The 144,179-nt window shown below is 37.9% G+C and overlaps 2 protein-coding genes and 2 non-coding genes across 4 annotated transcripts in view; 2 read left to right on the top strand and 2 right to left on the bottom strand.

Moving 5' to 3' along the window:
- The window catches only part of NDFIP2 (Nedd4 family interacting protein 2), a 102,556-nt gene extending 98,238 nt beyond the window's left edge, over positions 1-4,318 (bottom strand). The window contains exon 1 of the mRNA XM_049778510.1: positions 4,182-4,318. Within this exon, the coding sequence (XP_049634467.1) occupies positions 4,182-4,318 (137 nt within the window). The remainder of the gene's footprint in view (positions 1-4,181) is intronic.
- A 29,706-nt stretch (positions 4,319-34,024) lies between these two features.
- On the top strand, positions 34,025-134,170 carry RBM26 (RNA binding motif protein 26). The gene is given in 25 exon segments (XM_049778509.1): positions 34,025-34,193; positions 34,984-35,422; positions 62,334-62,452; positions 65,429-65,568; positions 68,805-68,893; positions 70,424-70,641; positions 74,463-74,723; positions 75,888-76,124; positions 76,565-76,735; positions 77,224-77,379; positions 81,261-81,372; positions 82,969-83,128; positions 84,829-84,993; positions 85,780-85,911; positions 87,978-88,049; positions 98,904-99,029; positions 99,651-99,725; positions 102,443-102,610; positions 105,305-105,409; positions 106,933-107,133; positions 110,312-110,398; positions 123,798-123,911; positions 125,413-126,587; positions 127,189-127,247; positions 131,075-134,170. Coding segments are annotated over 23 exon segments (3,606 nt in total). The 3' UTR covers positions 125,503-126,587; positions 127,189-127,247; positions 131,075-134,170.
- On the bottom strand, positions 58,676-58,782 carry LOC126016940 (U6 spliceosomal RNA). The gene has a single exon (XR_007498622.1). It is a non-coding gene; the product is annotated as a U6 spliceosomal RNA (small nuclear RNA).
- On the top strand, positions 129,954-130,057 carry LOC126017091 (U6 spliceosomal RNA). Its single transcript, XR_007498764.1, has one exon. It is a non-coding gene; the product is annotated as a U6 spliceosomal RNA (small nuclear RNA).
- Positions 134,171-144,179: the final 10,009 nt, after the last annotated feature.

Here is a 144,179-nt window from a genome sequence, read left to right as displayed (position 1 = left end):
ATTCAAATCAAAATCAAAATCAAATGCATAATGAATCTGAGGTGTTTTTGTGAGCATTTGCTATGTTGCATTTCAAGTGAAAAGGGTTCACAAGGCGAAAAGTTTAAGAAATCATGAAATAGAATAGCCTAGATTAGTTCCAACTGATTATAAAAACGAATCATAGGAAGTAAATGGTAAGAGGCTAACACAATAGTGGGCAGGGTGTTTTCCATTGAACATGATCTGACCAGGGTAAATCCCAGCATTTCATATAGTCCCCTCAGTCTTCACAGGAGTAATTTCTGAGTGCTGAGCCAAGAAATTTAAAAAAAAAAAGTAAAATGTAAAAAAGTTACTCTTCTCATCATTAGGTTGAAGGGTAGATTTTTAAAATGCTTTCTGAGTTTGGGATCAGGAGTAATAGTGTAGCAGGTAGGGTATTAGCCTTTGAATGAAACTGACCTCAGTCTCTCAATCCATGGCATCCCCTATAGTTCCCTGAACCCAACCACAAAGCAAGGAAGCAAACATTACAAGGTGTGCCCACCCAAACAAAATAAAAATAATAAAATGATTCAGGACCTGAGCCAAAGAGATAGTACATTGGTAGGGAGCATGCCTTGCATCTACCTTAGGAGAGTTTGATCCCAAGCATCACAAATTGTTCCCTGAGCATCATCAGGAGCAAGCCCTGGAGCTCTAAGGGGGTGTGGTCAAATCAAACAAACAAAAATATGGTCCAGGGTCTACTGGTAAGCCATCAGAAAAACATATAAATTACCATATCACACAAAAATAAAAATTCATTCCAAATACATTAGAAATCTAAACATAAACTTTACATGCGATACAGTATTAAAAAGAAAATGGGGGCGGAGAGATAACATGGAGGGTAGGGCGTGTTTGCCTGGCATCCAGGAGGGTGGTTCAAATCCTGGCATCCCATATGGTCCCCAAGCCTGCCAGCAGCGATTTCTGAGCATAGAGCCAGAAGTAGCTGCCAGATGTGGCCCTCCCAAAAAGGGGAAAATTTCTCTCTTTAACTTGGATGTGATGAAAGGCTTTCTAATGACTCAAAATCCAAAGCAACAAAAATATAATAAATAATAAATAAAAAGTCAAAGATAGTGACAAAAAAAGAAAGTTGATGCCACACAAAGAGACAAAAAGACTAATAATCCTAAACAACAAATCTTAAAAATTGGGAGACAATAGCTAAAACAGTGATTTATAGCATTAATTATTTAAGTTAGAAAAAAAATCTGAAATTAATAATGTATGTTTCCCATTTTAGAACTAGAAAAAGAAGAAAAACATTATAAAGCAAAGCAAACCCAAATAATATAGAGTTCAATCAGATCTAAAGTAGAAAAGTAAAGTAAAAACAAAAAGAACTAGTTCTTTGAAGATTACATGATAACCTAGCAACACTGAAAAAATGAGTTTATCATAATACTAATATCAGAAATACAGCAAAAAAATTTTCTATAGACCTCCCAGAAAAATAAATGAATAAGTAAATATTATGCATAATCTTATGAACATTAACTAATAAGCATTAAAATTAAAAGGACAAATTCCCTGAAAATTACAAATTCCAGATTTATCTAAGGTGAAATACATAACCTAAATAATACTATTACTACTCAATTTATCACGTTCATGGCCTATATTATTGTCAAAAATAAATATCTTGGAACTGGAGATATAGTATAGCAGGTTAGGGTGCTTGTCTGGACTGCTGGTGACTCACCTCCATCCCAGGTGAGACCAGGTGAGAACCTGGTCCCTGAGCACTTCCAGGAGTAATTACTAAGTAAAGAGCCAAGAGTTACCCATGAGCATCAATGGGTGAGGCTCAAGAACCAAAATAAATAAATATTTAGCTTAGATTGTTTTACTAGAAAGGCCTAATATTTACAGAAGAAATTAAATGTTTATATACAATCTGTCTGAGAAACTAGAAATAGAGAGAACGTTTTCCAGTTCTTCTTAAAGACTAAAAGTATCTTTACACCAAATTCCAACTACATACTTAGACTCTCAAGAAAATGTACATAGAAGTATTAACAAAATATTAGCAAATAAAATATAACAATAGAAAGAAAGAAATATCACAACCAAGTGGCATTTATTGCAGATATGCAGAACTCAGTTACTCGGTATCAGAATTCAATTATTGTCCCTCAGCATGTAACCCTGAAGATCTAGTCCATTTCCTCTGCAGCTCCAGGGCTCATCAACATTGAGAAATGGTGACAGATGGTGAAAGATTTTTATTAACAGGCCCTCAGGTGAGAAGATGGTAGATGGATTCTCATAGTAGCCAACTGGTCTCCACAATCACAAGAAAGGGGTTCTATGGAGAAAAAGATCAAGGAAGTACACTTTAGAAATGTGGATTGCAGGCTAGTTTGTCACCAGAATGAAGGATAAATTCCCTTGTGGTTGGTCTCCTGAAGCACACACTATTATATGACTGATATATATTATATATCAAAAAAGGGAAGGTAAAATGAAGACAGCTAACCTTACTTTTTGACTGGAAAAAGCTAAAACTAGGTAAGCTTTCTGATCTCTAATATTGAATTCATCCCTTTTTTAGCCACTTTCAACACATGAACAGGTCCTTTACAAACCAAATAGTGGCCAGAATGATAGTATAGTGAGTGGGTAGGGTGCTTGCTTTGCATGAGGCAGACCCAGGTGCGATTCCTAGCACAACATATGGTTTTCCAAGGAGTTATCACTTGAGCTCAGAGCCAGGATTAACCCTTGAGCATTGCAAAAAGTGTTCCCCCTACACCCCCCTCAAAAATCCACAAACAAAAAGCTAATAACAAAAAATTCCTTAACCTTAATACCAAGACCCTCACAGATAACCTTTAAACTGAAAAGCCCTCAGCCAAATATATATGTATATATATATATAATCATATATATACATATATATGCTGCAGGAATGATATCCTATTGTATAAAATATAAGGTTTCTCTAAAAGATTATGTAAATCCACATTTCTGGCTGCATAAAATATGAAGAAAATAACCCTTTTCTCCATTTTCCTCAGGATATTATTTACATTTCCTTTTGATACATTTTCTTATGACTTTTGGTTTTCAAAAAGACAGAATTCCAAAGAGTACTTTGTTCAAACTTTTTCCCTTTAATAAGGCAGAAATGACTCTCATTATAAAGACAACAATGAAAAGTAATTCTGCTGAGAAATAGCCCCAGGTCTTCCCTTTGTGTCGTACTCAATGTAATTTGATCATTTTGTTTGTATGCTGAAAAGGTAATAGAATTTTCTTGTTTATAAAATACTACTCGTGATGTTCTGCAATTCCTAATTTCTACTTCAAATATTGTTCAATGTTCCCTTTATAAAAGGGATATCAAAAGGCCAAATTTAATTTAATCAGCATTATATTCTATTTATATGGAGTTTGGAAAATTGAAGCCCAATTTATCTTATAAGCCTCATTAATATTTGCTTCTGTCCAGATGGAATGTTAATAGACTCTGTAATTAATTATGAAATGAGAATTCATTATTTATGATTTTACAATTAAATGGCTATAAAGGGCTGATTCTTTCATTTATAACTTATAAAATTATATAAACACTTGGTTTTTATTCTTATCTTTTCTTGACTTTATTTAAACACCATGGATTGCAAAGTTGTTCATAATACAATTGTTTCAGGCATTCAATACAAATCCACCCACCAGTGTGATCTTCTCTCCACCATTTTCCCCAGGTTCCTACACTCACACTAAACCTGCCCAAAATAACCTACTTTATATTGCTTGTTATAAGTAAATGGCTAACAGAATTGTCAAAAAATAAGTAAAAGAATACTTGTGGAAATTGTTATTGAGCTTTTGTTTATTGAGCTTTGTTGGTTTCTATGCTGCTTCCTTATCTAATTTGTTGTGCTCCTACTGGCTGTCAGAATTATGGAATTTGGAGGTGTCTCCTGGCTTCAGGAATTCCAGAATCTGTAAAACTGAGATGATTCTCAGCCCACCTCCCTCCTGTGGGAGCCCCAGAGTTTACAGTCCCCAAAATGGTATACCCATGAGTTTCGTCAGGTTGGTTGGCATCTCTTCCAAGATTAGTCATGAAGCTATTAAGCTGGGCCATTATTTACATGGCTCTGAGATGTGGGTGTGGCTGCTGCTAGGGCATCTGTTACTGAAGTGGGGAGAGTTCCTGCTCCCACTCTGAGAAAACCCCAGAATTTTCAGCCCTCAAATCTGTGTACTGTTCTTTCATAGGCTTGGTATCTCTGCAGAAATTAACCGTGATGTAGTGAAGCTGAACCATTTGCATAGCGAAGGCTGTGGGGTGTGGGTGCAACTTCTGGGGCTTCAGCAAGGCAGGAACTTTGCATGCTTAGCTAAGCTTAGCTTCCTGAGGGTACCCCCAAACTTTTCAGCCTGAAGCCCAGTGCTTCCATGAATTTTCAGCTGTGACTGTGACTATGGCTGTGGGCTGCGGTTGTGACTTCTAAATATTTTGTAGTTTTCTCTTAGTATAGATGTTTGATTGACAGTTAAAATGTCTAAGAACAACATAAAGTCATATTGTGGACTGGACTGAATTGTAGAATTCCATTCCCTCCCAATTCCGATTTTGCCCAACTTTTAGGACCTTGGATGTGACTGCATTTGGAGATGGGGCATTAAGGAGATAATTAAGCTATATTGAGGCATGTGAATGAGCTCTAATCCAAAAGGACTGGTATCCTTTCAAAAGGAGATTTGACACAGACATACCCATCTTCAAAGGAATGACCATGTGAGATAGAGGAAAATGTGACTTGCTATATAAAAATCAAACAGAAAGGTCTCAGAAACAACCAAATTTACTAATACCTTGATTTGAACTTCTAGTATGTAAAACCATAAAATATTTCTCTGTTACACTGTTATGACACTTGTCGCAAATAATACAAAGAGTTTTTATTATTTCTTTTTTTCTCTATGAGTGGAAAATGCCTGAACACTACCAGGAGTGATTCTTTTCTTTTGGGGGGGGGGGGGCACCCAGCTTTGCTCAGTGGTTACTTCTGGCTCTGTGCTCAGAAATTGTTCCTGGCAGGCTCGGGGGGACCATATGAGATGCCAGGATTCGAACTGGGGTCTATCCCAGGTCAGCCGCATGCAAGGCAAAGGCCCTACTGCTATGCTATCTCTTCGGCCCCAGGAATGATTCTTGAACACAGAGCCAGGAGTAAAACTGAGCATAGTTGAGTATGACCCAAAACCTTCCTCCTTCCCAAATGTGAGTATAACTTAATCATTAAAAAATATTATTAGAGGGCCTGGAGAGATAGCACAGTGGTGTTTGCCTTGCAAGCAGCTGATCCAGAACCAAAGGTGGTTGGTTCGAATCCCGTTGTCCCATATGGTCCCCTGTGCCTGCCAGGAGCTATTTCTGAGTGGACAGCCAGGAGTAACCCCTGAGCACTGCTGGGTGTGGCCCAAAAAAACAAACAAACAAACAAAAAAAGTATATATATATATATATATTATTAGAAAGCACTTTTTCAACTCCACTCAATATCACAAGAAGTACCAAAATATAAAAGAAATTTAAAGATGTAGAAAGAAAATGCAGTAAAATTTAGTACAGGATGTGGTTTGAGGGGTAAACTACATGCGTACATGTGAGAGGCTCTAGGTTCAGTCCCAACTACCACATGTCCCCTGTCCAAGTACTGTGGAGAGAAGAAACCATGGCTAACCTAGGCTCGATCCCTGGTAGCTGAGCCTGCCAGGAGTGATCCCTGAGTGCAGAGCCAAAGAGTAAGCCTTGAGCACTGCTGGGTGTGTGACCCATAAACAAACAAACTCTTTTCTACAATATTTAACTGAGAATTTCCTGTCATTTTCAAAAAAGATGCTTATTACAATTAACCACCGCAAAAAGATAATCAGCATTGCCTTGAAAACTAATAATAAAGCTGAATAGAAAAGAGCACTTATACTAAAAGAGCTAGAATTCAAGCTGCAGTATTTAGAATTTTGTCTTTCTTATAAAATAAGAATAGTTAGTTCTTGTATTAATGATTGTTTTGACAAATAACTAGAGACAGTTCCTCTCCAGTAAGTTTTAAAACACACAACTACTTTTGTCATTTTCATTTTTGAAAATACTGAGTTTCTCAAAAAGGTCATGCTGGTAAATGATAGTTTTGTCTATTCTCTGGTTTTGTATAAGCTTTATAATCCAGTTCAGCCCACTCATCTACATTACTCATATCTACCACTGAGTAATTGAAAGCTGACCTCACAAGTGGACTCTTACTGCATTGTCTTCTCATACATTCTTTATACTGTGTTGCTGATAGGCTGATAACACCTTTTTATTAGTGATAAATCATTAATCAGATGTGTTGAGCTTGAAAAATCTGCTTTTTGTTCTTCCCTGAATATTAAATTAATTACCATAATCAGTAGTTAGGGATAAGCTATCCTCTGAATATTGAGTGTTTGAGAGAATCTCCTTCTGGAAATTTTTCTTAAATCAAAAAGAGAGGTCACATTAAAAACATGTCGTTAGTATTTGATAAGAAATTTTTTTTTTTTTGGGCCGCACCCGGCGGTGCTCAGGGGTTACTCCTGGCTGTCTGCTCAGAAATAGCTCCTGGCAGGCATGGGGGACCATATGGGACACTGGGATTTGAACCAACCACCTTTGGTCCTGGATCGGTTGCTTGCAAGGCAAACGCCGCTGTGCTATCTCTCCAGCCCCGATACGAAATATTTCTAACGATATAACTCTGGCTGAAAACTATGTGAGGTATTCCTAAGCTTTGTCTGTTACTATTATGATTAATATAAGGCAGATTAACTCTATGCTCTATTATTCCAAATTCCCTAGAAACAAGGCTTGAAACAGGAGTTGTTTTTGAAAGGATTAGTTGAAGAAGTTGATCTATGGAGAAAGGGGGTGAAGGAGGCAAAATAACACAGAAAAAGAGGTTGGGGTAAGGGATAATGTTTGGCAAGGATGGAGTCTCATCAGGACTCTAACTTAAGCCTAGTGCCACAGGAAGTCCTGGTTCTATCTTGAGGAAATGGGGACAAAATAGTGTGTTATTAGTTTAAAAGAAATAAAAATGGACAGTAAGATAGTAATAAAAATAAACTTAAAAGTAGTAAACTCTGGGCCCGGAGAGATAGCACAGCAGCGTTTCCCTTGCAAGCAGCCAATCCAGGACCAAAGGTGGTTGGTTCGAATCCCGGTGTCCCATATGGTCCCCCATGCCTGCCAGGAGCTATTTCTGAGCGGACAGCCAGGAGTGACCCCTGAGCAACGCCGGGTGTGGCCCAAAAACCAAAAAAAAAAAAAAAAAAAAAAGTAGTAAACTCTGAGCATTGCCAGGTATGCCCCCCAAAAAATCCCAAAAAAGATGAAATTAATCATAGGGAATAAAAAATAAGATATCAACTTCTGGGGGCTGGAGAGATAGCATGGAGGTAAGGCATTTGCCTTTCATGCAAGAGGTCATCGGTTCGAATCCCAGCGTCCCATATGGTCCCCCGTGCCTGCCAGGAGCAATTTCTGAGCATGGAGCCAGGAGTAACCCCTGAGCACTGCCGGGTGTGACCCAAAAACCACAAAAAAAAAAAAAAAAAAAAAGATATCAACTTCTTCCTATCACAAATGATGAGGAAGAAAAACTAGACTGGAATAGCGCCTAAAATGAAAAGAGCAAATGTCTCAGCATTGGATTTTTTTTTTTTAAATAACACAGTCCTTTGATCACATTTTATAAGACTCTTGAGAAAAGCACAGTTCGTATTTTATTTTCCAAATCCCTAAATTTGGCAAAGATAAAATTCTTTCTCTCTTAAAACCTTTTTGACTTTGCTTTGCACCAAGTCAACTGATCCTGCAATCCTGCCAGGAGTCACTTCTGAGCACAGAGCCACGAGTAACCCCTGAATGCCACTGCATGTGGCTCACAAACCAAAACAAACTAACTAAAAAAAAAAAAACCTTGATATGAATATTTATATTGTCTTTAGGCATTCAGTGACTAACTTCCAAATAGCCAACGTGAGGTTTTGTATTCTGTTCGAGTCTATTAGGAATTCCTCTTTTGAGCTCTCATTCACTGCTCGTGGGAATGCCATTCAATTCAGCCTTTCTGGAAAACAATCTGGAGATTCTTCACAAAAAAAAAAACTGGAAATTGAGCTCCCGTATGATCTAACAATACCACTCCTAGGGATATACCGTAGGAACTCAAAAAGCACAATACAAAACTGCCCTCTGCACCTCCATGTTCATTGCAGCACTGTTTACAATAGTCAGAATCTGGAAACAACCCAGGTGCCTGACAACAGATGAGTGACTAAGGAAACTGTGGTACCTCTACACAATGGAGTATTATGCAGCTGTTAGAAAAAATGAAGTCATGAAATTTGACTATACATGGATGGACAGGGAGACTATTATGCTGCGTGAAATGAACCAGAGGGAGAGGACTAGATATCGAATAGTCTCACTTATCTGTGGGATATAATATAAACAAAAGGCATTATGGTAATAATATTCAGAAACAATAGAAATGAGCACCAGGAGGACCAACTCATGAAATGAAGCTTGCTACAAAGAACTGTGAGTGCAGTTAGAGCACTAACCACAATGACAACTACCATGACAATGTTAGTAGTAGAATAGAAGAGGAATGCTTGTCTAAGAGGCAGGCAGGAAAGTGGGGTTGGAGAGGGAAATGGGAACACTGGTAGCGGGAAGATGGCACTGGTGAAGGGTGGTGTACATTCTATGTTCTGAAACCACAATGTTTAAATAAATAAATTTTATTTTATTTTATTTTATTTTTGGTTTTTGGTTTTTGGGTCATACCTGGCCGTGCTCAGGGGTTACTTCTGGCTCTGCTCTCAGAAATTGCTCCTGGTAGGCACAGTAAACCATATGGGATACTGAGATTCGAACCACCATCTGTCCTAGATTGACTGCATGCAAGGCAAATGCCCTACAGCTGTGTTCTCTCTCCAGCCCCAAAATAAAAAAAAAAATTTTAAAGAGAAATTCCCTTGTCACTATGTAACTGAAATACAACTGTGAAAGATTTGTAATTAAAGCTGATGCTTTCCATAAGTTAAAGGTTAATTTATTTTTATATTAAATAGAGTTGGGTTTTTGTAATTCCTTATATTATACATATTTCAAATACTATTCTTTTGTTCTATTTTTGTTTTGGGGGGCCATACCTGATGGTGCTCAGAGATCACTCTAATTTATTCATGCAGTAGTTATCAAGGAATGCTGAAACCAGTGTACACAAATTTGAGAAGTAAGGATGAGGGAGACCCCAAACTAAATTTTATAAAAATCATTTTTTAAACTTTATTCATTCATTATTTGATTGATTGATAGGTTTTGGGGCCACACCTGGTGATGGTCAGGCTTTACATCTGGCTCTGCACTCAGAAATCGCCCCTAGCAGGCTAGGGGACCATATGAAATTCCGAGAATCGAATCTGGTCCTTCCCAGGTTGGCGGTATGAAAGACAAATGCCCTACCTCTGTGCTATCTCTCTGGCCCCTACATTTAAAATTTTTTAAGGAGTAACAGAATAGTTGCATAAACTCAAAGTCATTTCCCAAGGCATTTATTCTTTCTAGGAGGCAACATAGTTCTGGTAGGGTGGAGAAACATGAAAAATATTAGGTTATCTCTACTAATAAGGAAATGTATCAATAGCCTATAGCTTCTAGTATAGGCACTAAGATCATTACATCATTTCTATGGTAAGTGTGTAACAAACTAATCACAGGAAAGTATCACAAAAAAATCTAATTCAATTACTACAAAATAATTGCCCTGAATTATTTCCAGACATCAGCCTTATAAAATACAAAGTTAAATCTCAAGACTTCCAGGATGAGAGAAGATAGGCAATATAACAACGGCATGTTATGCACAATCCAATATTTCTTTTGCTACAGTTGACATTGCAGTAACAATTAGTCAATCAGTAGAAAGGCTGTATAGTAAATATGGTATTTGTCCTATTTTCCAAATCTGGAAAATTTGCTGTAAATAAACTAGAAAATATTCTTGGTTTATGAAATATATACTGAAGTGTATAGCAGGAAGGACTATCATATCTGCAAGTTACCATAAAAATTATCTAGAAATGTGAGTGTGTTTTTACAAATGCATAGAGAGAGTGAAGTGACTCAGTGAAAGATAACATCTTCAGAATAGAATGAAGATTATTCTGGAATGCCTTGCCCTACTCTTGAAACTTCTGCAAGCATGAAATTATGCTAAAAGAAAACAAAGTGTACTTACTATCACATCGATACCTCCATTATATTCCAATATTAGTTATCTTTAGGCACTGAAATTTTTTTCTTTATATTTTTTTATTGTGTCCCACTTTATTCTTTCACTGAAGTATTTGTGCTGCTCTCTTTTGTTTATGATATCCCAAGGGTAGAAGATATTGAGTTGCAAACATATGTCCTTTTATATTTTCTGCCCATCACCTCCAAAAATACTCCCCCAAAAATCCTTGAGATAAACTAAAATAAGGATTAGCAATTTAGAGCCGCATGACTCATGTATATTAGGAGTCAGCACTTTTAGTTTAATGATTCAGTTCATGACCTTGGAAAAGAACACTCACTGCTTTGCTCCTGTTCTCATAATCTTTCTCCCTGAGCTTTCATTGCAGTGTTGAAAGAATTAATTTAGAACTGTGCATTAATTTGAATCCCCAGGATTTGTGTGTTAAAAGAGTTACCACAAATAACGGCTATCAGTAGCATACTGAGGAAAAATCTCTTCATAATGTTTTTGATAGTTGTTTTAGAACTGTAAAGGCTATTTTAATGATAGGAAGGAATTGATAATAGATAATGACAGAATTACCAGTATTGGTTTGTGGTATACTGTCTCTCTTTAAGTATTATGTATTGAACATAATTAACTAAGAATCATGGAAGGGATTTATAGGACATTATCACTGTTTTGACTTTTTTTTTTCTTTTCATTTGTAGAATGGGAAGGAAATTTATTTATGGAGCTGCTAAAATAATTTATTTCTTTTAAAGTATTTAACTTCTGCATCAGCTCTATTGTTTTAATCTTCCTGGCATCTAACCATCTTTGGTCTAGTGTATGTGTTTTTCTTAGTGCGACATTCTACCCCCAACTCAGTTTATATTGTTTTGTGTGGCATGTTCTAAAAGAAGATATATGACTCAAATCTGACCAATCAGAGCTTAACATGATTGGTCCACAGTGACTGGTTCAGGAATAGGTACGTAATAGCAAGGAGGGTGAGGATTTATTCTAGCCACTCTAAAGTTACTAACATTAATGTGACTTCTATCATGGAGTTTGCTACTCATTGGAAGCTCAGTCTTTCTAGTAACTATCTTGCCATCAAGAAGGAGAGTATGTCTAAATTTACTTTCTGTTTAGATAAAAGCAGAGCTAGAGTTAAAAGGAAGCAATTCCCTAATGACCACATGAGTATCAAAATTGGGTTTGCCTGTGTAGAGATAACTGCAGTCTGCTAATGTGGATCAATAGATTTAGAAACTATTCAACATCCATTTCGCCTTAATAGTCAGTAATGTAATTGCAGTTTATTCAAGGTGCAAATTATCCCAATTTTTAAAAAGCACTTTTAGAGCTGGAGAGATAATCCAGTGGATAAGGCATTTGCCTGGCACCAGCTAACCATCTTAGTTCTCCTGCATCCTGTATCCCTGAGCCTATCTAGCAAAGTGATCCCAGAGAGAAGAGCCAGGAATAAGCCCTGAGCACCACTAGGTGTGGCCCCCAAACAAAACAAAACAAAACAAAACAAAATCAAATCCATACATTTGGGGCTGAACTAGTAGTACAGTAGGTAGGAAGTTTACATTGCATTCAGGCGACCCAGTTTTATGCCTGGCATCCCATATGGATATCCATGAGCTTCTAGGAGTAATTACTGAGTGCAGAGCCAGATGTAACCCCTGAGAACTGCACGGTGTGACCTAAAAAATTAAAAGCACTCCTTAGCTTTTGCTTCTTTTTTTTTTTTTCCCTTGGACCATACCTGGTGGTGGTGGTCAGCGGTTACTCCTGACGCTGAGATCAGAAATTACTCGTGAAAGGCTCAGGGGGCCTTATAGGATGCTGGGGATCAACCTCTTGTTGGCCGGGCCAGAGCGATATCATAGCTGAGTTCGATCCACGGTGTCCCATATGGTCCCCCAAGCCAGGAGCAATTTCTGAGCACATAACCAGGAGTAACCCCTGAGCATCACCGGATGTGGCCCAAAACCTAAAAAAAAAAAAAAAAAAAAAAAAAAACTTTGTTGGCAGTGTGCAAAACAAACTCCCTACCTACTGTGCCATCACTCCAGCCCCTCCTATCTTCTTTTTATATAGATATATCCATGCAATCATGTAGAGAGCATATAGTTAACAAACAACAAAAGAAAGACTGAAGTTAGAGATTAAAAAAAATTTTTTGATCACACCTGCCACGTTCAGAGGTTTCTCCTGGCTCTATGCTCAGATGTCGCTCCTGGCAGGCTCAGGGGGCCATATGGGATGTCGGGATTTGAACCACCATTCTTCTGCATGCAAGGCAAATAAACACCTTACCTCCATGCTATCTCTCCAGCCCCTAGAGGTTGAAATTTATTAGGCGGTTCTTTTTAAATTTAATTTTTATTTAGTTTAATTTTTTACCACTATTTTTTGTTTGTTTTTGTTTTTAGGCCACACCCGGTGACACTAGGGGGTTACTCCTGGCTATGCTTTCAGAAATCGCTCCTGACTTGGAAGACCATATAGGACACCAGAGATCGAACCCAGGTCCATCCTGGGTCAGCTACATACAAGGCAAATGCCCTACTGCTGTGCTACTGCTTCAGTCCCCCCTTTTTTTTCACCAATTTTTTTGGGGGGCACACCCAGCGACACTCAGGGGTTACTCCTGGCTTTATGCTCAGAAATTGCTTCTGGAAGGCTCAGGAGGACCATATGGGATACCAGGATTCAAATCACTGTCTTTCTGCATGCAAGGCAAATGCCTTACCTCCATGCTATCTCTCCGGCCCCCTTTTTACCACTTTTATTAAAGAACTAGGATTTACAATCCTATTAATCATGCTTTTTATGTATACAACATTTCAGCATCATGTCCATCACTAGAGAGTCCACTCCCTTAACCAGTGTTTCAAGGGGCCCCTCCCATGTCAGCTCAACTCTGTAAACAAAATTTCCAGTACTTACTATTTCTTCATATCCTACATATGAAAGAGATTTTTTAAAATCTATAATGGAGGGGCCGGAGAGATAACATGAATGTAAGTTGTTTGCCTTGCATGCAGAAGAACGGTGGTGGGAATCCCGGCATCCCATTTGGTCCCCTGAGCCCGCCAGGAGAAATTTCTGAGAGCGGAGCCAGGAGTAACCCCTGAGCGCTGCCTGGTGTGACCCCCCCCCAAAAAAAAAAACCAAACAAACAAAACAATTTATAGTGGAAATAGCTAGAATCTGGAAATAACCCAATACCCGAGAGCAGATGAGTGGGTAAAGAAACTGTGGTACATCTACGCAATGCAATATTCTGCAGCTGTTAGGAAAAACAAAGCAACAAGATTTGCTTATACATGGATGGGTATGGGGAGTATTATGCTGAGCAAAATGAGTCGGAGACATTGCAGACATAGAATGATTGCAATTATTTGTGGGTTATAAAAGAACAGATAGTATGGTAATAATATCCAGAGACAATGGAGACAAGAGCCAGCATCCTGGCCAGTCCATGGCAGGGAGCTTGCCACAAATAGTGGGGGAGTACAGTTAAGGCAGAGAATGGACCAGTATAAAATAAAATGATAGTTGGTAATGATCACTTTGGAAAAGAACTGGGTGCTAAAGGATAAAGTGATTTGTATGATACTCCTTCAGTAACATTGCAGACCACAGTGTCTAAAAAGGGGAAAACAGAAAAGACACACACAGGGTGGGAGGGGAGAGGGAGAGTGGGGGGAGAGGGAGAGAGAGAAAGAGAGAGGGAGAGAGGTAAAGAGAGAGGGAGAGAGGGAGAGGGAGAGAGGGAGAGAGGGAGAGGGAGAGAGGGAGAGGGAGAGAGAAAGAGAGAGGGAAAGAGGGAGAGGGAGAGGGAGAGAGGGAGAGGGAGAGAGAAGAAAAATGTCTGCCACAAAAACAAGTAGGGAGAGGAAAATGGGGAGGGTGGGAGAGGGGAAGGGCCAGAGAGAACTGAGGACATTGGTGGTGGGAAATGTGCACTAGTGAAGGGTGTTGTACACTATATGACTGAAGTTCATTCATGAAAAACTTTGTAACTGTGAAAAAAAGCCAACTGTACCATGAACAAGTTTGTAAACCATAAAGGCTGAACTAGATGAAATTCCCACAAATTGTATATGGCAGTTCTGGAAGGTTTCAATTTTAGTTTATTTCACCTTACAAGAAACATATAACTTGGAAAACAAAATTTAAATACCTATTTAAATTTAATATATATTAAAAAGAAAATGAAAAGCATATAATATTAATTGACTTTTTTTTTTTTTTTTTTTTTGGTTTTTGGGCCACATCCGGCAGTGCTCAGGGGTTACTCCTGGCTGTCTGCTCAGAAATAGCTCCTGGCAGGCACAGGGGACCATATGGGACACCAGGATTGGAACCAACCACCTTAGGTCCTGGATCAGCTGCTTGCAAGGCAAACACCACTGTGCTATCTCTCTCAGCCTAATTGACTTCAACTTCTAAATAAATAAAATTGATACAGCTTTGGAGAAGGAATATAATTTTTTTTACCTAAATGCATTTCTTTTTTATAATATATTTTATTTAAATAGACATTTTTCAGAATCTAGTAGTTTTTTATTTTATTTTATTGTGATCAAAGTGAATTGCAAGTCTTTCACAGTTATATTTAAGGTACATAGTGACAATGAATTAGAGCCATTCCCTCCACCAGTGTTGTCCTCCTTCCACCCCTGTTCCCAGCATGCATCCTATACCTTCCCCTTTGCCCCACGGACTGCTAGTGTAACCTATCTCCTTTGTGTATAGCTTGCTGTAGATTGTGTATCGATTCTGGTGTCCTTGACTTTGGGTTTGGTGCTTAAGTCTGAACATTTTTTATCTAGTAGTTTTTAAAAGAAAATCATTTTCTTATGTAGGAAACAAAAATGTTTGTGCGCCCCCTGCTGGCTTTAAAGTAGTGTAACATAGAATATAAGCTTTTGAAAATTTTAATACCATTGATTCATCTGACAATATTAAAAGAGTAGTTTTAAATTGTGCATTCTAAAAAATCCATTAAGTGTTAAGCTAATGTTCCAATAATGTGTATGACTAAAGCAATACTTTAACATTATTGATAAAGTTTTATTTAGTATGAACATGATTCATTTGCCATGCTCCTAAATAAATATAGTTCCAAATAAATATGTTGTACATTATTTAATATTTATGAGAGAATTCTCATAGAAGAATTTATATTTTTATTTTATTTTGACCTTCAAATTGTAGGAATTATAAATTTTTTGTGTTGTGTTAATATATTCTACAGACCAAACTGAAAATGCGATGATTAGGGCTGGACAGGTATACAGTGAGTAGGGCATTTGCCTTGCACACAGTCAACCCAGGTTTTTTTTTGGGGGGGCCACACCCGGCAGTGCTCAGGGGTTACTCCTGGCTGTCTGCTCAGAAATAGCTCCTGGCAGGCATGGGGGACCATATGGGACACCGGGATTCGAACCAACCACCTTTGGTCCTGGATCGGCTGCTTGCAAGGCAAACGCTGCTGTGCTATCTCTCCGGTCCCCAACCCAGGTTTAATTGCAGGCATTCTACATGGTCTCCTGAGAATTGCCAGTAGTGATCCCTGAGTGTAGAGCAGGAGTAAGCTCTTAGTATCACCAGTATGTTTGCTGCCCACAATAAAATAACATTAAAAAAAAATCAGGTGGTGAGGGCAATAGTTCAATGAACTGAAGTGTGTAATTTGGAAGAATATCATGTTCCATTCCTGGGGCCACATTCCTTGAGCACTTCCAGGACGGTTGAGCTAGGAGTATCCACTGAGAACTACTGGTTGTATTCCTTGCAAAGAAAATAGTCTAAGACCAAATGGATAAGTGGCAAATGGATAAGTGACAAAAGTACCTGCCTTACAGAACTGATGCTAGCTAGGCCAAGAGGTCAGTGCCCAGCATTACCCTGCATACTGCAGTGGGATCTCAGGAGCTTTGTTTGCTGTCTGCCACAGCTACATGTACTCTAGGGTGTAACGTAACCAAGCAATAAATTGTCTGAGTAATCTCTGATAATCTCAATAATTACGAACAAGAAATGGTTGTCTTTTTTATTTGTTTGGGGGCCACACCTGGCAACCCTCAGGGGTTACTCCTGGATCTGTGCTCAGTTATTACTCCTGGCAGGCTCAGGGGATCCATCTGAGTTGGCCACATGCAAAACAAATGCCTTCCCCACTGTGCTATAGTTCCAGCCCCTGAAATGACTGCCTTTTCAATCAGGCTTTTACTTGCTCTTATTCCATCTATGTTCCTTTTATTTGTGTTGTGTGTTCTGAGCTTGAGATAAAACTATCAGGCAGAACATCCATATACCTATATAGAATACTATATAATTCTAGAATACTAGAAAAAAATAAAGAAAGGGTCCAGGAGAGGCTCCAATGGCAGAATATATGCCTAAAGTGATCCTGTTTGTTTTTTAGCAGTAGAGGGTTCCTTGAGAATCATTAGGTTCCTGGTAATCACAGGTTCAGCCAGACCCGAAAAGCACTGACTTATGACCAGAGTACTGAACATTCAGACCTGTGAATTGTGCTGACTCCTATACACTTGCGCTAGTGTGTTAAAAAGGCAAAAAGTGGGGCCTGGAGAGATAGCACAGCGGCATTTGCCTTGCAAGCAGCCAATCCAGGACCAAAGGTGTTTGGTTCGAATCCCGGTGTCCCATATGGTCCCCCATGCCTGCCAGGAGCTATTTCTGAGCAGACAGCCAGGAGTAACCCCTGAGCACTGCCGGGTGTGACCCCCCCCCCAAAAAAAAAGGCAAAAAAGTATTTAAAGCTCATCACTTCCTAATTATTTTTCTTCATCTTGCTGTTACTCAGGCTATTTAATAATAGCCTTTGTTATTTGTATGGCAGGAACACATTATAATGGTGCAAAACTCTTTGCATCTCTAGCATTTTATTTTATTTTATTTTATTTTATTTATTTTTCACTGCCAGAGAGCAAACTCTCTAGCAAACTGCTAGAGAGCAAATCTCTGAGCTGTATCTCTAACTCTTGTGTTCACTGATAAATTGAGAACTTCAGTTGATTAGAGAGGAAACACTTACACCAAGGAAATTGGTGAATGCTACAGACCTGGGTTTGATCTATTTTTGGTCTGAGAGAGTGATGCAAAAACTGTTTCAGATTTTTTTTTTTTTTTTTGGTTTTTGGGTCTCACCCGGCAGTGCTCAGGAGTTACTCCTGGCTCCATGCTCAGAAGTCGCTCCTGGCGAGCACGGGGGACCATATGGGACACCGGGATTCGAACCGATGACCTTTTACATGAGAGGCAAACGCCTTACCTCCATGCTATCTCTCCGGCCCCAACTGTTTCAGATTTAAGTTTTCACTCCTCTTCTCAAGACACTTGAACCAGTAATCAGAACAAATTTGCTATTCGAAATGCATGTGAGTGTATTACATATTTTATTATGAACTGTAAGTTAGGCGCTAAACATTTCCATATCAGCAAAGCTTACAAGTATGCAGACATAGCCATACACTTTGTTTTCTAGGAAGCTAGTTGTATAAAGTTCATAAAGCAGCATCAGGTGCCATATATCTCCAAAAGTTATATAGGCCAACAAACAGCCCATTCTTTGGCTGAGACTCCTGGGGCACTCACTCATGTAGTACTGCCCAGTCTCGAGGGCAGTGCTCTGATTTTAAAATAGGTTCACAGATTCTTTCATGCATCTCATTTCTAAAGGTGACCCTGAAAACTTCCCTTTGCCCCCAAGTGAATTGACCTTAATGACTAAAATGAGTACAATGGTGGAGTTGACACCGCTAGGCATCCAAGGCTAACTAATTCCTAAAACATCGTTGTGACTCACATTGTCTTGGATTCTTGCTCACGGAGAAGTGAGTTGCCCTATTAATAGGACATGTAAGACTGGGAAGGTAGTTGATACAGGAGATAAGGCTCTTGCCTAGATGGCAGTCCTTGCTGGTTTGATCCTAGGAACAACATACTATCCCTTCAGGCAACTCCAGGCATCACTCCTGAGCACAGTCTGGAATAACCCTAGAAACAGCCAAACAAGCAAAAGCATCCATTGAAGAGGCCACTTTCTGGGGATTTTCTATCCCCAACAGAGGCTTCAAATGACTGTTACCCCAGAGACATTTTGATTACAAATCATGAGAAAAACTGGCCTCACAGCTCTCAGTTTCCACTCACAGAAACAAATTTGTAATAAAGGTAGCCTTATGCCATTAAAGTTTCAAAGTAATTTTTCACATGGCATTAAAGAACTAATAGAGATAGGTAAGACTCAGAATCTCACTTAAAGTTCCTCTTGGACTTTTAGGAATCAGTGAGACCTCGGATATTCAGAAGGAGTAAGTCTCACCATTGCTAGGGGAACTCCACAAATATCTGAAAGTTAAACAGTTCACATTCCGGATGTTCAGAAACCACCAATACCACTCACTGGCCCCTAGTTGCTTCCTTAGACCATTAGAAACAACCTGCTCTGCCAAATTCTGAGAGAACAATAGGCCTCATTCACCTTGGTCTAAAGCCCTTGGAATCAGGCTCATGACAGATAAATAACTTGAAATTGAAAGAGAGGGGAAATGAGTCATAGCTCAGTCATTCCTAAATTCACCAACCTATACATTTTAAAAAAGATAATGTCCCTGTGCTATTATCAACAAATAAATTCAACAAAAAGTTTGTTTAGAGAGTCTGGAGAGAGCTCAAAAGAGCCAGTGCACATCTATGCATATGAGAGCCCCAGGTTCAATCTCTATTGAGATTCAACTATTGAGCACTATTGGAATTGACCTCCAAGCACTACTGAGAATGAACCCCAGCACCAAGCCAGGAGTAGCCCCTGAACGCTTCAAGACATAGTTCAAATACACAAACAAATAATTATAAAATATTTTATTAATAAAAATATTATTAAAAATAAAATATAAAATAAAACATAAAGAATATAAACTATATATTTTTACCATTGTTCTGGTATAATGGAATTCTGGGGTACATAGTAAATGTTCAATAAATACTTGGTGAATTAAGAATAAAAATTCCTTAAAAGGGGGACAGAGAGATAGCATGGAGGTAAGGTGTTTGCCTTGCATGCAGAAGGATGGTGGTTTGAATCCTGGCATCCCATATGGTTCCCCGAGCCTGCCAGGAGCAATTTCTGAGTGTAGAGCCAGGAGGAACCCGAGTGCTGCTGGGTGTGACCCCAAAATAAAAAAAAATAAAAAAAAAAAAGGAATTCCTTAAAAGACATACATAGCTAGTCATTTCAAAGAGGTGTTTGGGACTTAAACCAGGAGCTCTTAACACTGTGACCAAAGATTGAAGCTTTCCAGGACTCTCTGATTGCTCAGAAACAAAAGTTCTGTGTTGTCTCAGTGGGAATCTGAGGGCCTCATGCCCATGACTGCTCTGGAGAAGCTGTATCAGCACCCACTCTCTTTAGGGCCTACTTCACGTGGAGCTGGAACTTGAGCAACTGTGAAGTGAAGCATAGTCTGGGGAGGGAACCACAAAAGAAAATGAATTCAGTAAAATCTTACTGACATGAGAAAATAAATAACAAATCTTAAGCAATTTTTTAAATGTAAATATGCTTTTATGATGCTCTTATGGCAAATTAAAACCCTACCTTTCAGGACTTGGAAAACTTCAAATATATATATTTATATAATACTATTGTGTTATTATAATATATAACATAACAATATATAAAATATAAATTATATTCTATATATAACAATATATCATATAGTAATATAAATTATATTCTATGTAATGTGATATTATATATTTATATGACATATATAGGTATATATGGAATAGTATTGTTCTTATTTTTTCAAATATGTAGAAAGTTTAAGTAATTGAAAAGTTACTTAACTGAAAAGTTTAAGAAAGTTTAAGTAGCTGAGAGCACTCATGCAAAAGGCAAGAAAGACTGTCAGTTTCAGTGATCTCTACTGAATTCTCAGACAATCCCTGGAAGCAACTCTTTAAAACATTCTCTTCTCTTCCTTTTCCTTACCAGTAAGTGCCCAGAATAAATTATTACAGTTTATCATTCAAGTGTGAATTTTTTTTTTTTTTTGTGGTTTTTGGGTCACACCTGGCAGTGCTCAGAGGTTATTCCTGGCTCCAGGCTCAGAAATTGCTCCTGGCAGGCACGGGGGACCATATGGGGCGCCGGGATTCAAACCGATGACCTCCTGCATGAAAGGCAAACGCCTTACCTCCATGCTATCTCTCCGGCCCCTCAAGTGTGAAATATTTTGAATCAATAATATATTTTCTGTTTTCTTTTAGTAAAGATTGGCTTTTTATTAATGTACTTTCTATCCTCTGTAAACCTTTTGTGCTGAATGTTGGGACTGGCTATGCTAAATAAAATTTTGTTGCATTAGAAGAGAGAGAGAGAGAGAGAGAGAGAGAGAGAGAGAGAGAGAGAGAGAGAGAGAGAGAGAGAGAGAGAGAGAGAGAGAAGAGAGAGAGAGAGAAGAGAGAGAGAGAGAGAGAGAGAGAGAGAGAGAGAGAGAGAGAGAGAGAGAGAGAAGCCAAGCAACGTAATTCCTTAATTGATAAGCAGATCTTAGGGGGCCTCACTGTAGCTCACGCTTGGGTTCTGGTTCTCATTGGTCACATTGTCTGCTTCTGCCCCCTGTAGCAACAAATATAGGGCTGAAGAAATCATGCCATTATTAGGCTAAGTGAACTGGTTAATACGATTAACCCACAAGCACACTCCATGAGGGAAAACCCGATAACAAATCAGTCCCTTCATTCCCGACAGGGCTCATTATTATTATTATTATTATTATTATTATTTTGGTGCTGTGAAGAGCTGGAGTCTCCCCTCCACACAATTAAAAAGACCACTGCATTGTTAGATCTTTGTCCACAGTCAACAAAACTCTTTCTGTGCTCACTGTTCCTAATGAGGGCACCTGTCACTAGTTAAATAAGGAACCACTAAACTGGCAAGAGAAAGGTCAATACAAATATATCTGCTAATTAGCTAATGAACCTGGGTCCTAGCTAACTGTAGGGAAGTGCTATTGCCCAATAGGGATTTGAATTTCAGTTTTTTACCTTGTTAGACTCTACTTTGTTATTTCCAAAGAGCATCACTTGGTAAAAACAGTGTTTTAAACTTTGCATGCAATTGACCTTGATTTGAGTCCTCAGCACCACAGCACTTACTTCTGAGCACAGAGCCAGGAATATCTCCTGAGCCCTACAGGGTGTAGCTACCTAAATTAAAAAAAAAAAAGGGGGGGGCCCGAGAGATAGCATGGAGGTAAGGTGTTTGCCTTTCATGCAGAAGGTCATCGGTTCAAATCCCTGCGTCCCATATGGTCCCCCGTGCCTGCCAGGAGCAATTTCTGAGCATGGAGCCAGGAGTAACCCCTGAGCACTACTGGGTGTGACCAAAACACACACACACACACACACACACACACAAAATAAATGTCAATAATCCCATATATACAAGGATGTGTCCACAGATAAAAGGAACTCCAATAACTCCTCTTAAGCCCACTACATTAGACTGGATTTGGGACAATCACTACATTCACAGGCTAAAAGGACCAACTTCTTCTGAAGGAAGAGAGTCATACACAGGAGTGCTCAGAGGTATTCCTGTCTTTGTGCTTAGGAGTAACCATGGAGGGGTTCAGGGAACCAGAGGAAGTGCAGGAACCTAACTGTGGTTGGTAGCATATAAAGCCATACCTTGTATTCTATGTCTCTGGACCCAAACAAAGACTTCTTGAGGCCATGTGGCAGACCAGCCTCTGTTGAAATTGTGGCTTTATCATCTTCCACAATGGGACTTTCCAAAATCCCATAAGACTTCTGGGTTTTGGCTTCTTCATCTATAGAGTTGAAACATAAATACTATTTATATATATATATATATATATTAATTATATATTATAAGTTTGATGTGAAAAGCAAATATATATTAATTCCCAGAACTCCTTTAATAAAATGTGCTATTTGAAAATCTGGATTGGTTGATATGGTAACTAACTTAGAAAAATATAGACATGGGCCCGGAGAGATAGCACAGTGGCGTTTGCCTTGCAAGCAGCCGATCCAGGACCAAAGATGGTTGGTTTGAATCCCGGTGTCCCATATGGTCCCCCGTGCCTGCCAGGAGCTATTTCTGAGCAGACAGCCAGGAGTAACCCCTGAGCACTGCCGGGTGTGGCCCAAAAACCAAAAAAAAAAAAAAAAAAAAAAGAAAAAGAAAAAGAAAGAAAGAAAAATATAGACATTAAAATAGCATTATAGTCTTCAAGTAAGTTGTCTTCAATTATACCTAAGCAACATTTTCCTCCTAATGTTTCAATTTTTTAACATATTTCTGGAACTTCTGCTTTAGAAATGCTTATAGCTTAATGTCTTTGATGGTGACAAATTTCCTTTGAGGCTACAACATGACCAAAATGAATATTTGGAGCCTCATGCAGTATTGAGTAATGACCCCTGTGAAGTCTCACTCAGTATCCACATATGCATCCCACTCCTGCAATTCCTCAGACTTCTCCATCCTAAAGAACAGAGAATGACCTGCTCCTCAATTCTGTGTAGACCCCTCTTGAATAGATTAGTGGTCATCTCTCCCTGAGCTATGCAGAAATAACCTACTTCTCTGCCTCTGTCATACATTCACCCCCTTGGGAAATCATCTTCCCTGCCAATGAGGCGCAATAACATGAAGGTTAAGGACATAAATGAGGGACCGGAGCAATAGTAGAACAGTAGGGTATTTGCCTCGAATGCAGCCAACCTAGGACGAACCCAGGTTCCATTCCCTTCATCCCATATGGTCCTGCGAGGCTGCCAGGAGCAATTTCTGAGTGCAGAGCCAGGAGTAACCCCTGAACAGCCCGGGGTGTGGCCCAAAACCCAAACAATAACAACAAAAACAAACAAGTAAAAAAGAACACAAATGTGACAAACTAATAACAGAACTTAGAAACTATGGACAATGGGGCCCAGAGAGATTGTTCAGCCAGTTGGCCGTTTGTCTTGCATGTGTCTCACCCTGTTTTGATCTGTGGTATCCCACATGGTCTCCTGGTGTCCCTGCGCATCACCAGGTGTGCCCCTCCAACCAAACAACCAATCAATGAGCTAAAAAGAACTATGTAAATAATGGTGCCTAAATATCTAAAAATTGTAACCAAAGAATTAAAAATCAATAATGTGTTGAAATTCAAAAATAAAAAATGGCATAAACATATTCTATAAAAAACATTATTTTATGTCAAATGCTGAGAATAAAACAGTGAATGGAAGAAAGTCTTCGTCTACAAGGAAACTAATCCTTTAATGTGGTAGATCGGCAAATATTAACAACACAGTGTATTAGAATTAGATTAGAGATAAATTATGTGAATATGCAGTCTAGTTAGGGAAGGCTTCCTGGAGGAAGTTATTTTTAATCTAAGACTGATAAAGAATTAGGTATCCAATAGGGTTGGACCAGGTGAAAGTTCTTAACAGATAAGACCATGTAAAGAACAGAACAAGAACAGAATAAGGAGATTAGAAAGTAAAATTGCTTGTAGGCACAGATTAAATATTTTATAATACTGATGTATCAACAACTATTGTATTATCTTCTATTTAAAATTAAAAATAAAATAAAGCTAATTAAAGTACATGCAGGGAACTACTTCTATCTGGTTTTTCTCATTGTGTTTAGTTCACACTTTAACAATGTACCAGTATCTGAAAGCATATTTTCATCTTTCTTCTCCAGTATGTACATACTGGTTGATCTGTGGCATGATATGTTTAGAGTATAACAAGTAAAGAAGCAAGAGATGAATCTGAAGAGTTAAGCAGGTCTCAAGAGACCAAGGAGAGGCCTAAAAAATACCTTTAAGCTCTAAGTACTGCACTAGACCTCCACAATAAAGCAGTACTGCAATGATCCTCACCACATGCATTTATTGGTTTCCCTGCACCTATAAAAGTTGTGTTTACACTATACTATAGGCTATGAAGTGTGATATTATTTTATATATATATTTAAACTTACATGCACAAACTTGATGAATATTTTCCTGATAACTACCACCTGAATCAGCACAGTTGATCTGTTTTTTGTAATTTTCTTCCTTCCTTCCTTCCTTCCTTTTTCTTTCTTCCTTCCTTTCTTCCTTTCTTCCTTTCTTCCTTTCTTTCTTTCTTTCTTTCTTTCTTTCTTTCTTTCTTTCTTTCTTTCTTTCTTTCTTTCTTTCTTTCTTTCTTTCTTTCTTTCTTTCTTTCTTTCTTTCTTTCTTTCTTTCTTTCTTTCTTTCTTTCTTTCTTTCTTTCTTCTTCCTTCCTTCCTTCCTTCTTCTTCTTTCTTTCTTTCTTTCTTTCTTTCTTTCTTTCTTTCTTTCTTTCTTTCTTTCTTTCTTTCTTTCTTTCTTTCTTTCTTTCTTTCTTTCTTTCTTTCTTTCTTTCTTTCTTTCTTTCTTTCTTTCTTTCTTCCTTCCTTCCTTTCGTTAACATAATATTTTGATATTTCCCCTTAAATCACAAATACTCTTACTGACATCCTCTAAATGGTTAATCTTTCTCACGAAGTTTTAATTAACTTTTTAAAAATCCGTAAGTGAAATTATTCCTTCCTTCCTCCCTCCTTCTCTTCTTTCCTTTCCCCTCTTTCTCTTCTTTCTTTCTTTTTTGTTTTTTTTTTTTGGGTCACACCCATTGGATGCTCAGGGGTTACTCCTGGCTGAGAGCTCAGAAATTGCCCCTGGCTTGAGGGAACCATATGGGACGCCAGGGGATTGAACTGTGGTACTTCCTTAGCTAGCGCTTGCAAGGCAGACACCTTACCTCTAGCACCACCTCACCGCCCCTTTCTTTCCTTTCCTCTTTCCTTCTTTCCTTCCTTCCTTTTCTTTCTTTCTTCTTTCTATTCATCTCTTTCTTTCTTTCTTTCTTCTTTCTTTCTTTCTTTCTTTCTTTCTTTCTTTCTTCTTTCTTTCTTTCTTTCTTTCTTTCTTTCTTTCTTTCTTTCTTTCTTCCTTCCTTCCTTCCTTTCTTCTTTCTTTCTTTCTTTCTTTCTTTCTTTCTTTCTTTCTTTCTTTCTTTCTTTCTTTCTTTCTTTCTTTCTTTCTTTCTTTCTCTTTCTTTCTTTCTTTCTTTCTTTCTTTCTTTCTTTCTTTCTTTCTTTCTTTCTTTCTTTCTTTCTTTCTTTCTTTCTTTCTTTCTTTCTTTCTTTCTTTCTTTCTCTCTCTTTCTTTTTTCTTTCTTTCTTTCCTTCTTTTTATTTCTTTCTTTCTTCCTTTTTTTCTTTTCTTTCTTCCCTTTTCTGTGTAGACACCTTACCTCTAGCGCCACCTCACCGCCCCTTTCTTTTTTTCTTTCCTTTCTTCTTCCTTCCTTCCTTCCTTTCTTTTTCTTTCTTCCTTTCTTTTTCTTTCTTTCTTTCTTTCTTTCTTCTTTCTTTCTCTTTTTCTTTCTTTCTCTTCTTTCTTTCTCTCTCTTCTTTCTTTCTTTCTTTCTTTCTTTCTTTCTTTCTTTCTTTCTTTCTTTCTTTCTTTCTTTCTTTCTTTCTTTCTTTCTTTCTTTCTTTCTTTCTTTCTTTCTTTCTTTCTTTCTTTCTTTCTTTCTTTCTTTCTTCCTTCCTTCCTTCCTTCCTTCCTTCTTTTCTTTTCTTTCTTCCCTTTTCTGTGTAGACACCTTACCTCTAGCGCCACCTCACCGCCCCTTTCTTTCTTTTCTTTCTTTCCTTTCCCCTTCCTTCCTTCCTTCCTTCCTTCCTTCCTTCCTTCCTTCCTTCCTTCCTTTCTTTCTTTCTTTCTTTCTTTCTCTTCCTTCCTTCTTTTCTTTCTTTTCTTTTCTTTTTTCCCTTTTCTGTGTGTATGTGTGCGTGAGAGAGAGACAGACAGAAACATAGAGACAAAGAGACAGAGGAGAGATGGTCATAAGATTTTTTCCAGATTTTGTTTTACGGTTCACTTCTGGCAGGGTTTGAGATACCATATATGATACTGGAAATCAAACCTGGTTGGTTGCATGCAAGGTAGGCACTGTACACATTTTCTGGATCCTAAAATTGTTTTCTTTCTGTTTTCATCTTCATCTTCTTTTTTGAGGAGGTTTTAATGATACACCAAATGCAGTGCACAGGGACTATATGTGATGCTGAAAATCGACCTCTAGTTTGCTGTAACTCCTGTACTATTATTCCTTTGCTGCCATAAACAATCATTTTTTATAAGCAATCATTTTATCTGTAAATTATAGCCTTACAAAATGTGTTTCTGAATAAATACATGAGCAGTAATATATGTATATATATTTGTTTTATGCCACACATAGCCACACTCAGAGGCTACTACTGGCTCTGTTCTCAGGACTGGCTTTTGAGGTTGTCCTGGGGACCATATGCATGCTCAGAATCAAAGTGGGGTTGGCCACATGCAAAGCAAATGCCTTAATCCCTGAACTATCTCTCAGGCCCGTTGGCCATACCAAATATTTTATTTGTATAATTTTTTTTTACAAATTATACAATTTGTAAATTGGGGTGGGCACAACTGTTGGCACTCAGTGGTTACTCGTGTTTCTGCTCTCACAAATCATTCCTGGCAGACACATGGGAACATATGGGATGCCAGGGATTGAACTTGGGTGGGCTATGTGCAAGGCAAACACCCAACCTGCTGTCCTATCATTCCAGCCCTGTATAAATGTTTTTTGCATGCAAACAATAGGTGTCTAATAAGATATTTACCAAACTGTTGTAAACATTTGTTGTCCTGTCATATAGGCTTGGCTGTTTCTTTTTTTTTCTTTTTTTTTTTTTTTTTGGCTTTTGGCTTTTGGCTTTTGGGCCACACCCGGCATTGCTCAGAGGTTACTCCTGGCTGTCTCCTCAGAAATAGCTCCTGGCAGGCACGGGGGACCATATGGGACACGGGGATTCGAACCAACCACCTTTGGTCCTGGATCGGCTGCTTGCAAGGCAAACGCCGCTGTGCTATCTCTCCGGGCCCTGCTTGGCTGTTTCATTTAGACAAAGTCACTTGATCATCAAGTGACTCAAGGCCTTAAGACTCTGCATATGGTAAATGGCAACTGGCTTCAACTTAAAGTAACTAGCTGCAGTCAGCCTGTCTTTGAAACTTTGATATCAGGTACTAACATGTTCTCTTTATGAAAATTATGGCACTGTCTTCCAATCTGAGGTTATTTCATTTTTATCAAAAATCTGTTAGTGTAGCTTCCTTTTGGGCAGTGTCTACCTTCTGCACTTGGAGACTTTACCGCCCACTGGCGATGGCATCTTTATTTGAACCTCATGGACTTGTAGTCTCAACTGTTTCTTACTCAGCTACCTCACTCTGCTCAGTCTTCATAGAATGGAAGAGAGCGCCTGCCAAGAATTTTGGCCCTGATTTAGACTTTGCTTTAAGGAAATATTACAGCTAGTTTGATCTATCCCTTCTACTCCAACTTTATATCAGCAATAAGTCTGTGCCACATTCTTTTTTAGTCATATAAACTAGAGTAGAGCCTTTTTCATTTCACTCAGGGACTTTTCCTTTGCAATCACTATCTGTCCATTTATTTGCATGAGAGACCTAGCTTTCAGTCTATTTCAGTTTTTTACTTTCTTTTCCTTTAACGAACTTTTTTTTTTTTTTTTTTTTTTTTTTGGTTTTTGGGCCACACCCGGCAGTGCTCAGGGTTTACTTCTGGCTGTCTCCTCAGAAATAGCTTCTGGCAGGCACAGGGGACTATATGGGACACCGGGATTCGAACCAACCACCTTTGGTCCTGGATCGGCTGCTTGCAAGGCAAACGCGGCTGTGCTATCTCTCTTTTATTGAATCACCTGAGATACATAATTACAAAGTTATTGATGGTTGAGTTTTAGTCATACAATGTTTCCCTTCACCTATCCTCCCCCAGTATTCATTTTGTGCCTCCATTTACTTGCTTTCTTCACTAAACTTAGTCATTTCTAGCTTCTGACTGAAAGGGAGAGTCATGCACCACTTGCTTTTACTTGAACACGTAGAGACCATTTACTTGAACACGTAGAGACCATGTTAAATCATTATTTGGCCTAATTTCAAATGGTTGTATCTTAGGGAATAAGGAGGCCTGGAGAGAGGGGCAAGGGAGACAGAGAGGTCAGAGGGGGAGCGAAAGATGTAACCAGAGCACAAGCAACATTTTATCCATTTTGTGGCCTTTTTATATGGGTGCAGTTTGTTGTGCCCCCAAACACAACTATAAGAGCAACAGGGCCCGGAGAGATAGCACAGCGGCGTTTGCCTTGCAAGCAGCCGATCCAGGACCAAAAGGTGGTTGGTTCGAATTCTGGTGTCCCATATGGTCCCCCATGCCTGCCAGGAGCTATTTCTGAGCAGACAGCCAGGAGTAACCCCTGAGCATGCTGGGTGTGGCCCAAAAAACCAAAAAACCAAAAAAAAAAAAAAAAAAAAAAAAGAGCAACATAAAAAACCACTGATCACAGATCTAGCCTAACATAAAATAACAGTTGATCTGTTTGGAGTAATGTGATAATTACCAAAGTAGAACAGACACAAAATGAATAGTTGCTGTTGGAAACATGAGCCAACAGACTTAGTTGTTGCAAGGTTGCAACCAACTTTCAATTTCTAAAATTGAAACAATAGCCGGAAAGTGCAATAAAGTGAATACAATGAGATTGGTTTTGGTAATAATGTGTTTAAAGAGGTGGTCTTCATTCTTTATTGATTTGACTGCCATTTATTCACTATATAAACATGGGTAACTCACATTCTAGGGTCCTTCAGCTGTAAAACAGAACTGCTAACTTAGGAGCATTAATCGAAACAAATGTAAAGCTTTTAGTGTAGTGCTTAATGCCCCTAACACAAACTCATTTCAGTGAAAAATTACTACCAATACATCTATGTTTCAGACAAATGGGGAGTTCATAAAGGGAATTAAATAGGTAGTAATATTATTAAATGGAGTTTGATGGAATTTCTTTTCATGTGGTATAACGTCTGGGTTAAATGATAACGAGTGGATTCTAGGTGTTCTTAGGAAGAAGATACAATGACGAATTGAATGACAGCTGAAGAATAAAGATTATATTTAGATTTTTTGTTTTGTTTTTTTTTTTGGGTCATACCAGGTGGCATTCAGGGTTAGCTCCTGGCTGGCTCTGTGCTCAGAAATCGCTCCCAGCAGGCTCTGGGGACCGTATGGGATGCCAGGGATTAAACCCGTGACACCGCCCCCCCAAAAAAAAAGAAAGAAAAAGTCCACAACTAAAAATGATTTACAAGATTCCCCCCCCCCCCCTTTGGTACATATATTCTAGTCAATCTGTTAAGCATTAGCAGGGATCCTTTTTTTTTTTTTTTTTTTGGGTTTCTATTTTAATTGGAGGTGGCAGTAGGTGGGGTTGTTTGACCACACCAGGTGGTGTTCAGGCTTAATCTGGCTCTGTGTTTAAGGGGGGGGGGGTCACTCCTGAGGGAGTATATACAGTGTTAGGGATAGATCTAGGATCTATGTGGGGACAAGCACCTTAATTCCTAAACTATCTCTTTGGCTCCTATGTATTTCTCTCTCTCTCCTCTCCTCTCTCTCCTCGCTCTCTCCTCTCTCTCTCTCTCCTCTCTCTCTCTCTCTCTCTCTCTCTCTCTCTCTCTCTCTCTCTCTCTCTCTCTCTCTCTCTCTCACCCTCCTTTCCCCCACCCCCATTTTGTTTTTGGGCCACACCTGGCAGTGCTCAGAAGTTACTCCTTGGTCTGAGCTCAGAAATCAGTCCTGGCAGGCTCTGGGGATTATATGGAATGCCAGGAATAGAAGCTTGGTTGGCTGTGTGCAAGGCAAAAGTTCTATCGCTATACTATCCCCTGACCCCTGTATTAGATTTTAAAAAAATATGGAGCATTTAAAATAAATACAAAAGTCAAAGAAAGTATTATTTATACAGTATTATTCCATCTTAGTTCATTGATACTCCACCTCTCTCCTTATCCCATTTCAAATGATTTTGACAGCATTTTATTTTACTGCCAGATATTTTTTTACTATTATCTATACTTTACTCAAGTACTGAGATTAATGTTTATCCATAATCATCTGTGGCAGTTTATATAGGAGGCTTTGCATGTATGCATGTGTGGGAATATATAACAGGAGGAAATATGCATTACATGTCTTTTTAGTGTTATGATTATTACTGACCATAACCATACCATAAAGTGTTTCACAGCACTTTTGAGTAAGAGATGGAGCCATTCTAATCAATTATGGGTATAAACACAGTGGTCACTGAAGAGTTGGTGATTCTCCCTCCCTCGATTTCATTTTTACCAGAAGTGTTTTGATTTTATGAAGAGCGAAATGTCCTCTTCCCAGTTTATACTATTAGAAAGTGCTGAAGCATTTCTCTTGAACTATCTAAGGACACACTGCTAGTTAAAAGTAGTTAAGATAGGGGCCAGAGTGGTGGCACAAGTGGTAAGGCACTTGTACGCACTAACCTAGGACGGACCACGGTTCAATCCCCTGGCATCCCATATGGTCCCCCAAGCCAGGAGTGATTTCTGAGTGCATAGCTAGGAGTAATCCCTGAGTGTTGCTGGGTGTGGCCCAAAAACCAAAAACAAAACAAAACAAAAAAAGGTAATTGAAATAGTTAAGTCTACTTGAAAATGAGTTGGGTTGTTTACCTAACTTTATGTATCTAACCTTTGTAAGATTCCTGTTCTTTCTTATCTCAGGAATATCCCACAGGCTATTATACTGTCTGAATAATCACTTCTCTTGTTTCACATGGATAACTTCTACTTATTATTCACTTCTCCTAACATAGAAATATCCCTAAAGAAACAATGCTAGAGCTTTTCCAGTTTAAATTTGTATAATGGTTCATATTTATATCTTGTTTTATGTCTAGAAACATTTGAAAATATTAAAATTTTCCTAAAAGCTGATAACTGTTCTTTCCATATTAAGTTATAAGTTCCTGATGGTAGATGCCTTTTTTTTTTTTTTTGCCACACCATTGTAAGTAGCAATGTTTCTGCATTAGAGCAAACCTTCAGTGGAATTTTAATTTCCAATTTAAATCCATTGAATATCAATGGGAAAACCTAAAAGAATGCAAGAGTTAGAAACTGGAGATAAAAGAAATAACAGATAAAACTGAAGATATCAAAAGAAGGAAACAGGAACTTGATTTAAAGCATTAGAAGGAAGATGAGACATATGTAAACTAAAAATAATTGATAGTGGTCAGGCATGTAGCTTAGAGCACTTACCTTGTATGTGTATAAACTTGGAATCAGTTTCTGTCATCACTGAAATAAGCAAAAAAAAAAAAAAACAAAACAAAAAAAAAACAAAACCAAAACAACAAAAAGGCAGGTTTGGGGCCAGAGAGATAGATAGATAGTACAGCAGGTGCTTGTACTGCATGTGGTTGACTTGGGTTTGATTCCTGGTATCCTATATGGTTCCTTGAGGTTGCCAGGAGTGATTTCTGAGTGAAAAGCCAGGAGTAAACCATGACCTCTGCAGTGTATCCCCCCCCCAAAAAAAAACAATCCCTAAGGAGCTCCCAAAATATAGGTGCTTAATAGGTCTATTAAAATATATATCTTGAAAAAAATGCATTATCTTGAGGTGGCAAGTCCACACATTCTCTCCAGAAATCTGTGCTCCTGTACCTGCAAGGACAGCAAAGCTCAAGAGTCCTGCTTTTCTAAGGTGAAAAACAAATTCTGGTAACTAAATGAAAACAACAACAAAAGAACATACGTGGCTAATAGTTAAAAAAGTAACTGGACTAGAAGGGAGGTTTAGAATTTATTGTTAATCTTTATTTCAATAGAATGAGAGTATGGGTTAAAAAGTTTTCTATGCAATGCGGTCAACCCTTGTTCAAAAGCCACATGTTCCCATATGTTCCTCTCCAGCGCTACTGAGGGTCACTTGTGGGTACATAATTGGGCAACAATTGAGGTAGTCATTTTCCGGGACTTTTTCACCATCCCCAAATAAAACTCTGGGCATTAAAAACTAACTCCAGGGGCCAGCGCGATAGCACAGAGGTAAACCGTTTGCTTTGCACACAGCCAACCAGGATACACCCTGGTTCGAATCCCGGCATCCCATATGGTCCCTGGAGCCTGCCAGGAGTAAACCCTGAGTGCCGCCAGGTGTGACCCAAAAAACAAACTAAAGAAAACTAACTCCCAATTCTTAGGTACTCACCTAAGACCATCAAACATTTGCTTTCGAGTGTGACTTAGTCAAGCAATGGGCTAGTTTATTTTATTCAGCAAACTAGTGAAAGTTGGATTTTAATTCTGATCCTAGCCCAGGTGCTCTATTTCTAGAGGAACGCTGGACAGTGTGAGATATTCTCCAACTGTTGCTTAAGGACACACGCCTCTCTGGCAACTTATAAACAGCCTTAACAGGCAATTTCATTTACCACTGTCTGCCATAAAGAGCTTTTATTGGTCTGCTTGTCTTTAGATTGTGAATTATTTTCATCCCATTATAGTTTATGGGCAACAGATCTTTTTGTGAAAGTCTATTTAGTATCTTCATGGTAGTAAATAAGTTAATAGAATAATCCAGACAAGAAATCAAACTAGTCTGACCACCCCAGAAAGGACGTTAATTTATTGGACATGCTGGTTTGCCTCATTTCCTTCCTAGAATATCCCTAACAGGAACTGGCTTTGCAGCAAATGAAAGCAATAATAATAAAATATAAAAAGAGAAACCACTTGGCTGACCTATAACTTGGGGGGAAAGGAATGTTAATGGCTGGAGATGATCTGAAAACTGGCAAGGCTTTCTCACCTTTGACTGGAAAGATCCCTTAAGTCATTAGCCCTTTGCCCACAAATCCTGTAACTTTGAATTCAAACCCTCGGGGGAGTCTTTAATTTTTCTTAAAATCCATTGATGAGGGCCGGAAGGACGTGTTCAAGATATGAAGCTCACCACCAAGACTGGTGAGTGCAGTTAGAGAAATAACTATGCTGAGAACTATCATAACCATATCAATGAGTGAGGGATGCAGAAAGCCCGTCTTGAATATAGGTGGGGGGAGGAGTTAGGGGAGGGAAGAAATGGGGCATGGGTAATGGGAAGGTTGCACGGATGAAGGGGGGTGTTCTTTTTTATGACTGCAACTCAACTACAATTATGTTTGTAAACACGGTGTTTAAAGAAATTATTTAATTAAAAATAAACTAAAATAAAATTAGCATTTAAAACGAATAAAAAAAAAAACCCAATGTCAGTGAGGGATGTAGAAAGCCTGTCTCGAATACAGGCAGGTGTGTGTGTGTGTGTGTGTTTGTGAAAGGAGATGGGGTGTATTGGTGATGGGAAGGCTGCAGGGGTGAAGGGGGTGTTCTTTTTATGACTGAAACCCAACTACAATCATGTTTGGAATCACACATGTGTTTAGTGTGTGTGTGAAAGGAGATGGGGTGCATTGGTGATGGGAAGGTTGCAGGGGTGAAGGGGGTGTTCTTTTTATGACTGAAACCCAACTACAATCATGTTTGGAATCACACGTGTTTAAAGAAAGAAATTATTTAATGATACAAAAATAAATAAAACCTTGGGGAGTGGAGAGCGCGCCCGCACAGTGCAGCCCTTGCTCCCCAAATCTGATCGCGAGGGCACACACAATGAGGAAGATGTTGAAGGTCTCCGAGAGAAACTGCAGCAGGGCCGAGGCGGGAACTACAGATCTGCATCCCAATATCCAATCTCCTAGGGGGCTGCAAAGACCCAGGCAGGCACTCAAGCTCATGGGCCATCCAGGTGTGAGTCGCGCCCAGGAGACGCACCAGGCCTGTGGGTACAGAACAAGAACTGGGGGGGGGGGGGGAGGAACCCCGAGGTTTTCTGGGAGTCTTTTTTGGTTTTTGGGGTCACACCCGGCAGCGATCAGGGGTTCCTCCTGGCTCCACGCCCAGAAATCGCTCCGGGCAGGCTCGGGGGACCATATGGGATGCCGGGATTCGAACCACCGGCCTTCTGCACGCAAGGCAAACGCCCTACCTACATGTGATCACTCTGGCCCCCTTGCAGGAGTCTAACCCTTTCCCCTCCCGTTCGAGCCTCCAAAGAGGCGCCTCGGTGCCGGAGCAGTGGCGCTAAGCGCTAAGGGCATTGCCTTGCGCGGGCTACCTTCGGCCGGACCACAGTTCAATCCCCCGACATCCCACAAGGTCCCCCCAAGCCAGGAGCCATTTCTTAGCCTACAGCCAGGAGTCACCCCTGAGCATCACCGGGCGTGGCCCCCAAAGACCAAAAAAAAAACCCCAAAGAGGCCCAAAGGCCGCCTAGACGCCCCCCAGTCATTGAACAGTCACACTACAGAGCCCAAAAGCGCGCTCTGGCCGCTCACTCCCGAGCTGACGTCTCATTTCCCAGCACGCACCGGGCGGGCGTGAGCACCGCGAGACTTTCTCCGCCGAGTCTCGCGAGATTTGCCGGCAGCCATCTTCTTTGGGGGTGCCGGGAGCCGGGCAAGACCCCCCTGGAAAAAAAAAAAGAATCGTTTTGTCCATTGAGGCAGGCGCCCTTCGCTTTGGCTTTTTTGGGGGCTTCATTCGTGGCGCAGGAGCACTGGGGACCTGAGGCAAAGAGAGGGAGACAGGGAGCTCGGGTCCGCTGCGAGGAGAGCCGCCGCCGCCGCCGCCGCCGGGCTCGAGGGGAGGGCCCGGGCCGAACCGTTGGCTGCTTGGGGGCCGTGGCGCGGGGTCCGGGTCACGTGACGACCCGCGCCTCCCCCCCCGCCGCCCCCCCCCCCCCCCGCAGCGGCTCGCTCGCCGTTCAGGGCCCGCCGGTACCGTCCGGCTCCACCCGGCGCCTCCCAGCGCGGCCCACGCGGAGGGGCAGGAGGGGGCGGGGGCGGCGGCGGCGGCGGCGGCGGCGGCCGCTGCGTCTAGCGGCTGCGACTGCGACCGCGATCGCGACCCGGGCGTGCGTGCGGGCCGCCCTGGATCCCGGTGGACGAAGATGATCATCGAAAACTTCGAGGCCCTCAAGTCCTGGCTCAGCAAGACGCTCGAGCCCATGTGAGTGGACACATGGACACCTATACACACCCAGGGATGGTTGCTGGCTTTTGCAGGGATGGTCGTTGAGGATGGGAAGGTGGACGGCCCCCCCTTTTTTTTGGCGATCCCCAACCCTCCACCCAGGGATGGTCTTGAGGATAGGAAGGTAGACATCCCCCCCCTTTCTTTTTAATTTGCGATCCCCACCACCCCAAGTGCCTGCCCATGTGAGTATACATACATACAGACATACACCCAGGGCTCTTCGTGGGGAAGGAAGGTGGGCACCCCCTCTTTTTTTCTTTTTTTTTTGCAATTCCCTCTCCCCCAAAACACCACCCCCCCAAGTTGCCTGCCTTGGAAGACGAAGCACGGGGGATCCTTTTCTTCCAACCTTCCGGGCTTCGGGATACACCCCAGAGCTTGCTTGCTTGCTTTTTTTCTTTCCCTACAGTGGATCCTTGAACAGCTTGCTTGCCCGTTGGTTTTCTTTTTCTTTTTCTTTTCTTTCTTTCTTTTTTTTTATTTTGGCGTTTGTTTTCCCGTTAGACGTAGTGGAACCCCAATCCAGTCCTCCATGCCCCCATGCATCCATGCCATACTCACTATCACTCACTAACATCTTCCACCCCTTTCCTTCTCCTCCTCCACCTCCACCTCCTTTAGATCCCCTTTCGGATCGTTTTTTGCTTTCCCCATATGGAATCGGAGCTCTCACCTCATCCTGCCCCCACCCTGGTAGAAGAGTTTACCTGGCTTAAAAAAAAAAAGGAAGTGAATCAGGCTCTTCTTTGGAGATGGATGGTTGGAACAGTTCGAGGCTAGATCTCTCTCTCTCTCTCTCTCTCTCTCTCTCTCTCTCTCTCTCTCTCTCTCTCTCTCTCTCTCTCTCTCTCTCTCTCCTCTCTCCTTCTCTCTCCCCCTCTCTCCTCTCTCCCTCCCTTCCTCTCTCCCTCCCTCTCTCCCTTTTCCTCCCTCTTCCTCCCCCCCCTTCCTCTCTCCTCTCACTCCTCTCTCATTTCTCATTTCACCAATCTAATGCACACACAATCCTGGAAAGGCAGCAAGGGCGTGCGCGCTGGCCCGACCCGGCCCATCGGCGCCTTTTCCTAATTGAAGAAGTTAACAGGTGGGTAGGTACCCGGTAAAAAATTCCCTTCGCCCACCTACGCGACCCGGTTGGCTTGGCCCGAGGAAGAAAATGCAAGCTGGCCATATGGTGTCTTCAGCTGCGTGGACTCCTCTAGTGTGCTGCTGGGCGCCGGGAGGGTTCCTCATGCTGAAACGTCTTCATTTGGGAAAATTAGGGAGTGTTTGAAAGATACAGTTATTGAAATGTTAAACAAACAAACACATAAAAACCCGTCCTGCTCAGTGCTTTAAGAACATGACCGATTTACTTAGGTGGAACTGAAAATGCAGCAGGGAGATTTTGCTTGACTCATTAAGCACTTACTATGTACCATACACGACTTTGGGGCTGGACTTAACCGTTGCACTTGAAGACCCAAGAAAAGGTAGACTACAGATTGGAAGAAAGTGCATGGACGTTTTTTAATAATAGAGGATCACGCAAGAGAGTGCTTAGAAGGCTTTCCCAGAGGAGGTGATAAATCAACAGAAATATCCAGAGAGGTTAAGTAATCATCTGAATGTCTGGAGGAACAGACTTGGCTGAAGGTTACTGCAAGTGCAAAGGCCTTAGAGCAGGAATGATCTCGGTGTGCCCAAGAAGAGGAGGAGGGCCTGTGTGGGGATAAGGTACTTTGTGATGGGCAGAGCATGGAAGGACATGAAATTGGAAAGCAAGCAGGACCATGCCGTGCTGAATCTTTAGACTGTGGTCAAGAATGAGGGTTTTTCTTATTAAGTGTAGACGTGAGATGCTTTGAAGCAGGCGAAGAGCGATTTGATTTTTAACTCTGCTTGCTTTGTGGAGATTTAAGAGGACCGGAATGGAAACAAGGAGACCATTCAGAAGGGCATTAACAGGCAGAGATGAAGGTAGTTTGTATTCGTGAGAGTGGGGACTGAGAAACAAATGTTTAAGTAAAGATAATAGACCTGTTGATGGATTGAATATGGGAGTTGAGGGAAATGAAGAAATATCACTTAAGATGTAATCTAAAACAGCTGTTTGATGGTAGGCTAGCCTGAGAGAGAACAGATTGAGGGAAGAAGGTGGGGTGGTTTGAATAAAGCGCTAAATATTTGGAACGAAGAGTAAGAGTCTAGAGCTCAGCTTCAGAGAAATTTGGAGCCAAGCAGAATTTAGTTTGTGAAATAGCTGGAAATTACCTAGTAAGAGAATAACTTGAAAGAGATATGAGCTGTGAGACAGGAGGAAATCTTACTGAAGAATGTATGTCCAGAGGCGAAGGTAAGACCATACAGGCCCTCCCCTTGTTTGGGCCGAAGTCTTGGTGACGAAGCTGTTTGGTGCAGGTAGAAGCCCAGTCTCACTGAATTGGTAGTGGCTCCCAGCGGACCTAGGCTTGTGAGGGAGAACTCCAGAGTCCAGAGCATCAGCGACCCATCTCGCTTGCCGCCTCCACCTCTTTCCAGGTGTTTAATGTTGGGAGATGAGGTTTCCTCATCTTCAAAATAAGGGAGAGCAAGAATATGTGTTGTTAAAAGATGTGATGGATAGAAGACCTGATTCGTACCCAGTATTAGGTGAATGGCAAACTGGAAAAGCGTGCTTCAAGTTGAAATAGCGTTTCTTCCTTTAAGTTTTGAGTTTTCAAATTCTTTTTGTTTGTTTTTGGGTCACACCCAGCGGCGCTCAGGGGTTACTCCTTGCTCTACACTCAGAAATCGCTCCTGGCAGGCTCAGGGGACCATTTGGGATGCTGGGATTCGAACCACTGTCCTCTGCATTCAAGGCAAATGCCTTATCTCCATTCTATCTCTTGGGCCCCAGTTTTCAGATTCTTTTAAGTTTTGGCAACAGTATCCCTTGTATTGCCTATTTAGAAGACTGTTACACTGTAGTTGTTACTATTGGAATAGATAAAGAACTACCAGAAGTGGAGCTCAAACAGTGATGAAGAGTTGGAATTAGTCCTTTTGCAATGTACTTAGTTGTGGTAAATATGAGCCTTCAGCCTTGTTTTTTTAATTGACATACTTTAGATGATGGTTTATGAACATGCATTCAAATTAAGACCAACCAAAAAAAATCTCCAGAGGTGACTGTTAAAGAATCTTTTCCCTTTCTTGAAAACTTTGGCAAGCAACATATATTTGTTGAACATTTGAACATGCATAAGATAGAAACTAAAACTTGGTGGAGGTAGAGTCCAAGCGATTGAACATTGGCCAGCTTCAATCTCTGGCACAGTGTATGGTTCCTTGAGCCCCACTAGGAGGGATCCCTGAAGAGACAAGAGTAATCCCTAAAAACTGCCAGGTATGGCCCAAGAAGCAACCAAGCAAGCAGAAAACTAGTGTTGGGGTCTGGGAGATGTTCAAAGGTTCATAGCGCAGGCTTTTTACAGGTTGTAGCCCCGGGTCCCATTCCCAGCATTGCATAGTTTCCTGAGCTGGCTGAAGAAGTCCCTGAGCTCTGCTGGTGCTAGTTATGGCTCCAAAATCAAAATAAAAAAACAAACAAACAAAACAACAACAACAACCCACAAACTTAAAGTACTTTTTAAAATACTTGTGCTAATAATAAGTAAATTAGTTTATTCATTTTAATATGTAAATATAGCAAACATCAATTTATTCTGTATACTAAACAGTGTATTAGATAATAGAGAAATGAGAATCAACTTAAAAAAAGACTATCTTCATGTTCTTTACTATTTAGCAGAGAAGACAGATGTTGAATGCATAATTATAAGACTAGTGAGCACAGATTGCTGTTGAAGTATATTGTATGTCTGGGAGTTTTAAAAATGGCTTTCCTGGAATGATAACATTTGCTTTTAGTCAGGAGTAATGAAGACCTGCTTGCTGGGGCTAAATTTTGGAAATGGAAGTACTGTAAGAGCCTTCTGTTTTTGGTTGGGTTGGGGGCCAAATCTGATACTCATTAGGACTCATTTATGGCACTGGACTCTGGTCACTTATGGGGTGCATGGGGTACCATATGGGTGCAGGGGATTAAAAAGGTCTCTGCTTTGGGCAAGGCAAGTCCTTAATTTCTGTACTCATTCTTGTTACCACATTCTAAATTTTGGAAAACAGATGGTAGGAAAACCAGTAAATGAAAAAAAAAGTATCTTGGGGGAATTGAAAGACATTTAAAAGAACAGGGTAATGATAGTATTGGATAGCGTTGGAGAGAGGAGCCACATCATGTTGGATGTTGAGTCATGCTAAGGGTTTTGAGTGCTATTGAAAGATAGTGGGAAGCCAATGGAGGGCAAGATAGTTTTCAGTTTGACACTAAAAAGTATCCTGATTACAGTTTATACATGAAGTAAATTTGATAAATGCAGGTATTTCAGGGTTCTGAGTTTTGTGTATTAGTTTTTAAAAATGTCAGTTCTAAGTTTCTCAGCTTGAAATACTTAATAAGATGAATGTTCTTAATTAAACATTTGCTTAGTCATACGTGCTAATAAAATAAGCCTAGATAATGGTCTCCTAATATTGTTATTTTTTATAATGTAAAAAAGTATAAAATGTATGTTTATTTTTGATGTTCAGATTGTCTGATTTTGCTTTTCTGGGCCACACTAGCCAGTGATCAGGGGTTACTCTTAGATCTGTACTCAGAAATCACTCCTGGCAGGCATGGGGGACCTTATGGGGATCAAACCTGCATCTGTCCTGGGTCAGCCACATGCAAGGCAAACTCCCTACCGCTGTGCTACCACTCCAACCCCTGATTTTGCTTTTTAAAAAACTTTTTCTCCTGGCTGTATTTGAAAACTGAGTTTATACACCACTAACGTGGTAATTGAATAAAATCATGGACTTTTAGCTGAAGGGAAACCTTGAAGTCTATTCAAACTTAATTTGTCAGACAGTAAATTGAGAGGTAAATGGACTTTGTAATATACTCAGGTTTTGAGTTTAGTAATAAAGGAAAAAATGTCTAGTTGTGCTCTTGATATGATATAGTGCAGGAAAAGTAGTTTTGTGGTGAAAGTAAGTTTTCCTCCACATAAAGCACATCAAAACCACTTTAAGTGAGTGACCTAAGCAAATAAACCTCCCATTTCCTTAATTAGATAAATAGAATTACATTTGTTTCTTTCTGTAGTTGACAGCTTGAACTGTAACAAGTTTTAGGAACTGTGCTTCCTAAGTATTGGATCAAAACACAAGTGGGTTACCATATTAATACTACCATTGTTAATGTTATCACTACCACTGCTGCTACCACTACCACTAACATTATACTCTTTAAGTTCTGTGTGGTTAGCATTCATATCTCCATTTCACAGGAGATAGCATCGAGGCATGGAAGCATGAAGTTATATGTCTAGAGTCATACAGCTAGCTAGCATGTGGCTAAATAGTGATTTAAGCTCAGTTTTATGACTCTGGAGCTATGTTCTTACGACTATACTATATATATATATATATTATTGTGTACACTTTTTTTTTTTTTGTTTTGTTTTATTGGAAAACACCCGGCAGCGCTCAGGGGTTACTCCTGGCTCCATGCTCAGAAATCGCTCCTGGCAGGCTCAGTGGACCAATATGGGATGCCGGGATTCGAACCAATGACCTTCTGCATGAAAGGCAAACAAACGCCTTACCTCCATGCTATCTCTCTGGCCCCTATTGTGTACACTTTTTATCATTGTAGTAGTGTTCACTGCAAGGAGCATGAAGCATTGCATCTATAGTGCTTTAAGTTTTAGAAAACACCAGTTTTTGTCATCTTTGGTTTTTAGCCACACTGTTCTACCTTTTTCACCAAAATAAACATTTTTATTGCTGTTTTGTAGGAACTCCTGTAAAGTATTATTTCACTTCTGTTTCTCCTTAGTTTCCTCTTTCTGCAGAATTTTTTGAACTTAGGCAGTCTCCCTTTCCTTAAGGAAGATATAATCAACAAAAATAACAAAAACTAAAACCAGACTTTCTTCTAGTCACTTAAAAACATAGGGGGCAGGGAGGGACTAGTTCTGTGCCAGGGTCTAGTTTTGATTTGTCAAGGGGAGGATGGACCCTACCATGCCACAGCTCAAAGCTTCAAGGTGTAGTGCATGCATCCCAGGCCTGCAGGAGTCTCAAACTCGGGCCATTTGCTGCCCTCCATACAACATTTTGTGGCCCTGGCCTAGAGGAATCTTCGTTTTGTTTTGTTTTGTTTTAGTTGTTTGGGTCACACCCTCCAATGTTTGCACTCAAGGATCACCCTGACTTTGCCTCCTGCGGCCCCCAGGTAAATTGAGTTTGAGACCCTTGCTTAGAGCAATCTCCTTGGGCCTCTAATCATTTTCAAGTTAGCTTTGTTTTCCCTTTTACTGACAAATATTGAAATAAGTCATCCTTTAACTTTCACTCATTTCACCCTTCTTAAATGCCTTATCATATAGTATAGTTTCTTCAACCAAAATTGCCTCACTTTTACTGATGGGTTCACTAAATATAAAGATTTTAAAAATAAACTTTTATTCTCCAAAGTATGCAGTTTTTAAATAAAAAATTTATTTTGTTTGTTTTTTTGTTTTTGGGTCACACCCGGCAGCGCTCAGGGGTTACTGCTGGCTCTACTTCTGGGGTTACTCCTGGCTCAGAAATCGCTCCTGTCAGGCTCAGGGGACCATATCGGTTGCCGGGATTTGAACTGTCATCCTTCTGCATGAAAGGCAAACGCCCTACCTCCATGTTATCTCTCCGGCCCCTAAATCAAAAAATTTTAATGGGGAAATTTTTGACATTATAACTAGCAGTGCTCAGGGGTTATTCCTTTCTGATGGTGCTCAAGTTGTTGGTCATATGCCTTACCTCTTGATAAACTATCTCATAGGACCCTACATTTTTTATTTTAAATACTTATCATCTTAGATCTCTAATACTTTGTCTTATTTTTTTAAATTAATATTTCTCTTTTCTTTTTGTTGTATATTTCCAAGTTATGTTTTCTTATCTGTTCACCTTCACCCCCCACTCCCCCCATTCCTGTGCTTCACATTTTATTTATATTCACTACCATGATGGTTTTTATTACAGGCTGTGGTGGCTCTAAAGGCAGCTTTTGGTGTGTTTGTAGTCTTTGAAAGTTTGATTCAAGACTTCCTTCCCTTAGCTTAGATGTTATATAGACTATATACATATCTATTGTTGAAGTCAGATTTTTTTCTTAAAGAGTTTACATTCTGCCTCCTTTTTTTCCTTTTTTTAAAATTTTTTTATTTTGGGCCATACCCATCAATGTTCTGGGGTTACTACTGGCTCTGTGCTCAGAAATTACTCCTGGCAGGCTCAGGGAACCATATGGGATGCTCTGGGTTGGCTACTTGCAAGGCAAATTCCCTACCTGTTGTGTGTGCTATTGCTCTGGCCCCCTCTGTCTTCGTGTGTGTGTGTGTGTGTGTGTGTGTGTGTGTGTGTGTGTATGTGTCCTTATTTTTCAAAATCATAATCTTATCTCCGATATTTAGCTCTACTTATACATGTTGAGAGTTACTCAAGTCTTAAGCTAACTGGTTTTTAGAATTTTATTTATTTTTTTGGCTTTCTAGCCCCTCCTACCAAAACTTACTATGCTTAAGCTACCTTATTTTGAAATATCTTTTCCAATTTACAAACAGAAATTTCTGAAACAGGTGAAAGGTGTGTAGTTTTCTTGAGGGGGCGGTTTGGGCCACACCTTACTGTGCTCAGGGCTTACTCCTTGCTCTGCACTCAGGAATTACATCCGGTGATGCTTAGGGAACCATATATGGTCGGGGACTGAGTGTGGGTCAGCCATGAGCAATGCAAATGTCTTGCTGTATTACCATTCTGGTTCTATATTTTGTTTCTTATGTATGTATGAAATAATTTGAGATTTCTCAGGTGATTTTTCATCAGATACTTTACCAGTATCAAGCATATTAATGTATTAATCTTTTACTTTTCTCCACATAATTGGTAATATAATTGGCTCTTGTTCCATATAATAGTGAAAACTTTCTCCCCCTTTTTTTAAGGTAGGGAGCTTTTCAAATTGTAGCCAGGAATGGCACATGTGTGTTGCCAGCCCGTGCACATAGTGCTTGAGCATATGTGGCCTGCATTTTTGTTCTAAATGGGTGCTTTGATATGTCATTCTCTGGAATGTGTACTGGGCCTTCCACTCCGCAGAGATTTGTGTGTGTTCTCTCCTTCATTCCATGCCTCTTCCCCCTTTTTCTTTCTTTCTTTTTTTTGTGTTTTTTGGGTTACACCCGGCAGTGCTCAGGGGTTACTCCTGGCTCCATACTCAGAAATTGCTCCTGGCAGGCACGGGGGACTATATGGGACACCTCTAACTGACCTTCTGCATGAAAGGCAAAATGCCTTACCTCCAAGCTATCTATCCGGACCTGCCTTTCCCCCTTTAAACCTCTCTTCTCTTTCCCTCCCAAACAAATGGTACCCAGGAAGACTGGAGAGTTCACCAGTGGTTCTTTGCCAGTGGTGTGGGTGGTTCACTGCAAGAGCCTGAGGATGTGATGCTTCTTGAGCTCTTCGTGGCCAAGGATACCTGGGCTATCCTCTGGGGCCAGCTGTGCTTGGGGGCCTCCAGAGCTGCATCTGTGTTGCTCAAGGGACAGTGTGTTGCCAAGAATCAAACTCATTGTACTATGTCCTGTCCCCTTTTATAAAATAAAGGTTATGCCATAATTTATCCATATGTATTGGTAATTGGGACATATGTATATATATTTACTACATGTAGATTTGTGGTTATGTATACATTTATTAATAACAAACCTTCAATTATGTAAGTTTTGAGGGTTATGTCGACCATGATCCTATCAAATGAGCTAGACAAATTTTCTAGGAAGTTCTCATTTCTCATTCTAGATGATCCTTTTCTTACACTACAAAGGCAACACCTGTTCTGTTTTGTTTGGGGTACACACCTGGCTGCTCAGCGTTTTCTTTTAGGTCTGTGCTCAGGGTTCAGTCCTAGGAAGGCTCTGCTAACTATATGGGATGTCAGGGATTGAACTTGGATCTGCAATGCTCTAGGTAAGAACCTACGTGCTGTACTGTCTCCAGTTCCAATAATTTTCTAACCATCATTGTTCTAAGTCCATGAAAATCTTTCCTTTTTTCCTTCCTTCCTTTTTTCCTTCCTTCCTTTTTTCCTTCCTTCCTTTTCTCCTTCCTTCCTTTTTCCTTCCTTCTTTTTCCTTCCTTCCTTTCCTTCCTTTTCCTTCCTTCCTTTTTTCCTTCCTTCCTTCCTTTTTTCCTTCCTTCCTTTTTTCCTTCCTTCCTTCCTTCCTTCCTTCCTTCCTTCCTTCCTTCCTTCCTTCCTTTCTTCCTTCCTTCCTTCCTTCCTTCCTTCCTTCCTTCCTTCCTTCCTTCTTGCTTCCTTCCTTCCTTCCCTCCCACCTCCCTCCCTCCCTCCTTCTTTTTCTTTTTTTCTTTCTCTCTCTTTTTCTTCCTTCCTTCCTTCCTTCCTTCCTTCCTTCCTTCCTTCCTTCCTTCCTTCCTTCCTTCCTTCCTTCCTTCCTTCCTTCCTTCCTTCCTTCTTCCCTGCCTCCCTCCCTCCCTTCTTCCCTGCCTCCCTCCCTCCCTTCTTTTTCTCCCTCCTCCTCTGTTTTTTTCCCTCCTATTCTTAAAGACCTAGACGGATCATTGTTAGGTCATTGGGTAACTGTATGTTTACCCTTCGAAACTGCCAAATAAATTCTAAAGTGGTTGAACCAGTTTAAATAGTTAACTGCAATTTATACATTTTCTTATATAATCTTCAATATTTGTGATTGTCAAGTTATTTTTCAAAAATTTTCTATTGAGATAGTATTTGTTTTCAAGAATGTACATGCTTAAGGGTATAAAATGTTACACCACTTCTACCATATGACTTTACCTATTGAATATTTTCAGTCTATTTCCTGATCCTTGATATTTGTCAGGCTTGCTTTCATTTTTATAGTGAGCTTGAAATACCTTTAAATTAGTTTCTTCATCTTACGGCTTTAATTTCCTTTTTTTGAATGCCATATTATTGAGGATTTTTCCATTTACTATCACATTTTATAAAGCATCTTACTTTCATTTTAAAGTTTTTATTTTTCATTTACTGGCTGTTTGTAAGTATTTTGGTTTTTTGGGAGGGGCTCACATCTGGCAGTGCCAGGGATCACTTCTGTTGGGTTTTGAGGGACCATGTGTTGTGCTGGGAATTGAATCAGCAAGGTAAGCACCTCAGCCCTAACTCTACTATTTCTCTGGCTCATCTTGATGATTATTTTTTAAAATAAATTTTAATTGAATTATTATGAGATAATTACAAAATTATTTATGATTGATTTTCAGTCATGGAATATACAAACACCCATCCCTTCACCAGTGCACATTTCCTCTCACCAATGTCCCCACTTTTCCTTTCTCCCTTTTTTCCTTTTAGACACTGTGGTTTGCAGTATTGTTTAGTAAAGGGCGTTCACGCATATTACTTTACCTCCTTTCAGCATGCAGGTTTTGTTCAGAGGAAGTTTTTCTAACTATTATTGTCATAGTAGTTCCTTTTCTGCCTTATCTGCACTCCCTGCTTATTTGTAGCAAGCTTCTTTTCATGGGTTAATCTTCTTGGCCCTTGTCTTTATTGTTTGAATATTATTACCATATTATCTTGTTGTTTTTTTTTTTTTTAAATCTTTCAGATGAGTGCAATCATTCTATGTCTATTCCTTTGCCTTTGACTCATCTCACTCAGTACAATACTCTCCAAATCCATCCATGTATAAGCATATCTGTATGATTTTGTTTCTCTAACATCTGCATTGTGTAGATGGCTCTTGTCTCTGTTGTTTGAATATTATTACCATATTATCTTTTTTTAAATCTTTCAGATGAGTGCAATCATTCTGTCTATTCCTTTCCCTTTGACTCATCTCAGCACAATACTCTCCAAATCCATCCATGTATAAGCAAATCGTATGATTTTATTGTTTCTAACATCTGCATTGTGTAGATGTATCATAGTTTTTTTTATCCACTTATCAGTTCTCAGGCACTTGGGTTGTTTTTAGATTCTGGCTATTGTGAATATTCCTGCAAAGAGCATAGAAGTGCAGATTCCTTTTTTACACATTCTGTTTTTGGCCCCCTGTGTTATATTTTGAGGCCCATCTTATTTTTCAAATTGGACTTTGAGGAGATGTCTCAAAGGGCTGCAGGACATGTTTTCTATTTAGGTGGCCTAGATTTATCTCTAGGTCTGCATGGTTCCCTCAAGCCATGTATTGGCCCCATGCTGTACAAATTAAAACTCCAAAATGGGGATTTTGGGGAACCAGTGAACTAATACAATGGGTAAGATACTTGCCTTATAAATGGCTATAACAGGTTCAGTAGCTGTGTAGTCCCCCACCACCGCCAGAAGTGTGTCCCCTGAGTCAGGAGTAAGAATATGAGTACAGCTGGGTGTATCCCCAAAACAAAATTTACTTGTTTCATTTCCTACCTTTCCCTGAAAGCAAATGTTGGCAAACTGTATATAACCGAATTATAGAGTGTATCCCTTTAAGTATGATTTTTTTGACTTCTAATGTTTCTGAGATTTAGTTATTATATTGCATGTACCTATATTTCTTCCTTTTTATTGTTGAATAGTATTTCAGCATCAGTTAAACACTTTGCACGCAGAAGATTCACATTAGATACCAGCAATACAAGGCTTCCGGAGCAATACCAGGATTCACTGCTGATCACAGAGCCAGAGTCCCTGATTGCTGTAGGTCTGCCCCCACCCCCAAAGCCAAAAAAACCATGCAAGAAAACTTATTGACCTGCATCTTAGTATTTTATGAGATAGAATTGGACACCAATTTAGTAAAAGCACAAGCAAAGAGTTGAAAAAGCAAGTGGTGGAGCTACATGATAAAAAAAGTTGCTGTACATTAATACAAAAGAAATTCGTAGCTACACGATATAAAAAGCTGCTTACATTGGAACAAAAGAAATTCTCAGTAGAGCAAAAAAAGGCAGCCTCTGGGCTGGGAAAAAATACTTGCAAACCATATTGCGAATGTGGTTAACAGCCAAAAAAATTTATGAACTCATACAACACAGTCGTCAAAGAACAAATACCCAAATAAAAGACCCAAACACCTGAATAGACATTTCTCCCAGAAGTTATGAGAAATGTTTCAAAGTACATGAAAAGATAGACAACATCACTAGTCATTAGGAAAATAGAAATTACTACAAGAGGAAAAATCTCAGCCTGCTAGAGTCATCAAAAGAAAAGAAATATCAACTGACAATACATACATATATGAAGAAAAGGAAACCTTCCTATACTTTGGGTGGCATTTTTAATTGGTATAGAAATATGGAAAATCATATGGAAGCCCTGAATGTTAACCATTATTATATTATCATCATCTGTATCTTTATCAAAGAATTGGGAAGGTTTTCTAATTAAGAGTTTGAACATTTTTCTAAACTAAAATCATAAAGAACAAATCCAATTACGTAATATTTATATTTAGTTTCTTTTTTTATATATACATTTAGTTTCTTTAATGTTATAAAAAGTATCATTAGCAGTCTCAAAACAAATACCCAAATAGCAGTTTAGCCACTACCTGGGCTCAGACCCAGACTTCCCATATGGTATAGCTCCAAAAACAAAACACAAAATGAACATGGGATACAGCTATTGTTTTCAGGAAGTGTTTTCCTTTCCTTTGGATATTCCCAAAGATGAAACTTCGGTATCGAGTTGGATTCAAAGTTCCATTCTTTGAGGAATTTTATCTAGTAACTTGAGTCAGGAATACTTTTTATTTTTGGCCATACCTGCTGGTGCTTAGGTCTTACTCTTGGCTTTGTGCCTGGGAATAACTCCTGGCATGACTTCGGAGACCATACTCATGCCTGGATGGAACCGGGATCAGCTTTGTGCAAGGCATTATCTTACCCACTGAACTATCTTTCTGACCTAGGAATAGGTTTTTCAATTCAATCAGCCATTGTTGGTTTTATATTTAAAACAAGATACTTGAAGGTTTTGGGGAGTAGTTTTTAGATTATTAGGGATGACTGTTAATGCGGAAGAATAACTTAATTCTCTTTTTAAGATGAATATTTTTTTTGAGTTGATAAAATTTGTAGTTTTATAGAGATAGGGAAAGTTAGACTTGGTTTTCATGATTTCCCCCCACTCCCCCACCCCATGCCTGTGTCTGTGGGATAACCTGGGCTCAGGACTTACTCATGCCTTTGTGCTCAGGGATTACTTCTGGCGGTCCTTTACAAACCATATGGCATACCAGGGACCAGGTGTATTAAAGGCAAGAGCCCTGCCTGATGGTCCTAATATTCTTAGTATCTTTTAAGAGTAGTAATATCAGGAATGGACCTTTCTCTTCTCATTCTACCGAGTACCATTGGGAACACCCCCTCCCCGCACTCCACCCAGTACCATTGAGAACGCCACACACACACACACACACACACACACACACACACACACACACACACACACACACACACGCGCGTGCGTGCGCACGGCGCGCCAATAATGATGACAAAAGATTCGTTTCTAAAATGCTTGAATTTGAATTTTGATAAGAGATAAAGATTGGAGAAGGTTTTTTTTTGGGCTATATACTCTGTCAGAGGGCATTCACAGTAGTTAGGATATGGGAAGAAAAGCAACTAGGAAATGTTGGTGTTTTTAATGATCCTTTTATGTCTTTAATAGCTGAACTGTTCAACACTTCTTTATTATTTTCATAGTAGGGTTTGACATAATCATTTTTCTTTGTGAATTTGATTGATAAGATATTCTTATTTAATATGCTTTTCTATACCGTGGGCCCACCCTTTTATGTAAGTTCTGCATCCATGGAATTTAATGAGTAGACAATATGTCATTAGCTACGCCTGCCATGATTGTGTCTGAGCTGAAGTGGAGTATTTCCATGTCCTTGTTTCCTAAAGACAAAAATATATCTGTGTACTTAGTATTCACATTGTATTAGGTATTATAAAATAATCTAGAGATGATTCGAAGTATATGGGAGGATTCCTTAGGTTAAGTACAAATATTACACCTTTTTATTCAAGGAACTTAGTTTCTTAGAACTTAGATTCTCTTTTCTGCCCATACTAAGAGATGGCTCTAATGTAATTAACACACTTTATCAAAATATTATGATGGGTTCTGGAGAAAAAGTAGGCATCGGAGTTACCTAAAGAATCTAACCTACGGGCCCGGAGAGATCGCACAAGCGGCATTTGCCTTGCAAGCAGCCAATCAGGACCAAGGTTGGTTGGTTCGAATCCCGGTGTCCCATATGGTCCCCCCCCCACCCCCCCCCCCGAGCCTGCCAGGAGCTATTTCAGAGCAGACAGCCAGAGTAACCCTGGGAGCATTGCTGGGTGTGGCTCCCCCCCCAAAAAAAAAACCAAAAAAAGAAAAAAAAAAGATCTACCTAAAGATACCTAAATATACTATGGAGGGAAATTCCCTGGGAAGGGGATTCTAAGAATCAAATTCCTTTCATCTGCCCCACATGGAGATGACTCTTGATGTAGATTCAGCTACACACTAATGATAATTATGGTTGGTTCTGAGGAAAAAGTGGGCATCTAAGTTTACTTAAAAGGAATCTAACCTAAAGTTTACACTTTGGTAACTTCCTTTAATACCTGTGGGGGAAGAATAGATTAGTACGAGTGGTGGGAAAAAAAAATTCTAATTCTTTGGTTGGGTAAAGGTCTGGAGATCCCTAAAGCATTGCTGAAGGCTAGCCAGAGGTGCCAGGGATTTAACTAGTTCCCTCACCTCTGTGCAAAATCTGCATAGTCATTTTTATTTTGGAGCTATGTCTAACTTACTCAAGACTTCAAACAGGTGTTGGGGTACCACATGTGGAGCTGGGGTTTGAATTGGGGTCAGCTGTGTGTAAGGCATGCATATCTTAAAATCTGACAGTGGAGGAGAAATGTATAAAATTATTTCTATTTAGGTGAATTTGTCATTTTTCCCCAAAGATTTAAAGTTTGTTCTCATGAGTACTGAGAAACAGGGCAATACTATACAAAAGATCTGGAGTATAGAGAACAGTCTTTAGATTACATACTTAGATTACATAAAGGTCTTGGGAATGAATGAAAACAGAAGAAGTTGCAATGAAAGTTTTAGCATTTTAAATCTAAAAGATAAAATCACCTATCTAATTCCCTATGGTTTGGTTCTACTTGAGGGATCAGATTTACAAATCTGTTTATACCTTTTATGCATATATCATTCTGGCAACACACCTATCACCAGTGTCTTGTTTCTCTCCATCAGTGTCTAAGGGCCCTTCCCAGATCAATGGGTGCCCTTAACTCCATGTAAGTACCGTTCTATAAATAAATAATAATAATAATAAATAATGATAATAAATAAATACAAATTCTCTAGGCTTCCTCTCTCTGATCTTTGAAATATAAAAGAGAGATTATGAGACCAAAAAATTAGAGATTCACTGTTTTCAAAATAAAAAGGATTCACATTTATTTCTTTATTGGGGTGTGTGGAAGGTGATCAGCTTAGTGACTGCATCACACCCAGCAGTACTTAGGTTATTCCTGTCTCTCTCTGCTCAGAAGTGATCCCTACTGGTGATTGGCAGACAATATGTGGTGCCAGAGATAAAGCTTTGATCAGTTGCATTGCAAGACAGGTGGTACTTTACTCCATGCCCTCACAACTATATCTTGGGGGTAATGTATGGGAATGAGACAAATGATTATTTTTCAAAAATATAGCTGCATACATGACAGTGTTTTCAGTGATAAATATGGTTTCTTTGTTTCTTACAGATCATGTTTAGATATGCTTATTTTGTGGTGCTGATTGTATTTTATGGAATGAAGTAGCTGAGTAGATGTGCAATATTTTTAATGTGTAACCTTTGTACTTATAGCTTACTACTACATACAAATCTTATTTTACCACATTTGGATAAAATTATAATAAATTGTGGCAGTTGAAAATTTAATGTATGTATTATAATTTTACAACATAATTTGGATTTTTAGAAGAGTAATCCTAAGCACAGTAATAGAACCATGGCTTTGATGCAAATTAGTTATTTTTCTTGAATATAAAATGAAAATTTAGTAAGAACAGATGTGGGTGTATATCCGTGTTCTAAAGTTACCAAGTTAACATATTTAAATTTAATTCCCACTGCCACCCCCAGTTCTTCCTTAAGAATTACTGAAAAGGAAGCTTGGGTTACATATCAGCAGTTATTGTCCAGTGAATTTCATTAACATTTTTTAAATTAATTATAATTTTTTTCCACTGAATTTCTAAGTCCTTCCATTTGCTGTTCTTGGTAAAAATTTTAAAAATCCAAGTTTGTGTATATATTTATATAAAGTGACAGGAGGGAAAGCATATAGCCCTTATTGCATAGAACCTGGTTTCCTCTCTCACTTTTCTACTTTATTGAATCTTTGTAATTTATTTTTCCCCAGACAGTTTATATATATATATTTTCTTTTCTTTTCTTTTCTTTTTTTTGGTTTTTGGGCCACACCCGGCAGTGCTCAGGGGTTACTCCTGGCTGTCTGCTCAGAAATAGCTCCTGGCAGGCACAGGGGACCATATGGGACACCGGGATTCGAACCAACCACCTTTGGTCCTGGATTGGCTGCTTGCAAGGGAAACGCCGCTGTGCTATCTCTCCGGGCCCCATATTTCTTTTTTAAAAGTACTTAATGTATCCTCCATCCTGTCTTTCACATGTACTGTTGGTAAGTCTTGCCACACTTCTTCCTTATTTTATATTTTCCAGTTCTCCAACCCCTCATACACACATACTCCACAAAGAGTTGAAGCTTCTATGGTCCTACTCAATTTCGGGGGGCCAGGGGTTGAAGAGTTTGCCCTCTCTGCAGCCATACATGGTTCAGATTATTTTTTATTTTATTTTTGGTTTTTGGTTCATACCTGGCAGTGCTCAGGGGTTACTGCTGGCTTGCTCTCAGAAATCACTCCGAATAGGCTTGGGGGACCATATGGGATGCAAGGGATCAAACCCGGGCCGTCCCTGGTCATCCACGTGCATGGCAAACTCCCTACCACTGTGTTATTGCTCTTGTCCTCCTGGTTCAAATTTCAATACACCTGGTCCCTCAGCAGAGCTAGGGAGTGACAACCCCTCTCCCCCAACTATTTGTTGTGGACACAAAACATACAAAACAAATCATGATTTGTTGACACAATACGATTTTGCTGTGCTAGAAGTGGGAGATAGAAATGGGAATTTGTATTCTAAGGCATGAATTAAACCTTTGACTCTTTTAACTATTTTTATTCTTCTTTTAGCATTTTAAAATCTGATTTTCTTTGTATCTCTTTTGAATCAGACCTTTCTAAAGTGCTTGCTGTATAGCATAGTTATGTTTAGCTCTGACAGGTAATGAAATTAAAATCATAGCCCTATTTTTTTTTTTTTTTTGGCCCACACCCAGCTGTCCTGGCTCTGTTCTCCAGTCATTCCTTTCAGTGCATGAGAGACCATATTGGATTCTAGGGATTAGAACCCGGGTTGGCTGTGAGCAATGCTCTTGCTTTAGCCCCTGTATCATTTACAGTAGCAACTGGCATAGTAAACAATCTTGCTTGCCAACCAGATGTTTTGTGTGTTTTAAGTAATTGCCCCTCAATTTTGTTTTGGATGTTTAAATGTTTTTCACTTATTTTTCGCAACAAGTCATCCTTGCTAGATGAGTGTTATAGTGTTGGTGTTTTAAGACAGATAGAAAACCTTTTTTTTTGCCTTCTACATTAATTTTTAACTTTTAATTTAATCATCAAAGTTTATGATTCAGATTTTTTCACTTGTAATTTTCTCTTTTTTGAACTTTATTTATTTATTGATAGATTGGTTTTTGGATCACACCCAGCGGCACTTAGGTGTTACTCCTGACAGGCTGGGGCCCCACATGGGATGCTGGGAATCGTACTGGGTCCCTCCTGCGTCGGCTGTGCAAGGCAAATGCCCTACCACTGTGCTGCAACTTTCGTGGGAGTCCCCCGACCCGCGGGGGTGTGGAGATGAAAGTTGCTAGTTATTAGTGGGTTCACTCGAGCAGAACCGACCTGTAAAGAAGAACTAGAGAGATTAGTAAAAGAAGCCTTCAAGACAACACATGCTGTTCAAAAAGGGAAGTTTATTGTTGGGGGATCAGCTTTTAAGGGCTGAAACACGTCAGGGGTGTTACAAATTTTACACCAATCACAGTTACAAGCATTCATTAGCATAAATTGGGGCAGGTAGTAGGGAGGGGCAGAGGTAGACCTGAGCACGTTTTACTAAAAGGCATAAGATTCAAACAAAGTTCTTAATAATGTTTGCTAACACAAAGGCAAACTCTATATTTTTCTTTCTGGCTGGATATATTGGGCTGCTCTGAATTACTTTATTTTTGTCTATTTCCTTTGTTCTCAAGGCATGGGCCTTTTGGTCACGTGGGTGACCAGATTAGGAATTACTGAGGTGTCCTATGTTCCAGGTTTCATCAGCTAGGCTCCCCATACTGTGCTATCTCTCCGGCCCCTGTAATTTTCAAGTACATACCTTGTAATATAAAACCTGTACTTAAAATACAAGGATTTAAGAAAAATGTCTTCTGATAACACTTTAGCTGTTTTGCTGTTATGGGGCCAGAGTGGTAGCACAGTGGTAGGGCGTTTGCCTTGCATGCGGCTGAATGGATGGTGGTTCTATTCCAACATCCCATATGTCTCTGGAGCCTGCTAGGAATAATTTCTGAGCGCAGAGCCAGGAGTAACTTCTGAGCGCCATCTGGTGTGGCCCCCCCACAACAAAAAAACAAACACAAACACAAAAAACCCACACCCTATTTTGCTGTTAGAGGTGAAACGATTAGCCTCTACTGTTCTAATTTTTGACTTAACATTTAGAAAAGTAATCTGCCTTTCAGGCTAGTTGAATTTCAGCATTTAGAATTGATGTTTATGGCATCAGAATGATAGCACAGTGTGTAGGATGTTTGCCTTGTATGTGACTGACCCGGGTTTGATTCCTCGCATCCAAGGGATGGTCCCCCAAGCCTGCTAGGAATGATTTCTGAGTGCAGAGCCAGGAGTAACACTTGCGATAGTATTTTTCTGACCCCAAAGCATATCTTTCCAATGGACAGTTAACATACCTCCCCACTAACAAAGTCCCCAGGGCACTGCAATTTTCCTTGTTTAAGAAGCTATTGTCACTACCCTTTATGGAGTTGCATAACTGATCAAGAGGATTATAAAACATTTAGCAGCGCTTAAAAGCTTCTGAATTAATTAAAAATCAACTATAATGAATCAAAGATTTTGGTAGTGGTTACCATGTTGCATTTTTCAGGTAAAAGGAGTGGACAAAGTTTAAGGAGCTTGCTCTAGTGTTTATCAATAGTGTATGATACTACCGCTTGGGGGTTGTATGCTGTGGGTGAATTTCCATGGGGGCCCTGAGTGATTTTTCTTTTTTCCAGCAAGGTGTGATGAGCCAAATAAATGTAGGAGCCTCAGTTCTAGAACAAGGTGTTTCTCAACCAGGCACCTTTGGTGCCCTGTTAGCAACAAATGAAAACTATATAAATGTGCATCCATGGCTAGTTGGTAAGATGGAGAACACAGATGGAAATAAGGTGTTGGCTGCTCTAGAAGATGTTGAGAAATACTTTCAGGAATTCTATCTTTTTTATATCTTAAAAATAAATTATTTTGTTGATTTTATAAAATTGGGTTGTATAGGCCAGAGAAAATACAGGGGCTAAGGTGCTTCATACGAAGGTGCTTTAATATTTCAATAAAAATTCCTGTAATAAGGTACTTCCAATAATATTTGGAAATGATCACTTTGGACAAGAATTGGGTATTGAAAGGAAGTAAAGTGATATGCATGATACCCCTTCAATAACAATATTGTAAACCACAGTGCCTAAATGGAATAAAGGGTGGAAAAGAGAAGAAAAGTGCCTGTCATATAGGATGGAGGGGTCTACAGGAGGAATGCTGGGAAATTAGTGACAGGGAAATGAATGCTGGTGAAGGGATGGTCACTGAAAATTGTATGGCTGAAACTTCATTAGCAGCCTTTTTTTGCGGGGGGATCACACCTGGCAGCACTTAAGGGTTACTCTGGCTCTATGCTCAGAAATCGCTCCTGGCAGGCTTCAGGGACCATATGAGATGCTGGGATTCGAACCACCGACCTGCATGCAAGGCAAATGCACAACCTCCATGCTATCTCTGGCCCCTATCAGTAGCTTTTTATCTGTTTCTGACCAATACTTTTCTTGTTTGATTCCTGCCTTGCATAATCCCATAACATTGCTATTGTAACCAGTTAACCCTTTCCCAACAAGAAGAGTCATAGTTAATACACTCTTACTAACGGAATTATATAGAAGATACATTCTTCAGCGTTTTTAGCTATCATTTTAACTCACTCTTATAAGGGACTACCTCCAGTAGTGTTCTTCTCAGTAGTGAATGCCTTGTGGTTCAGTGCTCAGATGAGGCAATGCTATGCAGTGTTTGGTGGTTGGTAGGGACATGCATACTGGGCAGGGCTGTCGAGTCACATGGTGTCAGAGATCATACCCAAGGCCTGCCACAGGTGAGGATGGATTATTTAAAGTGCCACCACTTGATCTGCTCCATTTCCATTCAGTTTTTACCCTCCTTTGTCCCAGCTTCCCCCTAGGCTGTTAGAGTCACCGTGTTGTATGCAATTGTACCAGGAATTGAGCTCATTGTTTTACTTTTTTTTTTGGGGGGGGGGTCACAGCCAGCAGCACTCGGGTTACTCCTGGCTCTATGCTCAGAAATAGCTCTTGGCAGGCTCGGGGGACCATATGGATGCCAGAATTCCAACCACCGTCCTTCTGCACTACCGGTGTGCTATCTCTCCTGCCCCCATTGCTTTACTTTTTAAATAACTGACTTTTTCTGACCTTTTCTTTCCAGGAATCCCAAACAAAGCTGTCATGCTTGTCTCCACATATTCTTGATGTACTGAGGTTTGAACTCAGTTATAGACACTTGTTGGTTTTATATAACTACATGAGACATCTTTTATGGCCCCTTTTATTTTCTTTGTTTCCCTTACCCCCCCTTTTTTTGGCCTTGGCAGTGCTTAGGTGGAACATGGAATATCTATTTTGTGGGTTTTTGTTTTTGGTTAAAATTGCTAACTGTTAGAATAAAGTTGCAGTAAAATGAATTGAAGGATTTAAACAAATGTTTTATGCAACCATGTTTTTCTCATACTTTTTTTTTTTTTAGGTTTTTAGTTTGGGTCCAGAGAGCTAGCACTATAAGGCATTATTATTACGTTATATGAGACTGACCTGGATTCCACCACCAGCATCCTATATAGTACCCTGAGTATAACCAGGAGTGATTTTCTGAGTGCAGAGCCAGGAGTAACCCCTGTGCATATTGATGAATGAAAATTGTATTGATCCTATCAATAAATTAAACTCGGAGGTTGATTGTAGGTTGAGATTTTGCCATGCTGATGACAAAGTATATTGGAGGGGCTGGAGAAATAATACAGTAGGTAGGTCATTTGCTTTGTACATGGCTGATCTGGGTTTCATGCCCTGCCAGGAATTATTCCTGAGTGCAGATCCCGGAATAACCTTGAACATTGCTAGGTGTGCCACAAAATAAAACCCCATAACAATTTTTTTGGGAGCATTTGGGATACACCTGGCGGTGCTTAGGCGTTACTCCTGGTTTTGCGCTCAGAAATCGCTCCTGGCAGGCTCCGGAACCATATGGGGTGCCAGGAATCGAACTAGGGTACGTCCAGGGTTAGCCGTGTGTAAGGCAAATGCCCTACCACTGTGCTACTGTTCCGCTCCCCCTCCTCCATGAAATTTTAAAGAGAATATAATGGAAGGAAAAAGAATCAATAGTGGTTTGAGGAATTGTTTAGAGGTTGTTTAAGTAATGGACTTTGTAAGTTAGACTTGGAAGGGTGTGAGTCTATGAGATAAGTAGAGAAAACATCAGCTAAGGATAGGGGGAGGTGGAGAAAGCATTGTTTTTGTTTATTAGGAGCAATCAGTTGGGACTCAGCAGTTGTAACTGGGCATTCATAGGGGAAAAAAGTAAATGGTAGCCCTGTTTTTGGGCAGCTCGATGTAAGAGACAATCTAACATAGAGGTAGACTTTGGAATCTGTGGACTTTGGAATAAGAAGTTAGTGAAGGGGCCGGGAAGGTGGCGCTAGAGGTAAGGTGTCTGCTTTGCAAGCGCTAGCGTAGGATGGACCACGGTTCGATCCCCCGGCGTCCCATATGGTCCCCCCAACCCAGGGGCGATTTCTGAGCGCATAGCCAGGAGTAACCCCTGAGTGTCAAATGGGTGTGGCCCAAAAAACAAAAAACAAAAAAAAAAAAAAAACAAGAAGTTAGTGAAATTTGGTTTTGTTAATTTCTTTATCTTGGTTAGTTTTTTTGAACATTTTGAATTCTTCAGTAAAATGAGATTTACTTAAAGTACATAAAGTATGGAGCACAATTCATGGTACAAACTGAGTGATAAGTAGTTAACGTGTAACTGTTATTTGTTTTCCTAACTTATATTTTAAAAGGTTTGCAGGGGTGTAGAAATAGTATAGCAAATAGAGTGCTTGCCTTGCATAGAGCCGACCCAAGTTTGATTCTCAATTTGCTAGGAGTGAGTACTTTAAGGCATAGCTCTAAATATTGCAAAAAGATTTGCAGTATATTTGTATTTGGCTGTTTGTGGTGAGGATCAGAGCACATACAAAGCATGCACTCTTCAACTGAATGATATTTGTAAACAATAAAATAATTTTTAATTGGATAGGTAATTTCAGTTAAGTTGAATAAATACTTCGATTTTTATTTTTAAATGGTAGGACATGATTCAAGTCATCAAAAACTTTCTAACCTTGTTTCTCCCCACTTTTCTACTCTCAATTCACCTCTACCCCATTCCACTAGTAACCAGCTATTGATGCTTTACATGTTTATTACTCAAATATAATTGCAATATAATATATGGTGTAGTATAAAATAATTGCAAAATATATAGAATTGCAAATATATAATTTCTCTTCCCCTATGATAGCATATACATATTTCTTTTTTTTTTTAAATATGGAACACTTCACGAATTTGTGTGTCATCCTTGCGCAGGGTCCATGCTAATCTTCTCTGTATCATTCCAATTTTAGTATATGTGCTGCCGAAGCGAGCACATATACATATTTCTTTTACTTTGCTTTCTTTTCTTTTTTGCTTTTTGTTGAGGTATTTATTATTCAAGCTGTGCTTAAGGCACTCAGGGCCAGTTTTGGCAATACTTAAGCAGCCAGGCTTGTGCTTCTTGGGTCTGGCATTGTGCAGGTGCCACTAGAATCATCTTGCATTCCTGGGTAGGAAAGCCTGCAGTTAGAATTTGGGGCCTTGCTCTCAAACAAGACATTCATAACTGCCTTTGAACTGGCCTAACCCCTATACCTATTTAATCTTAACAGTGGTTAGGAAAAATTATTTATGAAGATACTCCTTTTCTCAGGGGTTACTCCTGACTCTGCGCTCAGAAATTGGTCCTGGAAATCTCGGGGGACCATATGAGATGCTGGGAATTGAACCTGGGAAGGCTGCATGCAAGGCAACACCTTACCTGCTCTGGCCCTGGTTTTTGGGTGTTTTTTTTTTTTGTTTGTTTGTTTGTTTTTGTTTTTCCCCTGTCACACTTAGCAGGGCTTACTTTTGGCTCTAAACTCTAGGGATCATTCCTGTTTGTGTTTGACAGACCGTATGTGGTGCCTTGGATCCAGCTTGAGTGAGCTGTGACCAAAGCAAGTGCCTAAAGGTCCTGTATTATACTGATAAACTGGTGGTCCCTTTTGTAGATTATTTTGCTAGTCCTTTGTGAAGTACAAATTAACGCATTTTTAAATTTTAAAATTAGTGGGACAGTTATTTGTCAAAAAGTCACTTTTAGCCTGTGAAAATACTATGTAAATTCACAGAAGTGTAGGGTTTTTGAGTCCTTACATTTGTGACCTTGATATTGCCAAAATCTTCTTAGTGTTTTTCACTCAACAATAACCAGTGTATGTGAGAATGGATTGTTTTCCCATATCCTTGCCTTTATAATATATGTTTTTTACTTTAGAATATGAACAACTTTATAACTGAAAATTAGCTTACAGCTGAATTTCTCTTACAGATAAAATTGTAGTTTTACTTCCCCTGAGTACCTGTTTAGAATCTTTCATATTCTTTATCTTTTTCTTACTGTGCTGCTCTTATTGGTCATAGAAACAATCTATTAGAAGTATTTTTCTTTTGTGATGGATTGAACTCTGTATTCTTTGTTTTTGTTGTTATTTTTTGTTTTTGGGCCACACCTGGTGATGCTTGGGGGTTACTACTGACTATGTGCTCAGTAATCGCTCCTGGCTTGGGGGGACCATATGGGACACTTGGTGATCGAACTGCGGTCTGTCCTAGGTCAGCTGCATGGAAGGCAAACGCCTTAACGCTGCACCCACCACTCTGGCCCCAGAACTCTACATTCTTATTTGTCTTGATTATTTTGTAGTTTTTGCTTTGTAAAGATGGATGTCATAATTTAAAAGCATTTTACTCCAGAGTTTAGAAGCTTTGTAGTATTATGTTTTCTATAATTTTATATTATAGTATGTGGAATTTATTATATATTCATCTTAAGTTTTTTAAAAATAGCTGCCATATTGGCCTAGAAGTCAGTAAGCCAGAATACTGGCTGATCTGGGTTTGATTTTCAGACCACAGACTTCCTTAGTATTACTGGAAGTGACCCCAAGCACAAAACTAGAAATAACTCCTGAACACTATTGACTTCCCTAAATGCAAAAAGAAAAGAAAGAAAAAGAAAATTTATCAGATTAACTCAATGTTAACAAGATTAATGTGTAATCTTGTCCTCATTGATTAGAATGTCACTTGTATAAAATACGAACTTCTGTATATATGTTATATCTATTGTAGATATCTTTTCTAAGCATTTTTAATAGTTGTTATTTATATTTGTGTGTCATTTTATATTTCTCTTTTATTACCCATGCTTTTAGAATCTCCCTAACTCCTTTGGGGGGAGGTGAAAACCCTTTTGTTTTTAAGTACCCTATTAATCATACTAAGTTTTGATGCCTTGATTTTTGTGCCTTGTTTTATTTTATTGAAATCATTGTGATTTACAAAGCCATTCATATTTCGATTTTTTATATACAATGAATCAGGGCCAATCCCACCACCAGTGTCCATCATGTTTGCAGGGTGTGTCCCACACCACCACCTTGCCTCCTAGCCCACCAGTTTAACAGGCCCTTTTAAAGTTTAGATTGTTTAAGTTTGGGTCTCTTGGTTCCATTGTTGTTGACTTTGGCTTGCAAAATTAACTCTACCTTTCTATCTTCACCAGTGTACCTGAGACCACTTGGTCCTTGGCCACCATCCATCTCTTTTCCCCCCTTCTTAATTTTATGGAAAATTGCAGAAATATGAGGTAGAACAGAGTAATTTGTGTCCCAAGGTTCTATGAAAAAGGCTGGAGCCCCAATCTGAAAGAAAAAAAAAAGGTGGCAGTTTTTTTTTTTTTTTTTTTTTTTGCATGAACAAAGCAGAAGTTGGGGAAGATAGAATAAACCTTTGGCCTGAAAAACAGGTTGTCTCTACCCATGAATCATCTTGCCAGAAGACCACTCCAGGCATACTAAGTTGTTAAACCCCAAAGTCTTTCTTCATGATTCCAGAAAATGTTCTCAATCACGATGGTTACTGTCAGATTTCAGTAATTAGAAATCTTGGTTTTTATACAGATCCTATGTTGAATTCAGGGTGTCATCATGAAGCTTCTTCTGGTTTTATCTCACTTTTAGATAGGGAGGTAGGGAAACCCACACTGAAAGCAAGTTGTTGCTGTTTCCAAGTCATATGAACCTGCCCTGGAGCAAGTTGGTGCCAGGGCAACATTAGGACCTTCCCTGGTAGAAGTTGGATTCCTGGTGCTGGTGAAAAACCGTGCTGGTTCTAAAGATGAGTTCTAAGATTTTGGGATATTATACTAGGTTTTAATGTCTTGATATTTGTGTCTTGTTATGCTTTTGACAGTAAATTATAGTTTACTGGTTTAAGCATTAATTTATACTTTGGAGAATACTAAATGAAAGTTATATACATTGAAAATACATTACTGTAAGGGGTGGCTAGAGTGAAAGCATAGTGGGTCAGGTGCTTACTTTGCATGTTGCCGATCTGGGTTCCTATGAACACTATCACAAATAATTCCTGAGGGCAGAGCCAGGAGTACCTTGAGCATTGCTGGGTATTGTTCCCCCCCCCCCCCAAAAAAAAAAGAATAAAATATATTATTGTATAAGAGAGAATATTTTTCCATTTTGGTCCATAAGCCAATTTTTTTTTGTTTGTTTGTTTCTTTGTTTTGGTTTTGGGCCACACCTGGTGATGCTCAGGGGTTACTCTTGGCAGTGTGCTCAGAAATTGCTCCTGGCTTGGTGGACCATATGGGATGCTGGGGATCAAACCAAGGTTCATCCTGAGTCAGCCCTGGGTCAGCCGTGTGCAAAGCATTTGCCCTACTGCTGCGCTACTGCTCCGGCCCCTCATGAGCTAATTTTAAAAATATTAGCTGACTTAATTTTTATCATACCCTACTACAAAGTTTTTATACTGAAATTTGTAGACTACACTGTTGTTTATGACTTAATTTCCTTCAACATTGCCTTTATTTTTTCAGCTGTGATGCAGATCCATCAGCCCTAGCAAAATATGTCCTTGCATTGGTAAAGAAAGACAAAAGTGAAAAAGAGTTAAAGGCATTATGTATTGATCAACTGGATGTATTTCTTCAAAAAGGTAAGATTTTTGGATTCAAGTACAATAGTAGATTTTACTTTATAAGTGAAGTAAGTATTCATGGCATGAAAGGATTTCAGGATCTAATTTTAACTAAGATGAATAGAAAACTATATAACTTATTTATAGTGGGAACCTTTCTTTTAAAAAATTTTTTTTGGTGTTTTTTTTTCTTTCTTTTTTTGGTCACAACTGGAAGCGCTCAGGGGTTACTCCTGGCTATGAGCTCAGAAATTGCTCCTGGCAGGCTCAGGGGACCATATGGGATGCCGGGATTCGAACCACCGTCCTTCTGCATGCAAGGCAAACACCCTACCTCCATGCTATCTCTCCCTCTTTTTTATTTTTTATTTTATTTTATTTTTTTTGTTTTCAGGTCTTTATTATTGTCAATTGTGTTTCAATGAACGTGTGCATGAACCTTTTTTTTTTTTTTTTAGTATTCATACATTTTTTTTTATTTATTTAAATACCTTAATTACATACATGATTGTGTTTGGGTTTCAGTCATGTAAAGAACACCACCCATCACCAGTGCAACATTCCCATCACCAATGTCCCAAGTCCTCTACTTTGTCCTTTATTCCTAGCTCTGCAGTCAGAAATCACTTCTGGCTTGGGGTCCATATGGGATGCCAGGGATTGAACCCAGGTCCATCCTGGGTAAGCCATGTGCAAGGCAAATACCCTACCACTCTGCTATCGTTCTGGCCCCCTTAGCATATATTCAAATATGCTCAGGACAGTGGGATCCCTCTCTTTGGTTCTTAGCCAATTGGGCTAGTAGTTCAATGCAGGGTCCCAAGGACATTGTACTGCTAGGTCTGTGGTGCCAGGAATTATCTGGGCCACCAAGCAGTGCTCAGGGATTTCTCGGGCCGCACCTGGTGATGCTTGGGATATCATGTGCTACTGGTATTGAACCTGGGTTGGCTGCATTCAAGGCATGTGACTTCTTTAGTATCTCTCTGACCAAGGTACCACATTTGATTTATTCATTCATCATAACTATTTTAGTTATTAGAAATAATGCTATAGTAAATATTGAGGAGGGTGTTAATATTTTCATATTCTTTGGCTAGATACTTAAAAGTAGGATTGCTGAATTTGTCTTGAACTCTTCAGAGAGCTCCATTATGTTTTCCAAAATGGTTGTATTAGTTTACATTCCCATGACCTTGCATGAGAGTTTCTTTGTTTTCTATACCCTCATTGAAACTTACTACTGTTACTTTTGATGTAAGCTGTTCTCAGATATTCCATGATATCTTTTGTAGTTTTTATTTATGTTTTCCCTGGTGAAAAGTGATGATAAGCATTTTTTAATGTCCCTTTTATGTTCTTGGAGGTATATTCAAATATGCCCAATTTTAAAATTGCTTTTGATTGTCAAGTTGTATGAATTGTTTTTGAGGGAGTGGGGCAAAGGCAGGCTCCATTCCATGGCAGTGCTCAGGGGATTATATTCAGTGCCAGAGATCAAATTAGTGTTAATTGCATGTAAAAACCTGGGGTCTGCTGCATATTCTATATATTTCTGACTCCCTACATTCTTTTTTTTTGTGTGTGTGTGTTTTTGGGTCACACCTGGCAATGCTCAGGAGTTAGTCCTGGCTCTACACTCAGAAAATTACTCCTGGCAGCTCGTGGGTCCATATGGGATGCTGGGATTTGAACCACCGTCCTTCTGCATGCAAGGCAAACGCACTACCTCTGTGCTATCTCCGGCCCCTTGACTCCCTAAATTTTTTATAATTGTTTTTGTATAGCAACCTCTTACTAGATGTGTGATATGTACATTTCTTCTCCCATTCAATAGGCTGTTTTCATTATATTTGTTTATTGTTTTTTGGCCATATCTGGCAGTTCTCAGCAGCAGTGTTTAGAGGTACTTCCAAAGGTGCCATACTCCCATGTAGTGTTGGAGATTGAAATTGAACCTTCAGCATGCAAAAGTATGTGCTCATCCTCTTGAACAATCTCTTTGGCTCTCATTATTTTTTATCTATCTATATGCTATAAAATATATAGGCATATGTATACATATTGCTGTATAAAATAAAATATACATTTTTTTTTTTTTTTGGTTTTTGGGCCATACCTGATGATGCTCAGGGATTACTCCTGGCTATGCGCTCAGAAATCACTCCAGGCTTTGGAGACCATATGGGATGCCGGGGATCAAACTGAGGTCTGTCCTGGGTCAGCCACGTGCAAGGCAAGTGCCCTACTGCTCTGGCCCCAAATATACATTCATCCATATGCTGATGTCCGAAGATTTAAGGAAATAACTGAGGAGCTGGAGAGATAGCACATCAGTATGGTGTTTGCCTTGCATGTGGCCCACCCAGGTTGTACCTGGATTCAATTCCTGGCATTTCATATGGTCCCCAGAGCCTGCCAGGAGTGATTTCTGAGAACAGAGCCAGGAATAACCCCTGAGCACTGCTGGTGTGACCCAAAAACAAAAACAAAAAAAATGACTGAAAACTCCTTTAAGATAGGACCACTTAGGGAACTTTTTGAATGTTGCCTAGTACTGTTTTCAACTTTTTTATGCCTGTGAACTGGCAACAATCTGCAAACTTGTTATTAAAAGCAACTGACCAAGTTTCTCAACTTAATTTGCCAATATCTAGATAATAGTAATAATAAGTGTGTTGCCACACTGGGCCTGGTACAGAGCTTTATATGGCTTATAGTTATTAGTTTGGGGTTCTGTCTGTTCTCATCCCCATCACCCTGAAAAGTGATGGATCTATATTAACGTAAAATAAGTACCTTGGGCATATGGGTTCAGGAGCTATTGGTTTTAGTATGCTGGATTATAAAAAGTTGAAGGCATTTCATCATATTGTGTGAATGTGGAGAATTGATGTCTTAATTTCATCATAATGTATGAATGTGGAGAATTGATGTCTTAAATATAAGATAATTTAAAACATTTTTGTTCTTTTTTGTTAAAATTCTTTGTAGAGACCCATTATTTGTGGAAAAACTTTTTGATGGCTGTGAATACGAAGAGTTATCTACCTCCTCCAGAGCAACCATCATCGGGGTAGCCCTAAAGGTAGGAATTTTTTCAGCACCAAGAAAAAGATATTAAAAAGGAAGAGGTAAGGATATGTTAAGTCTTTTCTTTGTTTTTGGGCCATACGTGGTGGTTTTTTTGGGAATTATATGGGATGCTTGGCTTTGAATCCAGGTTGGCTGTGTGCAAGTAAGTGCTCTCTGCCTGCTGTACTATCTTCTCAGCCCCCAGTTATGTGTTAAACTTTGTGTGTCTGCATATTTTTAAAGCTTTCTTTAGGATGTAATTCATGAGTCATTCACTTATGTAAAATGTATAGATAGTTAATGCTTAATATATTTGTAATTTTGAAATAACTATTATAAAATATTACACATCCTTTTTAAAATATATTAAGGAATAGTTGGAGTTTTTATTTCCTGATTATGTTTTGGAAGTACTTAAGACAAGCACTTTCAGTTTTGACAATTTAAAGTAGATAAAAAACGGGGGGCCGCGATGGTGGGCGCTAGAGGTAAGGTGTCTGCCTTGCAAGCGCTAGCCAAGGTAGGACTGCGGTTTGATCCCCCGGCGTCCCATATGGTCCCCCCAAGCCAGGGTCAATTTCTGAGTGCTTAGCCAGGAGTAACCCCTGAGCATCAAACGGGTGTGGCCCTAAAAACCAAAAAAAAAAAAAAAAAAAAAAGTAGATAAAAAAACACCTAAGAAAGCCAGTGCAATACTCTCACCATGATTTCTTTCTTTTTTTTGTTTTGTTTGTTTTTGGGTCACACCCAGCAGCACTCAGGGGTTACTCCTGGCTCTACGCTCAGAAATCGCTCCTGGCACGTTTGGGGGTCCATATGGAATGCCGGGATTTGAACTACCATCCTTTTGCATGCAAGGCAAATGCCCTACCTCCATGCTATCTCTCCGGGCCCTCTTTTTCTTTTTTTATAAATAGCATGTCCTATTGTAATATTTCTATTTTGGAGGTAACCTTCCCAGTGGTTCTTGGAGCCACCAGGAGTCGTACCAAGTGATGGCTAGTAATTGAATTGAATTATTACGTGAAAGATAGAAAAGCCAACAAAGTCTAAAATGTTTAAAATTTTTTATTTGGGTGTGGTGTGGGGGGTAAAGTAATCTATGTTTTGCAGTGCTGAGGGCTTAGGAATCACTCTTGGTGCCTCATGCTCAGTTCTGGGGGATTGAATCAGGGTCTGCCACATATAAGTCAAGTGCCATAATCCCTGTACATTGTTTCTTCAGCCTCAGAAGAAAAGTAAAGGAAAGTAAAACCAGCAATGGGAAAAAGAATACATGGTGTGAGGTCTGAGGAAAATAAAGTGGGGGAAAACAGGTGTAGCTTCTACAGATATCTGTGTTGTGCAATCACATAGTAAATGTTTAATAAGTAGCAGCGTGGGTAGACCTGAGAAAGTTTTTAGAGACTCAATAACCAGAGTCCTTATTATAGAACTGATTACATAGTTACCTTCTGCATGTACCCAAATTCCACTCCTAGGATAAAAGCAGCTATTCAGGAGAGATCAAATTGTTGACTCAGAAATATCCACCATAGGATTGACTATTATCTATTTTGGAATGGAATCTCCATAAATTAAAGTTCATAGATGTAAAACCATTGCAAACAGGCCCTTTATAAATAGGATAGTTACGGGCTTCCCTTTTAATTTATGTATCTTATAGGTATGGACTCCCAATTTTTTGTGGTTTCTGAAAATGTGAATGCCAGCAGATCTGTTTCATTTTGTTCTACTCAAAGTATGCTGGGGTCTCTAAGGTAGTCAAGTAAAATAAATTTCACAAGGGAATGGAAAGGATGTAATACTCCAATATGTTTTGAAAATTTTGCTTTTTTATACTTTATAAGATTATCACTTTTTCTCAAAGACTCATAATTTAAATCTCTTCAGTTTGAAGTTTAAAGGTTGTGATTAAATAAAAAATAACTAGACAAACTTACATTTCTGCTGTTAGCTTAGTTTTAGGACAAACCAATCTTGCTTAAAATAAAGTATGTTTTCAATAATTGATAGTTATAGTTATTAAAAGATTGTAGTATTGTGGGACATGTAGTTGTGATTTTAGTGTTTCCCCATACACTTTTTTGGGGGTTGTGTGACATCCAGTGTCGCTCAGGGGTTACTCCTGGCTCTGTACCTAGAAATCGCTACTGGCAGGCTCATGGAACCATATGGGATGCTGGGAATTCCGGGTTGCTGCATGCAAGGCAAACGTCCTACTGCTATGCTATTGCTCCAGTCCCCTTTCCTTACACTTGTTAATATTTTTTTTCCCAGGTGATGGAAACAACACGTGTATATTATACATTTATTTATTGACTAATAAAAGAATACATAGGTTCAAAAACCATGTTCAGCATTTCATGAATTTGTTTATTCTCTAAATTTTGTTTTTCTAGTAATGCTTACTCATATTCTTGCGGAATTGGTGCTGTGAAATTAGTTTTCTAGACAGTTTAACAGGGAAAATTGTGACCCAGAGAATTTAGGGCTGATGAAGTGAATACTTTCCAAGGTTCCTTTTTATATAACTACACAGATGACTTCTGGAAAAGAGAACATACTGCTTCCCTACTGCCCTCAGAAATTGGAGAATTTTGTTTTATGTATTGTTTTCTCAATTGTTCATTCTTTCTCCCTTGTGATTTGGCTAATTATAATGCATTCTTTGGTATTCCTAGACGTATTTAGTGCCAGACCAAATCTATGTCAACAAGACTTTAGTAACAAGCTTTCCTCTAATTATCTGAAAATAAGGTTATAGTTACATTTTAAATATATTGTATACCGTTACCTGCTTTAAATGTTTCACTCCTGATATATATTAAGAATGAGAATTTTTTGGGGCCGGGCGGTGGCGCTGGAGGTAAGGTGCCTGCCTTGCCTGTGCTAGCCTAGGACGGACCGCGGTTCGATCCCCTGGAGTCCCATATGGTCCCCCAAGAAGCCAGGAGCAACTTCTGAGTGCATAGCCAGGAGTAACACCTGAGCATCACAGGGTGTGGCCCAAAAACAAAAAACAAAACAAAACAAAACAAAAAAAAAAGAATGAGAATTTTTGAATTTCTTTACCATTCACATTTGTAAATTTTGCAACCTGTTCTTTGTGCGTGTGTGTGTGTAACTGAATTGAAAACCAAGGTTAAATTATTGTACTTAAAAGAAAAATTTATTTTGTTTGAATAGTTTAAAAGACTTTCAGTCTTTTAATTTGGTGTCATTTGAATCATTGAAATAGTGACATGTCAAGGAACAATATGTTCAACATACTCTATCTTTTTTGTTGCATCAGATTACAAAAGAAGAAGAGCGTGAGAAAAAGTTTTCCAGAAGGCTAAATCACAGTCCTCCCCAGTCAAGCTCCCGATACAGAGAAAACAGGTGATTGACTTACTTACTGATGATGTTCACTGTTTCCATCTCTGCTTAGACTAGTGTTCTTCAACCTTTTAACATCCGGTAACTGGCACCTGGCCCATATACTGGCCCACATGCTGGCAGTGATAGCTAAGGCAGTAGACCAGTGGTTTGCAACTGTTCTATATACATGAACTGGGCACCAGGCAGTGAACCAGAGTTTGAAATGCTGGTTTAGGGCCTGGAGAGATAGCACAGTGGCATTTGCCTTGCAAGCAGCCGATCCAGGACCAAAGGTAGTTGGTTCGAATCCCGGTGTCCCATATAGTCCCCCGTGCCTGCCAGGAGCTATTTCTGAGCAGACAGTCAAGAGTAACCCCTGAGCACCGCCGGGTGTGGGCCCCACCCCCCCCCAAAAAAAAAAAGAAATGCTGGTTTAGGCATGATTATCTTATTTTAATGCTTAGACTTTGATTGTCTTTTAACACTGGGCAACATAAATAAATGTCTGATTTTTGACTTAAGAAAGTGTAGATTAGTCTTTTTCTATAAAAATATATAGGTCTTGGATTTGTAGGTTCTGGAAATGATATTTGGATAGTGCTTGACAAATATATATTTAAAGGCTAGTGAAATTTTAATTAGAAACTTTTCTCCTCTGAAGTTTTTCTTCAGTGTGAAATTATTTTCTCATTAAGACTTCAAAAGCATACATAGTATAGTGGATTGATCCTTTCCTGTAGTTTATATATCAGAGCCAGAGTGATAGTACAACAGCTAGGTTGCTTGCCTTGCATGCAGCTGACTCAACTAAGTTCTGTCCCTGGCATCCCATGTAGTCCTTGAGTCTGCAAGGAATGATCCTGGAACACAGATTTTGGGTTAAGACTTTAGTATTGCCAAATAGAAACAAAACAAAATAAAACAGGTCAATAATATATACAGAAGCCTAAGTGCATAGAGAGATGCTAGCTGGTAAAACTAAGTACCATGAGAAGGTATATAAATCAGATATATATGTATATATATTTTTGATTTTCTATATTGGTAATCTGTGGAAATGTTTAGAAAAAGAATTACTACATCGTAACAAATATGACTTGCATTCAATTATTTTTGTTGCTTTTTGGGCCACACCCAGCGGTGCTCAGGGTTTACTCCTGACTCTGCCCTTAGAAATCACTCCTGGCAGGCTCTGGGGACCATATGGGTGGGATACCGGGGATTGAACCTGGGTCCATTTGATCAGCCACATACAAATTTAATACACTACCGCTGTGCTATTGCTCTGGTTCCTGCATTCAATATTTTTGTTAAAAGATTACTGAGAATTGGGGCCGGAGATAAAGAATGGAGGTAGGGCGTTTGCTTTGCACACAGCCAACTCAAGATGGATGATGGCTCGAATCCCGGTATCCCATATAGTCCCCCGAGCCTGCCAGGAGCGATTTCTGAGCACAGAGCCAGGAGTAACCCCTGAGCGCTGCTGGGTATGACTAAAAAAACCAAAAAAAAAAAAAAGATTACCAAGAATTGATTTTGCATTTCTTGTAGAAGTCGTGATGAAAGGAAAAAAGACGATCGTTCCCGCAAGAGAGATTATGATCGAAACCCTCCTCGAAGAGATTCCTATAGAGACCGATATAATAGAAGACGAGGACGAAGTCGCAGTTATAGCAGGAGTCGGAGTCGAAGCTGGAGTAAAGAGCGGCTTCGTGACAGAGATAGGGATAGAAGCAGGACACGAAGCAGAAGCAGGACCCGAAGCAGGGGTAAAAGAAATATGTATAGCTTGTCATTTTGGGGTGGTTTTTGTTCTTGGACCACATTTTACAGTGCTGGGGGCGGGGGGGGGGGGCTACTCCAGCTGGTATTAGGAATATAATGCAGGGCCTCACATACAAGGCAGTTGCTCTGGCACTGAGCAGTATCCCTAGTCCTTGGCTGTTTGTTTTCTCTGTGTGTGCATGTGCATGTGAATATTTACATATTTGAGAGCTTTCTGTTTTAACTTTTGTTAATGTGTTTCATATTTTTCTGTTTTGATGATTGCTATGTTCCAAGTTAAAAGCTTTAAAAATATTTTATGAAATTAATGACACTATGATTTCCAGTGCAGCCCCATCAAAATGGCCAAAAATTAAAATGGACTTTATCCATTGTTGATTAGACTGAATAACTTTTTGGCAGATAGTTGGATAATATATTAAAATTATTAAGTCTACACATACCAAATACCTAAGGCATTCTCTTTTTAGGTACTTATTTGTCTTAGAGAAGAGAGCAAAAGTGTATTTCTGTACCCAGACTAGTACTGTAATCATGTCTATCTTATTTATTTTTTTAATGATATATTTAAGCACCATGGTTTGTAGTTGGGTTTCAGTAGCATCTTTATTTTTAATATTCAAAACCTAAACTGTGGTGTGGTGGATAAAAAGGAAAGAACTAATGATCTTTTGTGACCAATTATGCTTGTGAAAAAAAGCCATCAAAAACATATCTATATGAAAAAGTTTTGGGCTGGAGAGATAGCATGGAGGTAAGGTATTTGCCTTTTATGCAGAAGGTCAGTGGTTCGAATCCCGGCATCCCATATGGTCCCCCTAGCCTGCCAGGAGCGATTTCTAAGCATAGAGCCAGGAGTAATCTGAGAGCTGCCAGGTGTGACCCAACCCCCCCCCCCCAAAAAAAAAAAAAAAAAGTAATAATATATGAAAGAAAAGAAATCAGTGATTTTCAAGGATGAAGAATGTGTTATCAAAGGGTTACTTTTGTGGGGTGATGGGTGTGTATGTCATATGCACAGTACTTTTATTACTGAGTTTAACAGGTACATATTTAGATTAAGATTCATGAAATAGTATATTTTAATTTGGAGTAGGAGATTTATGCCTCTACTTTTGGTGCTAAGAGACTACTCCTAATTTTGTACTTAGGGCTTACTCCTAGTGGTGTCCTGGGACCACGTATATATAGTGCTAGAGTTCAAACAAGTGTCAGCAGCATACAAGGCAAATGTTTTTCTAGCCCTAAATTGTGCACTAAATATGTTCAGTTAATTATGTGTGATTTACACTTAAAAATATAAAAACAAAAAATTGTATTTTAGATGTACATATTGTAAGAACATGTCATTTCCAACATGGATAGTTTCTTTTTTTTTGGGGGGGGGGTGTCACACCCGGCAGCGCTCAGGGGTTACTCCTGGCTCTATGCTCAGAAATCACTCCTGGCAGGCTCGGGAGACCATATGGGATGCCAGGATTTGAACCGATGACCTTCTGCATGAAAGGCAAATGTCTTACCTCCATTCTATCTCTCTGGCCCCAGTTTCTTTCTTTCTTTCTTTTTTTTTTTTTTATTTGTATTAATGGAAAGGGAGTTATTGTAGGCAATAAAATACAACACTTTGAATAAAACAGTTTTATTCGAGCTGAGTTTTTTTTCTATGTTACTGTCTTTATTATACTGTTACCTTTAGTCTTGATGAAGTAATATGTAGATCCTGCTCTTTATATAAATTTTTTAAATTTATCTTTTGAACTTCTTATTTTGGTTGGTGTTGGTGGGATTTGGGCCATAGTTTACCTGGCAGTGCTCCGTGGAATAGAGGGACATATGCAATGCCAGGGAAAAAACTAGGGTTTATTGCATGCAATGCAAGCACTTTATTCCCCATACTATTTCTCTGCCCTTGTTTCTTTTCTTTTTTTCTTGAATTATTTATGTGATCTATATATCGTAGTTCTCTGCATATTGCTTCACTTACTCTTCTTTTTTTTTTAATTTTGGGGGTCTTATGGTGGTTTTAGGACTTATTCCTGACTCATTCCTGACTTATTACTGTCAGGAATCACTCCTGGCAGTGTTTGGAGGACCATTTGGGGTACAGTTGATGGAACCCAGGTTTGTTGAGTGCAAGGCAATTGCTCTCTCCAGTCTTTCTCTTATCCCTTTAATGTTTCTTTTTCATTGTCACCAACTGTAACCAACTTAATTTCTTTATGTTTAATATGAACTCATTATATGAATTTTTTGTATTTCTTTTTCTTTTTTTTTTTTTTTTTTTGTGGTTTTTGGGTCACACCCGGCAGTGCTCAGGGGTTATTCCTGGCTCCAGGCTCAGAAATTGCTCCTGGTAGGCACGGGGGACCATATGGGACGCCGCCGGGATTCTAACCGATGACCTCCTGCATGAAAGGCAAACGCCTTACCTCCATGCTATCTCTCAGGCCCCAGTTTTTTGTATTTCTAATTTTGGGTAACCCCTTGCAGTGTTATGGGCTTACTTTTGCCTCTGAGTTCAGAAGTTAATCCTTTTGGACTTAGGGGATCATTTAGGGTGCCAGGTATCGAACTTGGGTCTGCCATGTTCAAAGCAACAACCTTCTCTCCTGTCTCTTATCAACCTATCTCCTGTCAACCCTCTCTCCCAGTTCTTCAGCCCTTGAACTCATTTTTCTATCCTTTTGTTAGTTCATTCTCATCTTCACTGACTAGTATTGTATTTTCTGGCGTATAAGACGACTTTTGAAACAAAAAAAGTCAACCGAAAATCGGGGGTCATCTTATACGCCGAGTATATCCCGAAAAATGTTTCAATATGCCGCTAAACGAAACAAAAAAAAAAAATCAGGCTGCAGAGTTTCCAAATCTCTTTCTTGGGGGCTCCCAAACAGTACTCAGATCTGGGGGCCACTTCTGGCAAAACCCAGCTAACCGTGTTGGTGGTTCAGTGCTAGGGTCCGAGGATGGGGTGTTGTTTGGTTCATGAAGTAGGGGAGATTAACTGACGCCACCAGGGAATTGCCAGAAAAGGTGCCTATGATAAGGGACCAATCACTGCAAGGCTGCTCGAACCGCCTCTCTAACTCAGCCAATCCAAGCAGACTTTTTATGCATGCAAGTTAGACAATGTTTTGGACCCCAAATCTACACTGTCAAAAGCCTGCTCAGGTTGGCCAGAGTCAGAGAGGAAGTCTATTACAGTATAACCTTTGGATTATTGGATTATTGATTGGCTCACTGTGGTACATGGGCACAGGAACACATGCAGCACATGCAGCACAGGAACGTTCTGTCTAATAACAGCAAATATCGGCCTAAACATATGTTTTAACTGCAAAATTAGTGGGTCGTCTTATATGCCGGAAAATACGGTATTTATTATACTAAACTAGTATGTATATTTTATACTGATAAAATATGTTAGTATATATTTCATGTTTATAAACTATTCTTTATATTGGATTTATAATAGCTAAATGTTCATAATAAATTATACTTTCATTGTATATTTTGTAAATGTGCTAACTTTATACTAATATAGCTGCAAAAAAATGTAGAAAATCTTTTCTGAAACATCTCCAGAAGAAAAAAACAATTTAATGTGGTTTTATAATTTAAGTTTATTTCAGGGAAATAAATAGCTTATCTTGGAATGTCGTATATTTATCAAATACTTTTTAAAGTGAGATTGTATACATTTTGAACGTTTTCTCTGATAGGAAAAGTATCACTTATTTTCTTTGCATTGGGGACATTTCTAAAATAATATATAGTTTTATAAGTTATTTATATTTTTTTGCAGAAAGGGATCTGGTAAAACCTAAATATGACCTGGATAGAACAGATCCATTAGAAAACAATTATACTCCAGTCTCTTCAGTATCTAATATTTCATCTGGTCACTATCCTGTACCTACTTTGAGCAGCACTATTACAGTAATCGCTCCTACTCATCATGGTAATAACACTACCGAAAGTTGGTCTGAATTTCATGAAGACCAAGTGGACCATAATTCATACGTGCGACCACCCATGCCAAAGAAGCGGTGTAGAGACTATGATGGTAAGTTTTTCTTTGAAACATAAAGCAGTGAATTAATTTTTTTTGTGTGTGTGGTTTTTGGGTCACACCCGGCAGTGCTCAGGGGTTATTCCTGGCTCCATGCTCAGAAATTGCTCCTGGCAGGCACGGGGGACCATATGGGATGCCGGAATTTGAACTGATGACCTCCTGCATGAAAGGCAAACGCCTTACCTCCATGCTATCTTTCGGCCCCATGAATTAATATTTTTATAAATTCTGTACCTTTAATTTGTAAGGATTATGCAAATATAAAAAATTGGAATATTAGTCATTCAGCTCTTACTGAAATTTTTCAATATTATTGAAACCACCTTTAGTCACCAATGACTATTAATACCAATTTTAAAATAATGTTTAGTGTATATTTGGATTTTCATTCAATAAGTGATCATTTCTACTGAGTGATCAGTTAAGCAATCTGCAACTAAAAGATTGCTGAAGTAAACTTACCTTCAGGCGAGGAATGTAGCTCCACGATGGATGGTGTCATGCCTTGTATGTTGTGAGACCCTGAATTCTACTTCTTTTCCATATTTTAAAAAGTTTTAACATTCAAGTTAGGGAATATTTCTAATGGCACAAAAATGGTTATATTTGTGTATTTAAGTTTTATGTCATCACATTTAGTTTTATATCAGTTAGCTAGAACTATTTATTTTAATTTGGTGACTTTATTTGGGGTAGAGAATAGGTGGGATTGGGCTACAACTGGCAATATTAAGGGCTTACTCCTGGCTCTGCTCAGGGATCACTCCTGATGATGCTCTGGAAAACAGATGTGATAATTAGGGATTGACCTGGGTTTAGATTGCATACAAGGGTTTATCCACTATTGCTTCACCTCTGGGGATAGTTTGTAAGTATGTATGTATGTTAGCTATATCATTGGTTATTGTTTTAAATTATTGGGATTTAATATGTAGTTCCTTTATAGATTAATTATACTTACCCAATATTAAGTATATTCTTTTATTATTATTCTTGTGTTGTTGGAGACTGAGCCCTGGGTTTCACTCATAGGAAAACAGTGTTCCAACTACGGGGCCACAATTTTGGTCAAATACACCTATTGTAAATAATTTTAGATTTATGAACTTAACTGTCCAACCCTTGTCAATTACCTTTTGCTATTTTTCCTTACAGAGAAGGGTTTCTGCATGAGAGGAGACATGTGCCCTTTTGATCATGGAAGTGACCCAGTAGTTGTGGAAGATGTGAATCTTCCTGGCATGCTGCCTTTCCCAGCACAGCCTCCTGTTGAAGGGCCTCCTCCTCCTGGTCTGCCTCCGCCTCCTCCCATTTTGACACCACCGCCTGTGAATCTGAGACCCCCAGTGCCTCCACCAGGCCCATTACCTCCTAGTCTACCACCTGTCACAGGTAAGTAATAGATACATGTCTTTGTGCCTATATTTGTTGACTGTTTATTCTTAACTTTAAAAAAAGTTAATGTTTTAAAAGAGTTAATAGTTAAAGATACTGGCTCTATTATAATAAAGTTACATATTCCTATAGATATTTACAGATACTAAGAACTAAGTACAAGATACTCCTATTGCTCTATACCTCTGCCTTTTAGGCTATATCAAACTTATGGTATACTGTGGTTTGGAGGTCGGTCTGAATTTTGCATGTCCCAGACGAATCATGGCTGTTAGTTGTTCTTTATAGCTTAAAATATACTCATTTTGGAATACATTAAAAAGACAGTTACCCTATGAAATGAATATCGTTTTAAGAGTTTGTTTATATAGTTTTTTAAATGAGAATATTATGTTGGGATGTACATACAATAACTTATTTTGTTTGTTTGCTTTCAGATGATATTTCTTATTCTTTGGTTTTGACAGGACCACCACCTCCACTTCCTCCTTTGCAGCCATCTGGCATGGATGCTCCCCCAAACTCTGCAACCAGCTCTGTTCCTACTGTAGTAACAACTGGCATTCATCACCAGCCTCCTCCTGCTCCACCCTCTCTTTTTACTGCAGGTGCAGTTTTGGCCCTCTATATATTCATAATGAAATTTAGAACAAAATTTAACTTTAGAACATAATTGTTGAGCAATTAAAAATATTTATAGCCAGGTTTTTTTTCTCACTAAAATATGTAGTATGGTGACTATGTATTAAATGTCATAATTTCTTTTTGGTGGGGGAGTTTGGGTCACACCTTGAGACGCTAGGGTTACTGATGGCTCTGAGCTCACAAATTGCTCTAGCAAGCTCACAGGACCATATGGGATGTTGGGATTTGAACCAAGGTCCATTGTGATTGACCAGGCTCATGGCAAATGCCTTACCACTGTGCTGTCGATCTGGCCCAAATGTCATAATCTTAATTAAGTGGTCTCAGTGAATTATTTATAAAACTAACTTTCTTTTTAATATATAGGCCCTATTAACAAAATATTATGTACTTTTTATTTTTTATGTGTAACAAAATCAAGTGGACTTTTATAATTGTTTTTTAATTACAGTTTTTGTATTACCAGATACATATGACACTGATGGCTATAATCCCGAAGCCCCAAGCATAACAAACACTTCCAGACCTATGTATAGACACAGAGTGCATGCACAAAGGCCTAACTTGATAGGACTGACATCAGGGGATATGGATTTGCCACCCAGAGGTACTGTGATTAATCCTTCTGAACCTTTTCATTAGACCAAGAATAACAAAATGTTTGTGAACAACCCATAATCGCGATTGAGTAAGGATGGTAATTATATTTGTTTCTTGGGGCCTTTCATTTCCCTTGAGTGAAAATGTACTGTCTCCTTCCTTGTGTGTGATATTTGTTACACACACACTGTCATCCAAGGGGAAGGCACATATTTCCAAGGTAACTTCTCTTGTAGGCTTATTTGGTTCAGTTAAAGTCCTGGAAGTAATGTTTTAATTAAAGGTAGATTCTTCCCTTGTTTGAGTAATTAAATAAGATATTTAGACTTGTGATTGATAAGCATTTTGTAGTTTATTTCTTGACATGGTAGAATTTGCTTTGAGTCAACTTATAGTCTCCTATGTTTGGTGCTTGACCTTAGCATCAGAGCTGATTGTGCCTAGTGATATTAGGGCTTTTAGGACTATTCCTATCTGTGGTGGAGGCTGCGGGGGCCCTGTGGTTCTCAAGATTAAATTTGACCCTGAGCATGCCTGGGTCAAGTTTAACACTAGTCATCCCCCCAGATCCTTCTTCCCAGCTATCTCTCTGTCCCTTGTACATTAAAAAAAAATAAACTATGCTTTAGTGTTTATTTCAAATAGTTTTAGAGGCAGCATTACTTCCAACCCCTTTTTAATTACCATGGTATATGTTTAAGGAATACAACTTCACACCTCTTTAAAATGTATTTTGCCATACCATGCCCCATTACCTAAGTATTAATATTCTTCCACAACTCTCCATTTGTTCTTCCATTTTTTCAGTCCTTTGATATATTTTTTGTTTGTTTTGGAGCTATACTTGGCGGTGCTCAATGATTACTCTCACCTCTGTGATTGGAATTGCTCATCTGAGTTTGGGGAGTGCCATGCAGTGCCTGGGATTGAATCAGGATTGTCTTTCATTGCAGCATAAGCCCCTGTACTATCTAAGATGGACCTTTATTTATTTATTTTTTATTTATTTTTTGGGGGGGTCACACCCAGCTGTGTTCAGGTATTACTTTTTGGCTTTGCACTTAGAAACCACTCCTGGAAGACTTGGAGAACCATGTGGGATGCTGTGGATTGAACCTGGGTAGGCCACATGCAAGGCAAACACCTTGTGCTATCATTTTAGTCCTTGGGATGGACTTTTTTTGGGGGGGGAGGGGTCACAGCTGGTGACGCTCAGGGGTTACTCCTGGCTCTGTGCTTAGAAATCGCTCCTGGCTTGGGGAACCATATGGACGCTGGAGGATCAAACCGCGGTTTGTCCTGGGTCAGCCATGTGCAAGGCAAATGCCCTACTGCTGTGCCATCACTCCGGCCCCAGGATGGACTTTATAATACAATTTTTGAACAAGAGAAGATTTACACTGATAATAAGCCAGGGCAGCAAACATTGCTCTGATAGAATTACAAATTGACTTGAAGGTTTGAAGGGTTCATACTAATTTGAAAGATAGCACATTTGCTGTCTTTCAGATAACATTTGAATAAAGAAGAGGCCAGGTATTACAGAGGGCAAGATAATTTATTTGCACACATGTGCAGTGAAATAAACCCCTAAATTGATCCCTAAATAGAACTGATAAATCCCTAAATAGAACTGATAGAAAGGGGTTCCCCAAGTACCAGGAGTCCTTCCTGAATAGAAAACAAGGAATAAGCCCTAAATACCTCACCACTGTCCTTCTCTCCCAAGCCATAGACAAAAGTAGGAATGGGCATCCTGAAATCAATAGCTAAGAAAAGAGAGGAGATAATGTCAGAGAAAGGAATCAGGTGCTCTTACGAGGTCAAATAGGAGGTTTCAGAAAGTGACAGGTAAGAAATTTAGCACTGGTGAGCACAGTTCATGTGTGATGATAAAAATGATCTGTTTGTCATTTGATATGATCATAATTGTAGCCTAATAGTGAGTGCAGTGGGTAAGGTCTTGCACAAGGCCAACCCTGGTTTGCTCCTCTGCATATTGCATCTTCAGAAATGATCCTAAAGCACAGTTGGGAGTAAATGTTAGGGGCCGGAGCGGTGGCGCAGCAGTAGGGTGTTTGCCTTGCACGTGAATGACCCAGGACGGACCATGGTTTGATCCCCTGGCATCCCATATGGTTAGTCCCCCAAGGCAGGAGCAATTTCTGAGCACATAGCCAGGAGTAAACCCTGAGCATCATCCGGTGTGCGCCCCCCCCACCCAAAAAAAAGGGAGTAAATGCTAACTAAGCACTGCCAGTGTAACTCTGAAACTAAGCAACAAAAATAATCACAAAGAGCTTGTGCTGAAACATATCTTAAATTCATTTAATTGTGTGCACATAAATACCAAGAATAAGATAATCTAACCAGTTGATCCACTTTAAAAATTTTTATTCTTTTTTCTTTATGGATTAATGTTTGCATTGATTTTCCACATGAACTGATATTTTAAACTTTCATATCATTTGAGATTAACTTACTAAAATTTAGTGAAATGTACAGTTTTCATAATTTTTACCTAAGTAAAACTGAAAAGTAGCAGATAATTCTGCACTGTTTTTCTGTCATGATTATTTACTAATTTGTTGTTATTATAATACTATTATTTACTTAGTTGTTCATAATACAATTATTTTAGGCAGTAAAAGTTTAAACACCAATACTACCACCAGTATTTTCTTCCCTTTACCAGTGTCCCTAACTTCCCACCCTAGTCTGCCCCTTTGCAGGCATTAACAAACTTACTTCTCATTGTTTGTTACAACACAAAGGCAAATGAAATAATAAAAACTTAGATTAGCAAGGAAATCCTTACTTCTCTCCATAGTGTTACTAAAGTCAATGTCTAAGGATTTTTGTTTGTTTTTGGGCCACACCCGGCGATGCTCAGGGGTTACTCCTGGCTATCTGCTCAGAAATAACTCCTGTCAGGCACGGGGGACCATATGGGACACCGGGATTTGAACCAACCACCTTAGGTCCTGGGTCAGCTGCTTGCAAGGCAAACGCCACTGTGCTATCTCCAGCCCCAGTGTCCCAGTGTCTTAAGTGCTAAAGTTGGTGCTAATTGAGTCTTCTGTGCTTCCTGTTAAGGTTCATTGAGTTTGGTGATATTTATGTCACTTTCCTATCAGATTTCCTGTGATACTACTTGGATCGACACAACTATGAAATATTGAGGTGTTACACAACCACTTGGTACAGAATCTCTGAAACAAATTTGGTGTTTTGACAGTTTGATGAGGCTAAATTGTTAGTTATAGCTAGGACATTTCTGAGAGTGTCAGGTGTGGCACTGGGCTGCTGTGATTCATGTAGAAAGGGGAATCTGCTTCTATTCATTTGGAGAAGAGGTCAGATACATTGCCCTTGACCAGACTACCTGAAAAGAGTTGGGGGCTCTTATTTTCTTTTGGAACTTGGTAAGGACCTGAGCCATTTTTCTGCTGGGTAAATATGTTTTAAAATCAAATATGCTTTTGATCATGTTGATAGGCTCCTCCCTGCATGACTCATCATTTATAAATTTTCATTAGATGTTAGTATTACATTTTACATCTTTTACATTTACTTTCAAAACTGTGATTTCAAAGTCTGAGGATGATTTGTTTGTTCCTTATTTGTGTATTTGTGGTGAGGATGACAGCAGAAGGAAAGAGTGACCTGGATTATTGAATTTATTTTAATTTGACATAGGAGAATTTCTGATTCTTCATAATTTAAATTAATTTGAAATAAGTTAAAAAACCCTTGGATTATTATACTTGAATATACATTTAGTTTTTAAATGTATATTTGGACAAAGTTCTAGAATTGTTTTTAGTATGATTTAAGGATAAAATATTCATCGGTTTTCTTCTCCCCACTCCCTTTGTTTTCAAACAGATAAGCCACCTAATAAAAGCAGTATGAGGATTGTCGTGGATTCAGAGTCAAGGAAAAGAACCATTGGTTCTGGGGAGCCTGGAGTTTCTACGAAGAAGACTTGGTTTGATAAGTAAGCTGGCAGGGGAAATTGAAGAATTTTTTTGTGCAGTAGTTTTACATAGGCAAAGGAGGGATGGTCTTCCAAGCAGCACTGAAGAGTACAGGTGCGGGAGGCTGGGAGGGCATCCCAGTCATTCTTGGCCTAAAGGGAAAGTGGCTCAGTACAAGTGCTGCGGAGGCCGTGCTATTCAGGCCCTGTGGTGCTGGGTGTTCTTAGAATTGCACCATTGATGGGGTCTGGTACCAGTAATTAAGCTGTAATTAAGTAATTAAGCTGTCACTCATAGACAGTTGCTTTAAATCATGTGCTATCTTCTAGCCCTTACACAGTAATTTTTAGAGAAGTTTTCTTATATGTGGTTAAGAATACCAATTTTTCCTCTTTTGACATCTTCCAACATCTAAGCAAAATACCTTTCAACTTAGCTATTGTGAAGATGATGTAAAGATAGAGGACAGTGATGAGTTCATCATTAGTGAAGGAAACTTACAACTTAGGTCTGAGAGGAAGCTTACCTTTTTTTGTTTGTTTGTTTGTTTTTGGCTTTTGGTTTTGAGTCATACCCAGCAGTGCTCAGGGGTTACTCTGGCTCTACAATCAGAAATCATTCCTGGCAGGCTTGGGGGACCATATGGGATGCCAGGATTTGAACCACCCCGTCCTTCTGCATGAAAGGCAAACGCCTTACCTCCATGCTATCTCTCTGGCCCTTTTGGTGACTTTTTTTAATAGGTAGAAAGTGACTTGTCAAGGAATGGGAAGCTGGATAAGCATTGAAGATGTAATTGATGAAGGGCTTCAGAGAAATGGATAAGGAATCAGAATATGTGTGAGGTGATTAATTTCTAAGTTTGTGATTGTGAAAGGAGAGACACGGATTGCTCTTATGGCACTTGAATATCAATTTAGTGATACATTTTGATTTTACCTTAATTCCTCTGACTTAAGGCAAGCAGGATAATCTCGTTTGTCCTTTTTATCAAGTGTCAAATATATGCTTTATAGTTCCAATGAAGGTTTTTTTTTTTTTTGTTTGTTTTTTGTTTTTTTGTTTTTTGGTTTTTGGGTCACACCCGGCGATGCTCAGGGGTTACTCCTGGCTCTATGCTCAGAAATAGCTCCTGGACACCGGGATTCGAACCAACCACCTTTGGTTCTGGATCAGCTGCTTGCAAGGCAAACGCCATTGTGCTATCTCTCTGGGCCCAAAATGAAGTTTTTTTAAATTAGAAAATGAGGCTGTCATTTTCTGCTTTCTAATGTGTTTTGAAATAGGAACATTTCAGTAAACCAGCTTTTGCAGAAACAGAATAAAGGCTATGCAAATGGACTGGATTGAAAGAGGGGTCCTACGACCTTTGCTGCTAAGAATTCTAAGTAGGATATAATCAGAAATGAAAAGTAACTTTTAGAAAACAGACCCCTTTTAGTTGGCTTCTTTTATACTGCTAATTTGGAAACTTGGTTTTTTGGAAGGAAATTTTAGTTTTCTTTACCAACCACTAATTTTAGTTTTGAAAAAAATTGAACCTGTTATGAGTCTTAATTCTTTTGTATGTGATATAGTGACTTGGATTTATAAGGAAATGTTGATTTTTGTTACAGACCAAATTTTAATAGGACAAACAGCCCAGGCTTCCAGAAAAAAGTTCAGTTTGGAAATGAAAATACCAGACTTGAACTTCGAAAAGTTCCTCCAGAATTAAACAATATCAGCAAACTAAATGAACATTTCAGTCGCTTTGGAACCTTGGTTAATTTACAGGTAAGAGCCAGCAATGATTTTGTTGTCTTTACTTAGTAATTTTAGGAGGGAACTTCATGTAGTAAGAACAAAGCATCTCATAGCATTGTATTGGGAATTTTGACAATAAACTGAACTAAGAAAGTTGAATATGAGATGAAACTTTAGTAATGCTTTTTTACTTTAAAATACAGTTTTTAATTTTATTTATTTTTTGGTTTTTGGGTCGCACTTGGCAATGCTTGGGTTATTCCTGGCTCTACGCTCAGAAATTGTTCCTGGTAGGCTCGGGGGACCATATGGGATGCTGGGATTTGAACCACTGTCCTGCATGCAAGCCAAACACCCTACCTTCATGCTATCTCTCCGTCCCTAAAATACTTTTTTTTTTTTAAAAAAATTCTTACTTTAAAACTTTAGAATGCTTTTCACTTTAAAATGACAGGAATTTTGACTGGTCATAGTATTAGATACTTTTCGTATTGGTTATTTTATTAAATTACAGAAAAGTTAAAGGCACATTAGTAAAATATAATCTTGTCGGTCTCTATACTCCACTCCCCCCCTTCCAAAAAAAGGTACAACCAACATCAAGGTGTTAGCTAGGTAGTTTGATTCAGGTTCTGTTTATCTCTATTTTGTATTTACATTGAACTGAAATGTATTAGATTTGCTACATATGTTGGGTCCATATAGTCGCCTCTCTTTAGAGTCAGTTTGCTTATTTGTAAACTGTAATTGTTGCCTGGAATTAAGTAATTCTTTAAAGATTCTTAAGATTCTTAAAGTCTCATTCTTTTTTTCTTTTTTTCATTTTTTGTTTTGGGTCACAGCTGGCAACGCTCAGCAGTTACATCTGACTCTGCACTCAGAAATCGCTCCTGGCAGGCACAGGGTCCCATATGGGATGCTGGGATTCGAACCACTGTAGGTCCTGGGTCAGACGCTTGCAAGGCAAAGACCCCATCACTGTGCTATCTCTTCAGGCCCAAAGTTTCATTCTTGAAAATCTGAGAACTACAAATTAGGAAAAAAAATTATTTTTTTGTTTTTCATTTCAATACTGGGAATCAAATCCAGTGCTTCATTTCATATACAGGAAGCATCCAGTTTACCTTTAACTTACAAAATTAGCTCTTCAAATTTGTAAATTTTTATGTATAAATTTTTAATTATAATTTTTTGGCTAGAGATCACTCCTTTTAATGTACTCTTGTATTTTCCTGAAATAACTTCTTGACCATACCCCTTACCCTAGTTTTTTGGGGGTAATATGTGATTATGTTAAACTGTTACATTTGTATAATTCTATATTGTACAGTTCTTTTTGTTTTTGGGTCAAAACCAGCCATGCTCAGGGGTTACTCCTCATTCTACACTCAGGGTTCTCTCCTGGTAGATTTGGGGTCATACGGGATGACAGAAATTGAATCTGTGTCAGCAGTAGGCAAACACCCTATTCACTGTAGTATTGCTCTGGCCCCTAAGTGTGTAATTCTTTACTAAGATTTTCTAAATTTTACATAAAAGAGGATTTTGTCCACTCTGAATAATATTCAGTTAACTTTGTCCTGTACAGGTAAGTAGAATGGTAATAATCTCTATATAAAGAGGTTTAAAGATAGAATACTACTGGGAAGAAACATTTCACTTTAGGAATTTTATTGTATAAAGCAATAGATTCATTTGGAAATTCATTGCTCTTAATATTTAAATCATAGGTTGCCTATAATGGCGATCCTGAAGGTGCCCTTATTCAATTTGCAACATATGAAGAAGCAAAGAAGGCAATATCTAGTACAGAGGCAGTATTAAATAATCGCTTTATTAAGGTTTATTGGCACAGGGAAGGAAATACCCAGCAATTACAAACTTCTTCTCCAAAGGTAAGAGAGAAATTTATGTGAAATTAATGACTTCTTAGAAAATTCTAGGGTTTTAGAAATTTTTTTTGAGGTAATGCCTTGTGGGCAGCTGACCCAGATTCTATCACAGGCACCCCATATTGTCCCCCAAGCCTGCTAGGAGTGATCCCTGATAGCAGAGTGTGGAGTAAACACTCAGCACTGCTGGGTGTGACCAAAAACAAAAACGGGGAAAAAAAAAACCCAGTCTCTTAGAGTGGTGGTTTTAAGAGCAGAAATATTTTGGTCTGGTAGATTTAACTTAACATCCTTTCTTTGTCATCATTAATTGTACAGACTTGAGGGTGTTTCTTAACTTTTAACTTGTTCTCATTATGTAGTGAAGTTAATTCCCAGTTTACATAATTAAAAGATACATGTAAAGTTCTAGAAAAGTCCTTGGTGGATAGGAGGCCACTTAGTGTATCAGAATTATTATGTACTCCGGAAACTTAGACTATGGGTTTATCTTTTCCTCTTTTTCCTTTCTTCTTTTTCTTAACTAGTTGTTACATAAATCACTTGTAAGTTGTATTTATTACATCAGCTTTCTCCCCTTTTTATTAGAGAAGTTTATGAAGGATAGATTCTAATTCCATTTAAATGAAATAAAAATCAGTTCATGCAAAAAATTTCTGTCTATACACGAATGCAAAATACTATGATTATTAATTGTACTTTTAGTTCCTGTATGGTAGTTAGCAGCAAAATACTGAAAATTGCTTCAATCATGAACTTATTAACTTGTTTAACAAATCTTCTTCTGAGGTAATGCAGCCCTTAGTCCAGCAGCCCATTTTACCTGCTGTGAAACAGTCAGTCAAAGAACGTCTGGGTCCAGTACCTTCAAGTACTCTGGAAGCAGCAGAAGCCCAGACTGCCAGTTCAGACCTTCCTCAGGTAAATGAAGTTTTATTATTGAGCATTTTGCATGATAGGTCTCAGTAAATTAATTTTGGTGGTCTGAATTATAGTTAATTATAGATCTTTATATAAAAATATGATAGTTTGGGCTGGAGAGAGAGCATGGAGATAGGGTGTTTGAATCTCGGCATCCCATGTGGTCCCCCAAACCTGCCAGGAGCAAATCTGACTGTAGAGCCAGGAGGAACCCCTGAGTGCTGCCGGGTGTGACCTCCCCCCCAAATAGTATATACATCTTTGAAATAAATTTGTAAGTTTTTAACCAATAATCTGACATTTTTATTCTATCTTTTCAGTGTACTTAAATCTCAAGTTCTTCTCTAATAGTTAGAAAAAGAATTCTTTCACTTATGTTAAGAGATATTTTCTAGCAAAACTGTCTAAAAAGTGATGGTCAGCACATATCAGAACATCTTACTGTGCCATCATCTTTTTTTTAACTAGACTTCTGTTCTAGAGAGGCTGAACTGAAAAGTTTCCGAAAGACTTCAATCATCTGTTTTTAATATGCTTGATACTATACTGATTCAAGTTACTTATATAGCTCTCTCAGAGCTTTGCATTACTTAGTCCTGACTCTCAGGTACTCTTTTTATATTGCCTTCCCACTTGTGGCAATTTCTTGATTTTATATCCACAGTCTGAAATTTTGCTTTGTCTCCAGATATTTCAACATTTTCTCTGTATGAGGATATTAGAATATGGTGTCCTAGTTAACTAATGGATGCCATCTTATTATTGTTCTTCCTAGATAATTCCTGAAGAGTTAAGATATGATACTTTAAAAAAATACAAAATGAAAATTGGTAAAATTTTAGTTACTTAAAAAAAATCAAGACATCCCAATTTTGTTGTCCCAGATTTTTGCTAGAGTACAGTAGGCTATAAAAGAAATAAACTTGAGGAAATTTTATTTATATTTTTTAGGTAAAAAATATATATATTTTAAATTTTGGGGGCCACTTAGTACTCATGAATTGTTGCTTGGTGAACCATATGTATTTCTGGGGATTGAACCTTAGTTCATCACTTGAAAGCCAAGCACCTTAATCCTTGTCCTTTTGTTGTTGCTGATGTTATTTATATATATATTTTTTTGTTTGTTTTTTTGTTTTGTTTTGGGGCCACACCTGATGCATCACTGCTGGTGGTACTTGGGGCACTTTATAGTGGTGCTTAGGATTGAATCTAGGTCGGCTGCATGAAGGCAAGCCTTCTCTTCATTGTATTAGCATTCTGGTCTCTGTTGTTACTATTTTGATTTTTGGGAGAACTCCAGACAATGTTCACATTTATGCCTGGCTCTGCCCAGGGTTCACTCTGGTGGAACTTGGACCAAATGAGCTGCTGAGGATTGAATCTGGGCCAGCCTAATGCAAGGCAAATGCCCTCCCTGCTGTATTAACTCTCTAGCCCTCTGTTATTTTTTTAAAGAGAGGGGATTCCCCAATTTGCTTGGGAATTTAGGTCCATGCCTGGGATACTTGACTCTACAACAAGGAATTAGTGTTGGGCCCCATTGATTGATGCAGTGTTGCTTGAGTCTGATGTTATTGATAATCAGGGCCCTTCATGCTGGTTGGGAGCTGAGGGGTCATGTGGTATTAGCGATCACCCTTGAGGCCTCTACCCTCCAGTTACATGCTGTTTTTTGAGTTATCTCCCTGAATAGTTTGAGTTATTTCCCTAATCTAAGCGATTTGAAATGGAGGATCAGGCAGATATATTCATTAATCAAGTCACATTAAGATAGTTAATTTCTAATTAGTATAGGATTTTAAAAATTTATGGTTATATATCACAAAAGGGTCATTGATAACCACTTAGTTCAAACTTTGTCATAGTTTTTTTTATGAGAGTTACATTGCATACTGTTTGTTTTCCACATACATTTTTTTTTTTGCAAAGACTCATATTCTTGTGATTAACATTTATATCTACAGTGTCAGTATTACATGCTAGCAGAATGAGAATGTTCAAAGTCCCAGCAGACTTATGCATGTTTGGGGAAACACTGAATATGTCCATTTTAATTTTTTTAGAATGTAACTAAGTTATCTGTGAAGGACAGGTTGGGTTTTGTATCAAAGCCATCTGTTTCAGCAACTGAAAAGGTAAGAAGTCTAGCATGATGTGTTTGTCTTGGCTTCATAAATGTTTTCAGATGGCATTTTAATTTTTTTCATAGCTCTATACTTTCGCTTCTTAATATAATTTGTTTTTATTATTCCTACTTAATTGCTTTCCATTTGCTGAAAAGAAAAATATTTGCCACCTTTTCTCTTTTTTTGCTTCAACATCTTAATCTTTGTCACTTGCTGTTTTCCTGTGTGCTTCATACTTAATGTTTTTATTTAATTATATTTCTTTATAGAGATATTATGGACTTTTGGAAAAGTCCAGTGCCCTAATTGAGAAGGTCATGAGTTAGGAATTCTACCTAATTTTTAATTCTGACTCATTACTTAACTAACTGCATGACTATGGACCCTTCATTGGTTAAGTGGTGATAGTAATAATTGTCTTTTTGTGGGATTTTGTCAGGTTTTAGTAAAGTAATTTTGTGTTTTGTGACTGAGAAAGAATGAAGTAAATGTTTGTTCCTCTTGTGCATATCCTGACAATACATTTATTTCTATTTTTAAATATTTTGGTAAATACTAATTAGATTATTTATGAACTTGTCACAGTTCTATCTAGCTAGTCTCTTTTTTTCTGTAACATAAAAGACAATTTTGATCTTATGATTTTAGAATTAGATGCCCTTTCAAATTTTGAGCTCTTCCCTTTAAAGAAAGGTAAGACTCCAAAACAGTCTTACAGTTGATCTCTAATTTGATCAACAGTTGGACTGGAATTTGTGTTTTTTATTTCTAGTCTGCACTGTTTCTCAATATGAAGAGTATATAGGCAAATGTCTACCTGTGTAAATTAGGCATCCCATGAGATAGTAGACTTACTCTCTTCCTTGGTTCTTCAGATTATTATTTCCCTTATTGTGCATTTCTAGACATTTGAATTTGATTTTCATTCTGTACATCAAATTTTGGGGGGCATCTTAATCATTTTATAGACATCCTAAAATGACTCATTATTTTCCACATAAATGAATCCTCCACCTCTCGAAGCGGTACCATTTATTTCAACTTTTGCGATCTAAATGCTGTAGTCATTTATTTACGTATATTTCTCTCTTTACCACATTCAGTTTCTTTACCTCTGCCTGCAGTGACATTGCTTTTATCCCCATGCTGCCACCATCTTGCATCTTTATGTTAATTTGTTATAGAAGCTTTTGTTTTCTTAGGTAAATTGCTTGATGATAGTTTATCAATGAGACCTCAGCTATTTTACTTTTGTTTATATGTGTGGTTTTTTTTTTTTGTTTGTATTGTTTTGTTTTGGGCTGCACTCGGTGATGCTCAAGGGTTACTCCTGACTATGTGCTCAGAAATTGCTCCTGGCTTGGGGGAGCATATGGGATGCTGGGGGAGCAAACTGTGGTCTGTCCTAGGCTAGCATGGACAAGGCATACCCCTCTGGGCCTTATCCCTTGAGCCACCGCTCCGGCCCCTCTATGTGTGCTTTAATTGTCCTTCTTCCTCATTGAATTCTTTTTTTTTTTTTTTTTTGGTTTTTGGGCCACACCCGGCGGTGCTCAGGGGTTACTCCTGGCTGTCTGCTCAGAAATAGCTCCTGGCAGGCACGGGGGACCATATGGGACACCGGGATTCGAACCAACCACCTTTGGTCCTGGATTGGCTGCTTGCAAGGCAAACGCCGCTGAGCTATCTCTCCGGGCCCCTTCCTCATTGAATTCTAATGAATTTTTTTTATAACATTAAACATCTCTTTAGTCTCTTCTGTAAAATCTCCAAATTTTCTATATGATAGGCTTCTTTCTATGAATTCATTGCTTATGTTTTTAAATTTAGTAATATATAATTACCTTGATAAATTTTTCTTCCTTGATAATAATTAAAGAATAAAAGCATAGATTTATTTTACTTACTTAGCATAATACTGTACACTTTTGGAAAATTCCTAAGCACACGGCACTGTTTTATGTCAAATCTTATACTCTGAAGTTGAAGTGTATACTAGTTGAAATTTTTACAGTATTTATCTGATGTTTTGCTGTTTTATATAGTTTTAGGATAAAAGGAGTAGAAAGTTGGAATTGAGTACATTATTTTACTAAGGTAGTTACCACTAACAATTGGTGAAAAATTACTAATAAGTTATTTAAAAAAATGAGTTGATAAATACTGCTTTGTTTCAGTGAAAGTAGGTTTATAACTTTTAGTCAACCTGTTTGCAAAATATTTTTTTGTTATTATTGTTTATGCTATTTTTGGTTATGTGTTATGCCCCTGGTATGTAATAGCTTTTGATGCAGAATCCTTAGGATTCAAAGAAGTCTGAGGGAAAATCAGATGTCTTTCATTGTTAAATCTTGATTTGTGGGTCACACTTGAGTAAATTCTGGCTCTGTACTCCTGGTGGTGCTTGGGTCTGACTCATGCAGAGCAAGTATCTTACCTGCTATACTATCTCTTTGGCCCAACCATCATTAAGTATTATTGAAAAAATAGCCCCTTATATGTTTGAGGGGAAAAGGATATGTTTTTGGGTCACATGTATCAGTGTTCAGGGACTACAGCCAATCAGATATCCAGATGGCAGTGTGTATATGAACATGGACCTTGCATGAAATTATGCATATTGAACATTATGCATAGTGAGGAGCTATCTCCTCACCTCCAAAATATTCTTAAATTGAAGGCAGAATAATGCACAAAAATATGTTTTATAAAGCTTTTATGATAGAGAGAGAAGGGAGATGAATGTACTTAAGTTGATTTTTTTCAGTTTTTCCTTTTGTTTCAAGGTCACATCCTCCACTGTTCTCATGATACTTGGTTCCTTGCTTGTGTGTTTGGGAGAGACACTCTTGGTGGTGCTTGGGTGGTCATATGAAGTGCCAGGGTTTGAAATGGGACTGGCTGAAAACAAGATAACACCTTAACAAGCTCTTATATTAGGCTTCTACCTCTCGTTTAAAATAGAAAATGAAAAATCCTCCTATCTTGGATCTCTAATACTTTACTTTTTCAAATTAGAATTATGCTTTTCCCTTTATATTGTATATTTTCAATTTGTGTTCCCATATCTCTTCCAAAGTCTTTCCTCTCACAGGCATTTTAAATGGACATCTCATTTATGTTCTTTGCCATGGATTTTTTTGTTTGTTTATTTTTGGGCCACATCCAGCGGTGCTCAGGGGTTACACCTGGCTGTCAGCTCAGAAATAGCTCCTAGCAGGCATGGGGGACCATATGGGACACCGGGATTCGAACCAATCACCTTTGGTCCAAACCAATCACCTTTGGTCCTGGATCGGCTGCTTGCAAGGCAAACGCCACTGTGCTATCTCTCCGGGCCCGCCATGGATTTTTTTTAGTAGTAGGTTCCAGTGCTTTTTGTAAATACTTTTGTGTTTATAGCTTCTTTGAAAGTTTAATATCAGACTTACTACCCTTAGATATTGCATATACTGTATGTATATTTTCCTTGAGTGCAGAACTCTTCCAAGAGAACTTCTGCTCTTGTGTTTGTTTTTTTTTCATGTTTATTTAGGTTTATATTAGCTAACAATCCTCTATGACAACTTGAAAAATCATTACTTTGTGGGGTTGGCCACACTGGCAATACTTGGGTAACTCATGTTTTTGCCCTCAGGGGTCACTCCTGACAATCCTCAGGGCCATATGCATTACCAAGGATTAAATTAAGGTCCTCCTCATGTACCTCTTGCTCTCTAATCCTTTTAATTTTCTCTTGGTTTATTTTTATTGAAATTTGGTTACCCTATTTTACTTGAGCTGCAATTTGCTTATGATTGATAAATATGTAATAAATATTTTTGACAACCAATAAATATTTTGACAACCTTCTCTTCAGGTGCACTGAACAAGCACTTGAGATTTCTGGGAATCAGAATTAACCTGGGATATCTCCTCAACATTGTGACTAATGAACAAACATTTAGCTTCTCTTTGAATCTCTTGGCTTATTTTTGCACCCACTTTAAAAAACATTGATTCATCATTCGTTTACAACATTTTTGAATTTCAACTGTAGATTTATTGCACTGACCATCAAAACACCTAGTCTTCCAAACAATTTTTTTTCTACAACTATCAGAGTGGTCACCAAGTTTAGGTGTTGGGTGTTTTATTTTTTGCCAGCTTATTTTTTTTTTTGCTATATAGGAGTGAAAGAAACCATCTTAATCTCAAATTCTGTCCATTTTGTTTTAAATGGCTGAGTTATATATTTTTTTAAAAAGTCAGAATAGTTACTCAATTGCATATATACACCATAACTTTTCTTCTATTCATGTGATTGGAACATTTTAAGATCTAGTCTCTTAGCAACTTCAAAATTATGATACATATTGCTATCTATAGTCACCATCTGTACATTACATTTCCAGGACTTAATTTTATCATTGCATTTTATAACTGAGATTTATAACTATAGTATCTGACTACTTTACAGTATTAGGTAATATACATTTTGAAATTTCAAAATGTGGCTATGATGATTGTTTTTTGAGTGTAGAAATAGCTTTTTGGTGTTTCAACTTTTAAACTTGTGATGCAATCCTTATGTAAAAAATACTTTATGAAGCACTCATTTGGAGTCTGTCTTCTTCATACTATTTTCTGTTGTCCCTTTATAAAGTTGTTCACTTTTGAGAGGGTGAGAGTGGTGCCTATGGTTTTGCTTGGGGATCATAGGCCCACATTTCCCAAGCACACATACTCTTGGAACTATTGATTCAGCCCCCATGTCTTTCTTGAATAATCTTTTTTTTTTTTTTTTTTTTTTTTTTTGTGGTTTTTGGGTCACACCCGGCAGTGCTCAGGAGTTATTCCTGGCTCCAGGCTCAGAAATTGCTCCTGGCAGGCACGGGGGACCATATGGGGCACCGGGATTCGAACCTATGACCTCCTGCATGAAAGGCAAAATGCCTTACCTCCAGGCTATCTCTCCGGCCCCTTCTTGAATAATCTTAAAGTTTAATTTTTATATTATGCTCTGTGTGGTAGCTTAGAAGAAATACTTCTCTAGAATGAAAGTGAATGATGATTGAAGTTTAACTATAAATTAAATCAATATTTATTTCATGTTTTACTGAATATTTTATCTTATTCAGTATTTTATATATTTTATTTTATAGTGTTTTATGTATTTATATATTTTAATATATGATTTGTTCAGCAACTATTTTATATTTTGTAGTGTTTTCACTATCTTAAACAAAATCATATTTGATGTAGATCAAGTAAAGTACCTGCCTTTATTTATTTTGTGGTTTTTGCTAATACTGTGGTGCTTGGTATTACTCTGTTTGTGCTTATGGGCTTTGTGTTACCAGGGATTGAACCTGTGCCTCTGTGTGCAAAGCATGCCTTGTGTTGTATTCCTTTAAGTTCTCTTCCCAGTTCCAAGAGCCTTTATCTTGATTTTATGTATTTATGTATTCATTCATTCATCATTCAGGTTTTTGGGCCACACAAGCAGCATTCAGGAGTTACTAGATACTAGAAATCACCCTTGGCAGGCTTGGGGGACCATATAGAATGTTGTGGATTGAACCCAGGTCGGCTGTGTATATGGCAAACACCCTATTCGATGTACTATTGTTCTGGCCAAAGAGCCTTTATTTATTTATTTTTATAGTTTGTTTCAGTCATCTCTTTTCACTAGTGCAACCTTCCCACCATCAGTGCCCTCTATCTCCCTCCTCCCCCACTCCCTGTGTCCTTGACAGGTATTGTGTTTCACTCACTACCATTATCATGATAGTTGTCAGTGTAGTTATTTCTTTAACTGCACTCACCAATCTTTGTGGAAAGCTTCATCTCATGGGCTGGCCCTTTCAAACCTTTTCTCTATTGTCTCTGGGTATTATTATCATACTATCTTTTAATTTCCTTAAGTCCCTCAGATAAGTGAGACTATTCTGTGTCTCTTTCCCTCTACTCATTTTACTCAGCATAATAGTTTCCATGTTCTTCTGTGTATAGGAAGATTTCATGATTTAATTTTTCCTGAAGGCTGAATAGTATTCCATTGTGTATACGTATTACAGTTTCTTTAGCCATTCATCTATTGCCAGGCATCTGGGTTGTTTCCAGATTCTGGATATTGTAAATAGAGCTGCAATGAAGATAGGCATGTAGAGGGCATTTTTGTATTGTGTTTTGTGTTCATAGGTATATCCCTAGGAGTGGAATAGCTGGATCATATGGGAGCTCAATTTCCAGTTTTTTTTTTTTTTTTTTTTTTTTGAGGAATTTTCATACTGTTTTTCATAAAGGCTGGACTAGACAGCATTCCCACCAGTAATGAATGAGAGTTCTTTTCTCCCCACATCCCTGCAAGCACTGATTGATTATTCTTGTTCTTTGTGATGTGTGCCAGTCTCTATGGCATGAGATGGTATCTCAGTGTTTTGATTTGTATCTCCTTGACGATTAGTGATGTAGAGCATTTTTTCATGTGCCTTTTGGCTGTTTGTATTCTTCTTTAAGGAATTGTCTATTCATTTTTTTGATGGGGTTAGGTGCTTTTTTCTTGTTAAGTTTGGTTAGTACCTTGTATATCTAAGATATCCCCTTCTCTGATGAGTAGTGGGGTGAATAATTTCTCCATTCTGTGGGTGACCCTTTACCCTAGTCACTTTTTCCTTTGAAGTGTATAGTGCAGAAGCCTCTCAGTTTGATGTAATCTCATTTGTTTATCTCCAAACCATTTGTGTGGACAGTGGTGTTTTCTCCTTGTAGATGCCTTTAGTCTCAATGTCATGGATTGTTTTGCCTACATGTTCTTCTATATACCTTATGATTGCAAGTCTGATATCAAGATCTTTAATCCATTTAGATTTGACCTTTGTGCATGGTGTTAGATGGAGGTCCTAGTTTGCTTTTTTGCATGTGTTTGATCATTTTTCCCAGCACCACTTGTTGAAGAGGATGTTCTTGCTCTGTTTTGTTTTTCTTGCCCCTTTATCAAAGATTAATTGATTATATTGTCTGGGGAACATTCTCTCTGAGTACTCAAGTCTATTCCATTGATCTGAGGATCTGTCTTTATTCCAATACCATGCTGTTTTAATGACTGTTACTTTGTAATACAATTTAAAGTTGGGCATAGTGATGCCTCCCATTTTCTTTTTCCTAAGGGTTGCTTTAGCTATATGTGGGTGTTTATTGTTCCAAATGAATTTTAGGAGTATTTGAGCCACTTCTTTGAAGAATGTCATGGGTATCCTTAAAGGAATTTTATTAAATCTTTGGGGGAATATTGCCATTTTAATGATACTAATCCTCCCAATCCATGATCAAGATATGTGTCTCCATTTCCTTGTGTCTTCTTTTATTTCTTAAAACACAGTGTTTTGTAGTTTTCTTTGTATTGTCCCTTCACCTCTTTAGTTAAGTTGACTCCAACACTATATCGGCAAAAGATAAAATAAAAACTATATGACCATATCAATAGATGCAGAGAAAGTATTTTATAAGGTCCATCACCCATTCATAATAAAAACTCTCAACAAGATTATAATGGAAGAAACTTTTTCTCATATTGTCAAGGCTATTTAAGCAGCCCATGGCAAATATTATACTTAATAGATACAAACTAACTGCTTTTTTTTTTCTAAAATCTGGTACAAAATGAGGGTGCCCTGTCTTGCACTCCTATTTAACATAGCACTGGAAGTACTTACCATAGCAGTTAGGTAAGAAAAAGATATCAAGGGAGTCCAGATAGGAAAGGAAGAAGTCAACTTCTCACCGTTTGCAGATGACATGATAGTTTATTTAGAAAACCTTAAAGACTCTATCAAAAAGCTTCTAGAAACAATAGATTCATATAGCAAAGTAGCAGGCTACAAAATTAACATGCAAAAACTAGTGGCCTTCTTATACACAAATAATGACAGAGAAGAAATGGACCTTAAAAACAATCCCATTCACAATAGTGCCACAGAAATTCAAATACCAAGAGCCTTTATTTTTTAACAACAGGTTGTGCTCTATGAACTGGATTAATAATTACTAAGTAATTTTATCTACAGGCAATGAGTCTGTTTGTTTGTTTTTTATATAATATATTTAAATATCTTGACTACAAATATGATTGTGATTAGGTTTCAATCATGTAAAGAACACCCCCCTTCACCAGTGCAACATTCACACCACCAATGTCCCAAATGTCCCTCCATCCCACCCTACCCCCACCTGTACTCTAGACAGGCTTTCTAGTTCCTTCATTCATTCACATGGTTATGGTAGTTCTCAGCGTAGTTATTTCTATAACTGCACTCACCACTCTTTGTGGTGAGCTTCATGAAGTGAGCTGGAAGTTCTAGCCCTCCTCTCTTTGTCTCTGAGGATTGTTGCAAAAATGACTGTTATTTTTCTTAAAACCCATAGATGAATGAGACTATTCTGCGTCTATTTCTCTCCCTCTGACTTATTTCACTCAGCATGATAGATTCCATGTACATCCATGTATAGGAAAATTTCATGACTTCATCTCTCCTGACGGCTACATAATATTTCATTGTGTATATGTACCAGTTTCTTTAGTCATTCATCTGTTGAAGGGCATCTTGGTCGTTTCCAGAGCCTGGCTATTGTGAATAGTGCTGCAATAAATACAGGTGTGAGGAAGGGGTTTTTGTATTGTATTCTTGTATTCCTAGGGTATATCCCTAGGAGTGGTATAGCTGGGTCGAATGGGAGCTCAATTTCCAGTTTTTGGAGGAATCTCCATATTGCTTTCCATAAAGGTTGGACTAGACGGCATTCCCACCAGCAGTGGATAAAGTCCCTTTCTCTCCACATCCCCGCCAGCACTGATTGTTCTCATTCTTTGTGATGTGTGCCAATCTCTGTGGTGTGAGATGGCATCTCATCGTTGTTTTGATTTGCATCTCCCTGATGATTAGTGATGAGGAGCATTTTTTCATGTGCCTTTTGGCCATTTGTATTTATTTATCAAAGTGTCTGTTCATTTCTTCTCCCCATTTTTTGATGGGATTAGATGTTTTTTTCTTGTAAAGTTTTGTCAGTGCCCTGTATACTTTGGATATTAGCCCCTTATCTGATGGGTATTGGGTGAATATTTTCTCCCAATTGGGTGGCTCTTGTATCCTGGGCACTATTTCTTTTGAGGTGCAGAAGCTTCTCAGCTTAATGCAATGTGTTTGTGAATATTTAGAATATGTTAGAATATGTTGCCAAAGTTTTATGATGTCCCCTAATTTTTAGTAAAAGATTGGGAAGTTTCAGCATACTACTCTGATGCACAGATATTACTATATCACTAGCTAAAACATGTGACTTATTTGTATAAGTCTCTTTAAACCTTTTTTGAGTTATTAATTCTTTAAAATTTTCTTACTTCCCTCTGGAAAGTCATAACATTTATACACTTGGATTTATTTGTTCTTCTTTTTAAAATTTTTTTCTTCTTTTTTTTATTAAGTGTTCATGGATCTTTGTTAATGAATTCCTGATATTTATTTAAAAATCAATTACTGGGGGCCGGAGCAGTAGCACAAGTGGTAAAGCATCTGCTTTGCCTGTGCTAGCCTAGGATGGACCGTTGTTCTATCCTCCGGTGTTCCATATGGTCTAACCAAGCCAGGAGCGATTTCTGAGCACATAGCCAGGAGTAACCCCTGAGCATCACTGGGTGTGGCCCACAAACAAACAAACAAACAAATCAATTACTGTTCACCCTTTTGGACCTGAAACTTGATGCATTTTGTTTGTTTTGGGACACACACTCGGAGCTTACATATGACTCTTTTTCTGTACTCAGGGATCATGCCAGGGTTTGAACCCAGATTAGTCACATGAAAGGCAAACCTTACTTGCTGTATTATTGCTCTGGCTCATTTTCTGCATTAATTTTAAAGGAAGATGTGCTATCTGAGGCTAATTGGGGTGGCTGTAGGTCAGGAATCAGACCAGGTCCCCCATGTGTTCTGCTATGTTCATCTTCAGTCCTACTTGAAAATGTGTACTTTTGTTTACTTGGATTTACGTTAGCAAAGTTGTCTGCTTGATCTCATTTCAATCAATTTAGTACAAAGTTGTTAAATATTGACTGTCTGTGGTGACACTGTTGACAATGGGTCAAGTTCTTCTTTCCCCAGATTGAATTTGTAAGACTTGTAGACATCGTCAAGCAAGTTGAATTATTTTATAGGCATAAAGCAAATTCAGGCTTTTGAAACCGCCTAAAACTTAGGGTCTGTGTTCATTTGGTAGGTAATAGAAGTTCATTGAGGAGGAAGTTTTGGCTTCGGGAAAGAGTTACATAAGTGACTATAGTATTGGGCCATTTTAATTAAATATTTTAATAAGGAAAATAAGGAAAAATTATAGAAGGACCTGGGTAGAAAAAATGATTAGGGTTTGTATAAAGGTCTTTACTGAATATGTTGAACTTGATTGAAAAGGATAAGGTCATTTAAAGCAAAAGGAGCAGTACAAGCATAGGAATTGAGAATGAAGAAATATGAATAATTTTAGAATTACATATTATAAGAATAATATTAAATAATTGAGAGCACAAAGGTTTTATCATTTGCTGTATTTTTGTGTATAGTTTTTGCTTTAATAGTAAGTATATTTAATTGTTTTATCAGAGTAATGACAGCTTGTATACTTTTGGTTTTTCTGTAAGTATATCATTACAATTAAAGTTTTTATTTTACTGTTTTCTTATGTCTTTCCTTTGAAAGCTGTAAATGTGATTTAGTTAGTACACATATACACAAAACATGATATTGAGTTCACTGCAAAGTTTTATTGAAGACAGGATTTAGGAAATAGAACATTTGATAACATTTTAAGAAATTGAATTTGTATTGGTAGGTATTGTCTACATCTACTGGCCTAACAAAAACAGTGTATAATCCAGCTGCTTTGAAGGCTGCACAGAAATCCTTACTTGTTTGCACCTCTGCAGCTGATAATAATGAAGCACAGAAAAAAAAGCAGGTAAGTCCACTTAGTATGCTAAAAATTAATGAAGGGAAGCTTTCTGAGTATATTTTTTAGTTTTTACAAATTACTTTTAAAAGGGTGCTTATTAATTGGTACTTGAATAATTAATTGGTAGGTTGCCATAGACCTGGAGTCCCATGAATCTATAAATTCCATCTCTGGCACCACCTCAAATACTGGAGTGGGGTCCCTTGTGCCACAATAAAGTGTATAGTTTATTCAGTGCACTAATGCTTAGTGTGTGCAGCACCTCAAGTAAAGTGTGTGAATTCATGTTTGTATCACAAGTAAATGGCGTCCCCTAGTGTGTACTACAAAACAAGTATGTGTGACCTCTGCTGATTGCAGAAACAGCAGGGAAAGGAAACTGGTCCTCCAAGGCTACCCCACTGGTGATTTGGGTCACTTGGGCCATTCCTCACAGTCCTAGACCCAATGAGATTATGGGGTCCATGATGATAGGGCTTAAACAAGGATCTTATACATGTAGGGCATGTGTCATCAACCCTCTATGTGCCATCTCCCTGGCTTTTACAAATACTGTTTTTCTTTTGAATAGTAATTGAAAGAAATGAATAGAAATGCAGTAATGATTATTTTGATTATTTTCTCTAGGAAGCACTGAAACTTCAGCAAGATGTAAGGAAAAGGAAGCAGGAAATTTTAGAAAAGCACATAGAAACACAGAAGGTAAATTATTAAAGCCGGAGAAAGATATATTGCTATATTTGTCAACAGTAATGTGTTAGATAATATATTGGAGCTGAAGAACATATATTGAATGTTAAGGCTTTGAATTGAAGGAATTTAAGTGGAACATGATTGTTAATTTGATTAATTATTATGATGAGGAATTATTCAGCTAGATTGCTGCACAGTAGTTTGTTTTGCAGTGGAACCCTCTTTTCAGTTTTGAGTTACTGCCTTGTTTTTATCATTTTAAAAAGTTTTGGGGGGAAGTATTGTGATTTACAATACTGTGTACAGTATTCCAACACTACACCCTTTATCAGAGTATTTGCAAAATTGACTTTAGATAATCTAGTCCTCTGTTGTTTACTGCTGTTAACTATTAGCTACATCTTCCTGTTGGGTAATTAAAATGAGTCTAAACCAAAGTGAGGTCTGCTATAATATATTGAGATGTACATCCTATCTCATAGACTTAATAAGGAAGACAAAAAGAAAGCATCTAATAATTCTTGATGACATGTGACATACTGGAATTTATTAGGTTAAACAGAACATGTATTTTATTTTTACTTGTTGATATATATATTACTAAATTCATTTTACTGTTTTCTGATTTTTAATATCACTACTCAAGTCTGTATGGTAGCTCAATATTACTCTAATTTGATATTTTATTAATGTTAGGTTTTGACTATATATGGCAATATGGTTGTAATTAAAAATAATGAAGCTTTTTACATTTTCTTTAAAAATATATCTCTACTTGAAATATGAATATACTTGATAAAAGAGGCATGCTTTAACCAAAAATTGAATTTAATACTGTATGATCTTTCATCCTATATCACCTTTTCACCTCTTTTTTCTGATCCATATTGAGGCTTTTTTTTTTAACTTAACATTTTCATTTTGGGCCTTCTAAGCAGTTTTAGGGGTCACTTTTGATAATTCTTAGCTAGGCAGTCTCTATGTGAGGATCCAAGGATGAAGCGCTGTTTAGGGTCTCTGCAGTGCCAGGGTTTGCCCCAAGTCATCCTGGTGGTACATGGGAGAGCACTAGGGCCACATTTAGTGGTACTTAGGGCCTCTGGGGCAACACCTTTCGATGCTCCAAAGGACCATGTGTTACTAGGGCTTGAGCCAAGGTTACATGCAAGGCAAGCATCTGTCTCTCTGTTAACCCTGTTGTCTCTATGGCCTCAATGTAGGGAATATATATATATATATATATATATTAATATATGTGTGTGTGTATATATACACATAGATATCTTAGGCTGTCTAGTTATTATTCTCTGTGATGAAGTGCCACGTCCACCCCTGTGTAAGCATCTCTGACCCTCAGACCAAAGGAGGGCACCACACTCAAGAGGCCATAGTCCCCTGTACCTATTAGGGAGGGCATCAGGTTCAAGAGGTCTTAGGTGCCTGTACCCACCAGGGAGGACACTGGGCTGAGGAGCTTCCTGTACCCACAAAAGGAAGGCATTAAGAGATCTTGGCTGCCTGTCCATGAGGCATAAGGCTCTCAGGGAAATGGGGAAACTGACAGGAGATGTGGCATAAATATGATTTGAGACATAACTTCATTAGCATCCTAAAGACTTTTCTTTGAGCCTCTCTTAAAGACCACTCAGTTCTATAAACATACCCTGTCACGAGCAATTGTGTATGCTTAAGTAATTCTTAATTAGTCTTACAAGATTATTAACCACCCTCAAACCTAGCTTTGCTGTTAGTCTAAGTGCAGACATATTAAGGGTTAATATTTCAGGTCCCAGATCAGAATGCATGAACTGGAACAAGGCCAAAACAATTTAAAAAAGTACCAGTCTTTGAACACTGACCTTACTTGCACAAACTTCAGACAAGGTAGTTAAAGCTGCAGAGGAGCACACAAGGCTGTTCTTGGTCAGTAAAGAACAGCTTACCTTGTGTATTTTGTTTAGTTATAATGTCAGGACTAACAGTTATGTTGCAATTATGCTACCTTGCCAAGAAATTAAGTTTAAGTATTCCAGCTTTAATATTCAATAAACAGAATAGAGCTTGGACCTTACTTCTGAGCCTCTAAATCTCTGATCCCATTTGTCGACTTCATCACCCACCTTCCTGAGAAGGGACTCGAGAATTCCCTTAGTGTCGGACCAAGCAGCCCTTGACAATAAAGGAAGTGGTTGAATATTGTTTTTCTTTAAATATCTCACTTTTTGAAATAAATTAAATATTTCTTCTAAGAAATCTGGTTATAGACTACATTTGTAGTCACTTGAAAATATCAGTAAATGGATTATAAAATGAAATTGTTACTATTACATGAAATGAACAACTTCTCATGGATTGAATTGAAAGAGAAAAAGAAATGAACATCATGCTCAAAAGAGAGCTTGGGTACACAACCCAGCAGGAAAATTCATATCTTAAGAGAGAAGATGCTGGAGACGTGCTCTGGCACCATGTACCCAGGCAGCATATGTGCCTGAACTAGTATTTTAAGAGACCCAGTGTGTTCTGAGTGAAGCAAAATTGACTTGAATTGAAATATTGGCATCACCAAATATATGAATTTCTAGAGAATGGTGATTATAATCCTTGTTATAAGTAAAAAAGTAGTAATTATTTATTGCAAAGTGAAACGTAGTAGTGATTTATTTTTGCATTTGCTTACATTGTTTTGTTAGAAATATTAGGAATAATTATCTTTTTTATTGCAGATGTTAATTTCAAAGCTTGAGAAAAACAAAGCAATGAAATCTGAAGATAAAGCTGAAATAATGAAAACTTTAGAGGTTTTGACAAAAAATATTACCAAATTGAAAGACGAGGTCAAAGCTACTTCTCCTGGACGATGTCTTCCTAGAAGTATAAAAACTAAAACTCAGGTATTTTTATTTGTGGTCTTACTCAGATTTCTGCTTTTAAAGAAACATTAAAACTACATTCCTTAGGCTTTAATTTTCTTTTAGATACCTTTATCTTAAATTCTAATCATTGTTTGCTGCCATTTCTTCCCCTTCGTTAATAAGTAAATATGAGTAAACTTTTTTTTTCTTCTTTTGGATTACATTTGGAAAGTTAAATAATTAGGATAATCAACAATATGAAAAAAAGAACAATATGAAAAAAAATAGCTCAAGAAGAAAATAATTTGTATTTGAAAACCTGAAGAGTTTGGGCTTTATTTTCTGAGAAGTTGATAGTGAAGGTCAATGAAAAGAACTGACAGTCTAACAATGGTCCTCAAACTATGGCCCGCGGGCCACATATTGTATTCCCATTTTGTTTCTTCACTTCTAAATAAGATATATGCAGTGTGCATAGAAATTTGTTCATAATTTTTGTTTTTATTTTAATCTGGCCCTCCACAGTCTGAAGGACAGTGAACTGGCCCCCTGTTTAAAAAGTTTGAGGACCCCTGGTAGTAGCAATGTACAGAATGAATTTTCAAAAGGGGGAAAATTCTAATGTATTATTAACCAACCCATAAAATAGAAGTATGTGAATAAGGTAGTTTCAGATAGCTTTTAGATTAAAAAACTGACATCTGTACTTTGTATATATGTGTATTATTTACATATAAAATCATGAATTTATACTGATACTTTTTTTTTTGTTTGTTTGTTTGGTTTTTGGGTCACACACGGCAGCGCTCAGGGGTTACTCCTGGCTCTGTGCTCAGAAATCGTTCTTGGCAGGCATGGGGGACCATATGGGATGCAGGGATTCAAAAAGGACCACCTTTGGTCCTGGGTCTGCTTGCAAGTTAAACACCCTACCGCTGTGCTATCGGCCCCTATACTGATACTTCTGGCTCTGAGCTAATACTACAGGACTTTTCTGTTTGTATTTAGTCGTGGTTCCATGCCCTTGTTTTGCTCATTATTAGTGTTTGTGTCCTCCCAAACAGTGGTTTGGTACCCAGAGATCACTGCCATCTGTACCCTGCTCAGCTATGTGAGTCCAAGTAGTTCAGTAGGTGTTGTCTGTTAAGGATGCTGCTTGTCTTTAGCAGTGCTATAGGGCCAACAAGGGCCACTTGCTGATGCTTGGATGGCACTAATCCAGAGTACAAAATTAGGGCCAAAGAGAATGCAAGGACATGTGCTCCATCCAGTCCTATGATTGCCTTCCTGACTCTAATTTTTATTCCTTTGACTGAGTGAAACAGTCACAGAATTAAAAAGCTAAGGTATATAAAAGGCTTTCCTTATTATCTGGAGAGGGATTAGATACATGCTTGTTGCCAAGTCCGGTTCACTCCTTGGCAATCTGAATGGTCTTCTGAGCATCATTTAGTCTTTAGGCACCTGTACACTGCCAGATATGGCCCTGGGGAGTGTGGGTAATTCAAAGAATTGAGTGGCACTGTTATCCTTGGGCCCTTGCATTGAAATACTTGGCCTGAAATTACCAGTAGAACCCATAGTTTCCTGAGCATCACTTTGCAATCTCTCTCACCCCAGAGTAATGGGGTATAAAGAGAGCCCTGATTGTCTCCTTTGATTCCTGACACAACTTTCCCTCCTAAGTCTGTGGTCTATTATAGTCTTAGCTACATAAAAGCATCTGTAGCAGCAGGTCTCACTACTCGTGGCCCGCGGACCGCAAACGGCCCTCTGTACAACATTTTGTGGCCCTGCCCTAGAGGAATCTTTTTATTTTTTTGTTTTGTTTTGTTTTACTTGTTTGGGTTACAACCCCAGTGTTCAAGGCTTACTACTGACTTTGCACTCAAGGATCACCCCGACTTTCTCTCCTGTGGCCCCCAAGTAAATTGAGTTTGACACCCCTGGTAGAGGGAGATAATACAGTGTGTGTAGGCCACTTGCCTTGCATGTGACTAATCTGGGTTCGAATCTCGGATTCCCATATGGTTCCTCAAGCATTGCCAGGCATAATTCCTGAAGTACTGCTGGGTGTAGCCCCAAACAAAAACAACAAAAAGCATGCTGTATATTTTTAACACCTTAACAGCTCATTTCACAGTTACTTCCTGAAAATTACTTCTTATTAGTCCTTACAGATATGACTTGGATTTCTATCCAGAAAATGAAATTACAGGGAAGTCATTGGATGTAGGAACAAATTAGGAAGTTATTGTATAAGTCTAGACCCCGTCTTCTCAAACTGGATCTCAAACTTTACAAGATTTATTTTAGAATTAATTTATGAGTGCTTTATTATCAGTAAATGTTTGATTTGTATACCTATCTTGTCTCCATAAATTCATGGGGCCACATAAAAAATTTTTTGTTTTTTTTGGCCCACACCTGGCAGCACTCTGGGAACCTTATGGTATGCTGGGGATTGAACCCTCTGCAGCCATGTGCAAGGCAAACTCCTTACCTGCTGTGCTATTGCTCTGACCCCCGTTAATTTTTTTTCTAATGAAAATGGACACAGTGGGAAAAGTTTAAGAAGTCTTGGTCTAGACTAGGAGATGATTCTTGGTTTGGCTTAGGGTGAGAGGGCTGGAGAAAGAAATCTACAGATGAAATAGGAATGTGTAAAAGTTCTTTGTAAGGAATTTTGTATAAATTAGGACTATTACTATAACTTCAAATGTTACTTTTCAGATGCAGAAAGAATTGCTTGACACAGAACTGGATTTATATAAGAAGATGCAAGCTGGAGAAGAAGTCACTGAACTTAGGAGAAAATATACTGAATTACAGTTGGAAGTATGTTATCATAAATATATAATATGATGAAGAGATGCATATATAATTATTATAGTTAATTTAAAAATGCATTTCTCTCATTTTGTAGCTGTTTTATACTGGTCATTGTTACTAGCAAGGGGGAAGGAAATTACAACTATTTTGGAGATAATTGGAAAAATACTTGCTTACTGAAGAGAATCCTCTACTTTGTTGACTATTGTTCCTTTTATTTAAAAACATTTTTTTTTTTAATTTTTTGGTTTGGGTACTTCACTGGCAACACTCCAGGCTTACTCCTGGCAGGGTCAGAGGGCTGTAAAAGGTGCCAGTTATTGAACCCAGGTCAGCTGCATGCTTACTTATTGTGTCTTACTTATTGTGTCTCAGGGCCCTTCATTTTTATTTTTACTTTGTTCTTTCTTGGGACCCAATATGCCTTTCATTATTTCTGCAGAAATTCTGTGCATGTATGTGCATATCATGTAGGGCTGCTTTAAGAATTAGATTTTAAGATAAAACGATATTGAAAAGCCTGCTTATTTAAGTTTTGCCTATAGATGGTGCTGTGAGTATTTATAAAAGCTAAATAGGACTTTTTTGTAATTTACTTACATGATTTAAGGGAAAAATACTAGAGAAATTAATCCCTGTACATTAAGAATTTTTAATGTTGGGGAAGGGAGAAAAAGGAATTTTTTAATGTTTAACTGATATTTAAAAGATAATTATATTTTGAAATACAGAGACATTTATATAGTTGATATTTGTCTAATTTTATCGATTAAAAATTGCAAGTTATTCACATTAAAATATTGAAGGTATCCTTTTCTTTTTATTTTAGAATAATCTCTTGTAAAGAGTATGGTTTAAAAATAATACTATTTTCCTGGGCCCGGAGAGATAGCACAGCGGTGTTTGCCTTGCAAGCAGCCGATCCAGGATCAAAGGTGGTTGGTTCGAATCCCGGTGTCCCATATGGTCTCCCCACGCCTGCCAGGAGCTATTTCTGAGCAGACAGCCAGGAGTAACCCCTGAGCAACGCCGGGTGTGGCCCCCAAAAAAACCAATACTATTTTCTTTATTATTTTCAAAAACAAAGAGTTTATTGTTTATTACTTGAAAGAAATTTCACAACTACATAGGCTTCAAATACAGTAAAATGAATGTCCTATAATTTAAATGTACTTTTGGTCTTTGGTTTTGGTTTTTATTGTGCCAGGGTAGAATATGGATCAGGTGATCCTGATGCTCAGGGCCTATGAACTTTTTTCTATGATGGCTTAGAATATAAGAACACTATAAAGAGTCCCATTAAGTAACTTGAAAACATTGCTTGAGCTAAATTTTCTGAATTTCTGAGTTTTCTACTTTTGGCTTCTCCTTAAAAACTAAAAAATCAACATCGATTTATGGGATCCCTTTTTAATTGGAGTTATTTAAATACAATGTCATTCTGTAAAAGGTTGACCTTTCTGTCAGAAGAGTAACATCTGATTTGTATTACTAATTATGTTATTCAATCTGTGTCTAATCTCTTCTAGGCTGCAAAACGAGGGATTCTTTCATCAGGTCGGGGTAGAGGGATTCATTCAAGAGGTAGAGGTGCAGCTCATGGCCGAGGCAGGGGGAGAGGTCGAGGCCGAAGTGTACCTGGTCATGCTGTGGTGGATCACCGTCCTCGGGCATTGGAGATTTCTGCATTTACACAGAGTGATAGAGAAGATCTTCTTCCTCATTTTGCGGTACTTTCTTACTGCCCAACAGAACAAATACTGATAACTGTTGTTGGGAATAATGGATAAAAATAAAAAGGAAATTATTAAAATGCCATGAATATTTTAAACCCATTAATTTGATCAAAGGGTGTGATTTATAGTCAGTACTTTTTTTTGCTAATTATTTTTTAAAAACTGTAAGGGTTTATTGTTGGAGTATTACCTTAAAGAAATGTTACTATTGACATAGGTCTTTGGATATTGTGAATTGAATGGAATCCTATGATGCAGTTATAATTAATGCTGTGGAATTTTTTTGTTTGTTTTCTTTTTTCTTTCTCTTCTGGGGAGAGGCTTTCCCCAATGGTGTTCAGATATCCATACCGCATTGTGACACTTGGCAGTGATGTGGTGTAGCATGGGCCTGGTGGTGCTAAGGAGTACCGGGGCCACATCTACTTGGGTGGCCAAGCAATAATCAGGGGTTGGTCTTGAGGATTGGCATATGCAAATATACTCCTGCTCTTTGCGCTGTCTCTCTGTTCCTTAATGATTACTTTTAGAGAAAATATAAACATCATACAAGCAATCCAGATTATTTTTAAAAGATGGATTATTTTATTCACTTTTGTGGTATCAGGGATTGAACTCAGGATTTCACACATTACGATGGAATTATTTGTTAATGTTGTATTCTTTATTTAGCTATTTTAGAATGGAAGCAAGTACTTTTAGTATATGATGGTATATGGTCCTGCAGTTGTCTCAGATATGGTCAGTATATAATTGTAGAGAGTTAGCCCATTGGTAACAGATTGATCTATCAGAAAGAATGGAACTATAATCTCTGCTAATTTATTACTTGTTCTTTCTGACATCCACTGGACTCATATTTAGAAAGAGGATGTGAGCTATACTTGCAAAAGGCTTCCTTGCTGCAATCTTGTGTTTCTTGGTAATACCCTAAGATTTTGCTGTTAAACATTAATCTTGCCCTCAGAATTATAGTAATAGATATGAAGGAGATAACCCATTGCTAAAGAAAGTAAGGTACAGGTGATTTACAGGCTTTGCATGTATTAATAGAGAATTAGAAAGCTAGCATTGAATATGCTAAAATAATCTGACCTAGTTAAGTTAGTTACATGTTTTGGTTAGAAGAGAAGGCTTTTGTTTTTCTTTCTCAGTTTGGGAGCACTACCTACTATACTAAAGGTCAGGCTAACTCCTGACTCTGCACTTAGAGATCACTCCTGGTGGGCCTCAGAGGAGCATATATAGTGCCAGGGACTGATCCTGGATTGTGTGCAAAGCAAATGTGTCTTGCACACTATATTATCACTCCCAGCCCCCAGGAGGTTTTTAAGACATTTATAGCCTTTAAATGGAAATTTTTGTTTATATTTGGAGATTCAAATTCTACCCAAAAGTTAGTAGTGGTGATTTATATTTAAAAAATTAACAAGGGGAGTGCAGGCAATAAATTTATTCATCGTGTGGTTTGAACATTAACAGGTTATTAGAAAAAAAGCCCCAGCGTAGAACCATTATTACAAATTGTGATGAACATAATATTTTCTATAATTTATCCTCTAAGGTCAGTAGTAGTAATAATAAAAATTGTAGCTAAAATTTGCGGTTCTTATATATGGCAGGTATTATTCTGAGTATCTTATTTAACTCATTACACAAAATTTAATTCATTATATAATGAGTTACCTCAATAACATTGAGGTAAAATACCTGTGCTAATGTCCATTTTAGAGATGAGAAAAATTAAGCTTTGACAAATTAAGAGATGACAGAATTAAAATTTACAGAGCTAGTGACTTAGCTGCATTCTGATTGATTGTAGAATCCATTTTTCTTCCTCTGCAGAATTTTTCTGTATAGTGTGTATGTGTACATATTAAATGAAAAATGAGTTTTGTGATTATAATTTAAAATGAGACCATGATTATGATTAATTTGGAGCATAAGAATTAGTTATATAAAAAGAACTGGTATTTTATGTGAAAAAGGTTGCTGTTTGTCAAAAAAATATTCTTCTACAAAATTAAAAAAAAATTCAGGTGAAAAATTAGCCTAACTAAGTGTTTGAACATTTGGCATATAGCTTTTTGACATTATATATAGTATATAACCATTTATATTATAAAAATAGCTTTTTTGGGGGGAGGTCACACCTGGCAGTGTTCAGGGGTTACTCCTGGCTCCACGTTCAGAAATCGCTCCTGGCAGGCTTGGGGACCATATGGGATGCCGGGATTAGAACCAATGACCTTCTGCATGAAAGGCAAATGCCTTACCTCCATGCTATCTCTCCGGCCCTATAAAAATAGCTTTTAAATATTTGACATATACTAGTAAAAATGTAAAACAGGATCAATTTAACTGTAGCTGAACAAAAAGTATAAAGTGTTTTTCCCCCTTTTTGGGCCACATTGGGGACTATGATGTCATAGATTGAACTCAGATTCTTAGAAACAAAACATCTGTTTTGTTTTGTTTTGTTTTTGTTGTTGTTGTTGTTTGTTTTGTTTTTTTGGGTTACTCCTGGCTCTACGCTCAGAAGTCACTCCTGGCAGGCACAGGGACCATATGGGATACCTGGATTCGAACCATTTCTGTTCGAATCAGCTGTGTGCAAGGCAAACACCCTCCCACTGTGCTATCTCTCTGGCCCTTGTTCTAGTTTTTTGAGGTGTCTCTTGACCAGTAGAATGATACATTTTTTTAATGAAAAAGAAATCATTCTAGCTATTTAATTATTTTGGGAAAATTATTGAAAAATTTCTGAATCCTTTCCATCCCCAACTTTAAGTTGGGAATGTTGAAAAAAAAAATCTCATGATTATTTTAATGATAATCAAACACTCACTTTAGAAAGAATTTTGTATGTTTTGGAATGAAAGTATAATGGAAGGAAATTAGGAAGCTCAGGTTTTGACTCTTGCATTTATTTAAATATGAGTTCAATTTAGTATAACTTTTTCTAAGGAAATAATAGAATTATAAGTAGTATAGGATGGTACCAGCCTTTATTATATAGGCTTTACAACGTAATTGTTCACCCTCCTTTTCTCTTAATCGCTGGAATTATGTACTATAGGTTATGTATTGGTATTTTAATATTTAAAGCCATTATAATTTTGGATGTTTCAAAATATTTATTTGGAGGAAATACTTTTTTTTTAATTTAAAGCAATATGGTGAAATTGAAGATTGTCAGATTGATGACTCTTCACTTCATGCAATAATAACATTCAAGACAAGAGCAGAAGCTGAAGCAGTAAGTATCAAAAATAAAGTACTTTATTAAAGACTTGGATTTACTATCATATAACTATTGCTTTAAAGCTTTAATATAAATGAAATTTTAATTGGTCCTAAATTTTTTTTATTGATACTCTGTGGTTCACAATACTACAAAGAATGGTTTCTCATGCTCATAATTCCAACACTGCACCCATCATCAGAATACCCACCTTCCTTCCCAAAGACCCCAGTGCCCCTCCTCTTCAATTCCCTCCCCACCACCACCCTCCACACATGCACATGCTTAGTTGTGTGGATTAATTTTCCTGTTGTGTTGCCTTTGGACCTTTGTTGCTTTTTGGCGGTGTATCCACAAATTCTATAAATTGCTAGATTCTGTTTGATGGTAAAACATATGATGGCCATAAAATGTCCTGATACAGATGACATTTATTTAACATGATAGAATTAGACTACATACTCAGTGGCACGTCAGATTGTGTTGTCCTGAGACAGTAGGAATTCTTTCAATTTACCACCCAGATAGCACCAAGACCCTGCTTTCCGTGTCCTTTTTTTTGATTGACACAAAGTCTGTTTGACAAAATGAGTGGTGAGGAAGTTAAGATAAAATCCTCATGACTGCTTTTTATGACTATTGTCACCTGCTTTCATGTTCTAGTCCCTTGCTCGGCATATACACAACTGGCATCTATAAGTATTTAATACAAGCTGTGATATTGGAGTCCTTTTATAGTATGTGATTTTGTTTGAGGGTGGGCATGTTTGGGGCAGTGCTCAGGCTTGATTCCTGGCTATACTCAGGAATCACCAATGATGCACAGAGGAGATCGAACCTGGAGGAAGTGGAAGCACTGGTGAGAGAGAGGGGGAGGCAAATGCTCTACCTGCTGTACTATCATCTCTCTGACATAGTGTGATTTAAACTGTATCTACATTTGTCTTTCCAAAGAATGACCAGGGCTTTTTATATTTTTCATGTGAATTAGAAACATTAGGAAAAAGAGTGGGAAGTGGTTTATAAAAAACTTTCAGCCTTGTGAGGCGTGAGAGAGAGAGAGAGAGAGGAGAGAGAGAGAGAGAGAGGAGAGAGAGAGAGAGAGAGGAGAGAGAGAGAGAGAGAGAGAGAGAGAGAGAGAAGGAAAGAAGAGAGGAGAGAGAGAGAGAGAGAGAGGAGAGAGAGAGAGAGAGAGAGAGAGAGAGAGAGAGAGAGAGAGGAAAGAAGAGAGGAGAGAGAGAGACTGTGACTTTGGGTTAAATGTGTTGTATAAAACAGTAACCTAAGGTGAATGGAAAAGTGAGATTCTTTTTGAAAGTTTTATGTTGGTTTTGTAGGTCTAAATATGTTTTTTAAGAACTTCTAAATTGTTTATTTGTATTCTCTACCCTGCTGGTACAATGGTATGTTGATAGGAGCTTACAGGTAGGAGTTACTCTTATGGCACCCTATACCTAGTTAAAAAAAAAAAAGTATGGATTTAATCAGTCATAAAAACATTTAGTGGGGCTTTGCAGTAACTCAATTTTAAGGAGAGGAGCAGTGGATAATTTTGCTAAGAACTATTCCTGGCCAGCTTTATCCTTTTGTTGTGTTTTTGTTCTTGGGAATCCCACAGCCTGAGGGCTCAACCTTGGCTTTGTACTAAGGGATCTCTCCCTGCTGTGCTTGTGAAGACCATGGATCTCACCAAGGTTTGGCCATGTGCTTGACAAGTGCCCATAACCCTTGTACTACTTCTTCGACTTGAGTTTGGGGATGACCTTCATTTAAAGATCTTTGGTGAAAACTAGGAACTTAAAATAATTTGCAGTTTGTGAAAGTTTAAAACTTCTTTATAAACTGCTGATTATATATGTTATATTGAGTGTAAAAGATTGTTGAAAAATAGATTTCTCTCCAAGGTATTTTTGAGAACAGGTTTAGATATAATTTTCATGTAATTTTGTTTCTTGAGGATTCTCTCTTTATGTTTTTTTTATCCTAAGAAGCAGTCATATAAAAAGTCATACTGGGGCCAGCAAGGTGGCACTAGAGGTAAGGTGTCTGCCTTGCAAGCGCTAGCCAAGGAGGGACTGAGGCTCGATCCCCGGCGTCCCATATGGTCCCCCCAAGCCAGGGGCAATTTCTGAGCACTTAGCCAGGAGTAACCCCTGAGCATCAAACGGGTGTGGCCCGAAAACCCCCCCAAAAAAAAAAACAGTCATACTGAAACAAATGAAAAAACTTGTGGTTTTCAAAACAATTGACTGATACAGTTCAAGGAACTATTTTCTCTCCTCTTTTACTTTAGGAAGAGGAGAATAGAAAAATAACTTCAGCCATTTAGAAATAGGCAAGACTTTTACATAGAATTTCTTTTTTGTGTCTTTCAGATTTTTTAAAATGCAGATGTTTATATAAAACACATTAGAATGAAGTTTAAAGAACAGAGATTAATGTACAAGAAAGTACCTTCCCATTTATTTTATATAGATTGAGTGGGTGATAAATACAATCAAGTTAAATATTAAAATTTTATTTATTATGGTTTTTGTACCTACAGTATTGAAGTTTAATATTGACCTACAATTTTTTGTACTCCACCAAACTTACCTGCAACCCTCCTCTAGCTTCTCTGCTGGACGTTAGTGGTTGTATTCCCCGACTGAGCAGGCTTTGTTTGCTTGCTTGTTTTTGGTTGTTGTTTCTTTTCAATTTTAAAATAGTTTTTAAGCATCTGCTATTGCTGAAACCTTAGGATAGACACAAAAAGTGAATAGTAACTTGTTTGCCAGGCTTCTAGGCACTTACTGACAGACCAGAGTCACGGTTGGCAAATTCTTTTACTTTTTAAACATAGATTTGTTTCTATAAAGTTAGTCTCAGTTGGAGGCTCAGTTGATATCATTTTAATTGTATTTTCTTTATTAAAAGGCTGAAAGGAAAACTGCAATTGCTATGATAAACAGTTGGAATTGAGTTGTGAAGAAGTTGTTAACCATAAACATTTCCACAGGCTAACATTTAAATGTAGTATCATTTTAATTTAGAAAAGAATTTTTAAAATTAAGTTGAATAATTCTTCTAGAAGCAAGATATGTGCTAGAGCAGTAGTTTTCAAACTTCTAGGTTATTTTGAGCAAAGGGCACCCAGCAGTGCTTAGAACTTACGCTAGCTCTGCGCTTAAGTATCACTGCTAGCAGTGCTTGCCTTATATGGTGTCTGAACTGAGCCTTGCTGCTCATATATACAAGCGTCTTGTCCACTGTCCAATTTCTTGGGCCTACGCTTTTATTTCAAAATAGTTTGATTGGAATTGAAGCTCTGTTCCTAGTTTTTTGAGCAATATATATTGTCTTTTCAAAAGGCTGAATCAGTCAATATTTGAACCTGCACTTACTGTTTGTGGATGACATGATATCATAGTTAGAAAACCTTAAAGCCTCTACCAAAAATTTATTTCTGGTATGCTTTATATACTTTATTTGAATAAAAAATATTTGTATTTCCAGAAAGAATAATATGTGGGAGAATTAACATATTAATAATGCTAATTCTTCCTCTAGTGAATAATCTTTGTTTTATTTTCTAAGCTTTCTTTTTTTTTTTTTTTGCTTTTTGGGCCACACCTGGTGACACTCAGAGGTTACTTCTGGCTGTATGCTCAGAAATCGCTCCTGGCATAAGGGACAACTGGGGATCCAACCACAGTTGGTCCTAGGTTAGCGTGTGCAAGCCAAATGCCTACCGCTTGCTCCACTGTTTCAGCCCCTATTCTCTAAGCTTTTATTTTTCCACACCCTGCATTGCTCAGGTTTATTCCTGGTTCTGCATTTAGAAATTGCTCATGGCAGGCTCATGTGACCAAATGGGATGCCATGAATTGAACCGGGTTGGTCATGTTTATATAAGTATTTAAACAAAAATTAGTTTTTGTATAAATTTTATAGAAATATATTTATGTAAAGTAAGCTTACAGAAATACTTTATATTGTTTCCCCTAGTAATTTTTTGTTTTTGTTTTTGTTTTGTTTTTTTGGGTCACACCCAGCAGCACTCAGGGGTTGATCCTGGCTGTATGCTTAGAAATCACTCCTGGCAGGCTCAGGGGACCATATGGGATGCAGGGATTTTAACCACCGTCCTTCTGTATGCAAGGCAAACATCTTACCTCCATGCTATCTCTCCAGCTCTTCCTGTAGTAATTTTATTTTATGTTTTTACATTATTATTGCTTGTATAAAGAAATTTCTTTCTTTCTTTCTTTCTTTCTTTCTTTCTTTCTTTCTTTCTTTCTTTCTTTCTTCTTTCTTTCTTTCTTTTTCTTTCTTTCTTTCTTTCTTTCTTTCTTTCTTCTTTCTTCTTTCCTTTCTTTTCTTTCTTTCTTTCTTTCTTTCTTTTCTTTTTCTTTCTTTCTTTCTTTCTTTTCTCTTTCTTTCTTTCTTTCTTCTTTCTTTCTCTTTCTTTCTTTCTTTCTTTCTTTCTTTCTTTCTTTCTTTCTTTCTTTCTTTCTTTCTTTCTTTCTTTCTTTTTCTTTCTCTTTCTTTCTTTCTCTTTCTTTCTCTCTTTCTCTTTCTTTCTTTCTTCTTCTTTCTTCTTTCTTCTTTCTTTTTCTTTCTTTCTTTCTTTCTCTTTCTTTCTTTTCTTCTCTTTCTTTCTTTCTTTCTTTCTTTCTTTTCTTTCTTTTTTATCTTTCTTTCTTTCTTTTTTTCTATTTCTTTCTTTCTTTTTTTCTTTTTTTCTTTCTTCTTTTTTCCTTCTTTCTTCTTTCTTTCTTTCATTTTCTTTCTTTCTTTCTTTTTCTTTCTTTCTGTTTCTTCTTTCTTTCTTTCTTTCTTCTTTCTTTCTTCTTTCTTTCTTCTTTCTTTCTTTCTTTCTTTCTTCTTTCTTTTTTTCTTTCTTTCTCTTTCTTTCTTTCTTTCTCTTTCTTTCTTTCTTCTTTCTTTTTTTCTTTCTTTCTCTTTCTTTCTTTCTTTCTTTCTTTCTTTCTTTCTTTCTTCTATTCTTTCTTTCTTTCTTTCCTTCTTTCTTTCTTTCTTTCCTCTTTTCTTTCTTTCCTTTCTTCTTTCTTTCTTTCTCTCTTTCTTTCTTTCTTTCTTTCTTTCTTTCTTTCTTTCTTCTTCTTTCTTTCTTTCTTCTTTCTTTCTTCTTTCTTTCTTTCTTTTCTTTCTTCTTTCTTCTTCTTTCTTTCTTTCTTTCTTTCCTCTTTCTTCTCTTTCCTTCCTTCCTCCTTCCTTCCTTCCTTCCTTCCTTTCCTTCCTTCCTTCCTTCCTTCCTCCTTCCTTCCTTCCTTCCTATCCTCCTCCCTCCCTCCCTCCCTCCTTCCTTCCCTCCCTCTCTCCTCTCTCTCCCCCTCCCCTCCCCTCTCCTCCCCTCTCCTCCCCTCTCCTCCCCTCCCCTCCCCTCCCCTCTCCTCTCCTCCCCTCTCCTCCCACTCCTCCCCTCCCCTCCCCTCCCCTCCCCTCCCCTCTCCTCTCCTTCTCTTCTCCTTCTCTTCTCTTTTCTTTTCTTTTTGCTATTTGGACCACACCCAGTGACACTCGGGGCTTACTCCTGGCTCTTTGCTAACAGATCACTCCTGGCAGTTGCGGTGGACCATATAGGATGATGGGGATTGAACACGGGTCATCTATGTGCAAAGCAAATGCCCTGCCTTTTGGACTATTGCTTCGGCCCCTTAATTCTTACACTTTTATTACTATCTTACCAAGTTATCTTTTGGAAATGTTTTAATTTTCTCAAGATTTTTGACATTCCTATAATTATGTTGCATCTTTGATGTGGTATGCTTAATAATTAATCTAACTTTAGAAAGAAGTTAGATGACAGTAGTAGTTATAGTTTCTAACTCATGAACTGACGTCATAAAATTGGTTTAAAAAAAAAAACAACAGTTGGGGCCTGGAGAGATAGCATGGAGGTAGAGCATTTGCCTTGCAAGCAGAAGGATCCCGGCATCCCATATGGTCCCCCTGAGCCTGCCAGGAGTGATTTCTGAGCATAGAGCCAGGAGGAACCCCTGAGTGATGCCGGGTGTGACCCAAATCCCCCCCAAAAGAAATATATACTAAGTATATATAATACATAAGTATATGTAAGTTAATAATAATAATCTTAATACACATGAATTTCTGTAGATTATAAAGCTGTTTTACATATAGGAATAAAACATTGGTAAATGGGAATTTAGCAATGGTGATTTACCAACTGTTGGACAAAATTAAGGCTCTTTATTTATTTGGGCCACAACCATATGTGCTCATGTATTGCTCTTGGTGGGCCTTGGGGGATTCATGTTCTGCTGAACTCAGCATGTGAAGTGAAATAGAAATGAACGAAGGTTTACTGCTTTCAAGGCAAGACCCGTAACCTACTGTACTATCCCTTTGGTCCTGTCTTCGATCTTTTCATATCAAGATAAATTTAAATCAGGGCTGGAGAGATAGCATGGAGGTATGGTGTTTGCCTTGCAAGCAGAAGGATGGTGGTTCGAATCCCTGCATCCCGTATGGTCCCCTGAGCCTGCCAGGAGTGATTTCTGAGCGTGGAGCCAGGAGTAACCCCTGAGCGCTGCCAGTTGGTTTTTTTGCCAAAAACCAAAATAAATAAATATTTATTTATATATATTTATATAAACCAAAATAAATAGATAAAATGAATAAATAAATTTAAATCAGAAGAGGTTTGATACATATTTGTGGTACCAAGGATCTAACTCAGTCTCTTGCATGCAAGGCATGAATTTTGCAACTGAGTAACTTCTCTGATCCAGAAGTTATTGAGTGTATGTCTGTTTGATGCCAAAGATAATAAATGATCAGGCTTCTGAAAATAATGATGGAGAGGATTTTGGTAAAGTATATTTAGAAGGTACAAGTTAACATTGATAAAACTAGTGCTTGAAAATGGAAAACTTCATGAACACACAAAAAGAGCAAAAGAATAACAGCAGCATTTTCTCTTTGGTGAAAACGTGGGCTTCCAATAAATATTTTGAATCTAAAATATAAAATGTATGTAGCCATTTTTAAAAATGACAAATCGGTTGGTTAATATAGAGACAATTGTGTGATAAGTAGAAAGTTGTTGTAAATGCATTACCTTACCTATAATAAATTAACGAAAAGCATATGATTGTTCTTATGGGACTTTTGACCAAATATAGAATAATGATTATTTTTTTTAGGAATGATTTAGTTTTGGATTATGATGTTTCTACATATGTGGGCTAAAATATTTAATTTTCCAAAATAAAAGATGAATCATACAAGAATTTTCCATTTACAGCAGGGGTCTCAAACTCGTGGCCTCTGGGCTGTTTGCAGCTCTCCGTATGACATTTTGTGGCCCACCCTGGCCTTCAAATATCGCAGTATTCGCGATTATCCGCTTACCGAATAATCACAATAAAAATCGCATTAGGGGCCGGTGAGGTGGCGCTAGAGGTAAGGTGTCTGTCTTGCAAGCGCTAGCCAAGGAATTACTGCAACTGGGGTTCGATCACACCCCCCCCACCCCCGCGTCCCATATGCTCCTCTCAAGCCAGGGGCAATTTCTGAGCGCTTAGCCAGGAGTAACAACCCCTGAGCATTAAATGGGTGTGGCCCAGAAAAAAAAAAACAAAAAAAAAAAAGAATTGCATTAAACATTTGCATACCCTGAGCAGTTCCTTTTGGGGTATGCAAATGTTTCATGCGATTTTTTTTTTGTTTGTTTTTGTTTTTGGGCCACACCCAGCAGTGCTCAGGGGTGACTCCTGGCTGGCTGTTCAGAAATAGCTCCTGGCAGGCACGGGGGACCATATGGGACACCGGGATTCGAACCAACCACCTTTGGTCCTAGATCAGCTGCTTGCAAGGCAAACACTGCTGTGCTATCTCTCCAGGCCCACTAATGCGATTTTTTATTGTGAATATTTGGTAAGCAAAATCCCTTATGCGGTCCTGCCTCACCCGACTTTGCCTCCTGCGGCCCCCAGGTAAATTGAGTTTGAGACCTGATTTAAAAGATATGTTCAGGGATGAGTGATAGTTACAGCAGTTACAGTGTTACTTTCCATATAGGTGACTTGAGTTCAATCCTTGGCACCCTATGTCATCTGCCCAAGCACTGTCAGGAGTGATCCCTGAGTATAGTGCTAAAGGAACCCCCAATCATGCCCATATGTGACCCTAAAACAGCAGCAACAACCAGAGATGTTAAAAATTATTTTATATACGTCTTCATAAAAAGAACTTAGGGCCGGAACAATAGTACAATGGTTAGGGTACTTGCCTTTCATATAGACGACCTATGCATATGATCCCCTCCCATGACCTGTCAGGAGTGGTTCCTGACCAGGAGTAACCCCTAAACACTGCTAGGTATGGCCCCAAAATTAAAAAAACAACAACCATTTTTTATATAACTGAATTTTCAGAAGTGTCTATTGGAGAAAGGCCAATTTGTAAACCCTATAAATAATTTTGAAGCTCTTAGAGCCTGATTATTTTGTACTGGGGACCACACCTGGTGGTACTCAGGAGACCATATGGAAGAATTGGGTCTGAACCCAGATGGGCCAAGTGCAATAGCAGGTGCCCTACTTATATTACTATCTTTCTATCCCCTCCCAAAATCTCGCATCTTAAACTATGGATCATTTAAAATAAATGTGTGGTTTATTATCAGTGTTCGATTAGTATACTAATTTTACCTACCATATTTATCTCGTACCATAAGACACTCCCCCCACCCCCACCCCAAGTGTGTTATGGAGCAAATGCCACCTGGAGCTGAAGCCTGAGTGAAGGGGAGGAGAGCATCTAAAAACTATGTGTGTCTTTTGTTTGCTTGTTTGTTTTTGAGTTTGGGGCCACACCTGGCGGCACTCAGGGGTTACTCCTGGCTCTGCGCTCAGAAATTGCTCCTGGCAGGCTCAAGGGACCATATGGGATGCCAGGATTGGCAGCGTGCAAGGCAAATGTCTTACTGCTGTGCTATTACTCTGGCCCCAGCTATGTGCATCTTACGGTCAGGTGTGTCTTATAGAGCGTAAAATAAGGTATATATCTGACATTACCTAAAAGTTTTCTTGGATAAAAATAAGTTGCCAGTAAAAAAAAAATTTAAGGAGCCCTGCCTTAGAGAATTGTAAAACTCATAAAGAAGTGCACCTAATAGTTAGAAAATTAAGTTTTTCAGCCATTGAAAAACATTTTACAAAATACTTTAATTTGAAAATTTTTAGATTTTAACAGTGTCATAATAATAAATAACTTTTAAAGAATAATTTGATATATTCTCAGGAGTTATGTAACCACATTTTTACTCAGTAATTTTCATCTCTGTAGGCATTCACTTCTTTGGATGTACTTAAGCCTTTGCTTTGCTTTTTATATTGATGTGTTATGATTTATTGTTGATTAAAAAAAAAACCTAGAGGGGCCGGAATCATGGTGCTAGAAGTAAGGCATCTGCCTTGCAAGTGCCAGCCTAGGACTAATCGCGGTTCGGTTCCCCCAAGTCTGGAACGATTTCTGAGCACATAGCCAAGAGTAACCCCAGAGCGTCACCGGGTGTGGCATAAACCTCCCCCCCCACCGCCCCCCCCAAAAAAAACAACTAGAAAATTTCAAGAGGATAGATAGCTTTACTGACCCCCTGTGCCCTGGCATCTTCACTTTTTTTTTTTTTTTTTTTTTTTTATCATTGTTCTCAGCTTCCTGGACAACTGTGGTTCAGTCTTTAGGTTTGGGAAGTTCTCAGCTGTTTCTACCATTTTGTTTTGTTCAGCCCACTGAGCTTTATCTGGTCCCTTTCAACTATTAATGTCATTGAATAATATGGTCTTTTCCTCCTTTTAAAATTTCCATTAACTTGGTATATTGACTCTGGTATTTTTCATAAGATCTCTTTATCCTAAATTGTGCATCTCTTTCCTTTTATACCTATTACTGTTGTTTTATTGTCTGCTTTATTTTTGCAAGATTAAGTTAGGCTTTTCTTGTTAGATACAGTTCAATATGCTCTTTTTTAAATTTTTTTTAAATTTTTTTCTCATTCAATGTGCTCTGAATACCTATCTTTTCTCCCTCATTTCTTTGGGGAAAAACTCCAAGTGTTCTTTCTTAATAGCTGTTTTTTAAGTACCTGCTTCTCTGTGTTTGAGATTTTTCTAACCTTGTTAAGTTTCATTGTGATTCCCTTCTCAGTTCTTTTTCTCTTCTGTGTTTTATGTTTGCCCTGTGGATACTTTTTCTTTTCTTAGGGAATTCTACCTTTTTTTTACAACCATTATCTGCTGAAATGTTTATACTCTGGGTTATGTTGATTTGTTTCCTGTAGGTGGCACTACAGCTTTTTTTTTTCCGTTGTTTAATACCACCCCTCACCATCCCTATCCCCACACTCTCTTCAATCACTTCCGTACTTTCTGTGGTGGCTGGAAATCGCACATAGTTGGTTGTATTGCTTGCATGTGACGCACCAGTGAACAAACACTCTCCTTTGGCACCAGAAATCTCAAATAGAGTCGCCGAGATCAAATTGGGTCATGTTGAGCATAGTCCAAGGGTTTAAGCTAGCATCCTCACCTCTGTCACACTTGCACAAAGCAAGTAGGTATTTGGGGCTGCCTTTACCATGGAGCTATTATTTGCAACATCTCTGTTCCCAAACCCTACCTCCAAACCGGCACTGTGCCTTTAGTGCCAGCCTCGGACTGATCGCGATTCGGTTCCCCCAAGTCTGGAGTGATTTTTGAGCACATAGCCAAGAGTAACCCCAGAGCGTCACCGGGTATGGCATAACCTCTCCCCCCTCACCCCCCCAAAAAAAACCTAGAAAATTTCAAGAGGATAGATAACTTTACTGTCCCAATGTGATCTCATCTCCACCATTTTCTCTAGAAATATTTCTGAGTTTTTCCAAAACTTGTTATGTTAGTAGCTTTTTAATTTAATTTATTTTTGCTTTTAGCTGGTTGAAGTTACACAAGTTTCTTTACATGAAACAGTGGGAAATTCATTTTTGTTTTTGGGTCACATATGGTGGTGCTTAGGGGTTACTCTTTGCTCTGCACTCAGAAATCACTCCTGGCAGATTTGGGGACAAACCCAGATTGGATGCTTGCAAGGCAAATGCCCTATCCACTGTGCTGTCACTCTGGCACAATGGAAATCTCTTTTTTTTGTTTGTTTGTTTTTTTGTTGTTTTTTTTTTTTTGGCCACACCCGGCTGTGCTCAGGTTACTCCGGCTGTCTGCTCAGAAATAGCTCCTGGCAGGCTCGGGGGACCATATGGGACACCGGGATTCGAACCAACCACCTTTGGTCCTGGATCGGCTGTTTGCAAGGCAAACACCGCTGTGCTATCTCTCCGGGCCCCAATGGAAATTTCTTAAAGTGTGTTTATGTAATAGTTTTAAAAAAATATAAATAAGGGGCCAGAACGATAGTACAGCTGGAAGGGCATTTGCCTTGCATGTGGCCAACCCAACTTCCATCCTCAGTATTCCATATGATCCCCCAAGCCTTCGAGCAGTGATTCCTCATAACAGAGCCAGGAAGTAACCCTTGAGCACTGCTGGGTGGTGGCTCCCCCCCCCAAAAAATAATATATATATTATATATATCATATAGTAAATATATATATATATCATATAGTAAGAAAACTTAAGATTCTTTACTTCAATATTAACATGAAAAGAAATGCAAGTCAGTATTTAAATATGAAAATAAAATTGAATTTCCAAACTTAAAACATTTCCAGTTATGTGACATTTTACAAGGCTATTGACTAAACCCATGAACTGCATCTTTCTGTTTTATATGTTTTGCTTCACTTTTTGTTTGGGGGATTCGTCAAGCAATGCTTATTAGGACTTAATCCTGAATCTGTGCTGAGGAGTCACTCCTGGTAGTGCTTGGGGAAATAAATGCTGTGCCAGGAACCGAGTCTGCGTTGGCTGCATGCAAGGAAAGTGCTTTTCCCACTATGCTGTCTGGCCCCATAAGATGCATTTTAACAGGCAGAAAGTCTTATCATAAGACTTATCATAGTCTTATCAAAAGACTATCCAATTTCTACATGCAGATTATAAATTCATACTGGAAAACTTTAATGTTGCAGAACTCATGGTCAGATGTCATTGAATATGTAATTGTTTCTACATTTAATATGCTATCCTTTGAAACTGTGTTATAAATCTTTTGTTACTGTGAACTATTTAGGTATATTGCTAACATTGATTTGTTAGTTTTTGGTACTTTAATTTGAGTGCGTTATTTTTAAATTTAGTTTAATTTTATTTTTTGTTTTCTTTGGGCCATATCTGCAGTGCTCAGGGCTTACTCCTGGCTCTGTGCTCAGGGCTCACTCCTGGTGGGCCAGGGGGACCATACGGGGTGCCGGGGATCGAACCCAGGTCGGCAGTATGCAAGGCAAGTGCTTTACCCGCCTAACTATCTCTCCGGCCTCCATGCACTATTTTTATAAATCAGCTACTTAATGTAGGAAGTAGTTGGACTTGACTATTAATTTTGTTATATTGACTTCTAAAAGCTTTTTAGGATATATACTCATTTTCAGTAAAAAATTTAGAGCTTCTTAGAGATGTTTCATAATAGTTATATGCATTGAATATTTCATTAGTTAGCCTAAGATGTCATTTGAATATAATATGCTTTCATACAGATAGTCTTATTATTGTTGATTGTTTCCTTGATCATATTTATAATGCTGTCCATAAATGAACAAGAATTGCAGTAACCTCATTTAGATTTTGATTTAGAATCTATTATTGAGTTTCTGATGTGCTTTGGGATTTTTGTCTTAAGTATCATTAATCACGAAAGAGTAGTTAGCATTGTATCCTACATATACAGTTGTGATATAGGGTTTGTAGTACTTTTTGTTTGTTTGGGGTCCATAACTACTTGTGCTCAGGAGACCATATGTGGCACAAGAGATTGATCTAGAGTTAGCTGTATGCTAGGCAAGGGCCTTAAACCCACCCCACACCCTGCCTCATACCATTTCTATAGCCCACTAGATAGTTCTAATAGTCAAATATGACCTGTAGTGAAATAGCACTTTTTAATTATATTGTTTTTTGTTTGGGGTCTAATAGTCTTGGTGCTTAGGAGGCTCTTCCTGCCAGTAGCTGAGGATCAAACCCAGCCACATGTAAATTCTGCTCTTGAGACCTTAGATCTATCTGCCTTTCCCTGCTCTTGTTTACTTTTTTTAAAGGAATATCAAATTATTTATACTAATTTTAGAGGTAAACAAGAACAATGGTAATTGTTATTTGTAGTAATAGTAAATATAGAGGTTACTAATTACAAAGCAAAATGACTAATTTCACTGTGCATATCTAATTTAAATATTGATGTTTAATTTTCCTCCCACAAGTGCTTAATTTCCTATGTTACAATGTTCTTGTTTCAGGCTGCACTTCATGGAGCTCGGTTCAAAGGGCAGGATCTAAAACTGGCATGGAATAAACCAATAGTTAATATTTCCGCTGTTGAAACTGAAGAAATGGAACCTGATGAAGAGGAAGTATGTTTTTTATCAATTTGTTTTTTCTCTAACGATTTTATATAATTGAAATTTAGTGTCTGTGAATACATTATAGAACTTTTGAACTATATTCAGGGTAAGAGATCTGACTAATGTAAATAACCTTAAATTTTCTGGATTAATGGTAACTGCAGATTACTAATCCAAAAAGAATATATGAAAGCCATATATAAGCTCAGTTTTCATTTACTTTTACAAATAAGGTGATTACACTTTAGGTTTTTATCCACAGGAAACACAATATTTTAATTTTAGAGTATCTGTTCTATTACATTGCCTTATTAACTTTCAAGTTCATTTATTTTAATTCCTGTCATTTTAGTTTATTAGTATGAATGCTTGCTATATAGTAGACACTGTGATAGGCACAAAATGAATAAGACACGGTCCCTGTCATCAAGGAGCTTATCTGGAAAGGGGTGGTGACAGACACATTACTTAAAGGTAGACTCAAGTACTGAGTAAAGATTTGAACAATATGCTGTGGGAATCCAGAGCAAGGAACCATTGTTTAGAAGAATTTTGAAGGATGTGGTGACAGTACTTAGAGGGGAGATAAAATTTAGTTGAAAATTTAATTTTAGGCCAAAACTAGGTGTGGGAGAGAACATTTTTCTAAGAAACAGCAGTCTGATGGCTGACAAATGTATATGAAGAGCAGTTGTAGGAGAATCATTTGAAACCCAAAACTTCAAAACAGCAATATTTATTGTTTTAGCAGGAAGTGAATTGTAGGAAAAAGTTGAGGATATTAAGGAAGAAAGGTCGCCCTTTCCATAGTTGGCCTTTATGAGTTGTAATGGCAACTTCACCTTATTTGAAGGGCATTTAAGGCTGTTATACATATCCACAGAGAACTGCAAGAATAAAATGTTGATTTTGAATCTCTTATACATAATTTGTCATTTTATATTTTAGATTATACCTTTGTCCTTCCATGAGTTTGAATTGAATGGGGAGAAAAGCAGGAGAGCTCCTGGTATTAGGTATTTTAAAAAGTTTGAAAAGTTGAAGAAATTTCTGTAAAGGGAGTGGATATAAAAGAACACGTTTGTTATATATCGCAGAAAATAGATTTGAATCTTTATAGGTTTTCATGCAAACTATTGGTTGATTCAATGTCCAGGATTAGACAGTCAATCAGGGAAGACTTACGAATGTTCCCTTTGAAAAACAACTGTTTCAGTATTTTTTAGTTATAGAACATGGCATAATTTAGTAGAGAGGTAAGAGGAATGGCATGTACAAAGGTTTATGTTGAATATTTCTCTAATGCCATTTTTATGCAAGCTATCAAAGATGTTCATGAGAAACTGGAGCGGATGAAGGATATTTTTAATTGTTTCTTGAATGTTTTTAGTTATAAAAATACCTTTTGTATCCAGTCCTTTGAGAGAAATCAGTATTAAAAGTGTCACCTTGTTTCTTTTCTTTCTGTTTTTTTTTGGGGTAAATTCCTAAATTGCATTTTAACCTAAAGTTTCAGGAAGAGTCTTTGGTGGATGACTCATTACTTCAAGATGATGATGAAGAAGAAGAGGACAATGAATCGCGTTCTTGGAGAAGATGATTGACTGATCACTGATCTACATATGCTAGAACTCTACCTGTGTTTCATTAGTATTACCTAATGTACTTTTACGTATTTGTAAAAACCATTTTTGGTAAAAAAAAAATGTGATGAAGATGGATTTCACAAATATAGAAAAAAGAAGAAACCTACTGCCTGATCCTGTATTTTGAAAGATTGGTCTTTGCATTTTATTTCAGTAAACAATTGCTAAAGACATCACATTAGAAACATACAATGTTTTTATTACATACTTCTACTGAACATTACAGAACTCCTTGGGTCCTTTCTAATTTAATGAATAGGTCTGAAAACTTATGACCAATACTTGTTATAACTTAGAAGATTTTTGTTATACTCCAAATACGGAATGAATTTGCATTTAAAATCTTAATGAATGTTTCCAAAAAATGAATAGATAACATAGTACTATAACTAAAGTCTCCCACGTTATGTATTAAAAATATTACATAGTAGTATGCTTAGGCTTTACTATGTATTAGCCTTTTGTTGAACTTGTGTATGTATTTTGCCATATGGGTTTTAATGATAATGGTGTATGAATGCTTTGCATATGAGTCCCTATGAATTCAGATGTGAAAAATAAAGTGGAATGGTCTCAAAAGAAAAGAAAAGAAAAGAAAAGAAAACAATGACAAAAAAAAAAAAGACCAAGACAATGTTCCTTGATTAAAAAAAAAAGAAAAGAAAAAAGAAAAAAAAGAAAAAAAAACTAAAATAAATAGACCATTCCAGATGGTGATCTGCCCTTACCCCCAATTATCACTAAAGGAGCTTAATCACTAATTTATTCTTAACAATAATGATTACTGGTACCTTTATAATGATGTACAATCCATGTTTAAAATTTATACAACTTCAGTTTGGTTTGATCCTATAAATTTTCAACAGATGTCTTAAAATTTAAAAGCAGGCTGATTAGTTTGGAACCAGACTTCAAGTAGTAGTTGGTGAATAAGAAAACATCACATTACATTTTGGATGTATGAAAGAAAACTTGACCATTTGAAGATGTATGAATAAAGAAATGTACTATAGATACTACTTTAGGAAAACACTGTTTGGTAAGTGTTTCAGTCTGATAAATTTAAGTGTATTTTCTATACTTGTATAAAAAATTTTGGATTTGCAACAATACTGTGATTTTTTTTTTAAGTGGATTTCTCTGGCAAGTGAACATGATCATTGAAATTCAGCAGTTTCCAGAAAATAAATGCATTCTTTACAGAATGAGAGGATAGGTGATTATATACTTAGACCTTTTGAAATACAAATTTTTTGCCCTCCTCCTAAGATTATAGTGATTATATTAAAAGTTATATTTTAAAAGATCGCTTTCATCCCAGTCAGGGACCCTTAGACACAAATTGCAGTCCTATCACTGGAATAACTAGTAGAATACTTTTTCTTTCTTTCTTTCTTGTTTTTTTTTGACCCACACATACTTAAAGATATAGCTGTGTATCTTATTTTTCTGTTGGTAATATTATTTCAAAGGGATGTTGCACATGTTTATATTTTAAGATTTCAGTATTAGATTCTTTCGTCAAAACTTTACTGAAAAGTTCTTTATCATTCTTAGATCTGATATTTTATGTAGTCTCTTGTAATTTTATTATGTGCTATTCTAATTCATTAGGTAAGTTTCTTTTCTTTTCTTTTTAGTAGTCGTGAAAGATGCCAAATTGGCAGAGGCTCACGTTTCTTCTCTTTACACCAAACAGGTATTATAAAGAAAGTAAATCTTTCAAAGGCCAGTTTAAATCTTCATGCTGATATTTGGCTTTATAAATTGATTAGCCTTGCTGTTTTTTTTAATTGTAAATTCCCTTATAAAGTACCGGAATTATCTACCAGTACTTAAATCAGTATTAACTTAAACAATTTCCCTAGCTTAATTCATACCTGAATTTTAAGTGTTTAAAGCCACGTTGCTTTAAATAAATCAAATGAATATATTTTAATTTGGTCCCAAGACTGGGAGTAAATATTAGCAACTTTTATTAAGTTCACAATTGTATTTTTAATTGATATGATTTTAGTTATGATTGTTGCCCTACTATGTGCATTGAGTTTTGGAAAATTAATATGTTAAAATATTAATGTTCTAAGATTATTTCTTTGTACTAGTTGATTTCCTTTTTACAGATAAGAAAACTTGGTTTAATAGGAATGGTGTGGTTGTTCATAGCCACAGCTAAGTGAAAGATTAATTTTGAAAGCAAACTTTGACTTCAGCACCAGTATTTAATTTTTTAACTCTACATTGATACCTCCTTTAAAATGATTGATTATGCATAAAATTGTGTTTGCAGTTTATGTTGAAGTGCTTGCACAAAATTAGTAGATACCTGGACATCAGCTAGTTCATTTCTTTACCCTCCCTTCTAGTACAGCAGTTTGTTCATATCTGTTAAAGTACTTACGTTGTAATAAAATTTATCTGGTTTATATGTCTGTCTTCCCCACTAGATTACAAGCTCCTCTAGGAAGGGGACCATGTCTTATTCATCTTTTTATCTCTAGTGATTGTCACAAAGCCTGGCTCATAATGAGCACTCAGATGTTTGTTGGATGAATTAATGAATGGATGTATATTTAAATTTCCAGTAATGGAGTACCAGTTACCTCCCTTGTTAATTCTTATCAATTTTTTAAATAATTTCTCTTGAAAATCTTAGTCACTATAGTCTTTGCTAAACTATTTATACATTAAGTATATCAGTAGGGTTACAAATGTACATGTAAACTTAATAAAATTTCTATATTATTAGTAAGGCACTAATATTTTGTAATAAGTTGTAGTCTCTTTCAGGAGTATCATTTGTGTATATAAAGTAGAAATGCTAAGAGCCACTGTTTGAGTATTTTTATATTAAAAAACAGCCTACTGAGTACTGGACAAGGGTTAAGAAAGTTACGTTTGGTCTCAGCTCTACAACTAACTTTCTTCTGGACTTAAGTCTCCATTACCCAGGATCGTTTCCTTGTCTGTAAAAGGAAAGGAGCTGGACTAGATGACCTCTTAAGTTTCTTTTACATCTGTAGCTTCCTTGAGAGATCCATTAGTGTTTGATGTAAAACAGCTTAATTTAATACATCCACACAAACTCCCTATCTATCATTTTTATTATCATATCAATAGAAACAACTTAAATTTGTTTAATGGTATGATAATTTATATATGTGCCTTAGTATAATTTCGTGTATAATATTCCCAGGTACTTCTCAGGCACAAATTTCTTTCAATCTGTAAAATACACAGATTCTTTTTGTGATCACTAGTACTTTTCTTTCCAGTTTATTTATATTTTGTTTCTAAACTCAAACTTAAAAATTCTTTCTTATTCCTAAATGCTACCAAAGAAAAAGTTAAAAAGGTATTTTTAATTCTACAGGTCTCCTAACAAATTCTTTTTGCTTTTAAGTGTAGATCTGGGCTGAGTTGGAAGTAAAAAGGGGATTGACAACAATGTAGGTAGCTACTTCATACAGAAAATAATTGAAGAAAATTATGATTAAAAGATTGATTAGGATTACCACAAGGGATGGTTATCATTTTACGTATTTCTTTCAGTATTTTATGTCAACTTGAGTGTTTAAAATGTTATTGGATAATTGTAACATTTTAAAAATTAATTACAGATACCCTACATTGAATAGTGTTGCAGAAATGGGGAATGTGTACCATAGTTCTTGTTTCATTGTAAGATGAGCAAATGTAACAAATAAGGTTTTTTGTAGAGAAAAGGCTTCATGTACTCTTATAAGATTATTACCTGTAGAAAATATTGCTGAGCTTCATTGACGGAAATTTCTTGTTACTAGAATTGTTTGGGGAGGATTTATTTCCACTCATACATGGAAAATTAATTGCTGGCTCTGGGTTTAACAGAAAGAAAGCAAAAATGGTTGCTTGTTTGGTATATTGAAATAGCTGTGGTTATTTTGTAATATTATAAGGTATCAGCTTTTTCTTTTATACCCATTTCTATTATATGAACTATAGAAAATTAGTTTTAGCTCTTCTAGAACTTGCATGATATTTGTAAGTTTTCCCTCCCCAACAAAAGGCTTATTAGCCTTTTAAAACAAAAAGTTACAAACATGAAATTTTGGCTGATTATTAGATCATGTTTTGGTCTTTCAGAATTTTTCTGTTTTAAACCCCTATAAATGAGAAGTAGAAATTCAATCTAGGATTGTAATAGCACCAATATACATTATTTATAAGGCAATAAGAATATTCTTTTTCTCAGTTCTTGGTAACTGCCTTCTTGTCATTAGCTTTCAAACATCCTAGTTCTGAAATATGTAATATAGGTTTTTAGAAAAACCATTTTTTATTCCTCTTTGATCATAATCATTATAAACTTATCAGGTAACAGCAGATAGTCTTTAATGTAGATGCCACAAAATTCTATGAAAGAGTGCTCACTTTGGCAGCACGTATACTAAAATTGGAACGATACAGAGATTAGCATGGCCCCTGCACAAAGATGACACTCAAATTCATGAAGCGTTCATATTTAAAAAAAATCCTATGAAAAATTTTTGTGAATTTGAGTGCTGTTCTCGTCATTTCTAAATCAACACTTTTAATAGGAAAAGAATGCTAATTTGGTAAATGACTTTTTATAATTAGTATTATGTACTCATTAGTGTAATTGGATGGATTTTTTTTTACTTATTTGTATTGGCTTATTTTACTTATTTCTAATTTCCTCCTCTAAGCCCTCCCAGTTTATTTTATCCTATCACTTTCCCATCATTTGACATTAGTCTTTCTCTGTATTCACTGTCTCATTTTGATCCTTTATTTTTATTGTTCATCATTATGCTTAGTATAGGATTTTGTCATCTAGAGTGATTTAAGGATTGATAATGATTATTATGAAATTTAAAGTAATTATGTATACCTTACAATGTGAAATCTTTGGGAAACAAATTATGTTTTATATACAATATCTTAAAATTTGTTCTTGATTTCTTCAGCTTACTTGCCTACCCATACCCTAACCAGAATTTTGATTTTTTTTTTCTATCCCCACCACCCAAATTTAGGAAAGGGAAAAAATGGCAGAGAAGCTTCCAAATATGGGGGAACTTAAAATAAGATTTCAGAGAAAATAGAAACCTTCCCCCTTTTATGCGTTTTTTAAACAAAGGGATTGGGGAATGAGCACTTTTCCTTGTGTTGAAAGGTGTACCAGTAAGAAGAACAGAATTTAGGGTGTTGATGATTACCTTCTAGTGTCTGGTCATTCTAGGCCATTCAGCCTTCTAGGTTATCAGCTATTCAGAAGTTTTAGGTAGGTTTCAGTGCATTATCTCTGCAATCAAATGTTCTAAGGAAACAAGAATGAAGTATTGTTTAAGTCATCTTAACCTAAAACTGATTCTTTGTCAAAATTGTGTACCAAGTTTTGTTTACTTTCTCAAATAGATGCTTTTAGATGTTTAGAAAAGGTGAGCTTAATTCAAGTTATAGATTTGTATGTTATTCTCGATGTGTGTGCTTTTTTTTTTTAATAGTCTTCTCTTTTTCCAGCAGAGAGACATCATCATTGCCTGAATTTAGCTTTATGACCACCACAGCAGAACAGTTCATCTCTGGAGACGACTGTTAAAATATCATTTTGTTATTTTATGTTTACCCTTTATCAATTGAAATATTTGTTTACATGTACTATAATTAGCATTTTATCTTTACAGTTCCCTAAGGGTATACCTACCTGAGTCCAGAAGTATAATATCTGCCTGTGCTTTGTCTGACCTTTCTTGTTCTTAAGTATTTTTTTCCCTTTATAACTATTTTTTAAACACCATTAAAAAGGGTAAAACTTCTTGGTTTCCTAAAATGCGAAAATTTTTATTTTGGCCACACTAACAATTGTGTCTAGGACATTGATAAATCCATAATGTTTTGCTCATTGGCATGAATAATTAGAATGAAGAAAATAACGAGTGAAGCATAGGTTTTATTTTAATTTTTCTGGGATTTAGGATACATTTCTGGGCTTAAAATAGTCAAATAATTTTGAACAGATGATAAAGTACTTTTCTACACTACACACTAATAATTTGTCTATCTTTTAAAAATACTTTTACCGAAATTGTTGCCAGTGCCACCTGCCCAAATAATTTTTTATGTCTTAGTTTTTCAACATCAATGAGGAGTATAATTTTCTATCAAGAAATGCAGGATGATGTGTGAAATATAAATATGAGATGTATTTATTAAATGTCTAGTGTACACAATTTACCTTATTTTCTGCACTTGCAATCAAGACTTCAAAGACAATCCTAAAAGCAATGGGAATAGTGTGTCAGACATTGTAAAATATTATAGTTTTTCAGTCTTAAAGGGTGTATGTCCATATTATTTACAAGCAATGTGGCTTATAACTGTTTTTAGAGTATGATTAAATCTTATCCTATTTGTCCAAAATTATAAATGAGCACAAAGAAAAGTGTTCACAAAGTTAGGAATATTCCTAGAATCTAATAAAGCATTTGAGGAGTTTTATCTGGGACTTTTACTTGGTTGCAGATATATTTAAGTCCAAATTACACATGATTCTAGCTAGTTACTCTTCATTTTTTCCAGTTCTATTCAGCCATGCTAATATTTTTACCTCTTTGTAACTATACTGCAAATATTTTTTCGCCCTGAGCATATATTGTGTTTTGTTTTCATGAAAAATAAAAAGGAATGAACACATCGGCATAATGTAAATTATCTATTTTTATCCACATTAGAGACAACGTGAAAAAGTACATGTTTTGGAAGGTCTTCTAACATGATCTGTTATAGCCTACAAGCGAGTTTAAAAATTAGACTCTTGTTTGAGTTCACATTTTTTAACTAGAAGTTACTTGAAGAGGGAGTTTATTAATATTTCCTAGGTGAGCTCAGTATCTTTTCTTTCTGTAGAAAATTTCTGTCTATGCAATAGTGGTTTTTGTGATGGATCAGAAACTCTAAGAGCATTGCTTGAAGGACCATACTTCTGTACCAATTTGATTGGCTAATGGATATGAACCACATGAGCTATCACCGTTTTATTTATTTTGCCGTGTCTTATTCCCCTTGTTTTTAAATTAAAAACAAAATAAAGCAAAATGAAACTGAATATGTCATTGAGAATTAGAAATCTAGATGTTTTGATTTTTATTAAGATCATCGCTCTTTTTAAAAAATGCAGTGCTATCCTGTAGATCAGTTACACAAATTTCCTATACTGATTAAGAATAAAGATTTTTTCCATTATTTTATTTTCCTAAGTAGGATTCTCATGGAGCTATGTGTAGATAACTGTACAAAATCATTTGCATAATTGAATGAAGCTCTTAACTTCTGCATGATTGCATTATGGAAATCTTTTATATATCTTTATATTTTCAGTATATTTAGATTTTACACAATTAGCTGCCCTACTCATGCTATATTTGTTTTTTTAAAATAGAGTTTATAAATATTTATGCTCAAAATACAGATCAACTGAATATTTTTGGTCTTGTTTACAAGATAAATAATACTTTAAAAATGATGCAGCCCCTCAAGTGTCTTAGGAAAAAGTCATTGGTGCTATAAACCTTTCAATATCATTTTGAACTGCTAGGTAACTTAGCTAGGCTATCACCTATGATCGCTTGTGGTTTATTCTAACCTAGCAGCATAATTAATAAAAGTGGTGATCAGGTAACGATCCCAGCCCATGAAGCCCACAATTTAAAGATACGATGCAGAATGGCTATACGTTCATTAGAGCCCAGCTCCTAAAAAGAACAAGTAGTTTCATTGGATTCTTGGTAGTTCTTTTGATAAATAATGATACATTCAACTTAACTCAGTTTTCCCATATTTAAAATGGAAAGCTTTTTTAGTCTTAAAACATGATGTAGTCCTGCTCTGCTCTAAATTTCCATCTGATACTCAACAGGAGGCAGGGTAGTTCTTAAATATTTACAGAATGTTTGATGAATTGTGAAGAGATGTATTATTTACATTATACAAGTTTTACATTGATGTGTGTAGATTTTTCTACATTTATCAGACTTCGTTCCAGCACCTTAGTGAATGTTCTCAAGATACAGATTCTTAAGTATCAGCAAAGCGTTTATAGATGTTTACTTTTGATCTCAGAATTCTGAACCTGTTTGGGGTGTGATGTTACTTCAGGACATGTATGGCACAAGATTTCCCTTAAGAAGCGGTTTACTTTAACTCAGTTTTGTGGATTGTTGAGCCGAAAACACCAAAGGAGTCTTCTCTTGTCTGGAGACTGGATTGTTCAGTTTTTAATACCTGTGCCCATAGTATCCCATTTCACGAATGTGTGTTGGCATGGGGGAAAAAAATTCCCTGCTCTTTCAGTGGAGCGAAAGTAATTGGTTAAGCTGTAGCAGCTTTTTTGTTGTTTATTTTTAAAAGTGATAATAAAACTTGAACTAAAAACAAGGTAAAACTTGAACTAGAAAACTACTCTTGTATGCTTAGAATGTTTATAGTAGAACATGTTTATGTGAGGTTGTCAACATTATTTATAGTTGAATTATGTTTTGTTTGTTAAATATCCATAATGTTTATTATTTTTATATTTTGAAAATTTTTTAAATAAAATAGCCTTACTAAAAAAGGTAACTTTTTAAAATTGTCTATCTTTTGTTGTTAATGCAGAATAGAAAGAGAAGTCTGTCCTCAGGCACTTCATAGTTGAGAGATTTCTGAAAATATGTTAAATGTTTCCAGGGGCCAGAGCAAATAGCACAGTGGGGAGTTGTTTTTGCCTTTACATAGACAACCCAATTCTATCCCTGCCATCCCATATGGTCCCTTGAGTCTGCCACCAGTAATCCCTGAGCACCGTTGGATGTGGGCCAAAAACCAGAAGACAAAAAAAAAAAAAAAAAAAAAAAAACAAGAAAAGTTTCCAAATCACCTCTTCTTTATTTATTCTCCATTCACACTTTAAATTCTTCTAACTTTCTTTTAGTATCAACGTGTGGTTGCTCTATTGACTCAAATTCTAAGTCTTCCACGCCTTTATTCTTAATTCCTACCTCTTTACTCCTGAAGGTTTTCTCTTGATTCTAAGTGGGGGGGGGGGGTCGGGGGAGGGAGCTTTTCTTTAAGAGTGATAATATAAAAAATACTGTTGTGTTGGGGCCGGGTAGGTGGCGCTGGAGGTAAGGTGTCTGCCTTGCAAGCGCTAGCCAAGGAAGGACCGCGGTTCGATCCCCCGGCGTCCCATATGGTCCCCCCAAGCCAGGGGCGATTTCTGAGCACATAGCCAGGAGTAACCTCTGAGCGTTAAACGGGTGTGGCCCAAAAACCAAAAAAAAAAAAAAAAAAATACTGTTGTGTCAAAGAAGGGCATAATACAGGATGATTCTGATTTGAAATTACACGTAAAATGCTAATATTGTCAACCCCAGAGCCATTGAAAGTTTTCAGAATTGCCCTCCATAATTTTTAGGATTTACCTAAACATTTTCTCCTTATCTAGTTTGTCTTTTAGCATTCAGAATGTTCATTTCATATCTAATTTTATTGAATGACCAGAATTGCACTATTGCTTTTTTTCATTGCAGATAGATCTATTGCTTTTTGATTGCAGATAGATCTCCCACCATCTCTAATGTGGGTTAAGTAAATTTGGGAATAACCTGGCTTTCTTCCACCTGCAGCAGTGCTTCTCCAACAAAATAGTCTCATCTCAGAGTGCACAAGTCTTAAAAAGTAATGTTGGGCTAGAGTGATAGTATAGCGATCTGAGGCTTGCTTTGCAAGCAGCCAACCCATGTTTGATCTCCCAAACGATATATGGTCTCTTAAGTCACCATGAGATAGTGTTAAAAAGTTGTTGATGGCTGAATTTTATAAGATATGCAGCACCCAACCCTTCATCAATGTTCATTTCCCACCACCGAAGTCTCATTTCTCTATTTCTGATTCTCTGTCTGCCTCCATGGATGCTTTGTTCTGACCTGATTTTTACGCCCTATTTTTTTAGACATCATAGTTTGCAATTCTTACTAAGAGAGTATCAGGCATAACAGTTCACCTCCTTTTAGCACCCAGTTCATGTCCAGAACTCATTTCCAGTTATCTTTGTCATGGTGCTGCCTTCTTTGTCCTAACTGCACTCCCTCACTGCTTTGTCGTAAGTGTCCTATCATGAATCAATTCTCCTGGTCCTTGTTTATATTGTTTTTGAGTATTCTCATATTCTTTAAATAGCTTCCAAATTAGATCATATCATTCTTTGTTCATCTCCTTTACTCACTTCACCCAGCATGGATAATTCTCCATCTCTACCAATGTACAAGCACATTTCTTGGCTTCATTTTTCCTACCTTTCGTATAGATGGGCCATTGTTTATCGATTCATCTGTTTTCAGACAGGTGGGCTGTTTCTAGATTGTGGCTGTTATGAAATCTGCTGTGGTGAACATAGTGCATGCAGACCACTTTCTCCGTTGCATTTTTTCAGTCCCTGGAGTTTATATTTCCAGGAGTAGTATTGTCATGTCAAATAGAAGCTCAATTTCTAATTTTTTGAGGAATTTTCATATTGATTTCTAAAAAGGCTAGATCAATCTACAGTACCCCTAATAGTGAATAAGAGCCCCCTCCTCCCCACATCTGTCAGTACTGGTTGTTCTTGATGTGTACCAGTCTCTGGTGTGAGATGATATCTTAATTGTTTTTATTTGAAACTCCCTGATTTGGAGCATTTATTTGTGCCTTTTGGCCATCTATTGTTTTGCTTGTTTTTGGTTTTGGGGTCACACCCGGTGGCTCTCAGGGACTTCTGGTTCTATGCTCAGAAATTGCTCCTGGCAGGCATGGGGTACCATAACAGATGCTGGGTTTTGAACCATGGTCCATCCTAGGTCTGCTGCGTGCAAGGCAAATGCCCTACCACGGTGCTATCTCTCCGGCCCCCTTGGCTGTCTACTTTTTTGGGGAAGTTTCTGTTTATCTCTTCTCCCCATTTTTTTTTTGATGGGGTTGGGTGTTCATTTCTTTTTTAAAGCTCTGCCAGCTCCTTATATGTATTTTTTTTTTTTTTTTTTTTTTTTTTTTTTTTGGTTTTTGGGCCACACCCGGTGACGCTCAGGGGTTACTCCTGGCTATGCGCTCAGAAGTCGCTCCTGGCTTGGGGGACCATATGGGACGCCGGGGGATCGAACCGCGGTCCGTCTCCTAGGCTAGCGCAGGTAAGGCAGGCACCTTACCTCGAGCGCCACCGCCCGGCCCTCCTTATATGTATTTTGAATATTAAACCCTTATCAAATGGTTACTGGGATAAATAATTTCTCCCATTTCACATATCCTCCCCATTATTTCCTTTGGAGTGTAGAAGCTACTTAGTTTAACGTACTCCTATTTGTTTATCTTTGCTCCCACTTGCTTGGTCAGTGTGTTTCAGCCCTTAAGATGTCTTTAGAATAACATTATTCTTTACTACAGTTTATCTCCAAAAATGTGTAATGTTTGATTTCTATAAACATCAAGCTCTCATTCTACCTTTTTTTTTCTAGAAAGTGAATAGGTAGTTTTAGGTAAATTATTGAGTACATTTAATATGTAATTTAAATGTTCTCAAATTATATCTTTATTCCTGGTTTCACTGATACATGTTTCAAACATTTACAAACTTGTACTAATTTTCAAAACAACAAATGAGATCATACCAGTTTAGTTTTTATAGTTAGTATTGAAATGAAAAAGTATGCAAAAACGCTGTAGATCTGTTCTTGAATGTAAATTTAGGAATCATTTACAAACTGTTAGCAGTCAATCCTACAGTATACTTTTAAAAATCATAAATGAGGTTTATTCGAAAAACAATGCATTCAGTGTTTAAAAATCAACCATCTTTGTTTTGGAGCCATGCCTGCTGAATCTCAGGTAACTCCTGAGTCTGCACTCGGGTTTCACTTCACTCCCAGTGGATTCAGGTACCACATGAGATGCTGAGGATTGAACCTGGGTTAGTCAGGTGTAAGATAAGCTCTGCACTATCACTGCGAACTCAGCCACTATCTTGAGGACTAAAGATGGGAAAAGGTTATTAATTATTGAAGTATTTAACAAACATTCACTCTTAAAATATTTTAAAAATAGGAATAGAGTAATTTTCTCACCAGGTTATAAAACAAAACCTACAGTTAATTTCTTTGTGGTGAATAAATTATTTTCCTTCAAATGAGAAAAAAAAAGATGTTTTATTATTTCACCTAATTCAATAATATACTGAAGTGAATGGTAATTCCATATGAATATGAAGCAGACAGGTAGGGCGGAAAAAAGTCCCACTTTTAGATAGCATTGCCTACATACAAAATGCAATACATGAAATAAGTGAACTTGGTGCAGGATTAAAGGCAGGCAAAAATTTGTAATTCTGTTTAACAGCATTGGATACTGAAAATTAAAAGAGCCAGATACATGGACAGATAATACCTTGTTCCTGGACTGAGAACCCAAATACTGAAATGTGTTTACTAAGTGGCACATTAAGTACATGCATCAATTCTTCCCAAAGTGATAGACAATAGTGTTTCCTAAAGTGGGGGTACTGGGATGACCCAGGGAAGAAACAGTAACTTCTGTCAAAATTAAGTATTTTGCTTGTTTGAAGAATTATTTTTGTGGTATTTTTCCTGAAAGGGGGCCAATAGGTGAAGTTTGGAAACCTGTGGTAGGTGTTTAGCGATAATTAGAAAATCACAGCAAGACTTGTTTTTATGAAATACCATAATTTATATATAAGAACAAAATTAGAATACTTTTTTAAACTAAATGAAAATAGGTTCAGTGGTCATAAGGAATCTATAGAAAACTTCAGTAGTGGTGGCATGCAGTGATACTGTCTGTCAATACTTTGAACATTTTAACCATATTACCTAAAGTACAGTTTAAAAAAAGAAACGTAAGAGTAGGGGCTGGAGAGGTAGCATGGAGGTAGGATGTTTACCTTGCATGCAGGACGGTGGTTCGAATTCCGGTATCCGATATAGTCCCTCGAGTCAGGAGCGATTTCTGAGCATAGAGCCAAGAGTAACCTCTGAGCGCTACTGGGTGTGCCCCAAAAACAAAACCAAACATTTAAGAGTAAAATGGGAGAGATAGATTTACTCAATTTCAAGACTTGGAATCAGAATTAGCTGTATAAATCAGGTTGAGTAGGGAACGCAAACATTGAAATACCCTACCGACTTCCAACAAAAGCATTTTGAATTTAGGTAGTTGTTTTAAATGCAATTGAAGAATCTAATCCTTTGAGTAAAATGTCCTGTAAAATGTAAAATGTCCATTGGGCATTTTGGGGAAAAAGCCTTCCTAATAATTCTCAGACTGACTATACCTCAAAATAGATGCTCATAGGCTTAAAATGTGACTACCCAAGTTTTAGGAAAGGGGGAAGGAGGAAATCTGGAGGGAAATCTGGTGACTGATACTAAAAGTTTCAGAAAAACCAAAGTTGGGTTTCATCAAAATGTAAAACCTGCTCAGGGAAAGAACGTGTTAAGAGAATGAAAAGACCATGAGAATAGGAGAAACTTGCTTGCAAACTACATATCTAGTGTGTGTCAGCCTTGAACCCAGAATACTAATCCAAAGCTCAATAGTAAGGAAGCAAGCAATCTTAATAAAATATGAGCAAAAAGAGATTTCATCAATGATGACATTCAAATGGCAAGCCCCCCCCCCCCCCGCCAATAAACCAAACACATGAAAGGACTTTGAGAACCCTTTGCCATTAGAAAAATAGATTCTACACTATATACTAGAATGAGCAAAGAAAATGAAAATAGTAAAATCATTAAAAGGTCACTTCAGATTTTAACAAATATTGTAAATAAAAAATGAGAGTTACCAGTATCAAAGGAAACCGAAGGTCTCACTATCTGCCAACAGATGAGCCATTAGCAACCACTAGGAACATAAACTTCAAAAACTTGGCTGATTTTTTTATATTTTAATATATTTTTTAATTGAATCACCGTGAAATAGTTAAAAAGTTGTTCATGATTGAATTTCGGTCATGCAATGTACCAACGCCCATCCCTTCACCAATGTACATTTCCCACCACTCCAGTATCCCTCTTTTTCTTTTTTTTCTTTTTTTTCTTTTTTTTTTTTTGTTTTTTCGGGCCACACCCATTTGATGCTCAGGGGTGACTCCTGGCTAAGCGCTCAGAAATTGCCCCTGGCTTGGGGGGACCATATGGGACTCCGGGGGATCTAACTGCGGTCCTTCCTTGGCTAGTGCTTGCAAGGCAGACATCTTTTTTTTTTTTTTTTGGTTTTTGGGCCACACCCAGTAACGCTCAGGGGTTACTCCTGGCTATCTGCTCAGAAGTTGCTCCTGGCTTGGGGGACCATATGGGACACCGGGGGATCGAACCGCGGTCCTTCCAAGGTAGCGCAGGCACCTTACCTTTAGCGCCACCGCCCGGCCCCCGCAAGGCAGACATCTTGCCTGTAGCGCCACCTCGCCAGCCCCTCCAGTATCCCTCCTGACCCCCACCCCCCGCCACCTCCAACTCACCTGTCCCCATTTCTTGAAAACCACAAACTTCTAAATCTTACCAAAAGCACAATAGGTAGTGGCAGAGAAGATAGCTCATAAAGCAGAGAGGCACACTTATAATGGCGAGCCAGGATTCAACACCGGAAACCACACAGTCCCCCAAGCACCATGAAATGACCCACAAGTACTGGAGGAGGCCTCTGAGCACCACTGGGTGGAGTCCTTGGAACAAAACAACAATAAAATAGAGTTCTAATTTGGGGCTGGAGAGAGTACAATGGGTAGATTGCGTGTCTGGCAGAAGGCTAACCCAAATTTAATCCTTAGTGTCTTATATGGTCCTCTGAGCACCACCAGAAGTAACTCAAGGTGCAGAGCCAGGAGTAACCCTGAGCACTGCTGGCTGTGGCCCTACTTCTGCAAAACAGCACCCTCGTTTTTTTTCTTTTTCTTTTTTTGAAGGGGAGATTTTGGGCCACAACTTGACAGTATTTATGGGTTACTCCTAGCTTTGCACTCAGGAATCACTGCTGGCTGACCAAGGGACCATAAAGGATGCCAAATTGAACTTGGGTCAGCCTTGTACAAGGCAAACACCCTACCTGCTATATTATCTCAGCCCATCTAAATTTTTTTCTGCGGCAATAAAACCTATATAAAAGAATCAAATATAATTTAGAACTGAAAAATGCAGTATCTGGAATATAACACACACTTAACAGAGACTGTAAGAAAAGAATAAACTTGTAAGCTTGAAAATGAAGTCCCTCTTCTGAGAATTATGTTATGGGTGATTGTCCTTCCACTGTAACTTTACCTTGTCCTCTTTCTTTGCATCTTTGTTCTCATAATTAAAAAAAAAAAAGAAAGAAAGAAAGTGAAGTCCCATTGTTTCTCCACCTCTCCTATATTTTAGGAATTTTGGGTATCTTGCTTGACCCACATAAGATTTATTTCTCTTTTATAGAAGTTCCTAAATATTAAATTAGTTTTGATAGAAAGTTCTTTTGCTAAAATCTATAGCAGATATAAGTTGCTGGGCCATGCTAACTACATTTGCAATTTTAATACAACTATAATATATAATTTTTATAATAAAATTTGTTTCTTGTCTATAATAAACACAATATTTATAAAATGAATGTATTAGGCTGCCCTGTGTTTTTCTAGGAAAGGGAGAATGAAAATTATGAACAAAAATATTAAGAAAAGGGGTATTAAGGCAATGACTTTTAACTTAACCCTGCGCCACTCACGGGTTATTCCTGGCTCTGTGCTCAGAAATCGGCCCTGGCAGGCTCGGTGGAACCATATGGGATGCTGGGAATCGAACCAGAGTCCGTCCGGGGTTGACTGCATGCAAGGCAAATGCCCTACTGCTGTGCCAGGGCTCTGGCCTTGAGAAAGACTTTTATTAAGAAAAGGACCCTGGAGCTGGAGAGATAGCACAACTGCGTTTGCCTTGCAAGTAGCCCAGGACCTAAGGTGGTTGGTTCAAATCCTAGTGTCCCATATGGCCCCCTGTACCTGTCAGGAGCTATTTTTTGAGCAGATAGCCAGGAATAACCCCTGAGCACCGCTGAGTTTGCCCCCCTCCACAAAAAAAAAGAAAAGGATCCCAGGGAATAAAGAATCCCAGGGTGGGGATGGTTGAAGAGGAGGAGTAACAAGGACAAACATCAGAATGAAAATACCTTATGTAAGGAAAGAAAGTGGTGGCCTATTTTTGTTAATGAGGAAAGAGCATTTGCTTTTTACAAGAACTTTATCTTGAGGATTCAGGGAAATGACAGTTTCCACAGAGAAAGAAGTTGGCATGTTTGCTTCCTGCCATTATGTATATAAAAAAAAAAAAAGTTGTAGGGCCACAGAGATCCTGGGGGATTAAGGCATTTACCTTGCACTTGGCAACTGGAAACTATGGCTCAGACTTCAGCAATGCATGCGGTCTTCACACCAAGTGTGGCCAGTCCCTAAACTCAGAGCCAGATGTATCCCCTGACCATAGGCCAGAAGTAGCCCCTGAGCACTTCAGGTGTGCGCCGCCTCCTCCAAACTATCAACCAAGTAAGCATAAGATGGCTGGAGCAGAGAGAAGTACCTGGATTTAATAATACATAAACTCCAGCAAATAAGAGAATATAAATCTCACACATATAAAATAGAGCTAAAAAGAATAGCCCCTTTCTTATCCTCTGGTCTGAACTATTTAGAGAACCAGGTGAAATTGTACAGATTTAGGATTTGCTTGGGATAGTCATGACCCCATAATTCCAGTGGTTGGAGAAAGAAAGGGGGTCGGAGAGATAGCACAGTGGTAAGGCATCTGCTTGAACGTGGCTAACCCAGGACTGACAGTGGTTCGAATCCTGGCATTCCATATGGTACCCGTGCCTGCCAGGAGCAATTTCTGTGCGCAGAGCTAGGAGTAACCCCTGAGGGCCACCGGGTGTGATCCAACCCCCTCATCACCACCACTCCAACAAAAGAAAAAAAAAAGCCTCAGGCATCTGCAGTGAAAACGGAGGCAGCACATTTCCACTGTTCCCTGCAGCACCTTATGGAAATACTAAAAAAATTTCTTTTTACTCTACTTGCTACTAATACTCTGAACTTCTAACCTGAAGAGAGATGGAGGTTGTGGAATAGTGAGAGTTGAGCTCCTTTATGACAAAGAGCTTTAACTTTTTATGAGCTATGTGTCTAAGGAAGAAAACCGACACAAAATTGTTGATGTGGCTAAGAAGTCCAAATTCTTTATTCCAGGTTGAGAACAACCTTTCTGTGCCTCTTCGCCAAAAATATTTCAGTCTTCTCTGTGTTACTTCATTTTGCTTTAGCTACTACCTTAAAGAATCTGTTTGTTCCAGTAAAAAAAAAAAAATGAGGGGATTTTCTAGTTGGTTAAATGCACATATTAATAAAGACTAGGTAGGAAGAGAGAAATGGGTGTAAAGATACATCCCCCAAATCCAGTGGTTTATAATAAACCTCTATTCTTCTTGCATGTCAGTGGATTGATTTTGTTCAGCTGATCTAGACCTGAAGTCACCTGGACGGGTATCTTTGCTTTCGTTCCATTCCATGTATGTTCATTCTGGTGTACAGACTGAAAGTGACATGGATATACATTTGGGGGGGGGAGAAGGTATGCCTGGCAGCGCTCAAGGGTTACTCCTGACTTTGCTCAGAAATTACTCCTGGCAGGCTTGGGGGACCACATGAGATACCAGAGATCAAATCTAGGTTGGCTGTGTGCAAGGCAAGTGCCCTACTCGCTGTGCTATCATCCCAGCCCCATTGATAAACTTTTTTTTGTTTGTTTGTTTTGTGTTTTTGGGCTACACTCAGTGATGCTCAGGGGTTACTTCTGGCTATGCGCTCCGAAATTGATCCTGACTTAGGGGACCATATGGGATGCCTGGGGATCAAACCGTGGTCCTTCCTAGGTTAGCATGAGAAAGGCAAACACCTACTACGTGCACCACCACTCCAGCTCCTGATACACATTTTTAACATTTTTACACATTTTTAACACCACCACTCCGGCCCCCCATCTATTTTTTTTATAATCTTTTGTTTGAAGTTACACCAAAACCTGTTGAGTAGAACAACCTAAACAATAAAAATGAGCTAACGATGAGTCATTACATCTACTTTGTGAGTAACAGGAAGGAAGGAATAGAAAATAGAAAGAAACTCTAATTTATTTCAATAGAATTTCATGTTATTCAGAAAAATTTTGCCATCACTTTATTTTAAAAAGAAAAAGTCTAGCCTAGCCCATTTAGAGATGTTTCTTGAAACATTAGAGTTCATGAAGTTACATGCCTTCAAAACATCTAACTTAAGGCAATCAGCTAAAACCACTTCTTGAGAACGTTGAAATGTGCACCAAGTTTAGCTTTAATATTTTTTTAGCGTTTAGCATTTGACCCTAACACTATGAAAATCAGTTACCCATTGGTGGAAGGAAGTGTATACTGAAGAAAGGATTGGTGTTGGAATGTTGTATGCCTGAAACTGAATCACAAATAACTTTGTAATTCATGGCTATACAATTTTTTAATAAAACCTTTATTTAAGCACCATGATTGCAAGCAT

This window comes from Suncus etruscus, chromosome 8 (genome assembly GCF_024139225.1).
Source record: "Suncus etruscus isolate mSunEtr1 chromosome 8, mSunEtr1.pri.cur, whole genome shotgun sequence".
In the NCBI taxonomy this organism is placed as follows: domain Eukaryota; kingdom Metazoa; phylum Chordata; class Mammalia; order Eulipotyphla; family Soricidae; genus Suncus; species Suncus etruscus.
This window is presented reverse-complemented; position numbering and strand designations above follow the sequence as displayed.